This window comes from Peromyscus maniculatus, chromosome 6 (genome assembly GCF_049852395.1).
Source record: "Peromyscus maniculatus bairdii isolate BWxNUB_F1_BW_parent chromosome 6, HU_Pman_BW_mat_3.1, whole genome shotgun sequence".
Classification (NCBI taxonomy): domain Eukaryota; kingdom Metazoa; phylum Chordata; class Mammalia; order Rodentia; family Cricetidae; genus Peromyscus; species Peromyscus maniculatus.
The window spans coordinates 125,817,942-125,940,318 of NC_134857.1; the positions used below are offsets into that span (position 1 = coordinate 125,817,942).

Sequence of the window (122,377 nt, forward strand, 5' to 3'; positions counted from 1 at the left end):
AAAATATACACAGTGGGCAGTGGTGGTAAACACTGTAGTCGGATTTTTCTTTGGGCTGCAAGCTCACAAATAATGACCCGGAGACTTATTATTAATTATGAAAGTGTAGCCTTAGCTTAGGCTTTTCCTCGATTAGCTCTTATAACTTAATTAATTAACCCTTATGTATATTTTTACTCCATGTTCTGCCACATGGCTCGGTCACCTCTCCTCAGTACGGCACATCCAACTTGCTCTGAGTCTGCTGTCGAAACCCAGAGCCTAGATTTCTCCTGCTCTCCCTCTCTCTCCCCAGAAATCCCACCTATCACTTCCTGTCTAGCTATTGGTCATTGAGCTTTTATTACACAGATCACAGCAACACATCTTAACACAGTGTACAAATGTTTCGCAACAGCACGCCTTTAATCCCAGAACTCAGGAGGCAGAGGCGGGTGGAGCTCTGGGGGTTTGAAGCCAGCCTGGTCTTCTGAGTGGGTTCCAAGAGAGCCAGGGCTATACAAAGAGACTGTCTCGAAAAACCAAACCAAACCAAACCAAACCAACCAACCAACCAACCAACCAACCAACCAACCAACAAAAAAAACCCAAACCAAAACCAAAAACCAAAAACCAAACCAAAACAAAACCAAAAAGCAAAAACAAACCCCAAACCACACAATGTGCTGCAGGCTGGCTGTGGGACAGTGTGGAGGACACCTAACTCCTCCATTCACTCAGGTAAGTCAGCCTTTGACTTGGGGTGCTGTAAATGAGGGAGCCAAAGTGGAAAGCAATCCTTTCCTGCCTCGGGATTTAGCATTTCTTCCCTTGTGAGGAAACAGGAAAAGTGCAGGAAGCTGTCGCCTCATTCTGCTCCTATTGCTTCCTCCTAGACCGACCAAACGTGGGAAGCCTCTGCAAGATGAGCAGAAACCAGAAATGATGAACTGTGTTATCGGCCAAAACCAACAATGGTTTTCCAACACTCACCAGCAGTTGCTGCTCTGAGGTATCCTGCTAATTATCTCTTCACCTCTCCTGATGGATATTTCTGTTCTGATGCACGGGTGGCCATGAGCCCGGTCTAGCTACCTTGAGCTCCGATAGTTCACATAGTCAATGCTTTGCTTCTCATGCCAAGAGATTTTACCTCCTCCTCCGGCCTCCTTGTCCTCCTCTTCCACTTGTCCCTCACTGACTTCTCACTTAGAAGAAAATGGCCTCTTTTCTGATGAAAATCCTAGGGTATTAATGATTAGTGTGTGTGTGTGTGTGTGTGTGTGTGTGTGTGTGTGTGTGTGTGCCTTTTCTGAACTAAGAAATAACACATAGATAGTTGAGACAGAGTCTCATTGTGTAAACCAGGCTGAACTCAAACTTAGGTCAATTCTGTCTTTGCCTCCTGGGTGCTGGGATTGCAAACAACCCCTACCATGCTCAGCTACATTTTACTTTCATTAAAATAAAAAAAAAAATCACAAAATGAAACAAGTCTCTTCCAAGACTATTCCCAAGGAAGTGACAGGAAAATGTAGTTTTTCCTGATTCATTTAGCTGTGAGATCCCTTGGCTTCTTTATTAGTTATCTCAACTGCCCATGCCAGTTATTGAGTTATATATGATTTTGACTTCATACAATTTATTTTAATATATTAAATCTACACACAAAAGCCCAAACTGACCAAAGCAACTGAAAGAGCACAATTGGAAGGCCAGCACTAGCTGACTTTAAGTTGGCCGATGTGGAAATAGTCAAGGTGGTCTATTACTCAGAGCGTCAGCACCATAAATTCAGGAGCAGACTGATGTGGACAGCAATGGCAATCCAGAGGGGAAGGATGACCTATTCAACAAACAACACTGTAACAGCTGGATACTTATGTACAAAAGAAAAGAGGAGAACTGCCCATCCATATGTAACAGTTAACTCAAAATGAGTCATAGACCTGAATATAAAGCAGAAAAATCTCAGATTGCTAGAAGGAAACCTTGGAATCTGTAAAGATTTCTCAAGTCACCAAAGGCATGAGAGAAACATTCAAGTATTAACAAATTATACTTTTAAGGGATGGCAAGATGGCTCCTTGTCCTAGAGGGCCTTACTGTTCTTGCAGGAGACTCAGGTTTGATTTCCAGTTCTCACATGGTGGCTCACAGCCATCCATAACTCCTGTTCCTGGGGTTCACGTCTCCTTCTGGCCTTCTCAGGCACCAGGCATACATATGATACACATGCTTGCATGCAGACCAGCACTCACACATGTAAAGTACAATATTCTTTTATCATCAAATAAGTGTTGCTTAGAAACAATGTGAGTGGCAGGTAAAGAGATTATTTAGGTTCTAATCTTTGTTAAAACTGGGCTTCAGGACTAGTGATATGGCCCAGTGTGTAATGACACTTTCTATTAAGTCTGATGGCATGAGTTCAGTGGCCAGAACAGGGGGTGGAGAGAACAGACTCCTCACTGAGAGTAATCCTTCTCTTTGCATTCCTCAGAAGCAAACATGACCAACATTTTGATGGGCACACTCTTAGACTTTCCTCTATGGATGAAAGTTCCCTTTTAGAGCCAGTGGGTTTCTGTGGGGTTGACTTCTTCCTGGTGCTGGGCTCCAATGGCCTGTTGGAGAAATGTGAACAAAGAGACAAGACTAAAATACAGTCAAGAGATGGTTATGTGGTTGCCTTGTGGACACAGAATTGAGAGGAATATATAAAAGGTCACCCTACCTTTTATAACAAAAAGTTTGATTTGTTCTCGTTTTTTTCTAAGTTCAGAGTTTTAGTTGCCTATGAATGGATGCTGCTTGCTTATTTATCCAGTGGGGTGTGTGAATGGAACATCCTGATAAGGTGAATGTTAACCACTGACTGTCCGGAGTCATACCACAGCACACCACAGTGTAGTAACTGTGTGTAGACCTTTGTGATTCAGGTCATCCCAGCATTCAAAGTAGTACAGTGTTGTTGACATTGCCCCAGCTACATTTTATAGCTTACACAGTAGTGATGTAGTGGATAGCTGGTCTGTCTGTGACCTTGAAGCACCACCCCCAGAGATGTTGCATGTAACTGTCCTACACACCTATGACTTTGAAGTACCTGCCCCTGAGGCATGGCTCGAGTGACCCTTAAGACTGGAGATGCACATAGGCTGCTCACTTTACTCCCTTGTGGAACTTGGATGTTGGAACAGTCTCAGGTGGAAGAACAGCGTGGGACCCTGCCTCACCTTTCCAGACTCGGAGACATAGTTTCTCATATTTTATTTATTTTTTTATAATTCCATGCAGTGGGACTTATTATCTGGACATGTTGAGTGAAGAAAAGATCAAAATGATTATCCAGAGGCCAGAGTGGCTGCTCTGTGGGGAAGAGCATTTGTTCTGTGAATGCAAGGACTGAGCCTGAACTGGGATCCTTAGCGTTAATGTAAACAGCAGGGCAGGGCAGTGAGGGTCTGCAGTCCAGGCCAGCCAGCCTGGGAGCAGCCCATTCAGTGAGAGATCTTCTCAAGGTAACAAGGAGGGAGGCGATAGGAGACAGCGGAAGTCTTAATCTCATCTCCACATGTGTGAACATGGGCATATGCACATTCCTGTGCATACCACAGATGCTTGCATCACACACACACACACACACACACACACACACACACACACACACACACACACACACATTTTGTCGAATACTGAGGCTTGAGAGTGGTGGGGCCATTCAGTGTCTACACTGAGACTGTGCATGCCTTCCTAGTTGAGAAGAAAGTGTGAAACTTTGCATTTTATACTTTTCTTCTTTTTCCTCCAGAAGAAAAAAACAAAATGTGGCAGACTTTCATGAACACTGGCGGGGTGGGCCTGAAGGGACACTTTGCCCTCTGATCTCCCAACTCCAGAGCACTGCCATGGTACAAGGAAGTATAACCAATATTATTTGCCAGTTTTCAAGTCGTATCTGCTAATGAGATGGCATTTGGAAGCAATCGCACTAGCCCTTCAGTGTCTTTTCCTCAGTGAACTTCCTGGGTTGACTTAGTAGGTGTGTGGGATTCTGCCCACAGTGATCCTTAAACAGCGCCTCGGCCATCACGCAAGGAGTGACTTCACCAGACAGGCTTTAATCTGCCCTTCACCGAGATTCCATTTCCTGCTGGGACCCAGCTCTGTTACCTAGTATCTGCCCTGGCATTGGCAGCCTAGCAACAAGGTAGAATGTCACCTACCACTGCCCATGCCCAGGGGCAGAAGGGCACAGGGAGCTGTTAATTATTTACTATGGAGGCTCTGCAAACCTGCAGAGGACATGGCCACAGTCCTCTGGAGTTAATTGCCTTTTCACCTAAAGTTCACACAAATGATGTGCTTATCGGCGGGCCTGAAAACATCCTGGCTCAATTACACATTTCTTGGTGAGCAGAAAGCAATTTGTAAAGGTGAATGATAATTGCACTTAATCTAAATAATCAAACATTGGGTGACTAGTTATTGAGTAGAGTGTTATGTTCTGAAAAAAAAAAAAAGAAAACTAGATAAGGTAAAGAGTGATAGAGCAGGACACTTGATGTCCTCTTCTGGACTCCATGTGACCAAATGGGCATGCAGATGTGCACATACAGTATGTGCATGCACCGCACCCCCCCCCCCACATACATACACAAGAGGGGACACACACAGAGAGAGAGAGAGAGAGAGAGAGAGAGAGAGAGAGAGAGAGAGAGAGAGAGGAAGGCAGGAAGACAGGGAGGCAGGGAGGGAGGGAGAAGCCGTGGCATCCAAGGGAGGATGTATAACCGAGGTGATGCTGGGAGACTGAGGTGCAGTCTATCTGTATTCCATCCTATCTTCTCTCCTTCCACAGGTTCGGATCTGCCTCGGATCTATTCCACCTCCCAGTGAAGTGCTTCGAGGTGCAACCACCGAGGAGTGCACAAGCTCCTTGGATGAAGTCCAAGGCAGGATGGTTGAGAGTTCAAGACCAGCCTGGTGCTTTGAAACAACAATAAATTCCAGCCCCTGTGTGCTCCCAATATGTGGCTTTGGCCTGGTTGGGGATGAAGCTCTCCTAGAGTCCTGTCATCTGTCGGAGGGCACACAGCTGGTTAACGCCAGTCTCTGGCTGACCTCACAGTCTCCTTCCCTCCGTTAACCTGACTTATAACTGTGGCCTCCTTCTCTGTCTCCCCTTTCCCATTCAGTGAGCCTCTCAGTTCTACCTTCACACGATGTTTTACATCCAGGGCCATCTCATCTTTCACCTTGAACTATTACCATGAGCTCCTAAGGGGGTTTCTGGCTAGGGGACTCTCCATTCTAGTCCATTCCTTATCTTCTTACGAGGAAAGTGGATTGTGTCGCCTTCCTGCTTAGCCCTTCTGTGAATCTGCCACAAGCTGAAACCACCCTCTTGGGCAGGGTATTGGGAGCATCATGGTGTGGCTCCTTGTTTTCCAGAAGTGCAGTTTCCTGCACTATTTAAATGAGTACAGTGCCTTTCCCCGTCTTAGAGGAAATCTCTTACATATTTGCCATTGTAGTGGCTTCAATGAGAATGACTCCCATGGGCCCTTCTGTTTGAATAACCAGGTCCCTAGTTGGTGGAACTGGTTGTGAAGGATTAGGGGGTGTGGCTTTGTTAGAGGAAGTGTGCTACCTCATGGTTGTGTCTCAAGAGGTAAGCTCTCAGCTTCTGCCCAGTGCCTGCTGCTGTGGGATGTTAATGTATGTCCTGTGGGAGCCCTTCTTGGGTTCCTTGTGGCGTTACCCAGCAGGTTTGCATAGAGGATGATCAGGACCACGGGCCTGAGTGCAGGTGTCTGAGATGGTCTGCACTTGGCTGTACTGGGGGATGGTCTGTATGTCAAGTTGCTCTGATTGGTCAATAAATAAAACCTGATTGGTCGTGGCTAGGCAGGAAGTATAGGTGGGACTAACAGAGAGGAGAAATAAAAGAACAGGAAGGCAGAAGGAGACACTGCCAGCCACTGCCAGGACAAGCAGCATGTGAAGACGCTGGTAAGCCACGAGCCGCGTGGCAAGGTATAGATTTGTAGAAATGCGTTACTTTAAGATATAGGAACAGTTAACAGGAGGCCTGCCACGGCCATACAGTTTGTATGCAATATAAGTCTCTGTGTTTGCTTGGTTGGGTCTGAGCGGCTGTGGGACTGGTGGGTGACAGAGATTTGTCCTGACTGTGGGCAAGGCAGGAAAACTCTAGCTACAGCCTGCTGCCATGCTCCCTGCCATGGTGGTCATGGACTCGAACCCTTTGAAACTGTGAGCCCCAAATTAAATGTGCTCTTTTAATAAGTTACCTTGGTCATGGTGTGTTGCTGGAGGGCTTCTCTCCAGGTTCCCCAAGCCCCGCAGTCCTACAATCCACGTATAAAATAATCACTCAGGCGCTTATAATACTTATAAACTGTATGGCCGTGGCAGGCTTCTTGCTAACTGTTCTTTTATCTTAAATTAACCCATTTTTATAAATCTATACCTTGCCACGTGGCTGGTGGCTTACCAGAGTCTGTACATACTGCGTCTCCTGGTGGTGGCTGCAGTGTCTCTCTCCTCAGTCTTCCACTTCCCAGAATTCTCCTCTCTCCTTGTCCTACCTACTTCCTGCCTGGCCACTGGCCAATCAGTGTTTTATTTATATAGAACGATATCCACAGCAATGGTGTTTTATTGCATGAATAGAAAAGTCACTAAGACAGACATGACCGTGCCTTTTTGATGCCCTTCATTGGTTAAAAAGGGTCTTCTCTATAGGAGCTAAGAATGTGTTGTCATGAATGTTACATTTTAAACAAATGTTTTCTGTACCTATCAGCATTAAAATTTCTGTTTAGTCAATCTCTGACTCATTTTTCTACTGTTAAATCAATATTGTTTTCTTGGATAAATCCACTCAGGTCTTCATGTATTATCCTTTTAAAAACATATTTCTAGATTCAGTTGGCTAATCTTGTCTTTAGAACATGGACCTACCATCTGTGCACTGGCTTGGGGGAAGCATTTCTTTTAGACAGGTGGCCAAGAGTAATGTGGTGGGGATCAGAAATGTGATCAGAAATCAAAACAAAATTTGACTTCTGCTTCTGCCTGGGAGTAGGGCCTCTGTGTGACCAGCCCTGGGGAAGAGGGACTGCCTGAAGCTGGGTAATACCTCTGTCAGAAAATCAAGATGTTCTCATTCAAAAGCCCACATTCTGCACACAGTCCAATAAAACTCACCATGAGGTTGAAATACATCTGACAGAATTTAATTGTTTCAATACCAGTGAAATAAAAGCCTGCATTTACAAATAAACCTATATATAATCAGTTTAATATTTTACCTCACATAAAACACAATCAGTCGAAAGAGAGGGAAGATCACCAGAGCGACCGCAGGAGCCATCTTCGAGAATCTTTGCTAAGCCATATCTAAGTAGGATACCTTCTCTGAGACTTTGGTTAGGCCAAGATTGAAGAGGACGGACTTCTCAAGCTCCAAATAGCTCTCATATTCCAACCTCAGCTCAGCCTCCATCTGCTCTTTTGTCTTAGTGTAGACTTTCTAGGTGGAGACAAGAGAGACAGCTCTGTAAGTCACTGATAGCTTAAAAACCAAAGCGGAATGAGAAGGAGCTGGGTTTTATTGAAGAGCTGGTGTGGCTGCTCTCTCAAAGGGGGTTGTGGGAGGGTAGGAGGACAGATGGACAGGGCGGTCTAAGTGCTTGAGAAGTGGGGAGTGGGGAAGAACCTGCCCTCTACTTTTTTCTCTATAGACCAGTGGTTCTCAACCTTCCTGATGCTGCAACCCTTGAATACAGTTCCTCATGGTGTGGTAATCCCAACCATAATGTTATTTTTGTTGCTACTTCATAACTGTAATTTTGCTGCTGTTATGAATTGTAATGTAAGTATCTGCGTTTCCAATAGCCTTAGGGGACCCCTGTGAAAGGGTTGAGGATCCTTGCTCTAGGCCAACAGACAGACTCCTCCCCCAGTTTTCCACGTGTCCTGCTTTCCTCATGTGGCTTGGAGGGAGGTTGCTGACTTGCAGAACTGCTTTGTACTTGGTTGTAGCAACTATGGATAGACTGCTGGGGTAGAGAGTGGCAGTGTCTCCCACCAAAGCACTTAAACCAGTGTTTGTGAGTGTTCAAACAAAACAAAACAAAACAAAACAAAACAAAACAAAACAAAGCACAAAGCCACCACCAGTTCATTCGCTGCAGCGGGACTAGACAGGAAATTGGTTTGCTGGGACTGCTGTATGTGATGTCACCACCAAAGGCAGCTTTTGAAATGAGCCCTCTGCTTTGATGCATGACTTCGGAGTCTATCAATGAGTGACGTGTGCAGAAAGAACATCACAGTATCCACACGCTGCTGCTTTTCTTAGGGACCTGGGCTCTCATCTGGGAAATTACTTTGGAGGATACTATGTGCTTGGCTGCGAAGAGACCACAGGTGGGCTCAGTTAGGAAACTATGGTGACAAAGAGGCGAGGGAGGAGGCAAGCCAACAGGGGACACGAATGCAAACCCGGGCGACTCAAGAGGCAAGGGAGGAGGCAAGTCAACAAGGGACACGAATGCAAACCCGGGCGACTCAAGAGGGAACACAAGAAGAACAGTTTATGGAGCATTTAAAAGTCCCCAATTCTAATGGATGACGGAGAACGAGCCCTAGAGTTGCTGTCCCTCAGAGAGGGACTGAGAAAGAGGGGAGCGGGCCTGTAGAGCGTCACATTCCTGACAGCTGCGTGTAAGATGGACATGTTCCCACTTCTCTGTTTCCGGGTTCACACACTATCCATCACAGCATGATAAAAGATACCCCCTCTCTCATCTATCTGCCACCATAGCTAGCCTGACAGCCATTTGATGGCGAGTGGTCACGCTATTTAGCTGAAGGCCTTCCAGCAGCCATCAGAGGTAGCTGTTGGCATTCCCATTTTCCAGACAAGACAACCAAAGCTCAGCAAAGGTGAGAGCCAGCTCATGTCTTGACTTCTATATTTGGTTCTTTTTTGTATGGCCTGTTTCAGGGCATCACTCATCAGACACGAAAAATTCCATGTAACGAAAGCACTTCCCTGTGGATCCTTGTATCTACACTAAAGGATTTTAGAATTACAGTAAGTTATAGAAAGATGACTTGGACAGAATCTCACTGTGTATCAGGGCTGGTGAGATGGCTCAGGGGTATGGTGCCTGCTGCCAAGCCTGACGACCTGAGTTCCTTCCCAGACTAACATGATGGAGCACTGACTCCCATAAAGTGTCTTCTGACCTCCGTATGTGAGTTCTCTACAGCCTTACCACCTAGAACCCACCCACACGCAATGAACAGATAAAAATGTGATAGAATCTCGCTGGGTGATCAACAGGTAGTTCATTCATGGTGGTCTAGGAAATCAAAGAAATGCCCTCTTGACTCTCATAAGGAAAAGCAGAAAGCTGTGGAGCCCACAGGACTCCTGTGGGACGAGCACCGTGACACTTTCCCACTGGCAAGAGAGGAAATTTCACTCACAGTTTTCTTCTTCACCAGTTCCAGGGCTATTTCTTTCTTTTCTTCTTCACGGATAAGCTTGCGCTGCTGGACATATTCCAAATGCTTGACTTCTCTTTCAAAGTAGTAGTTCACGCTTGATACCTGTCAGAAGCAAAGGCCGGTGATGAGTCAGGGACGCCCGTGGTCTGTACAAGGCTCTGTTAGAAGGCCTGCTGTTCTATAGTTAGGATTTTCCCACCATATCTCCTCACTCCACTGATCACAGCCTCATATCTGCCTTCTTAACCGTGAGCAAAAGAACGTCATAGAGTGCTTCTCATTCTTTAGGCGGGTGTGAATTGGAGGTGTGCCTGCAGGTCAGGGAAGCTAGCTCCGTTTGCATGCTTCTGTGCTTATATTTAGGTCCCTGTGACTTGCAGGTCCACCCTTATAGTTGGAAGGAGAGAGTTGCAAAAACCCTCAGTGCTTATAGTAGAGATATTCAGGAATTTGCTTTTCTCTCTTTTCTTTCTTCTTACTTTGGAGACTGAAGTTGCATGCCCTCAAATAAACTTGGTAAACTCAGATGAAGATAGCTACAGAGACTTTATATTTCTGGTTGTGAGCCTAGCCTTTTATGGTGGAGCCATCTCTCCAGCACTCTATGGAGACTTTAAAGAGACTAGAAGCAGAGCTGAATTCTGGTCCTCTAGAAGGCTTAGCACACAAGCATACAAAATTAGCAGGGCGTCAACAGAGACCTCCCTTGGGGAAGGCAGTCAGGGCAAGCTTGCTGCCTGTCAGGAACTAGCCTGATGTTGGGACGTGCAATAGATTGTGATCTGTATATTTAATGTGAGTGCATATATATTTACATTTTTCATTCATCAACCCTTTTATACCCTCATTCTTAGCATTGCTTGAAACACTTAGGCAGTGAGTATAAGGTTGGAGGGGACAGAGTATTGTGGTTGAGATACAAGGCCAGCAGTGCGCAGAGGTTAGGGAGGACGATGGAGGGGTGTATACATACATCAACAGAGTCCTTGGGGAAGGATGCCCCTGAAGTGGCAGGGCTAACACTCAGTAACGGCTTGAAAATAACGACTCTCCCAGTCTGCACCTCATTCGCTGGACCCCTTTCTGCTCTCATGTTTGATTATTTTCCTTAGCTTCACACTATCTAATTCGTATGATAAAGTGTTCTTTTATTATTAAAATGCACACGTTTCTCATTCTCTTGTGAAGCAAAAGTGCCAACATTTTAAACACCCTTTTAAGGTGTGCCCCCAGTTGGCAAGGTGGTTTGGCAGGTAAGGTGATTGCTGCCAAGTCTGATGACTGAGCTCATCCCTGGGACCCGCATGGTAGAAGGAGAGGACCAACTCCTGTGAGCTGCCCCCTGACGGTCACAAGTGTGCCATGGCATGCACCCACCTCAACACAAATAAACAAGTATAAAAAAAGAAAGAAAGAAAGAAATGCCCCAGCAACATCCAACTTACAAAACCGAGACTTTACTAACCTCATTAAAGGAAGGGTGACTTAACGTCCAGGGAATTTCTAAGATATGCAGTGTTCCATAATAATCAGCTATGGCTATAAACTGCTGCTTTGCTGGAAGGTTAAAAAAAAAAGGGGAGAAACTCAACAGACACAAAGTCATCTGAAGAGGTGAGACACAAAAGATGTTTTGTTCTGTGGTTTCCTGAAGGACCTGCTGTGGTTGCCACACTCCTGGAAACGCCATCAGATGCTCATGACTGGACCATGTAAACGCGGACAAGTCATTTTTTCCAGCTGATGAGATGGAAGCTAAAACTCCGAGTCCTTGTCAGCCCCCCGCCCTCCCACCTCAGAGCTTGCTCTCCTGGTGTCTGTGTGAGAGGCTGAACGCTCCCTTTCTCTGTGGTCTTAAGAAAGCAGGGAGGGCTTGTGGTTCTAACCCAGGAAGCCCACGGAGAGCTGAAGGACCGTGCTGGGTCCATGAGTTCCCGAGACACGGCCCGAACCACCGTTTTCCTATGACAGAACGCGGCTTTACAAACGGGAACCAAGTGTGTGAGAACTCTCCTCGTTTTCAGGTCTGGTTCAAATTGCTGACTGAATCCTCCACTCCCAACCCTGCAGGTACAAAGTTGGGGTTTTATACCAAGGATAGGGAAACATGCTTTGGTCATGCCTCATGGCTAAGCGGAAACCAGGCTGAAAAGTCCTAGAGATCCTGAGTGGGAGGAGGGGGAGGGGTGTTTCTCCCGAAAGAAATGTTGAGACAATCTTGTGCCTCTTGGGAACACAGGGAAAGTGCTCCCAGTAAGGACAAGTATATCGGAGTTACACAGAAAATGCTATTTAAGCCAAATAGAAAACAAAAAACAAATTTAAAAAACAGAAAGAAAAAAATAACCAAAGGAAATAAATTACTTTTCTATAAATACATCCTTGAATTTATGCTTGGTAGTGTGTGTTTACTCATATTTAACCCAGGCACTAAAGCTTTATAGATATATAACCCTAGAGAATCGTGTGATCCCATGAAGAAAGTTGCTTGACGTGGTCATTGAAAGCATCACTAAAGTATGTAATAGCTAAAAAGTTGACAAAGAAACACAACTCAATATTTCTGGAAAAGAAATAGCCAAAAAGCCGCAAAGCTTTAGGACTGTTCTGTCGTGCTGAGAGAAGACTAGATGGATGCTTTCCATCCTGTGCTTCAAAATCAGCCTCGGCCTGGCTCTTTTATCAGAAGTCTGGGAAATTACCGCTGATGAGTCCGAACAGCGAGGGAAGCTTTGGGCCTTCCAGAGTTTGGGGGGAAGATGGGGGGAGGGGGAGATGGGAATGTGGTTGGAGAAACAAAGGGAAAAGTGGAGAGCAGAAGGGAGAGAGAGGGAAGGAAGGAGACAGGAGGAGGGGCGGAAAGACAGGTGGGAGGAAAACACGGGTGGTGTGGGGGGGACTGTGGGGGAGCGAGGGGGTGTGGGGAGAGGGGAGTTTTCAGGGGAACGCCAGAGCGGTCCTAGTTCCTCCAAACACATAGCTCGATGGATTAGAATGAACATACAGGAGAAGGTCCAGGGTTTGATGTAGGTGATCATGGTGATGCAAATATTCTGGGACTGGGCTGGTTCATGAGTTTTCTCCAGGAGATCCCAGATGTCGACGTAGCCATCCTCTCGGCCGATGTAGAATACGCCGGGCCTCGTCAGGGACCAGGCCCCTGAGGTGTACCTTTTCGGTGCGCAGCAGGTCTGAAGGAGCGGTCCACTCTAAACACAAGTTTAAAGGACACATTGAAAAGCTTTTCCTGTGACCCAAGGGAAGTTCATAATGATTTTTTTTTTAAGTACAGCCCAGCTGGCCATGATTACTTAACCATAAGTTTATCCTTCTGGGAGGTCTTACTTCCTTTTGTTGTGAGGTTTTATTTTTATTTTTTAAATGAAAGAGGAGAGAGAGACAGAGACAGAAACAGACAGACAGACAGACAGACAGAGAGTGGTGCATGCTACAAGGCCCATGTGGAAACCGAAGAGCATCTTTGTAGAGTTTATACTCTCCTTTCGCCTGTACCCACTGAGCCATCCTGCCAGCAATGTTGTGGGTTTTTACACAGGATGAGTTATTTTCTCTCCCGTTTACTTTGTAAGTAACCTCGTTTTCTTGTTTTAGTTGCTTTTTAAGAAAAGATTGAACCCTCCAATTTTGTTTCAGATGCCTCTGAATGGATTGCTATTTCTGTGGGGATCTGTGGACAGTAGATACAAGAAGTATGTAAGGAAATTTCTCCTCTAACTTTACCTTGCTGCCAGGGATCTGCTGCCCACGGAAACAGTTCTGGGATCCACAAGAAGCAAACAAAAAGGCTATTGTTACGGTTAAATATGTGTCTCCCCCAGACCCATGTGTTGAATGCTTGGTTCCCAGCTGGTGACACTGTCGGGGTGGCCTCGATGGAGGAAGGTTGTGTCTGTGAAGCCGACCCCGATCCTGGACCTGTGCCTCTCCTTCTCCTCTACCTGGAGGTGAGCAGCCTCGTCTGCATGCTGCTGCTTCCTTCATATTCCGTTTCAGCACGGGACCAGAACCAGCTGAGCCACACAACCACATACCAGTCAGTCAGAAAACATCTGTCCTCCCCCGGTTATTACCGAGGTGTTTTCACCCCAGCTGTGCAGAAGTAACTAATGCAGCTGTCAGTCCCGGCTGAGAGTCATCAGCAGAGCCCGCGAACTTTTCATAAGCACCTTCAGATGGCTGAAGATATGTGTGGAACAGAGACTTCAGGCTGCCAGAGCACAGTGGAATCATCTTTTTTCCTCCCCACCTGAGGTGATTTGCTGACTTGGGGAAGTTGTCACAGAGGGAAGAGATTGGAAAATGCTTTCTCCTACTGTCGTGCCCATCTATCTACCCATGGGGTATATCCAAGTGTCCCTTATATTTTCAGTGACTAAAGCAAGGCATGGGATTGTCTCCCACAAGTCAACCCATGCATAGGAAACCCTCTTGTGAGGGAAGAAGATTTCCCAGGCCTGTTCCTTCGGTGACCTCCAAGCCTTTCGTCCCCATTCTCTCAATTCCCTTACTCTAAGGCTAACCTGGTTTTTGGTTCCTGACAGTCTTCTGAAAATCATGCCCGAGTTTTCTTTTTCTAATTAAAAAACTTCCTCATTGTAAAAACAAACAAACACAACAAAACAAAGCCTACATTTATTGATGGAAAGTTTATTGATGGAGATTGAAGTGGCTTTCCGTTTTATTCAATGACACCCTGTGCACAAATGTTGACACACTTCTTTTTAAAATTATTTATATCAATTAGATATCCAGAGGGGGTTATTAGGTGAAGGAACATGGATATTCCAGCTGTGATACACACATGCTCCCTGCCTCTGTCTGTCTCCCTCCCTCCAGTGTTTCACAGTGTCGTATTTCTCACCAAAGGGGCATAGTAGTCTCGATTTCCCACAAAAAAAGAACTGGTTTGCCCTGCCCTGCTTCACTGGATTTAATTGTTTTTCAGATTTTTTTTTTTATTTGTTTGTGTTGGCAGTCTGGCTCCTATCTGGCAGGACCCGGCTCTTAATCCTGACCAGATCTTACCGGTGCACACATGTGTCTGGACAAGCAGTGCTCTGCCGTCCCTGGACCCCCAGTCTACAAATGCCAACTCCTGAACCTGCCAACATGCTGCTGGTGCAGAAGGAGATGCCCAGCACTGCTCTGGCCTTCATCTAGGCATCAGGGTCCCATCTTTACAAGGAGGCAAAGTTCAAGTCCGATGAGCTGCCCACAACCGATATTTTGAAGAAAAAACACGTATTAGGTTTCAGAGAACAAGGGCTTTGCTGTGTTGTTTACTTCCTCTCTGGAAAGAAAGCCACATGGTTGTGTTTTCAAAGGCTTCTAGTGGTTCTGCTGACATCTGGAGCCAGAACATCTGTTCTCATTTCTCTATAAAGTGCCCCACAGGCATGATATACTGGAACAGCCATTGTTCCTATTGTCTTTCTCAGTAACAAAGACACCCGCCCACTCTGTTCTGCAGGCAACTTACCATGACTTCTTCCTTCCAGATGGCCACATTCCATCCCCCAACAGTAAGGATGATGTCGTTGTAGAAAGGTGACCTCTGAACGGTGTGGACAGACCCGTCGTGGACGGTGTAGAGGTTCACAGGTTTCTTGGCTGTGGAAATACACAAGGCCAATTTGGGTGCATGGCCTGTCACAGAAACTTGCCTTCTGGGTCCCTTTTCAGGCCCTCAGTGGCACCATGTTCTCCTTCATTTACCTGTTCATCAGTCTATTCGGGGAGTCACTAAATATTTGTGGATTGCTTATATGAACAAAGGTCTTCATGTGGGTGGCTAGACAATGGCTAGCTAGTAACCAGTGTGGCCTTACCCTCAAGTGGCTGATGATCCAGTAAACAAATCCTCCAGTAAGTAATTGAAACCATCACGAGGAGGGATGACAAGGGGAACTCCTAACTTAGATTGAAGGGTCAGGGGAATGAATCATTGAGGTCTGAGTGTAGCTGAGCTTTGGGAGTTTCTGGTGTGGAGGAACCGTGTGGACAGAAGGACAGCACACACCAAAGTCCCTGGAAGAAGAACAGTAAGTGGAAGCTGGAACTACAGGCATGAGACGTGAATGGACAGGGTCTAGAAGGACCAGTGTAGCAGGAATCTTAGAGAGTCTTACTAATAAAATCAAACCTGAGGCCAGTTATTGGGGTGAACACTGGATGGTCAGAGAGACAGAACAAGCTAACTTCACCTGGCCAACTTCTCAGCTGATCTTGTTTCCTCAGACTGGAAGCCTCTGTGTCCTCATGTCCGAATGGCTCTCAGCTGAACTGTGCTGCTCAAAACCTAAAAGCTTAACCAGCCAAATGCTTAACCAGCCAAATGCTTCTAGTTTCTGATCCTCACGCCTTATATACCTTTCTGCTTTCTACCACCACTCCCTGGGATTAAAGGCTCATTTTCTGGGATTAAAGGTGTGTGTCACCATGCCTGGCCATTTCTAATGTGGCCTTGAACTCACAGAGATCCAGAGGGATTTCTACCTCTGGAGTGCTAGGATTAAAGGCGTGAGTGCCACCATTTTCTAGCCTTTGTATCTAGTGGCTGTTCTGTCTCTGACCCCAGATAAATTTATTAGGGTGCACAATATTTTAGGGAACACAATACCACAGACCAGACTATGCAGGGCCCTTCAGGAAAAAGAGTTCAGACCAAGGCCGAAGTGCAATGCCTTTTTATGCGTCCAGCCCAAACCCACTGATGTTTCCGAAGCTTCTCTGGCCGCTGTGGGGAGAATGGGTTAGAGGCAGGTGAGGCGAGGCAGGGCCCCCAGTGAGGACTCCTGTGGTAGTTTAGGTGTGTGTGAGAGAGTGGTGACTTGGATGAAGGTACAGTAGAGGAGTGGATAACCAGGATGCATTTGTGAAAGAAGAATCGGAGACAGCTCGGCCAGGCAGAGCGAGTGACACGCCGTGCTGAGGAGAGCCATTGGCTTGATGTAGTTCACCGATTGCAACTCAGAAAGGTAAAGTTCAAATGCTGAGCCAGAGCTCTCCAGAGCCTTCGCCACAGGCCCCAGGGTCTTCCTGCCTCTCAGGATTAGGGCTTGGGTTTCCCTTCCATCTGCCAGGGTTGACTGTTGACCTGAATGCTCTTCATTCTTTGCTCCAAACTCCAGGGATGACTGACCATTAAAAACACATGCCTGTGGGCCATAAGTTGCAATGTCTCTCTGCTCTAGGCTAAAACTGCAAATTTATTCCGTATCTCATCAATTTAATGACACGTGAGAGCTGAACTGATCCCCCCAATCCAAACACTGATGGGATATTTAAGAGAGACCCCCTACATTTTATAAGAAAATGATAAAGTAGGGCTTTGAATGTCCGTTCACATTCATGGTACCATCTTTTGCAACAGAAGAAAGATGAGAGTATCCATGGATAAATGGCCAAACAAAATGTGGACTAGATATGTAATGGGATATTATTCAACCTGGGCTGCAGAGATGGCTCAGTGGTTAAGCACACTGGCTACGCTTCCAGAGGACCTGGGTTTGACTCCTAGCTTTGGAGCTGATCAGAACACTGTGTCTCTATTTAGGGGCAGCAGGGACATTATATTAGGGAGATGTCACTCCTCAATAGCCTGTAAGGCTCCTATAATATTCTCCCTTCAAGAGTAGAGACCCTAAAACCATTTAGGAGAGGAGTTATAATTGGGGAGTTGGTATAACCCATTTCCACCATGGAAATCCAGAAATAGAGTCCCAAAGTCATTTACCAGAAGGGATCAGTGTCAGGACTGGAGTCTTGGTCACAGGCTTCATGTGTAGCTTCCAGGCAGAGGTGTTCACTTAGAAAGTGATAAGAAACCAGAGCTCTCAACTGGACCTCATGGGCTGGAAACAAGGACATTTCCTGCTTCTGGCCAAGGACAGAAATGGGATTGTTCACCTTCCAGGTCCTTGCCCCTAAACTGACTAACTGGTTTCTGCTCCCAGTCCTCCTCGTTATCTTGATAGATCACAGGCTTCCACTCCCCCCAAAGCTGGGCCTGTCATCGGGCAGATTCTGATATTCTCTTCCTTCGCTGTGACACATCACCTGCCATTTCCAGCAATGGATTTGAAAAGTGTCTGAATTTATGACTTTCTTCGAGTTGTTACAATAAAAATTTCAAGAACTTTTTTTTAAAAGCCATATTTGAATATGGAATTTAGGGTAGCCCAAGTCTGTGTTTTCAGACCATGATCCTTCTCATTTGGCTCTAGAATAAAGTACCCTTTATCCGCTTTGAGGGGAGAGCTGTTTTCCACATTAACAGCAGGTTCCAGGATGCCGACAAAGGGTTAAGAGGTATGGTTCCCGAGGTTTCAAAGCTTCTGGGAAACACAGGGGCGGAAGGAAAAGTGGTCTCTGGTGGTGAGCTGCCTAACCAACCCAGGTCGGCCAAGCTGCTCTGGCTTGCCGGCTGTGGCTTCAGGCTGCAGGGTCAGAGTTGAACTGTACAGTTTAGTCCTGTTGCAAAGACAAAAAGGAAGGGCTGGGTCCAGCTTGAGGGAGGGGCAGAAGGTCCAGGTGGACGGCAGGACAGGCAGGTGTCGATTCTATTTGTAGGCCATATCAGGGGAGAATGAGCCAAGCTGAAGCCCCAAGTACAGTTTGGGAGATCTCCACCTGTGGGTCCTTGACCCGTCTGTAGGAGCCATTGTAGCACGAATCTTAAAAAGGTTTTATTAATAAAAAACAAACCCAAGGCCAGTTATTGGGGTGAGCGCTGGAAGATCAGAGAAGCAGAACAAGCCACAGCTTCCTCACCTTGCCAATTCCTCAGCTGATCCTGTTTCCTCAGACTGGAAGCTTCTGTGTCCTCATCCAGAATAGATCCCAGCTGAACTGTTGCTCAAAAGCCTAAAAGCTTAACCAGCCCTAGTTCCTCATCCTCATGCCTTAAATACCTTTTTGCTTCCTGCCATCACTTCCTGGGATTAAAGGCATGAGTCACCATGCCTGGCTGTTTCCAGTGTGGCCCTGAACTCACAGAGATCCAGGCAGATCTCCGCCTCTGGAATGCTAGAATTAGAGGCGTGTGCTACCATTGCCTAACCTCTATGTTTAATACTGTGGCTGTTCTGTTCTCTGACCCCAGATAAGTTTATTAGAGTGCACAATATTTTGGGGAACACAATATCACCACAAGCCATGGTCTCTGCAGTGTAACGTGCCTACATTTTTAGGGTCGGGGGTTGCGGGTAACAGGTGAGAGATTTACAGCCTTTCCTAGGTCTCAAATGTCTGGTAAGTTCTTGGGGCTAGTTTCCCTGATATATTTTCTTAATTTGCCCTTGTTTTCCTACTGTCCTAAATCGCCCTGATACATTTACAGGGTGGCACTCTTTCTATTCTCATTAATAATAATGTATCGGTCTGTGCCACTGGGTGTGGTACCAGACAGATGATGCCATTTGAATGTCTGTCAAGCTGCAGAAGTCATCCTCCATCCTGAAAACGCACCCTTAGGATGCTTGTAAGAGGTGTCTCTTAGGTCAGGGCCTAGTCTGAAGATCCACTGCTTTATACAACCTAGAGCAACTCAGAGTAAGGCACAGACTGATCTCAACAAATGTATGAAAAATAATAATAACGGTAACTCTTCTGGGTAGGAAGCAAGAGATCCACTTTCTAAGGTTATATCTTGAAGAGATCACAGAACTCATATTCTCCAGGCTTTCCTGAGTGGTAGAAAATTCCTGGTAAGGCAGAAGACACCCCAGACACCGGTGGCTTTGTTTCTGCTGATGCTTTTGTCTCTCTGTGGGGCTGCCCCTGGGGCAGATTCCCCCCACACTGTCTCTGAGTGAGCAAGGCTGTCCTGGGGGCTGGAAACTCTCTGAACTGTGATAAGCTATGGCATTATCCACAACAGTAAGGTCTTTTCTTTTTTAATAACATCCTATGATAATCTTTTCTCCCTGGCATCCTTTGGAAAACTAGCGTGCCTTTCAACAGTGAATGGAGCTGTCCCTAAGTTATTAAGTGGAGTGCCGGAGCCTCCAGGCCAGGCTGTTTAAAGAAAATTATAATAAACCAAAAGGCAGAGATTGGTGGCAGACTTCCTGGGTTCAAAGACTGCCGGTGATGCCCAAGGCAGGGATCCCACAGGGCTGCTGTGACAGTGACGAGTTTATCCACAGAAAGTGCTTGGAAGAGTGCCCGGGGCGCTTATGTGCTGATGGCACAGTTTAAGGGTCTACCAACTCAAACAATTATGCCAACTGTGGTCATTTAGATCTGCATTTCTTCACTCGACCCTTAGATCATGTGGAAATGGTTGATATGGCCCCCAACCCATTTTATTTGGGGTAATCTGCCTTTCACAGTTTTTTTTTTCCTCCCCTGAGGATGGAATTCTCTCTCCTGCTTGGTTATGTAGAGTTAAGCAGACAGGAGGGATCGAGTTGTGGCAGCTGCCTCTGCCTTTGCTCAGGGAACATCCCTGGTGTTTATGACAGATGCAGGGTGGGAACTCACCAGAAAAACCTCTGCAGCGCAGTGAACAGAGCACATGGATTACAGTTCCGTGCTGCTGTGTATACCAGCTCTCACTCTGCAAGCATTATTCAGTGGGAACAGCAGGCTGGCGCAACATTGCCTGTTTGGTTCACAGTGCTTGGCTGATAGCTTCGGGGTCTCCACAACCCTGGGGCTAAACGCCAAGGAGTGGAAAGCAACCCCTTTTCATCCTGACCACCGTATCTCATTGGCCATGGAGTCTTGGACTAGAGACTCTGTCTCCCAAGTTTTGCTGCTGTATGACTGTAACCAGGCCTGCCTGCAAGTCCCCACTGGTTCTCACTAGGCCACTGTGACTGCTCACCCAGCTTCCATTAGGAGCTCTACTGACCCAGCCTCCCCCCCGCGTTCTCCCCCCCCCCCAGCTCTCCTGCCAGGCCCTAAAAACAATACAGTTGGCTCTAAAAACCTCATTAAGACAGTCAGAGCTCTTTGCCACCTGGACTCAGAGGTCTGGCCCCTGTCCTGCTGTGGCTGACCTCTAGACTGCTGTGTGTTGGCTCTGAATTCTCCTGCATCCTTCCTGTCCAGTGCTCTTTTGGGTTCCCATGTGCTTGTCCTTGTTGCTCTTTTGACAAGGAGGGTCTTTCCCCATTGAATCTATATAAAGTTTCCAATCCATCCTTTAGGATTGTGGTGGTCTAAATGAAATGGCTCCCATAGGCTCATACAGAGTGGAGTTATTTGAAAGGATTAGGACACGTGACCTTGTTGGGGTAGGTGTTGTTTTATAGGACGGAGTATATCACTGGGCACAGGCTTTGAGGTTTCAAATGCCCAAGCCAGACCTAGTGTCTTTCTTTCTTCCTGCTGCCTGCCAATCCAGATATCAAACTCTTGGCTCCTTCTCTAGCACCATGTCTGCCTGCATGCCACCATGCTTCCCGCCAGGATGATAATGGACTAAGCCTCTGAACCTGTAAGCCAGCCCCGACTACATGTTTTCCTTTTTTTTTTAAATCTGAATCTGTCAAATGTTAATGGACTAGACATCATTAATGTAATTTTGGCTGTATATATTATATATAATTATTGAATAGTTTTTCTTGTATTAGTTATAAGCTTTCTTTAATTTTAGACAAAAAGAGAGGAAATGTGGTATTGTGTTCCCCAAAATATTGTGTACCTTAATAAACTTATTAAAGAGTTGCGGCAGTCATGGTGTCTCTTCACAGCAACAGAACATTGACTAAGACAGGACTCAGCTCAACTGGGGTCCATCAAGGGAGAGCATTTCTTAACAGTCCAAGAAAGACAGTTCCTCTCTGGACTTCTCTCCATGACTTTGCTTGCTTACAACCACAATACTAACATTCATTTGCCTTTCTAACAGGTCAGAAGAGGACACTTCCTCCTCATCTACTAACACCGTTGTCTGGTCCACAGCATAAAAATGGAATAAAATTCATTTAAAACAATTGACCTTTCCCCCATGGCTAAATAGTTTTCAAAAGCAGGCTGTAAGAGGAGATGGGACCCCAGGAGAATGTATGAGACCAGGAGGAATCCATGTCTGCCATGGCATTGAGTCCTCTATTGTGTGCCATGGGAATGAAGACTACTCCCATGATACACAGGTCTGGCATGCAGCACCCCCCCCCACACACACACATAATGAATATCTGTGAATTATATATAAATCTAGCAACCCTTCCAAGGCTCAGAAGCTTCACAGAAGAGTACAGCAAGGTAGAAGGCGGTCTTCGGAAGATACATTGTGATTCTCACAGCATCTGTAGTTACTGGCATACCATCTGGGCAGGATTGGGCCTGTGGGTATCCTGCACTCGGGACAAGGGAGAGATGACCCACAAGGCACCAGTGCCCCTGAGGAACTAGAGGTAGAGGGTGTTTTTTTTAGTCAGGTAGGGGCTCACCAAGTGCCCCCCCACTTCCTGAATATCTATAGATAGTTAATGGCTGGAGGAGGTGCCATCTCTTCAGTGATGGCATTGGCAAAGGAACCCACGCACCTGTGAATAACCCTTAACCTAGGACCACGTAAGCAAGCCCAGTGAAACTCACTGGGCCATTAAATACATAAATTAATAAGGACTGGGCAGGCAGACAAAGGGGGTTAGTGGGAGCTGGGGTCAGATAGGCAATGAAGAGTGAAGACAATAAAGTGCATTTTATATGTGTGCTAACATCCCATTCTTATGTATAACTCACGTATGCTAATAACAAAGGGAAGATCTTATTAACAACAGGCTAATTCATAAAACTTACGCATGAATCGTCCAGTTTCAGAGTCTCTCTCCATTTTCCAGTCTGTATATATCACTTCACCTTCCTAGAAAGATAACAGGTTCTGGATAAACGCAATGATAAATTCAGAGGCAAGTGACCTTGTTTCCTGTGGCCCTGTGCTAAGACTGAGGGAACAAAGACACATAAAAACGAGTCACTTTAGTCACACATGAGTTCAGAGGACCAGGAGGGAAGAAAGGCCCCAAACTGTCACTGCATCTGACTTCAGATGACGTGAGGAATGAGTTTGCTTTATGCACACACAGTGACATGAGTCACCTGGCAGCCGTGGAGACTTGTTGTGCATCACTGTTGGCGTTCCTAACTGTCTGAGGATGAGTGGGGGATGAGGGCACGTTGTTTGGGTCATTCATTGGTTTGTTCTCAGTGTTTAACCAAGTCAGGACTTAATAAGGACCCGGAGTAAGACAGAGAGGGAAGATGCATCATAACATTGACCTTTTCAAGTCAAGAGCAGAGAGCACAAACCTCCGCTCAGACTTAAGCACTGAACAGTCTGGTGCTAACCTGTGGCCATTTTAAGGAGAGGGGAAGACAGAGGGGCTAATGTGACGCAACAGAGGAGACAGCCAGAAAAATGGGAAAGAGACAGAAGCTGTGAGAGACAATGGGGAGAGGCAGTGGTCCTGCCACGAAGACGTGGACGCTCGACAACTGACTCCAGGTCACCTAGGTTCAGGTGACCTTGAACTTGTGCTCCTCTGGCCTCCTGCCTCCACCTTCTGAGTGCCAAGATCACCAATGTGTGCTACCAAGCCTGTTCTAGGTGGTGCTGGGATGGAGCCCAGGGCCTCGTGCATGCTGGGTAGGTACTCGGCTGACAACATCCCCAGCCCGTTAAGGAGATTTCAAACCTGAGTCTACGAGGCACCCAAGTTCAAAATCTTAAATACCAATGACCATATTAAAGATGAAACTGCCTTCAAACAGGAAACATGTAAAATAAAGGTTATAAAACTACAACAGCGGGGATGTAATTTGAAGACCAGACAGTTCTAGTTTACCTCTGTCCCCACGAAGAACTTGGTGCAGAAGTCATCTATCGGTTTGAGAATATTGGCTATCCCAGCCTCCAGATTGTGGTAGGGGTTTACTTCCGCTGACTTCAGGGCTTTGACCTGGCTTAACACCTTCTCCTTCAGAAGAACATGGATAGAAGACGTACCTGTTTAGAGAGAAAGATCTTTTAAGATGTATGTTATATTTCCTGTTGCTTGCCACCCATTATTCCATTCATCCCTTTCCCAATACGGCAGTGATTTAGTCCAAGACTCGTTAGGCTTCAGTTTAGCAGGAACTCCCATCCTTTTTAGGCCACCACCAACTATGTTATAATCTATTTACACGTTAGAGCCGAATGTGCAAGCGGCATAAGGGGACAGCTATCCTGGAGGCCAAAATACCAGGAGTTTTCTTTCAATTAGCTGATGTCATTTTATTTTAGAGAAAGATTTTTTTTATGATGTAAAAATTGTAAATATTAAGCTTTTAGAAAACAGAGAAAAGCATGTGCCAAATAACAAAATGCACTTAATGCTACATCTTTCAGAGATAAACACCAAGGGAGTGCTGCTACTTCTCTCCATAGTGACATCCTGTGGATGCACATAAAACAGGCTTTGTAAAGATGGGTCATATTCTGGGACTGGAGAGGAGGCTCAGTATTTAAGAGCACCGGCTTCTCTTTCTAGAGAAGTTCCCAGCACCCACATGACAGCTAACCATCATTTGTAACTCTGTTTCCAGGGGACCCAATGCCTTCTTTCGGCTTCCATGAGCACCTAACACACATGATATATATATATATATATATATATATATATATATATATATATATATATATATATATATGAGCAAAACACTCACACACACAACAATAAGTAAATATTTAAGAATTGAATCATATTCTAACTTGAGGGAGTGCTCTTTTGTTCTCTTAGAGACGGGTGAGGAGAAATTGAAGAGGGGAAAGGTAGGGAGCACATAAACACTAAGGAAAGTGTCAACATCAAGAAAATAGTGGGGGTTTGAAAAGTCTGTGTGTGTGTGTGTGTGTGTGTGTGTGTGTGTGTGTGTGTGTGTGTGTGTGCGTACACAGCAAGTGTGTGAAAGTCAGAGACCAGCTTTCAGAAATCTGTTTTCTCCTTCAGCCATGTGGGTTCCAGGGATCAAACTCAGGTCTTCAGGCTTGTGTGACAATCATCACGATCACCTTACCTGCTGAACCATGATGGTGGCTCAATAAAACAGTTTCATGCTGTGCAGTCCAAGAGCCAGAGACAAATGTTTCCATCAACCACATTTACTCAGACTTGAGTGGGATAACCTTGGGTATTTAGTGAATTCAAAGCTATTCTTAGGCACCACCGAGTTTCAGTCTCTGGTGTTAGTAATTCTCGCACCTGACTTTTATTGCTACGAGCCAGGCACTAAATTGTGTGCATTTCTATATTAACCCATCAGCACAATGTCCTATGATGTAGCCACCTCTGTTATATAGTCCTTTTATCTTCTCACTTTTTTCCCAGACAGGATAGAGATAAGGCAAGGCACAGAGAGGCACAGCCATTTACTTGGTCAAACAATAACCTGTGGCTTTGAGATTTTTAGACACAGACCATCAGCACCAGAATCCACTCTTAACCACTATGCCACTGCTGAAAAAGTATGTGGCAGGCTGTGAAGGCTCTTCTAAAGGAATTCAGAAGCTATTAGAGTATAGCCTTTCTCCTTAAAATGCACACAGAACTTCTCATGGAGCAGTGGAGCTGGCATCTACCTGGAGCCTTCATCCTTACTGACTAGTTCATGGTACCAGAAGGTCCTCTTGCATGCCTCTAGAGGAGAAAGCGAAACACCAACCCAGTTACAAAGACTTCACTGTCCAGTGATGACCTGTCTGCATGAGATGCTGGTGCAATAGTGATACAAAAATTGTGGAGTCACCAATCACTACCTGATTAGATTTAAGGCCACTCCATGAGATGGAACCCATGCCTGACATTCTCAGCTGTCTAAGAACCTGAGACTAGATAGGCCGGGAACCTAGGGAAAAACCAAATACTACTGCTCTGCTAAAGGAACTTAGCAATAAAATGACTCCTAATGACATTTTGCTGTATCTGTAGATTAGTTTCTTGCTCAGCCATCATCAGAGAAGCTTCTTCCTACAGCAGATGAGAACTAATACAGACACCCACACTGGACAATGTGCAGAGAGTGAGAGACCTGGGAACTCGCAGTCCTAAATAGAACGTCTCATTAAATCCTTCCCCTCGGGACTCCGGGGATTCTGCAGAAGACTAGGTGGGAAAATTGTTAAGAGCCGGTGGGCGTGGAAGACATCCAGGAAACAAGGCCTTTAGACACAGAGGGACTGATGCACGTGAACTCAGAGACTGGCAGCATGCTCAGAGCCTGCAGAGGTCTACGCCAGATGGGGTCCCAGTGCTGAGAAAGGAAGGAGACACAAGCCTCCCATCCCTAACCCAGATGTTATTTCTCATTGACAACTGCTCACAAAGGAAAACAGTTTTCTCTAATGGAGTCTCACTGGGTATACAAACCACACTTCAGGGCTGGCCCCATGCCCGGCAGCAGATGGCCAGCACAGAAACAAACTCAATGGTATTTCTGGAGGTTTGTTTTTTTTTCTGAATGCTTTGTCTAGGCCTCTCTTTCTTCCCTTCCTTCATTCTTCCCTCCCTCCCTTCCTTCTTTCTTTGTAACCTTACAGGTCTACTGCTTATATATCATGAGCTCTGATTTTGTGTTTTTATGGGTCCCCCCCCCCACCTCTGTGTGTGTGTGTCTGCATCTGTATGTGTTTCTTGTGCTTTTTCTTTGGCTCCCTTTTTTTTTTCTCTTTGTTTTCCTATTCTGGTTTGTTTGATTTTTCCAGTTGTCTGTTTTTAATGAGGGAGAAAGAAAGGCTGTGGATTTGGGTGGGTAGGGAGATGGGGAGGATCTGGGAGGAGTAGGGGTAAGGAAAACCATGATTATAGTATATGAAAAAATATATTTTCAATTAAAAAGTAGTTCACACAGAATTTCTTAAAATGTTTAACTGGACTATGTCTAGGGACCACTAACTCCGCTGGGTTCTAAAATGGAGGGCAAAGGTGAGTAGTCCCTGGTCACTAGATGGCGACAGAATACCAGAAAACCCAGTCGATTCAACAGGGGCCTGTGATTCGTGGTCCAAGGAAGCCAGTGTTAGATCAATAGGCAAAACGTCACAGGAAAAAGTTTTGTGTGCACTCTACTGAACAGATCCAAGGCTGGCCAGAATAGGTGCATAGCTGGCAGTGTCCCAACTACAAGTGGTGTCTAATAAAATTCTTAAAGCTGGCTAGTCACACAGGAGGCAGGAAGTGGCCAGTCTTTCTGAGACCATGGAATTGCCTGCAACGTGAATTTTTTGACCGCCCACTTGCGTCTCTGCTGGGAACATGTCTATTCCTTCTATGGTGTAATTTATCCCAAATGTTTTTCTTTAAGAATAACTTATAAAATCACGTTGTCCAGAAAGAAAATATTCATTTGATGGTATGTCTTCCTGTTTGACAACATAAGAATGTGCTATAAGCTGTTTATTTTAGGGCTTTTCCTTAAGTGTATGTAAATGGATTTTATATCTGTCCCACCAGAATATTAGCTCTGTGAAAGGAAAGACTTATCTTAAAAAAGATTCATTATTTTAAATTTAATTTTAATTTAAATTAAATTTAAGTGTGTGTGTGTGTGTGTGTGTGTGTGTGTGTGTGTGTGTGTGTGTGTGTTACATGTAAGTGCAGATGCCCACTGAGTCGGAAAGAGGGTGTTGGAGCCCCTGGAGCTGGAGTTTGGTAGTTGTGAGCCATCCAACACGGTTGCTATGAATTGGACAGGGTCCTCCAGAGGAGCAGCCAGTGCTCTCAAGGGCTACACCATCTCTCCAGCCCCGAGACCTGCCTTTTTCACAGTCGTGTTTTCAGAGCCTTTGTGAGGGGTCTCAGGGGCTTTGTGAGAATTTAAGAAATACTTGTTGATTGAATGTAGTATGAACATGGCACCTACCATGTGTGAGGCCCTGAGTCCAAAATTCACTGCCCAGCAGCACGAAGAAAGGAAGGAAGGGAGGGAGGGAGGACGGAAGCATTAATTTTAGGATTTATGTGTCTAAAGACAGAACTTCAAAACTCAAAGCAACAGCTGAAGAGAATCAGACAACTGTGCAACAAGGAAAGACCACGCGCCTCTCCCTCCGCAGATGCTAGGACAAGGAAACCGGAGTCCAGGAAGGAGTCGCCCTGCGTCTTCGGCTTCACTTTCTACAATTTCAGTTCGTTACTCAAGGTCTACTGATGTCAGGAAACAGCAAATGGAAAATTCCAGAGATGAAGCCTTTGCGTTTTCAGTTGCACGGCAATCTCCTTAGAGTGATGAGACCTTGGGCCGTGGTTCCATGCTGCTGGGCAATGTCCCCGGGGGGCGGCTCACCCACACCGCGCAGGGCACCTGCCCGTCAGCCCCGCTCAGCCGCCCTGGGACTGCTGCGGCTGGGCTCCAGCGCCCCCTTTTGACTTACTAATGGTGCCAAGGTGCAAAAGCAGAGACACCCGTGACTGGGACGCCCACAAGAAGAGCCGGAAGCACAACTCAGTACTTCCGGGGTGATTCATGGGAGCTTTCTTCCACGATACAGCCACAACGCTGTATTTTATTAATAGCACCGTTAGCTACTTACTTTGTCCTGTTTATAGAACAAATCTGTGCCTTTGTGCCTTGATGTGGCCTCTGACGGTCATGGAACTCATCCCTCACAGACGGGAGTGCCACTGCTCTGTCAGCTGGTGGGGCCAACAGAGCTTATACAGCTTCTTGAAGCCAGGGTCATGACCCCACGTCATAACTGAGCCTGGGGGTGGCTATCACTAAAAATCAGTAAAAGTCTTCTATTCCCGATTAAAAATGGCCATCACTTTTAATCCTAGCTGTAGGGAAGCTGAGGCAGGGGGATTGTGAGTGTGGGGCCAGCCTGGGCTACACAGTAAGAACCTGTGCCCTCCAAACCAACAGACAAACAATTATAACAAGCAGCTAGCTAAAAATGAGAGTGCATACTCTGAATAATTCATATAAAACATTGTACAAAACGCAAATTAATGTGGAACGGCAGGAAGTTAGGACAGATGACAAAGGGACATTTCTGTGGGAGGACCTTTGGGAGTGAGGGATGTGCTCAACACGGTGGCCCTGATGGTGTTTCCTGGGTGTGCATGTGTGAGCCGCCCAGACTCTTACTAATGTACAATATTCCTTATTTCTATTATTCCACAATAAAACGATTAAGCCAAATAAAAACTTCACACATAGCCGCGGGTGGTGGCACACGCCTTTAATCCCAGCACTCAGGAGGCAGAGGCAGGCAGATCTCTGTGAGTTCGAGGCCAGCCTGGGCTACCAAGTGAGTCCCAGGAAAGGCGCAAAGCTACACAGAGAAACCCTGTCTCGAAAAACCAAAACCAAAACCAAAATAGAAAACAAAAAACAACAACAAAAAAAACTTCACACTTTACAAAGTGTAATAATATCCATACTCTAAACTAGGAAAAGTACTCACATCTCTATGACTACTTATATTTACCCAGTTAAAAAAATGATAATAGGGTTGGGGGTGGAGACTCACATCTGTAACCTCAACACTTCCAAGGCTGGGACTGTAGGGTTGCTGCAAAATGGAGGCAGCTTAGAGTACATAAGAAATTCCAGGCCATCCTGGGATACTCAGTAAGAAAAATATCCTAAGATGTTTAACACAAGACAATCTCTTTGCAAGTTGCATTAACATCTGTTGGCCTTTGTTTTTCTAATTATAGAACATGAATGAAGATTCCCACATTGCAGGGTTGTTGCAAGCATCTGGTTCTACTGCCACACTAGCCTTACAGTGAAACCTTCGTGAGTGTTTGTTAGATGAAAGAAGCACACGATGTTAGATATTAGCAGTCCCTGACTCACAGAATGAAGGCATGCACACTATTAGCACAGTTCCTGACCCGCAGAATGAAGGCATGCACACACTATTAGCACAATCCCTGACTCACAGAATGAAAGCATGCACACTATTAGCACAATCCCTGACCCGCAGAATGAAGGCATGCACGCCATTAGCAGAGTCTCTGACCAACAGCTGGAACTCAATTAATTATAATGGATAAAATTAATCCAAAGGGGGAAGAGGGCAATCCCTAGTAGTTCCTTTGAAACCCAGCAGGTCCAACTAAAGGAAAACAAACACGTTGTTTTTTAAATGTCCCAAAATCCAGATTCCTTCCCTTGCCCGCCAGCACAGATCTGCTTTAGCTGGTTATTACTTACATAAAAAAGATTTTTTTAGATGTCCTTTGTTAAAACAAACCTTGGAAACTTTACAACAGAAGTCTTTGGGGACCAGCAAGTGGCTGAAAAACGCTTCAATTGTAGTGAGTTTTGTACATTTTCAGTGCACTTTGCTTTCCTGGTGATGTGCTCAGCAAACCTTTGAGGGTTTTGATAGCTTGTGCATACCCTTCAATCACTTTCCAAAAAGCATGGGCTGAGCCAAGTTAGATTTAAAAATGAATTTTCATTTTTTGTTCAGCTTCATTTGTCATGACACTGTGTAACTACTAATTTAAAATTTTTAATTATGGAAATTTGTTTCTTTGTGCTTCATGATTTATTTTCTTATGCCTGAGATAAGTTTTAGTCTATAAAATTATTCTTTGAATACTACACATTCCTTAGGTGGGCTTCATTCACTTAATATTTTATTTTATTTATATATTCTTTGAAACTTTCATACATGTATACATTTTGATCATATCCACCTGTATTTGTTATGGCTATTATTGCTGTGATGAAATACCACAACCAAAAGCAAGTTGGGAGAAAAAGGTTTATTTTGCTCACAGTTCCATATAACAGTTCATCATTTAAACCAGTGAGGGCAGGACCTCAAACAAGGCAACAACCTGGAGGCAGGAGCTGACACAGAGGCCATCTCAGGTTCTACTCAAGTCCAGGAGGTCAAGACCAGCATCGGCAATAAAAGCAGATAGAACAGACAGAGACAGACAGACAGACAGATGCATGCACACATGTGCACACACAAGCGTGCACACTTGCCCACACTCAGTGCTTTCAAAACTTAACCAGAGAATTCTGTTGTGACGCCTGTGTCCTGATGGTTTCAGTACAGGCTATCTCTCCTACAGCAATTATAAGCTTCCATCCTGGAGGTATATTAGCTGAATTCTTTTTACAAATCAAGCAACTCTAGAAGATGACCACCCCCCCTCTCCCAAAGGTTTCCTATTTCTCAGGGTTATAAATGATGGTTATAGGGTTGGGGATGGAACAAAAATTAGACTCAGTATTCTCCTTAAGAAAAGAAAAAGGAGAATGGATAGGTATAGGATATTAAAGCAGATTATTGTGTATACTAGGAAACTAATTTAGTAAAGTATCAACTTTAGATAATTTGCATTGCTATGGATTCTTATATATTGATATAAATGTAAACTATTTTTATATTCATATTTAAGATAATTTGTAAATTAATACAAATTCAAGACCATAATTTCCATATTGTACACATATTCCTCCTCCTATTTGAAATATTTTGTATATTGATACAAATGTAAAATTATATTTGTCATACTGTATGTATGTTCTACCTCTGTTTAGGATATTTTGTATATTGATACATATTGTTGTCATATTGCATATTACGCTATACATTTCTACCTCTGTTTAAGATATTTTGTGTATTGTCACAATTTTGAGGCCACTGTCCTTTTTTTTTTTGGTTTTTTGAGACAGGGTTTCTTTGTTTAGCTTTGGAGCCTGTCCTGTAACTCGCTCTGTAGCCCAAGCTGGCCTTGAACTCACAGAGATCCGCCTGCCTCTGCCTCCCGAGTGCTGGAATTAAAGGCGAGTGCCACCACCGCCTGGCGGTCATTGTCCTTTTACTGTACATTTGTTTACAGGCCGTTTGCCTTGTTTATATGAAGCCTTAGTCTTTAGGTTATTTAGATAGATAAGACGTACAGAATTATAACCACCCATGCTTGTCATTCTATAGTTAATGTAGTTAGGTTGTCCAGATTTACAGATACATAGATCAGATGGACAGGTAATCTTCAAACACTTCATAGACCTAGAGAATATGGCATTTAAATAATGTGATGTGAGACACGATTGCTCCTGACAGCACTGATCTGATCCTGAGAGAATGTTGGGTTTTTTTTTTTTTTTTGGTTTTTCGAGACAGGGTTTCTCTGTGTAGCTTTGCGCCTTTCCTGGGACTCACTTGGTAGCCCAGGCTGGCCTCGAACTCACAGAGATCCGCCTGGCTCTGCCTCCCGAGTGCTGGGATTAAAGGCGTGCACCACCACTGCCCGGCGAGAATGTTGGGCTTTTAAGACATTCAGTTTGGAAATTTGTCTTCTTCCTGGAGCATAGTGGCCTACTGGGCAAAGAACAGTCCTTGTCTTGACTGATGACAATACAAATGCTGTCCTTTCCAGATGAGCAGGACGCAAGGAAAAGCAACTGAACTCTGCCAAGAAGGGGTAAGATGGTCTTTCAAAATTCCTGCTTCTGAAAATGGTCTGTCAGATGCTCTAGGCCTGTAAACCAAATTAGACATCCTAACAGTGCTGAGAAACTTTAGCTGTCTCTGTCTATTCTCGAAATATTTCCCATTTTCTCAGGTATTATTATATTCCTTTTCAGGTCTTTGATGGGGTTGAGGACTAGATTGGGGTTGAGGACTAGATAGTTACAGTTACAATCTTCTCATATCTTAGCTAGAACATACTAAGTACTAGATTCAGGTTCTTCAGGATAGGACAGCTTTTGGAATAATCTCTCTAACATACCATTTACCTGTGTTCTAGACATCTCTGGATTTTAGAATGTGTCTCTTGTTTGATGTTATTCTTTTTTTTTTTTTTTTTTTTTTTTTTTTTTTTTTTTTTTTTGGTTTTTCGAGACAGGGTTTCTCTGCGGTAGCTTTGTGCCTTTCCTGGAGCTCACTTGGTAGCCCAGGCTGGCCTCGAACTCACAGAGATCCACCTGGCTCTGCCTCCCGAGTGCTGGGATTAAAGGCGTGCGCCACCACCGCCCGGCCTTGATGTTATTCTTGTTGGTTATAGTTCCATTTTGCTTAGGTCATTACCCATTATTTCTCCTTGACAATACTTAATAATCATTCCTATTGTATATATAATTATGGTGATACTTTATTTGTGCTGAAATGTGATTTTATTTGTGTGTTAATAAATAAAGTTGCCTGGGGGTCAGAGCTAATAGCAAGCCATAACAGAAGTCTGGCAGTGGTAGCACATGCCCTTAATCCCCATCACATGACAGGCAGATCTCTGTGTGTTCAAGGACACTGCCAGCATGGAGACACACACCTTTAATCTCAATACCAACCATAGAGACCTGGAGGTCTGTATAGACATGCAGTGATGAGGAAGTCGTGTGGTTGGGTTCACAACCAATGAGAAGGCAGAACATAAAGTCAATAAAAAGACAGACACACAGGAAGTAGGTCTCTTTCTCAGGGGAAGGACGGCATCGGCAGTGAGTGTTAAGAAGGCGGTCTTGGTCTCAGCTCTTAGCTACTGCTCTGACCTCTTGGGCTTTTAACTCTGCATTTGGCTCTGTGTTTCTTTTTTTTTTTTTTTTTTTTTTTGGTTTTTCGAGACAGGGTTTCTCTGTGTAGCTTTGCGCCTTTTCCTGGAACTCACTTGGTAGCCCAGGCTGGCCTCGAACTCACAGAGATCCACCTGCCTCTGCCTCCCGAGTGCTGGGATTAAAGGCGTGAGCCACCACCGCCCGGCCTGGCTCTGTGTTTCTTATTTAATAAGACTGTTAGATCTACATATAATAATCATTCCTATTGTATATAATTTTGTGTTAGGTTAGAACTTTCTTATTTAGACAAAAGGGGGAGATGTAGTGGGTGATTGTTTGAGCCATGCCCTGAAGCACCACCCCTCATGAGATAGCAGTTAACTGTTACATCTGCCTATGACCTTGAGGTATATACCCCTGGGGCATGGCTGCTGGGGGACCCTTAAGACCTGGGATGCACATATGCGCTCTCTTTGCTACCTCCTGGTTTTGGAGGCTGGAATGGACCAGGGTAGAGCTCATCAAAGAATAGCATTGGACTTTGCCTCACCATTCCAAGATCCTGCAACAAATTCCTTTATTCTGTTTTATGAGTTAACCCCTAAATAGATCGCTTTGTTCATTAAATAGATTCCATGGATTGCTAGTGTTATAACCACAATAGACTGTTCTAGTAGGTAACTCACCTTAGACATGAATGGATATGAATGTTCCAAACGTGCTTTTAATGGGCAAAGGCAGTTAGTTACCTTGCATTTTGCAAAGAAGAGGGTCTTCACCCAGGCTCAACTTGGTTGGACAGTGGTCTAAACTTGTTTCACCCTTAGACAGTTTTATCTGTTGGAAGAACATAAAAGAAACATATATTCTTAGGAACCCTTGGATTTTTTTCTTTGCCTGTTTCTTCTGCCCCCAGAGTGTGAGAACCTTACTTTTTATTGCTGCCCCCTCCTTTATCCCAGGTCTTTTCCCCATGGAAAGCACCTAATCTGTATTTCTAAAGCCAGGCTTCCAAGGGAAGTTGCCTGGGGACATATTTCCCAGTCCCAAAGTATTATTTTCTCTCTTTATATGTTTTATATTATATTCTAAAACTCACCTTTATGAGTTTTAATGTGAACTAATGATTTAGTTCCTGGATCCCTAAATCCTTCAGTAGAATGAAGCTTCAGAAAGAGACCTGGCGGGCTGGAGAGATGGCTCAGAGGTTAAGAGCACTAACTGCTCTTCCAGAGGTCCTGAGTTCAATTCCCAGCAACCACATGGTAGCTCACAACCATCTGTAATGGGATCTGGTGCCCTCTTCTGGCCTGTAGTCATACATGCTGTATACACAATAAATAAATCTTTAAAAAAAAAATAAATAAGAAAGAGACCTGGCATCTACCTGGGTGTCTGCTGGTCCCATCAGGGACGCATTTTACCCTGAATGACCGATGTGGCCCTGTGCCTCCATCACGCGTTCATGGCCAGAATGATAAATGGCCATTAGGTTTCTTTCTCCATGGCTCTGCCCCCAGTTTTATCCCCTCGCTATTGTTCTTTGGAAAATTTGCATATTCATTTCTTTTGCTTTAACTGTTCACATCTCAGTAAATCTTACCACAGATAATTTCTTTTCTCTCTAAAAAATTCTTTTAGATTTGTTTTATTTTATCGTTTTGTATGGGTGTTTGGCTTGTATGCATGTTTGTGCACCATGAGCATGCTTGGTGCTCACGGGCATCCGATGCCCTAGGACTGTCAATGGTGGTTGTGAGCCTCCGTGTGGGTGATGGGAATTGAATCCATATCCTCTGCAAGAGCAGTAACTTCTCTTAACCACTGAGCCATCTCTCCAGCCCCTACCCCAGACAATTACTAATTCTCTTTCCTGTTCTTTCTCGGTTATTTCAGGAATAGTCTCACCCCTCCAAGCTCCTTCCCTGGGAGCAAATACCCAGTAAGGTCAATGTGATATTCATAAGTCAAAAGAAAAGATAAAGTTTGGAATTAGAATTACACATTCTAAAGAAAGACCCCTACGCACTTCCCACATGTCTCCATCTGCCACCATGCTGTTCTCAAGGCGAATTGCTGACTCAAGCCTAATACAGATGACGTCTTACTCAGTGACTTCTCGGCTCTGTTTGGTCAGCAGTATGATAGTCTCATTTCTTACTGCTGATATTCAAAATGTGCAGTTTTTTTTTCTAGGGAAGTAGGGAAAATTAACTTTCCTGGGGCCACCTGAGTAGCTACCAATTTTTAAGGAACCAATGTGCAGCTAAAGAACCATCACACAACTGTTTCTAAATTGTAGCTTGCTTACACGGGAAATACCAATCCCTAGTTCACAGCGATTTGGGTATCTGTTTGGGTCTAGGTAAGCATCAACCACCCTCAGTCAGAAGTTTACTGGTTGAATGAATGAATTCATGAATATTGAGGGCCTGTGTTAATCTCAATCATTCTGCATGTGGAGGGTGGGTGCACGGGTGTGATCTATACAGAATGTGTCATGTATGGGAGGGACCCAAGGCCATGCTACTTACTCTAGACAGGGGCTTCCAGGAGAGATCCAGGTGCAAGAAGGTCGATGGCACATCGAACGGAATTTCAATGGTTTCTTCTTTCTTCTTCTCCGTTGTCGGTTGTTGGGAGTTTGTGTGGTTGTTCATTGTGGTTATGGCTGTGGTTGTGGTTGCCGCGGATGTGGTGGCGGGGGCAGCTGTGCTTGCAGGTTTTTGAGGTCGAATATCCCAAAAACATATTGTACTAAAAGAAAGCTCATGTTGTTTGTTTTTGTTGTTGTTGTTGTTATTACTTAATTAAGAACAAGTGAGAAGTCCGATGTTAAGACACCCTGGTGGCTACATGTTAGCGTGGTAACTTCCTAACATTTCTGAAACTAAGCTTTTATGAAATGAGGCCATTCTGCATTTCACTTTATAAAAGATTTGATTTTTAACGATATGCATTTGTGTGTGGCTGAATGTGATTTGTGCATGGGAGTGCAGCATCCATGGAGGTCTGAAGAGAGCCTCAGATTTCCTGGAGCTGGAGTTCCGGGAGGCGCGAGCTGCCCCGTGTGGGTGCTGGGAACTGAACCTGGGACCTCTTCCAGAGCAGTCAGTACACTGAACCACCCCTCCAGCACCATGTTTCACAATTTTTAAATTATACCGTGCTATGGGTGTTAGATTTCCTTTGTCTTGATGGCAATACACGGGAATTCGGTTTGGAAACTGGTGACTTTAAAAAGGAATGTAAGTGCTTTATTAAGATACAACTCATATATAATAAGTTCATTCATTAAAAACATATCATCTTAATGGTGGCTGTTACAGCCCCCAGTACCTTCTCTTGGACCCCACAGCTTCTGTTTCTGTCAGATTCCCTAGCACAGCAAGTCATTAACTCTGTCCCAGCCAAAGAGGTTTTTGGTTTTGGTTTTTGGATTTTTGAGTCAGGGTCTCACTATGTGGTTCTGGTTGTCCTGGAACCCAGTATGCAGACCAAGATGGTCTCAAACTCACAGAGATCTACTTACCTCTGCCTCCCAAGTGCTGGGGTTAAAGATGTGTGCTACCACACCCAGCTTCAAAGATTTGAAACAATATAAACCTCATGATACAGCTCAGGCTGGACTTAATCCATAATTCTCAGGCTTCAGTCTTTTGAGTGCTTTGATTATGAGCTACAAAGCCATTTTTAATAGCAATTTTTTTTCCTGGTATTTGGAGGCTACGTAAGTATTACATTTCCTACATTGTTATGAATTACTAATTCTATAAATGGGCAAATGTAATTTTATTTAAATGAATAGCTTCCAACATGGCCATCAAGTTACAACAATGTTCTTCTGTCTTGAAGAAGCCTTCCTGTTACATGTGACGACCCTCATATCTGTGAGGTAAATTGAATGTGAACGGCACATACCGTAAATTTACAAATGTGGGGTATGAAGAAGCAGAAACACTGTGGATAATGCTGTGTACTGACAGCAATGGCAACACATAGTTAACTGTTTTCTAAAACTATTCTTTACTATTACCATTATTACTATTACCATTATTATTATCATTGTGCGCACAACATGTCTGAGCATGGACCTGGCATGCCATGGGGCATGTGTGGCAGTCAACAGATAACTGTTGAGAGCTGGCTGTCTCATTCCACCCTGGGTTCCGAGACTCTAACTCAGGTTGTCAGGCTTGTCTGCCAAGGGCTTTTACTAGCTGAGCCTTCTTGCAGGCTCCTGTTTTCTTATTGTTTCCAATTTTATCCCCATAAGAAGCTTTTTTTTTTTTTTTTTTTGGCCCAGAGCTTGCTTTGTAGACCACTTGGCGTCACACTCACACATCCTGCCCTACTGGAGCCTCCCGAGTGCTGGGATTAAAGGCACACACCACGCTGCTCCAAGTCAAGGTTTCTTTGGTTTCAGATGCCAGCGACACCCTTAGCAGCGATAGTCTATACAATTCTCCTCCAGTTACATCAGGTTAGTTGCTGTAATAACGGTTAGTGAATGAGTGAAAAGAAGCACTGGCTTTAGGAGCATCGAAGAGAAAAGAGCATGACTTGTGAAGGGTTCCAGGAGAGGTTTGAAGTGAAACTTACCAATCTGCTGAGCATGTGACGAGCTGACAATTTATTCCACTCCGATTTTCAAAGACAGAGCCCATTCTGTTAATCTATTTAAAAATTTTTAAGAAAAGAAAATTCTGTAAACTAACAGTAGTAGGTTCCCTCTAAGGCTGCCTCTGATCTTCTCTAGCCATCTGTGTTTCTCTCTCTCTCTCTCTCTCTCTCTCTCTCTCTCTCTCTGATTGCCAAAGCATAAAAACTATTATTAAAAAAGTAAATTCTGAGGCCTTGCCTTCTTGTGGGTGGGAGTGGGGGTTGGGTTGGGAGGGGGAGGCTGGTGGGGTGGGTGGAGGGAAGAGGGGCATCTTTGATTGGTGTGTAAAATGACTGAAAAAATTTTCTTAATAAAAAAATAAATAAAAACAAATGACAGCAAAAAAAGGTAAATTCTGAGTAGCTAGAAATGATTTTTCTCATAGCTATTTTCCTTTTAAATTTTTTTCTTTTAAAAAGTTTGTTAAAATATCCTTAACACTATCATGGATGTTTGAAATCTGGGTTTTAAGACCAAATACAACCCTACTTTGAATTCCTATAAACTCTCTGTTCACAGAAATATTTTTATGCAGTTTTAATTAGGATGCATATAAATGTTGATGCTCAGATTTTTCAATTCATATAGCCTGAATTTTACCTGCATATTCACAAATTATTTTAAATGTTTTATAAAATGTAGATAATATACATCATTTTACTATTCACTGGTTTTAGAAATGCAGGTTCTTTCAGTTTTCACTATCAATTGTTGAGCCTAACAAATATAGATTTCAGGAGACTATTAAACAGGTTAGCTCAGGAGAAAAGGGGCTAAGTCTCAAGTAGGAAACGGATGGTGGCCAGGCATAATGCCGTGTGTCTTTAGTTCCTGGTCTACATAGAGACTCCCAGAACAGCCAGGGCTACATAGAGAGACCCTGTCCCCCTAAACCCCAAGAATAAAAACAAGGAGAATAAAAGACAAAAGGAAACCGATGGTGTCCACTGTCAAATTACTGTCACAACTCTGCAAGTACACAGATGCTCTTCAGGGCCCGCCCACAGTCCTAGAGGTCCAAAGTCCCCACTACCTACTTGTTAAGGAGCCTAAAGGGTTTGGAGGCAGCTTGTGACGGCGGCTCTCTCAAATATGTATGGAAACGTGACGTCTTGATTGAGTAAATGAGCAAATAGTGGACAGCAATGGGGCTCCCAGCAGGGCAGAGTGAGAAGGAGATGCCGCACCCAATCCCATAGACATCACACTGGCCAGGCAACTGCAGACCAGGTTGACCCACCCTCAGCTCCCAACCCTTTCTGGTTGGTGCCAAATGTCGACTTCCATTGGATCTGATAGTTTAAGAATTTATGCTTCTACTGAGGCCACTCTGAGGGTATCAGAGATTTACCACTCTAGGGCCTTACATTTTAAAGATTTAGAACTCTGTCCTGAATCTATCTTTGTCAACTAGACACAGACTAGAATCAACACAAAGGAAAGCCTTGGCTGAGGAATTACCTAGATCCAGTTGGCATCCACGTGGGCATTTCTTAGGGAAATTACCTTATTGCTTGGTACCTGAGGGCCCAACCCATTGTGGGTAGAACCATCCCTAAGTAGCTGATTCTGGGCCTACTGTGTAATGCTGGGCTGAGGTGGTACATGTCTTTAATCTCAACACTCGGGGGACAGAGGCAGGTGGATCTCTGTGGATTCGAGGCCAGTCTGGTCTACAGAGTGAGATCCAGGACAGTGAAGGATACACAGAGAAACTCTGCCTGGAAAACAAACAAAAAAGAGAAACAAAAACCCCCAAGAAAGCTGGCTAAGTATGAGCCCAAGGAGGGGCTAGTGATGGAGTTAGCAAGTGGTATTCCTCCACGGCTTCTGCTTCAAGTTCCTGCCTTGTCTCCCCTCAAGGATGGACTTGGACCATAAGCCAAGTAACTCCTTCTTGCTCCTAAGGTTTTTTAGTCAGAGCATTTTATCACAGTAACAAAAAGGAAGCAAGAGCAAACTCCTAAAGCCACGATACTATTCCAGAAGCTTGGAAAACATATTTTATAAACTAAACAGGAATGTGGCTAGCTCAGTTGGTGGCTACCAAGTGTGCCCAGAGCCCTGGTTTGACCTCCAGCAGCCCCACATACAGCAGTCATGGTGTATATATACCCGGGAGGTGGAGACAGGAGAGTCAGAAATTCAAGGCCATCCTTGACTACATAGTAAGTTCAAAGCCAGTCTGGGATACATGAGACATTGTCTCAACAAAACAAAACAAATTTAACAGAATTTGGGCTGGTGAGATGGCTGGGTGGTTAGAGCACTGACTGCTCTTCTAGACAGACAAGGTTTGAGTCCCAACACCCATCAGCCATCAGAACTCACCTCAAAGGAGTCTGGCAGCCAGTGTATATCTGTGATTACTTTCCTATGTCCGTTTTCTATTGAAGACACCGCACAGTGCCTGATGTACATTGCCTCCTTATTACTGTCCGGTTCAAGGAGGAACATAGGCTAGAGAAATGTCAAAAGGAAGTTACATTGCAGAGAGCTGATGGGTGAACTCCACTTTACTGGCTATTGCTGTTAAAATGGAAAAACCCAGAGTTATATCAGTTAAGGGAAGACACAAATTAGTGTTTCAGTATACCACGTATTTAGTAACATTTACCAACTCTCCCTTTCAATATAGTGTGATCTCTGAACTACACAAGGATTATGGACCCAATCTATTCTTGAAGGAGTGTTTCCATGGGTACAGGGATGTAGACATCTTACCACTCCTCAACAAGAGCCCTATGGATCCCAAGGCTGGAAAAACGGGGGCTGGAGGGATGTATGATACGGAGGATAAGTACTGACCTGGGGGCTTACTGCTCTTCCTGGTATTCCTAATGGAACCCACAGCCTCACAGAACCATAAGGTATTTTTTTTATTTAAAATTTGCACTACTTAATTTATTTTGTACATGTGTACATGTGTGTGTGTATGTGTGTGTGTGTGTGTGTGTGTGTGTGTGTGTGTGTGTGTGTGAGTGTGGAAGTCAGAGGATAACTCGTGGGAGTCAGATCTCTCCTTCCACCATGTGGGTCTCAGGGGTAGAACTCTGGTCATCAGGCTTGGTGACAGGTGCTCTTACCCATTGTAACTCTCTCATCTTACACATGTGAACTGATTCTTGGAGAGGTGAGGTGGCGCATCCAAGCTCATAGCCTGTGCGACAGCACCTGGATACCCAGACTTCCTGTCCTGGGCTCTTTCAACAGAGTCACTTTAGACACATTATTTGCTTCCTTCATTTTCTTTAACAATAAACACAGTAACACAACCCCATAAAATCCTGCGCTGCCAAAGAAGCTTGTTTTGCTGTGTCCTTAGTAAACACCCCATACAAAGGGATTCAGGACATGCCTGCAAGCAGATGTGAAGGTGGCAAAACAAAATTATCGCTGTGTTTCTCATACTGAGCCTTTAAAGAGCTTGGGGAATCTGTTATATGCATTTTGATAAAATGGTTAGAAGTGTCCTTGTGAGTGAGGGCTAGGGACAGCCCACCTTGAGTCCTTGTGAGTGAGAGGCTAGGGACAGCCAACCTTGAGTCCTTGTGAGGGCTAGGGACAGCCAACCTTGAGTCCTTGTGAGGGCTAGGGACAGCCAACTTTGAGTCCTTGTGAGTGAGAGGCTAGGGACAGCCAACCTTGAGTCCTTGTGAGTGAGGGCTAGGGACAGCCAACCTTGAGTCCTTGTGAGTGAGAGGCTAGGGACAGCCAACCTTGAGTCCTTGTGAGTGAGAGGCTAGGGACAGCCAACCTTGAGTCCTTGTGAGTGAGGGCTAGGGACAGCCAACCTTGAGAATGGCTTTTCTACTTCTGCTGCCGCCCGCCTTGATGTTTTCTATGCGGTCCGCGTGTGACGTGATATCCCACAGGACAATCTAAAACAGAAAGACATGTTAGCACAGCACTTTCAGGACATAGAGAACTGGATCTGAGAGATGGCTTTTTAGGAAGCGATTGGTATACAGCCTGAGAAAAGTCCATCACCTTAGGGCGTAATCAGATCTAGCCTGTAGCCTATGTAACTCGCAACTTGTAGAACAGATACTGAAGAGAATGTTTTTGTCTCTCCATCAGTATCCCCAACTCTGTTTCATATTCATGTTATCAAATGCTGTTATTGAGTAAATAAATGTCAGACAAGTATTATGTACTTCCCCATCCTTTGGTAAGATTTCGTCCTTTCTGCTCTGAATATAGGTATAGCTGCTTCAGACCTGGGGAGAAACAGAATTTACCCAGATTCTCAAGAATTAAGTTCAAACATTTAATCATAGAGGAAGAAAGGCAGACAAATTATCTTAATTGCCTCTAATGGCTAACTCAGAATCTGTATGTTACTTGGATGGGCATTCTTTTAAGAACAAGAACAAAGTAGAATATGCAACACCAAGTGCGAATTGTTTTCAGTGACTGAATGTCAATGTTGGGGAATCATGAGTGATTCTATTATACAGTGGCCTTCTAAAATATTCTAAAACAAGTCAGACCATTTTTGTCACAAATGCAAAGGCACTTCAGATTTTCTTGGCTTAGAAAATGGCTCTGGGTGATTACCACGATCGCAGTAGCTGTTAGACAAAAGCCAGGGACCTATTTGTTTTCCTGATTTTCCTGCTGTTCTGGAGAAATACACCTGGGAGCTGCTGCTGTGTGAATCTAAACTAAACAAGTTTCTCAGCCACATACAGAAAGAACAGATACCTCCATTTTATTGTATTAATTGGGATAGGGTCTCACGTAGCCCAGGCTGACCTCTAACTATCTATGTAGCCAAGGATGGCCTTTAACTCTGGATCTTCCTGCCTCCACCTCCCAAGTGCTGGGAGTGCAGGTGTGTGCCACCATTCTCTGGGGGATCAAATTCAGGGCTTTGCACATGCTGGGTAACCCTCTCTAGCTACATCCTGTGCCCTAAGTGAAGTTTCTAACAGTCAAACTCACCGGATTGAAATAACTCAGAGTTTAGATCATAGAAAGGCTTTAAAGGTTTTTATTCTGCTTCCCCAATACAACAATATTGGAGGGTAGAATCTCAATGTGGTGTAAATTAAATGTCTTAGAAGAAAAATAAAGGCAATGTAGTGCCAAGTACATCCCAATGGTGTATGTATATTTTCCAGTGAATGTCCACTTCCATTCTGCATTATTTAGTAACTCCTATATAGCATCCAGGATATTCAAGCAATGGTCTCTTTCCTAAGAGGTAGCGATGCTTGCAGCTTGCTCTATTGGTTAATTTTTATTGTCAGTTTGACACAAACTAGAGTCATCTGGGAAGACAGAGGAATTCCCTAGGTCAGAGTGGCCTGTGGGCATGTCTATGAGGCATGATTTTCTTGATCACTAACTGATGTAAAAGGGCCCATCTTGACAAGTCAATCCCTAGACAAGTGGGTCTGGGCTGCGTAAGTGAAAAAAGATAGATTTAACTGAGTTTTGTTATTCTGACTGAATTACCCTACGAACACTTCAAGTACCAATACCATGTCTGATATATCTTTCTATTCAAGTCCTGCCAGAGTGATTGACATACGGCCAGCGTGCCTTCCCTGTGCCACACTGAACCCTTAAGTTCTAAAGTTATCAAAATCAAAACTTCTTTCAGCATCAGTAAATATCTGAAGACAGTTCATAATTACCTGTCCATTTATGCAGCCTCCAGCGATGATATTAGGATCACTCGGACAGAACTCGAAGCAGAAGATGTCATCGGGGCTTTCCAGCATCAGCTAATGTCAACCCCATGAATCAAAAGAAAAGAACAAGAAAACCTATTTAACAATACTGAGATGGGTAGAAGTCTAATTTTGTAGCTGTCTATAAGCAATGCACAGTTGAGCCAGTCCTCAGAGGCACTTGGGTTGAATCTTATCATGGACATTGGTCCCACAAAGGAGACTGGTGGGTGAGCTCCCTCAGAGATCTAGTTCCTTCTATTATCCACCCAAGGGATATATAGTTATTGGGGCATGCTATCATATTTAAAACAAAAGAAAATGCAATTGGTGTTTTTGAAGAGTGAGGAGGATAAACTCTGAGAGGATATGACATTTGTCTTTCTTCTCTACGGTATCTACTCAGGCACATAGTGGACAGTCGAAAAGAAAATTCCCTGAGTGGGAGAATCTGGAAGTAATGTTGGTAAATATCTCAAAATTTAAAACAATATGAAATACAGAAGGTGAAAAATATGCATGAAGGAATCATTAAATTAAGATCACCACCAAGCAAGGTGTGTGGCTATTGTTTTCTACCGACAGCGGCAACAGATAGGTCCCAGGTGGAGTTTTCCACTGGATTTTCCTTCCTTTCTTTGAGAAGAGTCCCTCTATGTCGTTTTGGCTGTCCAGGAACTCACTGTGTGGACCAGGCTGGCCTCAAACTTACAGAGATCCACCTGCTTCTGCATCCTGAGTGCTGGGATTAAAGGCTCTCACTACCATACCTGGCCCAACTGGATTTTTACAAAACTAAATTATTTTAGTTTATGGCACTTTCTGGACTTTAGAGAGAATTCTAATTTTGAAAGTAAAAATACTAATACTATCATAGTTTTGATTAGAAAATGTAAATCACTTGTATTATCCCTTAAAAAGTATCTATTTTTTTTGTGTGTGCATATGTGTGTGGCATGTGTATGGGTGTATGTATATGTGTGTTCATAAGTATGTGTGTATATGTGTGTGTATGTGTGTGTGTAGTATATGTGTGTGTGTGTGTAGTGTATGTGTGTGTATGTGTGTGTGTAGTGTATGTGTGTGTGTAGTGTATGTGTGTGTGTGTAGTGTGTGTAGGGCAGAGGTTGTAGTCCATCATTCTCCGACTTACCTAGTGAGATAGGGTCTCTCACTAGAACTCAGAGTCAGTTCAGCTAGTTCACCTGTCTTTAGTTATCCAACTTGTCCCAAGGTCCCCTACCTCAGTCTCCAGAGCACTGGGATTCCAGGAGGGTTACCATAGCCACCCAATAATTACATGGGTGCTGGAGATCGGAACTCAGGTCCTCACTCTCACCTGCTTTACCCACAGCATCATCTCCACAATCCATGCTTGCCCTTTTCAAGCTGCTCTTTAAAATAGAGGTGAGAAAAGGTATTTAGCATCCTAACCGACTAGACATTCGGCTGCACTTCTGTGGCAGAGTGGAGAGCACCACGACATTGCCCTCTCAGGAGACGGACCTGCATTAATTTGGGGTAAAGTTAGTGAAAGACTAGCGATCTAGCCCTCTGATTTCTGAATGTATAATAGGTACAGTCCCCTAGAACAAAACTGCCCTAATCCAGATGTGGTGAAGAAGGGAAACTAAGACTCATCAGAGAAGGCCTTTATTCCACAGTAATTAAGACCCTCACAGGAGTGGAGTGTTACTACATTGAAGATCGTTGAAATACTATAATGCAAACAGCACCTTGTAGTCAGAACTCTTACTGAACAGAAAATGGAAACAAATGAATCCAGCCGTCAGTCTCATTTTATGTGGCTTGATAAGGGGGTGGGTTTGAGTGTGTGGGGGTGTGTATGTGCTCATGCTTAGGTGTGTTTTACTTAAACTATTTAAAGTTTGGAAAGTTGAATACACAATTCCAAGTTTGGGACCGTTTGATGATTGGCTGCCACTAAAGGAGAGAGTTGAAAAAAGGATCCTGCACTTTATTGTGGGAACATGGTTCCCAGTACTCTCCTACAGTTATTCTTACTCACTATCACCCCCTACTGGTGATCGTCAGAATTGAGGAAATTCTTAGGAAGCTAAAAACCTATCTGCATTTGAACATCTCAATATTAAAATAAGACTCATTAAAGAGCTCTGTGTGTGAGTGCTTGCACATATGTGCAGTTGCATGCATGTCTGTGTGTAGGGTAGTGGTTGGGCTCCTCAATTGCTTCTGCACCTTATGTTTTGAGACAGTCTTTTCTGAACCTGAAAGTCACTAATTGGCCTGGATTGACTGGCCAATGAGCCCCAGTTACCCCGCCCCCCCCCGCCCCCATCTCCCATCCCAAGCACCGTGGTTACAGATGTGACAATCAATGTGGCTTTTTACATGGCTTGTGAGGACCTGAACGCAGTCTCCAATCCGTCATGGCAGATACTTTACAGACTGAGACGTCTCCCCAGCTCCAAGAGCTCTATGTTCTCAAACTGACTTGTCCAATAGACTTTCAATGAAATAACCGTAAAGTTTAGCTCTGCTCAGATTAAATGATGGCAAGCAGCGAGGAAAGAAATCCTATTTTCTAAGCGTTTACAACATTAGGAGGTCATAAAAGAATTTGCAGTTAAAATTTTTCTAAAGACATGATGACGTGGTATTTGCAAAAGTTAAGCTTTCAGTGTTCTGTCCCTCTATTACCTGAGGGTGTATGGGATCAGAGAAGCTCCAGAAGAGAAGCAATGATGGTTGTAGCAGTAGTTTCCCCGAGAAGTGGACTCTCTCTTCGTAGGAGAGGCGCACAGCCACCGACACGACGATGAGCCCTGGTTGAAATACAAGTACGAAGGAGTCAGCAGCCATCGCCCACAGAGAGGCCTCTACCTGTGCTTGTCCTGGCAGTAGACTTGACGTCGTAGGCATGAGTCGCATGCCACTTAGCACTGAAAACACAGCTGTTTCAACCTGAGATGTGTGGTTAGCATGGGCAGCTTCCTTGGAAGGCTTGTTACTAAAAATAAGACGATTTTATTTTTAATTGTGTGTATATGTGTCTGTCTCTCTGTGGTATGTGCATATGAGTGTGGGTACCATGGGGACCAGCAGGAGGTGTCAGATCCCCTAGAGCTGGAGTTACAGGTGTTACAGGTGAGCCACCCGATGTGGGTGCGGGGCATGAGCTCTGGTCTCCTACGAGAGCAATATGTGCTCATGACCACTGAGCCGTCTGTACAGCCTTCAAGAAATAGTTTTAATAAGAAAAATGTCAGTGAGGAGGGAAGGAAGGGAGAGAGTGGAGACTTCTCTTTCCATGGCTACAGTTGGACACGCTGATTGCCTTTCTTTTAGGTGTTGAGCTCTTTGAAGATGTCTGCCCAGAGTGTTAGGGGCAGTGAATTTAGGGCAGGAGTTTGGCAGGCCCCAGGCAAAGGCAGACTCTTCATTCACTGCCCCAGCAGCCAGGGGACCTGAACAAGCCTTTCCCCCAAGTGAGGTATGGGAAATGCTTGCTTGGTAGGGGCCTGACACTCAGCAAGTTTTATAGGTAAGTTGAAGTCAATCTCATTTTCAGTTTTATATATGGAAGTAAGACTCTTTCAAAGTCAGCCCGAAAGGGAACCCCTGGCATTCCTTCCTTACCGTAGATGGTTGGGTGCCACGAGACGCAGGTGATCATCTTCTCCATGGTGCTGTGAAGGTCTGTAAAGGACTGGTACTCCTTCAGGTGGGTGTCAGTCTTGTCCCCAAAGGTGCTCTCTTCCTCTGCCAGGTTCTTCCAGTCATCGATAAATGTGTTCATGATTTCGTTCTGCTGCAGGGCTATTTCAACACTGTTCCATTTAAAAGAGAAGCAGCCAACAGGCTGGATGTCAGTATCCAGTGACATTGCCACTGTCATCACAGGCATGAAGATGGGCTCCAGATGTGTGTGCCCATCAGGACCATCACTGCTTATAACCCAAGGCTGGCACCGAGTGAATCCCTTGGAAGTATCTCTCACCATTTTCTTCTTTGGAAAATGTCTACACTTAGGTTTATTTCAGATAATATAACTCACTTTTTAAAAAGGTGTTTACTATTGTGGGGCATTTTGATGACATTCCCAAGACTGGCAATAAAGTTTACTTTGAATCAGAGGGCGGAGCTTACTACTAGCTGACCAAAATCAGCCATAGAGGTTTTGGAGGACCGAGGACAGATAGAGAGACACAGGAAGTAGTAGGGAAGGGCTTAGAAAGTTGCTCATCCCTTTTTGGATGGAGGAAGGAGAGAGAGGTCATCACTGGCCACTTCCTCACCACTTTTCTGGTCAATCGTATGACACGTTTATCTAATTATTCTTTTATCACTAAAAACTCGCGAGTCAGATGAGGAGTAAAAACCCGACTGATCAGAGAAGCAGTGGAGAAACAAGCGGTGACCTCCCCTCTCTCTCCTTCCTCAGGCCAAAAGGCCGAGCCTTTCTGAAGTGGCTTCTCTGCGCAATCAGGTTTTTACCCCGTATTGACTCCCGAGTTTTAATTGGTAAAAGAATAATTAGATAGATGCTTCAACTTACTCCTAGACCATAAGCACACTTCCCCCAACTTAAAAATATTAAATAATGATAAACAGTTTTAAGGGAAGAAAAACAGTAATATTAGGATAGGTTTCTTATTTAGTCTGACCAGTACTAACTATCATAGTTCTTATAGAAATTTTGTTCTTTCTTTTGGGTCTGGCTTCTCTCTCCTTGACAACAGGGAAGGAATTCCAAAAGTCTCTTCTTGTCAGAACACGGGCCTGCACTGCCCATCTCGCAGCCTCACCAGGCCCTGCCTCCCTGCGTGTCTCTCTGGAACAGTGAAGAAGCTGTCTGCGCTGTGACTGGGCAGCTCTCAGGGTCCGGCGGCCCCATATTTCTTGTCATATATTCTAGGCTGGACTACATCATGTGATGCGAAACTTCCCTTTACTCATGAAAGGTATAAAAAGTCGGACCCTCCTTTGTATAAAGTCACCGTCAGCCACTGTGTAGAAAGCATCAATTAATTTTGTGTTTAGACTTTTATCTCACCTGCAGCCTGCCATGTTCTGGCCTCAGGCATTCAGATAAGCGATGGCTAACTTAACTGATAATTTGCAATTAGGAAAACATCTTGGTACACTTGGTTGTTCTTGCTGTGTTTGGTACAGTCCTAGAAGGAGAGGCCCACGATAACTCAGCAGTAGAAGGGCAGATTCACTGAGACTCATTCACTCACGTCCCCCTGACAACTGTCCTCATACTCCTAAGTGCCACACAGGAAGCTGCTTCTTGAGACACCATCATTAAAAATCAGTGTGTGCATATTATGTTTATAAAGTTTTTAGTATGTACTTCTTACCTTGTGGACACATTGTTGAGAAAATCAACCAAAGTCTTTGATTGTTCGAGGGCTTCTTTTTCCTCTTCTGAAAATTCTCTTGCATAATACTGTGTAGTAGCATTTTTAGGAAATGCCCTAATACAAAAAAGAAAGTTGAATACCAAAACTTGGATCAGAGAAAAGCAAATATAGGCAATGTCAAGTTAAAAGTTTATTTCTGTGACAGTAGTGTCAGAAGATTTATATCAAAATGTTTTACTTTGGTATTTTTTTCTTTCTCATAAAATTGATATTGATTACCAAAGTCTATGTGCACATTTCTGCAACATAATAAGAAAGGTCTTGGGAGCTAATAGGAGGTGGGGGAAAGGTCCCAGAGTGGCTAAAAAGGGAGCATGGTCAAAGTATGTTCTATCCTTATGAAACTCAGTACTGCGCACAGTGCATATACACTAAAAATAGCTTCAAAGGGTCTTATACTGTAAACTTTTATTTAGAAATCATTAAAGAATATAGAAAAGCTGTAAGAAGGATATAACTATAAAGACATTCCTATACATCCCTTACCCAGGTTCCCTAACTAATATTTGTCAAGTTTACTTAACTGTCTTTCTCTGTAAGTCAGTATTTGTAGTGTTTACTCTGTTCTTCCTCTTTTCTCTCTTCTTTCACCAACTCAGTTTCTCTTTCTTCTCTCTCTCTCTCTCTCTCTCTCTCTCTCTCTCTCTCTCTCTCTCTCTCTCTCTCTCTCTCCCCCTCTCTGGCGTATGTGGGTGGTATCAGTGTGCATGTTCAGGTACACGTCTCTGTGTGTAGGTGCACAGGAATACTGAGCTCACAGAGGGTGTTGAGTACCCTGCTTTACCCTTTTGTGCCGTATTCCCTTGAGATGGTGTCTCTTCCTCTCAGCCCGGAGCTGACTGGTTTTCAGCCAGGCTGGCTGGCCAGCAAACCTCCTGAGCAGCTCTCCCATCACTGCCCTCCATGGCGTCAAAGTTAGAGGTGTGAGCGCCTTGGTGTCCGGCTTTTTAAAGGAGTGTTGGGGTTTAAAACTTAGGTCCCACACTTGTGCAGCAAGCACTCTTACCTGCCGAGCTCCGTATGGACCTAATCCTATAGCTGTGTGTCTAGACAAGCACAGCCCATTCCATGTCCTCAAGGGACATTCGGCAATGGTGTCACAATTGGGGAATGCTGCTAGAATCTAGTGGTAGGGTCCAGAAGCTGTTACATACCCCGTGAGGAACAATAAAACCCTCCCACTGCAGAGAATTACTTAGCTTCAAGTGCCAATCACAGGGAGGTGGGAGACCCTGCTCTAAGAGCACAGCGCTAGGGTTTGTTACATTAGGGCTGCACTGGCATCCCTGTCAATGGAGACATGTTTGATCTAGTTGACCCTCAAGGCTTGCCTCCGCTGTGAACACGTCACACTGTACTTCCGGGCTTCATCCTCAGTCTCACTCACGGGGTGAGCCTTGGATCCTAGGCCATGGAGCTGGGAGCTGGTGGATGGCACAACTGTTATCAGTGTGGACTCTGAGGACAGGCTATCTGGTTTGAAGGCCTGATTCAATCGCTAGCCATGTGACTCTGAGCTAATTATTTAACTACTCGGAGCCTGTTTTCTTGTCTGTGAATGGAATTCTTCAAAGCATCTCAGAGTCACTGTCAGGATGTGATATGTGAATAAATACATGCAGGGCCTTGAAAAGATTGCCCAGCATGCTTAAAGTGCTCAGTAGGATCTTGGGTATTTAATCCATGTTTGCTGAACAAATATCCGTAAATTGCTGCTGTGAGAGGCAAATGTACTGAATTGTAATCAGGCAGAGAGGTAAAGAGAGTTGGAGTAAGTTTAACAGAACCTCTTCCCCGCTTGCCTGTCTATGGCCGAGGGTGGAGTGGTGGTGAGAAGGATTGGTGATAGGAAACCTGACAGATTTTAGATCTTATCTTCACCTTTTGACTTCTGCTCTCCAGGCAGGAATAAGTCACAAATAAAGACATTTATGGTTTTGTGGAAGTAGCAATGTAATCAAGAGTCATATTTTTTAAATTTACTTATTGTTACTTAGGTGCATTGGTGCTTTGCCTGCACGTATATCTGTGTGAGGGTGTCAGAACCCCTGGAACAGGAGATACAGACAGTTGTGAGCTGCCATGTGGATGCTGGGGATCGAACCTAGGTCCTCTGGAAGACCAGTGTTCTTAACCACGGAACCATCTCTCCAGCCTCTGATTTTCAGCAAAACTATTCAAACTATTCATTAACACTTCAGTTTTAAATAGAGCTCCCCCCCCCCGCCCTGGCTCCCCCCACCCCATGTGTGTGCATGTTCGTCCTTTCTTACGTGTAGGTGGTGACTGGGACAGAACCTAGTGTCTTGTGTGTTAGGCAAGCACTCTATCGCTGAGCTGGATCATCCACTGAGCTTTCATTTTCAATTTCTTTTTTGCCTCTGATCGTCTACTTGTAAAATGGTGATGGAGCCCCCTTTGAGGACCACTGTGAGGACTGAGTTGGTGTGGGAAAATAACACTCGGCAGGTGGGACTTGCTTTCACCTCTTATTTGAGGCAGTGTCACCTTCGAGTTTCAGGACATCTTCCATCATGGTGATGTACCCATCTTCCTCACACCTGCCATCTTCCCGAATATCTTGATACAATGAAACAATACCAGCATTTTCCCAGTCATCTAGGTTTGAACCACTGGAGTTCCTTAATGTCTTTCTTTGTGAGCTAAGGTCTATTCATTTCTCTTCTATTACTCCATCTCTCCAGAAAAATAGCTACCACTATTTTTATTAGTCAGTGTTTCTTGAGAGCCCTACTCCATCCGAAGTACGGTAGGTTGGGTTCCTCTAGAGGGTCACTGTTCTTTTGAGTCAACCTCCTGGCCTGACTCTCTAGGGACTTGTCTGTATCCTATACGTCTTGGCTGGGAAATCATCTCTCCTTTCTGTATTGATCTCTCTTCTAGGTGTTTCCGGGTCATGACTAGAAGTCTTCACTTATTTCTTCTCTTCCTCTGGTTCCAGCCTGTCCCTTTATCTGCTTCTCTAGTTTCTGACCCATTTCTCAGCCAAAACTTTAGAGTCTATGCATCTGTGTCCTGATTTAACATTACACTTGCGTGACTTCTGACTTCACTTACACAGACCTGAAAAGCATGATTTTGTATTGTACCTCATGATTATGACCCCCTATTTTAATTCTCTCTCTCCTTCTTATGCCCCTTTCTTTGCTCCATCCCTTTCTCCCATTAAAAATGCACAAGGCAGAGACTCCCAGCATCTGAATACACAGTAAGACAATAACAACAGATCTTAACGCTAAAGAGAGATGGGAGAAGAGACAATGAAAAATGTGGGGAAAGAGATGACCGTACCATGGAGAAAAATGGTGGGGGGATAAAGACTAGAAGCAGTTTTTGTTTCTGCAGGAGGGCCAGAGAACGCCTAATCTGAACAGAGATCTGAGTGGGGCGAAGGAGCATTCTGGAAGCATAAATACACCAGCCATAAGCATGTTTGGAAGATTCAAGAACAAGCAGCCAGTGTGGCTGGCAGGAACGGGCAAGCGGGTCTGGGAGAAGTGAGGGCAAGGGGTTCTGAAGGGGACCCAGGCCATCCGAAGCCTTGAAGGTGTCGGAGGGCTTTGCTCAGGTACACGATCTGAGGCCCACTTTAACGGGATTCCTGTGCTCTGGAGAGCAGAGGGCAAGGATGGACAGCTGTAGCCCCGTTAGGAGGATTTACCACACTCCAGTCAGGAGACGGACATGATGTGGTCCAGGTAAGAAGTGGATACATTCTAGTCTGAGTAATTATTACTTCTTACTAAGAAGAGGAAGATTCAGGAGGCTCCCGGCTTTGGGGTAGAAAACTAAGTTTGCTTTGGCATTTGAACTTGAGACACCTACCAAACAGGCAAGGAAACAGTCGGATAAATGTGTGTGGAGGTCAGGAGAGCGACTGAGGTTGAGAGTGTGGATTTGGGAGTCGTTAGCAAACAGATGGCAGGGAATGTTACAGGGCTGGCTAAGTCACCCTGGCATAGGTTCAGAACCTTGTGATCCTTAAGCGATTATAAATGGGAAAGGGGAAAAGCCAGTGAAAGAGACCTCGAAGGAGCTGCTAGTGAGCTAGGGGGGATCAGTTCACTGTGCCCATTCTCCATACTGAACAATTTAATTCTAGAAAGACAAGCGGTTAGTGCTCTTAAATACTCCTGAGAAGTGAAGGAAGAGATGGTCTGGAAATGGACAATGGAATTAGCAGATCAGGGCCTTGGCAAGAAGGCTCAGAGTGGACTTGAGGCAGAACAGTAGATCAGAAAACAGAAGCGGGTGATGGGGGGCAGGGCTGGTTATGTCCAAGAGGACTTGGACAATTGCTATGGAAGTGATATTAGGCAATAGCGGGAGGTGATGTGCTATTGTTAGTTTTGATGATGGTGTTTTGTATGTACACATCTCCTTTCTCTCCCATCTTCTCTGTTTACTGCTACTGCTCAAATTAACACTGGCCACACCTCGCCTGGTTTAATTAGAGCCTCTTCCTGCCTGTCCAGACCCTTCACTTTACAGTTCCCTAGCTGCTGCCCTCCAGCACACACCACCGTGGGTCATGTGCACTGTACCGTCACGTCTCTTTGTTTCAGAGCTTGCCAGCATTCCCTGCTGGCTTACTGCTTTTGTGTGCACCACACTGTGAAGGCCATGAGACTTTAGATGCCATTCTAAGGGCTCCGGATAGAACTTCCTCGTGTTTTTGTGAGAGTTGCCCAAATAAGAAAGTTAGCCAATGAAGCCAGACAATGTGATACGAGGTGCGAAAATGGCCACTCAGAGTTGCTGCAGCAGTGCATGCCCGTGATCCCAGCATTTGGGAAGCTGAGGCAGGAGGATTGCTGAGAACTGAGGATCAGCCTGAAATACATAGCAAGTTTCAGGCAAGCCTGGGCTGAATAGTGAGACCCTGTCATAAACCAACAAAATCTCTCAGCAGGAAGGATGGAGCTGCTAGAAAGCAACAGTAAAAGTCCAGGTGAGGACCAGCAGGTGCTGTGATTATTTTTCCCATTGTCCTGCTTCATAGTTTGTAGCATATACTTGTATCTTATTCCTTAAGATTTTCAAAAGAGAATTAGTGGGTATAATTCAGTCTTCCTGAATTGTCTGTTATATCATGCCATACCTACCATTTTGTCTGAGTGCTTACACCCTTGACCTCAGGAATGACTTGCAAGCCAATATCTTTCTCAACTTGGTTGAGTGTAAAATTTTTATCTGTGTAAGAAGTGCACTCAATGTAGGCATCTTTTATGCTAGAAGCATTCTGGTCACTGAAAGTCACAGGTGCACCAAATTGACTTCGTTTTCTAGAAATCATGTATGTCACCTGTAACACACATAAACGTTAAAGAGAACCTAATGAAGTCACTGGAGAAAAATGGATGTCTGATACGGTGTTGGGCTGTCCAGAACCTCTCAGACTCCTCTGGACTCTTGCCACCCCTCTCTAGTTCTGTGTGGCTTTTGTTCCCACAGCCTGCAGCCACTGCTTCTCAGTGAAGCTATGTTCACCATGACTAAGGTCTTTGCCTGTAGACAAAAAGGACAGGAAGTAATTGGGAGTTTACCTCTTGACCAGTAGTGGATTGATAGGAGGCATGTGGAAGTCCATCTTTGTGGCTTCTATTTGGGATAACCCTGAGTTTAATTTGTACTCCGGAGTTCCCCTATGGACTCAGGACAAAGCCTTCCTTCTTAGAGACTATGGCAGGCTTGCTCCCTTGGAGGGCTTACTTCCTATCCAGCACCCCCCCCCCCCCGCAGCCAATTGCATACAATCCTCCCCTCAGGAGTTGCTCTAGGAGGAAATACCACTGCGTTCCTTTTCTACCACTGCCATAACCAACTACCACAACTGGGGTGACTTAAAACATAGGACTTTATTCCAACAGCTGTAGGGGCCAGACACCTGAAACTGTCTGGCTGGGGGGCAAAGAGAACTTGACCCCTGGTGCCAGCTAGTAGCCTTCATTGTTCCTTGATCATAGATATAGTCTCCCTGAGGTCCATACAGTCTTGGAGCAAGCATGCATGCTGGGGATTGAACTGAGGGCATTGAGGACTCGAGGTCCAATTCTCTGTCTTCTTTATATGGCATTCCTGTCTACATCTATAAATGATCAACTTCTCATAAGAACATTAGTCAAATCAGAGTAGGGACCTATTCTATTTGTGACCTCATTAGGGATAATTATATTTGCAAAGATTTCTCCCCTCCCCCCATACCAATAGTGTTAAACTCTGGGGGAACAGATTCAGTCCATAACACCTGCCAAAGAAAGAGGCCATTCTTCTATTAGAAAAAACAAAAAAGAAAAGAAAAAAAAGAAACCCCACACTTTCCAATAGCACATACAGTGAAGTTCAGGATCTCTCAGGAAAGAATACTATTTGGTTAGAGGGAAATAAAGACTGGAAAGCATCTAAGACTCTGACCCGTCTTTTCGATTCCTTGACAGATTCTTCCTCGATTTCTTTCTCACTGCCCAAAGACACCCACGGCTTGGACACGGGTGGTTTGTAGATGTACAGGTCTTCTGGAGTATGTTCCTTGAGTTCTTCTTGTTCTTCTGGCACTTCTGGGGTCTAGAGCAGAACAAGAAGCATTCGAGAACGTAGGGCCAATCATATATTCCTTGTGTGTATCCTATGCAGCTAGCTTGACTTATATGGGTGTATGAAGCATTTCCTATATCGCTGTCAACTTACGTTTTCATAAGCAAAAAGGGGGTGGTTGTGGGAGAAGAATAAATAATTAAAAAGCAAGACATACAGAAAGACAACAAGGAAAGACAAAGATGAGGAGGAAGGAGAGGACACCCCACATGCCAAGAAAACATCATTTACCGCATGTCTTTACAAATAATACGGATTGCTTAGTTTCATGACTAAAATATAAAACTTGGTTTCCCTGAATTTATGATGGGTTATTTGATAAGAGGAAAGTGTGTGTGTGTGTGTGTGTGTGTGTGTGTGTGTGTGTGTGTGTGTGTCTGTGTGTGTCTGTGTGTGTTCTACTTGGGATAGCCCTAAGGTATAATTTATACTCCCAAGTTCCTCTACAGATTCAGGTCGAATCTCACTATTCTGAAGCTGAGCTGAGCTCAGGGACCACGGCCAGGTCTAGGGGCCTAGGGGTGCCCCAGAAGCACCAGCCTGCAAGGGCTTAGGGTTTACTTACCTTTAAGAAGTTTTCCTTGCCTTCCTCAGTCCCAATGAGGTAAAAGTTGAGTCCATATTTGAAGTCCTTGTCATAAACAAGCAACAGCTCGTCCCCTGGGTATTCCTGTGGGGACATCAGCAGAGGGCGAGGGTCAGAGCTCATTCAGTTTGTGCTGGTGCTAACATCAAATCCACATGCTCTGAAATGTAAACGTGGTGATAATCTGCCTGCTACACCCAAACCTCTAAATTATTTAATTAAAAAGGTCTTAAAAATACAATGGGTCCCTGGAAATTTTATCATGCAATTTTAAAAAACAGATTTATTTATTTTCATTTTTATGTGTTTTGTTTGAATGTATTTATGTACACCATGTGCATGTCTGGTTTCCGTGGCAGTCAGAAGAGAAAGCTGGATTCCCTGGAACTGGAGTTAGCTGGTTGTGAGTCACCATGCAGATGTTGGGCCCCAAAGCTCCTTTGAAAGAGCAGGCAGTTCTCTGAATAGCTGAGTCATCTCTCCAGGCCCATTACAATGCAATTTTAATGCTAACAGAAGGAGGAAAACATCGAGGCTGGGGGAGAGAACCCAGTTGGTGACTGTCTTCCATGCAAGCATGAGAACCTGAGTTCAGGCACAGTGGCCTTGTCTCTAACTTCAGTGTTGGGATGGGGGGGGGGGGAGAGGAGGAGTCCCGAAACCCATTGGCCTGCCAGCCCAGCCTAATTGATGGATTCCAGGTTCAGTGAGTGGCCTTGTCTAGAAAAAGTGGAATGCTGTTGAGGAGGTTACCTGAGGTTGACTCCCAGTTTCCTCAACACGTGCACACACATGCACCTGCACTCACAGGGGTACAATTACCCATCCCAACACACACACACACACAAAAAAGAAAAGAGAGAGAGAGAGAAAGAGAGAGAGAGAGAGAGAGAGAGAGAGAGAGAGAGAGAGAGAGAGAGAGAGAGAGAGAGAGAGGCATGAGCACTGTTTGATAGTGTGGTCTACACGCTTGGAGGCAAAACAGGACCAAAACTATGGCTTAAACAACCTAAAGCAGTATAAGAAAAAACAGTGGAGCAAAGATCTTACTTTGCAGCCCAGGATGGCCTGCAAGTTGCTATCTATGTGTCCCAAGTTGTCCTCAGACTCATGATTCTCCTGCCTCAGCCTCCCAGGCGCCACCATGCCCAGCTAGATTCCTATTTTAAGTTATAGGGTAAGAATGAACCTTTCACCTAGCACCTGATAGAGGATTTCCAGGGGCCTAAACGTAAAGGGAATGCCAGAATTGAATGCCAAATCTTCTCTAACTTGTGCTTCTTTCCTGGGACGTTCTTGAGGTAAGACTGAGGGCAAAGAGCAAGCATGTATTTACCCGAACAATTTTTTTGACCGGGTAGAAGTCTGATATTGCAGCTCGGTTTAGCATGTCTGCCAAGATTTCATCTTTTTTGATGAGCTTATACGGTTGCTCATCTGTGAAATCTTCATCTGCTCGACAGTTGAATATTTCCTGGGTCCTGGTAGTTAATACTAATGGATAAATTTCTGGATGACCTGTGAGAACAAAGTAGAATTTGGTCATTAAGTACAACTTAAAATACTAACATCAGGAAATGTGCAATTTTTAATGATTTTCTTGGTTAAAAATTTGAGACTCTAAATTTATTGTTCTTACATTTTAAGTTGACTACATTCCCTGTAAACATTTTGAACCATAGGCTTTAAAGATGACTCAGTCAGTAACCTTTCCTTTCAAACCTGAGGACCCGACTTCCATCCACAGCATCCAGGTAAAAGGTGGGCATTGTGGGATATCCTTATCATGCCAGCAACAGTGAGTCAGGAGATAGAGACAGGCAGATCTCTGGAGCTCCTGGCTAGGCAGCCTCACCTACGTGGAGAGGTTCCAGGCCAACGAGAGACCCTATCTCAAATAAAGATGTAACAGGTGGCTGAAGAATATATGATATCTCTGACCTCCACATGCATGCACACATGTGTACCCACATGCATGCAGTCAAACACAAACATGCATGCATACACACAAAATCTTGAGCAAAATAAAAAGAAAATGTCAATGGCTTATTAATATCCTCCAAGGAACAACTTATTAATATTTTCTTCTATCTATCCCATCTAGACCTTTTAAGAAATTCTGAATCCTGCTTTTAACATTTTACTGTTACCTCACATGGATTTCTACTATGACATTAAATAACATCACTGAAATATTATTTTAAATTAATTTATTCCTGCACTTGACCATCTTCTTGCTGATGAGCGCTCAGTTTTTCTTATTTGTTTCAATTACTATAACTACTCTTATAAATTAAAAAAGCTTATGAATTGTTCTTGTATTACAGACCCTTTCTTTGGGATAGTTTTAGAAGTGGAAGTCCTGGTCTGAAGGTGTGGTGGTTTTCCTTTAGGTCCTTCCAACTTCTGTTCCTCTCCCTGGCCTTGCTTCTTCATTCTACCCCAGACCGGTCCCTAGCAGTGGCACATCCTGGTTCAGAGGATGCAACGGGGCAAGGAGTTCTGCCAGTCACCGGCCACCTTCACTCAAGATGTCTTCCAGTTTCTCATGCTATTCAACACCACTAGCTCCTGCCAAGTCAGTCTCTGTCTCCCTACAGCACAATCTCTCATTTCAGCATTCCTGGGGTCCCAGGGTCAAGTCTCACTTCCTCCATCTCTCATACTGCTGCATATTTTCCATGCTCCTTCCAGCTGCTGCACAGAGGGACCAGCAAAGGGAGAAGGATCTGTTGTCTCAGGTTGGAATGCTGGGGTTATTTTCCTACAGAGGTATCCTGCCCCCAAGTGGCTCTACGGGATAATTATTTATGTAATTTGAGGGCTTTAAATGATTTTATGCAGAACTCTGATTATGTACGAGAATGTATTCTAAACTGCAATTAATTGTTGCAACAATCATTTGAAATACAGATTAATTATGAAATCTGGACAAACCTCTTTTTAGTGCCCTCAGAAGCACCAATAGAAAGGTTTTTTAGTTACTGACTTTTCAGGTAAGTGATTGCAATGTCTGGCAGATGGCGGTGTTTAGCATAGACTACACAGTAAAGGCTCTGTGGTTTCCTTAGGAAGCTGCTGGGAGGAACTGTGGGATCCTCTGCACCAGAGTGGAAAAAGAGCAGGCACTATACTAATTAACATAGGTATTCAAAAAGGCAAGAAGCTGCCCACCTCCCGAGAAACTGGAGAGGCAAAAAAAATCATGCTCTCTTTTTTAAACTGTAGTTTATTTTTTAAAGGTCTTTTGGGACAGAGTCTGTGATTGCTAGCTTTAATTGTCAACTCAATGCAAATTAGAATTACCCGGGGAAGATTATCTACAGTAGACTGGCCTTATGGGCATGTCTATAGGGGATGGACTTCATTAAGTTAACTGAGGTGGGCAGTTTCAGCCCACTGTGTGTGGCACCATTCCCTAGGCAAGGAGGGAGGGTCCTGAACTGTATGAGAAAGGAGAAATCCAGCTGAGGGCAAGCAAGGATACATGCACCGGTTTCTCTCTGCTCTTGACTGTGGACGTGAAGGAAGTAGCTGTTTGAAGTTCCTGCCTTTACCTACCCCTTCACTGAAGGTCTGTAAACTGAAATTGTGAGCCAAATAAACCCACCTCCTCTATGTTGTTTTATGTGTCCAGTTATTTTATCATGGTAACAAAAATAAAAACTGGAACAAAGTCTCACACTGTGAAATCATAGGCTGTCCAAGAACTCACTATGCAAAACAGGTTTTGAAATTGAGGTGATTCTCCTGCCTCAAGATTGCATTTCATGTTTTTTGTTCCCACTAGACACACAATTCAGATCTTACTAACTTGGCATTTTTCATAAAAAGGATCCATTTTCACTAACTGAACATTTTAAAGGCAATTTAAAAATAGGATTGAACATTTCCTTATGTAGAAGCTAGTAAACATTATAGGCTATTTGCAGCTGGGGTAAGCAATCAATGGTTACGGTGAACAAGAGGAACTTGATAGAATGTGCATCCTCTGTGGTCCAGTGCCTTCATGCTCCAGCACAACAGACAGAATAGAGCAAGGCCTGAGGATTCTGCCGCCCAACAGAGCCTGTGGTGAAACTGAACAAGAACAGCTGCTATTTAGGCTTTAAGGCTTGCGCTGAGGACAGCATCAGGACCTGAGGCAATAGCAGTGGGCTGTGGAGATCAGCAGTAAGAGGCACTCACTTGAGCCTAGAGGTTAGTGGGATCTCATTTGCTCCCCAGAGACTGAGGAAGGTCTGGGGCAGAGGAGGATGTTGGAGCTTCACTCAGGTGTCTGTAGATTGCTTTTGGTAAGGTGGACATTTTTACTATGTTAATCCTACCAATCTATGAGCATGGGAGATCTTTCCACCTTCAGATATCTCCTCCAATTTCTTTCTTCAGAGACTCGCCATACACATATACATAAACAACCCCCAAAATTCTACCAGGGAACTCCTACAGCTAATAAACACCTTTAGCAAAGTGGCTGAATACAAGATTAACTCCAAAAACTCTTATATACAAATAATAAAAGGGCTGAGAAAGAAATCAGGGAAACAACACCTTTCACAATAGCCACAAACAATATAAAATATTTTGGGCGTAATTCTAACCAAGCAACTGAAAGACCTGTATGGCAAAAACTTCAAGTCTCCATTAAAATTCTAACACAGTCCTTCACAGACCTTTGTAGCTGGAGAGTTTTCTCTCTGGTCTTGCCAAACCCCAGCAGTCTGACAGCCCACTTATAAAATAAACACACAGACACTTATATTATTTAAACTGTTTGGCCTAATGGCTCAGGCTTCTAGCTATCTAGTTCTTATATCTTAAATTAATCCATTTCCATAAATCTATACCTTGCCATGTGGCTCGTGGCTTACCGGCGTCTTCACATGCTGCTTGTCATGGTAGCGGCTGGCAGTGAGTCCTACCACCTTCCTGTTCTCTCAATTCTCCTCTCTGTTAGTCCCACCTATACTTCCTGCCTGGCCACTGGCCAATCAGTGTTTTATTTATTGACCAATCAGAGCATTTGACATACAGACCATCCCATAGCAGACCTTCAAAGAACAATACTCAATTTCAGATGGAAAAACAAAAACCCAGGATAGCTAAAACAATACTATACAATAAAAGAACTGTCAGATATATCACCATCCATAATCTCAAACTTTACTACAGAGCCGCAGTAATAAAAACCACAGACACATTGATCAATGGAATCAAACTGAAGACCCAGATCTAAATCCACACACTCATGGACACTTGATTTTTGACAAAGAAGCCAATATTACACAATGGAGAATAGAAAGCATCTTCAACAAATGGTGCTGGCGTTACTGGATGTCAACATGTAGAAGATTGCAAATAGACCCATATCTGTCACCATGCACAGAACTCAAGTCCAAGTGGATCAAAGATCTCAACATAAAACCAGTTGCACTGAACCTGATAGAAGAGAAAGTGGGGAATAGCGTTGAAAGCATTGGCACAGGAGACAACTTCCTGAACAGAGCACCAATAGCACAGGCACTGAGATCAGAAATTAATAAATGGAACCTCATAAAACTGAAAAACCTCTGTAAAACAAAGGACATGGTCAATAGGACAAACCTACAGCCTACAGAATGGGAAGAGATCTTCACCAACCACACATCCATCAGAGGGCTGATCTCTAAAATATATAAAGAACTCAAGAAACTAGACATCCAAACCCCAAATACTCCAATTAAAAATAGGGTATGAACCTAAATGGAGAATTCTCAACAGAAGAATCTCAAATGGAAGAGAAGCACTTAACAAAATGTTCAACATGCTTAGCCATCAGGGAAATGCAAATCAAAATGACTCTGAGGTTCCTTCCTGGAGTCATTACACCTATCTAATGGCTAAGATCAAAATCTAATGGCTGTCGAATGGTTAAGATAGAAAACACAAATGACAGCTTATGCTGGAGAGGATGTGGGACAAGGGGAACACTCCTCCGCTGCTGGTGGAAGTGCAAACTTGTACAGCAACTTTGGAAATCAATATGGCAGCTTCTCAGAAAATTGGGAATCCATCTACCTCAAGACCCAGCTATACTACTCTTTGGCATACGCCCAAAAGATGCTCAATCATATCACAAGGACACTTGCTCAACTATGTTCATAGTAGCTTTATTTATAATAGCCAGAACCTGGAAACAACCTAGATGCCTCTCAACCAAATAATGGATGAAGAAAATGTGGCATATTTACACAACATTGTATGTACTCACTCATATGTGGTTATTAGTTGTAAAGGAATGGATAACCATGTTATAATCCACAGACCCAGAGAGGCTAGGTAACAAGGAGGGTCTAAGTGGGGATCCTTGGATCTCCCTGGAAAGAGTAACTGAGTCTGGTGGGAATGGGAACATGAGGAATCAGGATACAGAGTGGATGGAGGGGGGTGGGAAGAATACTGAAAAAGATGACTGGAAAGGGGGGGCATTTGGGGATCAGGTAGAAACCTAATGCAAGGGAAACTTCCACAAATCTACAAGGATGAACCCAGCTAAGACCCCTAGCAATAGTGGATACATAGCCTGAACCAACAATCTCCTGTGATTAGACTGATGACTTCCCTAATTGTCATTAGAGAGCTTTCACACAGTAACTGATGGAAACAGATGCAGAGACCCACAGCCAAGCGTTAGACTGAGCTCAGACAATCCTGGTGAAGAGGGGGAGGCAGAATTGTAGGACAGGTCAAGGAGTCACAAGAAAACCCACAGAAACAACCTGGCTCATAGGAACTCACAGAGTCTGGACCAATAACTAGGGAGTCTGCATAGGACCAGCCTAGGCCCTCTACATATGTGACAGTTGTGTAGCTTGGTCTACTTGTGGGACTCCTAACAGTGGGAGCAGGGGCTGTCTCTGATGCTTTGGCTGGCTCTTGGGACCCTATTCCTTATATTGGGTTGCCTTGCCCAGCCTTAACATAGGGGGAGGTGCTTAGTCTTACAGAAACACACATACTATGTTGCTACCCATGGGAGGCCTGCCCCTTTCTGAACAGAAACAGGAGGAGGGAATTGGGGATGGGAATAGGAGAGGAGGGAGGGAAAGCTGTGCCAGGGTGTACAATAAATAAACAAACAAATAAAAAGGAAACAAAGAGATTATTCTTATTTTATATATACAGGTGTTTTGCCGTCATGTGTGTTAACACATGCATGCAGTGCCCTCAGAGGCCAGAAGAGGGCACTACATACCCTGGAACTGGAGTTACAGATGCTTGCGAACCACCAGGTAGGTGCTGCCATTCAAATCCAGGTCTCTGGAAGAGCAGCCCGGACTCCTAAACACTGAGCCATCTCTCCATCCTCTCCTTTCACTTTTATTGGGGTTCGGGGATCAAACTCAGGTTGTGAGCTTTGCCTGGAATGTGATTTGTCCACAGCCATAGATTTCCACACATGGATTTATCCACATCCGCAGTCTCAATAAATTTCTTTCTTAAAGGACTGCTTTGACAAAATCTATTTCTCAGTTTAATTTTTGCTTTCTATTTTCATTTCTATTCTTTATTTTTAAAATTCCAGGTCAGGTGTGGGGATGCAATCCAAGCTGACCCCAAGTTTGGGGCCCATCTGGGCTACATAGTGAGACTTTAAATAACAAATTCTAAGTGTTATTTCCACTCACCCATGCTCTCCATGTTCATTGGTTCCTCTTCTTCAACAACTGAAATGCAAGGAAATACCAAATTTACAAAAGAATTGTAAAACATCAAACATAAAATATAAATAAAAATATGCACTGGAGAATTCAACTACCACGTGACTGGTTACAGGAGAAGCAGGTAACTGCCCTTCTCTTTAGTGATGTACGTACTATGGCATTTCCTTAACATTGTAGTGAAGCAAGTGGGGGATGATTAACCTCCATTCAATGTCTCTCTGACTTTATAATACCAAAAGTATTTCATTTTACTTGGTAGGTCATGCCAGAGTCTATACTACATAGTAAACAACAACATACATTAACACATAATAACACACACACACACACACACACACACACACACACACACACACACACCAAGAAATAACCCATAAAAAATCTCATTAAGCAAAAAAGCCGTCCTACCTGGTATTGATGGTTTGATCTTCTTTTTGCCACCCTGGCCCTTTCTCTGGACCTTGGGGCTCTTTTGTGGTTTTGGTGCCATGGCTCTGATGTAGGCTACAAAAAGAGAAACCATATCAAGTCCTGGTTTACACTTCCAGGCATGAGCATTTTGATTCAGCGAACATCGTCACTAACATTGTCAGTGGGAACTCGGGGTTAGTTGTGTACTGTGACTGAAGGTTTTACCGCCACAGCAATGTGACTGATGAGACCCTGCTCCTATGGCGCATTGGCTGAGGTGTCTCATCGCTGCCCTTGATTCCCCGAGGGCTCATTCCCTGTGGCTGCTCACTGCTGCCTTGTTCTGTCTCCTCACAGGTGCCTTGGCTACACAGATGAGATTAAAGTCCATGGGACACGTCAGGCCCACAGCACACACATCCGAGCATAGCATTAAAATGGATATAATTTAAGTCGTACTCCCATTTTAGCATATGAGCATGTCACCATTAAGATATTATTTGTGCCGTCCCAGGGTGCTTTGACAGGATGTAGCACTGGACAAGGTCATCCCACGACTTTAAATCCCTGTCAAGATGCCTACCATAGACTCGTCCTATTAAATGGTTAAAAGTGTGATTTTGGTGTCAGGTATAGTGACCATAGCTATAAGCAGCGCTCCTGGGAGTTGAAGCAGGAGGATTGCCATGCGTCGGAGACCAGCCTGGGCTACAGTACAGGTGTGATTTCAGGAGTCTATGCGCCAAGATTTACAAACAGTCTCTACTTTTTAGCTGAATGGTCCTGGCACACTACAGACCTTCTTAGTCTCCGTCTGTTTCTTTGTATAGTGGGGATAATAAAATCTACCTCAGAAGGTGGCTGTGGGGCTCAGTAAAAGTAATAACAATTGAATCATTATTAACTCTGTCACCTCAGAGGCTTGTCTTATTTAAACGAATCATCATCAACACAGATTGAGCATTATTTTGTAGCTGATGGCTAAAACATCATCATTTTTTGTTGTTTTTTTTAATCTAGTCCCTTCATTACAAAATCTTGACCAAAATGTGGGTGTCTGTGTGTTCACCTATAAATATCTTTCTTGCATGCACTGAAAACATTATTTAACATTACTGGGCATGTGTGTGCATGCATAAAGTGGGGGAAGGAGCGTGGCATGTGGGCCACTGTGCCGTGTGGCAGTCTTTGGGAGTCATTTCTCTCCGTCCATCTTTATGTGGGTTCTAGGATGGAACTCAACTGCTCAGATTCACATAGCAAGCACTTTTCATGTTGAGCCTTGAAAGTCCAATGTGTATATTTTTAAATCGTAATAATTATAAGTCACACTTACAGGTGTGGATGCCAGGCAGTTTGAAGCATTTCATGGGCATTTTAAATTCAATGGACTTTTTTTCGAGACAGGATTTCCCTGTTTGCCTGTCCATACTGGCTTTAAGTTTAAGATACTTCTGCCTTGGCTTTTCAATGAACTTAATCTTAGTCATGTGTTATTATTACTGTCATTTTTCATCCATATTTTATGAGGCCCGGAAGGGTCAGGTCACTGATGAGGGGTCATGGAGAGCAGTGGGCATACTCTCAACCTCCACACTACACCACCCCTCAGATTTCTGTGTTTCATTACAAATATATCTTAATTAGGGTTCCTGTTGCTGTGATGAAACACCACAACCAAAAACAAGTTAGGGAGGAAAGAGTTCATTTGGCTTACACTTCCACATTGTAGTCCATCACTGAAGGAACTCAAACAGGGCGGGAACCTGGAGGCAGGAGCTGATGCAGAGGCCATGGAGGGGTGCTGCTTACTGGCTTGCTCCCTATGACTTGCTCAGCCTGCTTTCTTATAGAACCCAGGATCACCAGCCCAGGAAGGGCATCACTCACAATGGCCTGGGCCCTCCCCCATCCATCACTAATTAAGAAAATGCCTTACAGACAGAACTTATTGAGGAATTTTCTAAATTGCAGTTCCCTCCTTTCAGATGACTCTAGCTTGTGTCAAGTTGACATAAAACTAGTCAGCACACAAATAGAACTATTTAAAGCTGTGGTGTTCATCAAAAAAGGTACAATTTATGCTTTGATCAATATTTTATGATTCTGACTTTTTAGAAATTTCTCTTCCTTTCCCTTCCTTTTTCTCTCCTCCCCACTCCTCTGGTGTGTACAGGGGAATGTTTGTGTGTGCCACAGGACAACTTTGGATGTTACGCCTTAGGCACTGTCTACCTATATCACTATTTTTTGAGACAGGGTCTTTCACTGGCCTGGAGTTCACCATGTAGTCTAAGCTGGCTGAGTATCAAGCCTAAGGGGTCTTCCCGTCTCTGCTTCACAAGTGCTGAGATTACAAGTGTGTGTTTGACTTGCACGTATATACATGTGCCACACCCATGTCTGGCCTTGTGGAGTTCAGAAGAGGGAATCAGATCCCTTGGCACTGGCGTTACCATTGACTGTGACTACCATGTGGTGCTGGATCCTCTACAAGGGGATCAAGTGATCTTAACCACTGAGCTATCCCTCCAATCTCCTCACACTGCTTTTTTTTTTTTTTTTTTTTTTTTAAACCTGGTTTTTGGTGATCAAATTCAGGTGCTCATCATTGTAAGACTGGCATTTAGCCAGTAAAGTGATCTCCTTAGCCCTGAACTTTCTACTCAAACAATTTTTTTGTTTTGTTTTGTTTGTTTGTTTGTTTGTTTTTTCAAGACAGGGTTTCTCTGTGTTGTTTTGGTGCCTGTCCTGGATCTCACTGTGTAGACCAGGCTGGCCTCGAACTCATAGAGATCCACCTGGCAATGCCTTTCGAGTGCTGGGATTAAAGGTGTGCACCACTGCCACACGGCTACTTAAACAAAGTTAAACTACGTTTTAGTTACTTAATTGTGTGTGTGTGTGTGTGTGTGTGTGTGTGTGTGTGTGTGTAGGACAGGACAACTTGCTGTATTTGGCTCTCCCCTTCCACCAGGTGGGGCACTGGTATTAAACTGAGGTCACCAGGCTTGGTGGCAGGCACCTTTACCTACTGAGCCATCCAACTGGTCCAAATTTCTACTTTTTAAATATTCTGTGATAAATGGCCCTTTCAGCTTTTCAGATGAAGTATTATCCATCTCATTCTCCAGAATCATAAATTAAAATCACGGACATCATTCTCTTCTATTCCAGTTTCATTTGGCTTAAAACACTTAACAACATCGTAAACACCACTCTGCTTCATACCGCTGCAGTGTGGGCAATTACACAGGTGTGTGGACACATGCACACACACATTACTACTACTACTACTACTACCACCACCACCATTACTGTTCATTGCATATCGTATACAATAAATATTGCTATTTATATGTGCATAAAATGGTTGAGTCACTTCCCTATACAAAAACACCCTCTTCCAGTATAAGATCGATGTCACTTGAAATGCAAATTTCCCAAGTCCTTTCTACTTCCGAAGAGTGGATTTTGCATTTTAGAAGCGTTTTTGCGATTTTAGAAGCATTTATCAGAAGATAATCCTGCGCTGGTGGTCTGCTTTCTCACTGAGCCTCAGTCTGTCTTGTTCTGACACATCCCAGTGATACAGTGAGGAGCTGACCCGGGTTCTCAAACACACTGCCGGAGGGTTTGCTGTGGATCCACTCAGCGTTCAGCATGCCGTACTACGAGGGAGGAGAAACCGCACCGAGCAGCAATTAGGTCCCACATACAGTAATCACAAGGGGAACGAAACGAGAACTTCCTTCAAAGACTTCATGATCTCTCTTCATCTTCCTTGGTTAGCCCTCTCCCATGCCCGAGTTACCCACTTCAGCCCGCGTGTAGATGAGTAACCAGGACTATTTCATTCTCATATTCATTTATGCATAATTTATTGAGCTCCTGCTGCGTGCCAGGCAATGCAAGAGCAAGAACGAGACAGCGTCTGCTCTCTGTCCCCAGCATTCTTAGATCGCCGTTCACTGCTCTCTCGTAGCTCTTTTGTCTCACTGGCTTGGGCTGGAAGCTTTTTGAAAATAGTGAAAACAGTCTTTCCTTGTTTGTAGACATCCCTGCCACTAGCACATTCCGCGAGGTTTCCGAACGCCCTTGAAATGGTAATGAGATACTTAGTTCACCCACGCCTCCTTTTCCATTCTGAACCGCCCTTACCTGGAACCACTAAAGGGAAAAGAAAGCAGCCTCTTGGCAGTACCCGGGAGAAAAGCTCCTTTGAGGGTTGGAGATGGGAGCTTGACTCTTCTCGCTCCGAAAAATAAATCTCAAATCTCCAGCAACAACAGACTGGCGGGTGTTGCTAGGACGCGTCCGTTGCTAAGAGGTGTGTGTGTTGGGGGCGTGGGGCGGCGGGGGAATCTCTTTTGCGGAGATTGACAAACCCCTTTCACCAATACCGTATCGGCTCCCAACAGTTTCTTTCATACAAGGCTTGTAAGTGGTTGTCGTGTTGTGACGTCACGCAACGTAACCCCAGAGAAGCCGGCAGTTTCCCGCCCACAAGGAAAGCGCCAGCGATTCCCATCTTTTAAGGGCAGTGCTTCAATTGACCCCAGGTCCATGCCTTGCCTTGCATCCACTGCAGCGATACTCAAAGTGTCGTCCTGTGGGGAGCGGGTGGGCAGCCCCGAGGCCAGCCACCTGACTGCACTGCAGGCAGCGGGATGCGCCTAGAACCTGGGTAAAATTGCGGTGTGGAGCGGAAGTTGCATTCGAGTTGTCCTGGACGTTCCTGACTACTGTGGTGCAATTTTATTTTTCGTCAAAGTAATTTATTGTATAGAGTTTGACTCAAGCTGGAAATACATGTCTCAGAGGGAAAGCGTGACTCCCTGTTGATTGTAAGGACCATTTCATCTCCATGATTGATAGAAGCTTGTCTCTCCAGGTTTTTTCTTTCTTTCTTTTCTTTAAAAATACAAATTAGAACAGCTAATTTGTAACCTGGCAAAATTCAGAAAGTAATGCAGCTGACCGCCACAACAGAACTCACAGTCCTAGAACTCCCTCTGTAGAGTGGACAGATGGATGTACGGGTGGATGGATGGACATAGATGCCACAGCTTAGCAGAGCCAAGATTAATTTAGAATCTTTAGATAAATTTTCAAATCTCTCTCTCTCTCTCTCTCTCTCTCTCTCTCTCTCTCTCTCTCTCTCTCTCTCTCTCTCTCTCTCTCTCTCTCTCTCCAGCGTGCATATATGGAGGTCAGAAGACAGCCTCAGGTATTGGTCCTTGCCTTCCACCCTTGGTTGTTTCTATGGGTAGGAACATAGGTTACAGATGTGGACCAGCACGACTAGCTTCTCTACATGGATCCTGGGGATTCCAACACAGGTCCTAATATTTGCAAGGCAGAGATAGGCCTCTGAGCCATCTCTTCAGCCCCACCTTTCAGACGTATTTCAGGTTCCTCCCCTAGGTAGTCGCATCCCTGTCCTTCAGTTGGCAAAACTAGAAATCCAGGAGTCATCCCTGATTCCTGTTCTGTTGCCCACAGCCAACCTACTACTAAGTCATACCGTTTTTCCCCCCTGAATATGTCTCTGAAGATAAATCTCCTCTAAGCTGCCTTCTGCCTTTTCCTTATTTCAGATGGCCTCATCTGTCACCTAGCTAGTAACAGTGGTGCCCGACATGGCCCTTCCTCTTTCCTCTAGTTTATTTTCTAAGTTGCCATGTAGTGTTCCGAATCAGGGATCCGAGCCTGACATCACTTTTTTTTTTTAATGTGGCATATTTTACTTTTTATTATTATATTCCTTCTTTTTATTTTATTTTATTTTACAATACCATTCAGTTCTACATATCAGCCATGGGTTCCCCTATTCTCCCCTCTCCCACACCCTCCCCTTACCCCCAGCCTACCCCCCATTCCCACCTCCTCCAGGGCAAATCCTCCCCCGAGGACTGCAATCAACCTGGTAGACTCAGTCCAGGCAGGTCCAGTCCCTTCCTCCCAGACTGAGCCAAGTGTCCCTGCATAAGCTCCAGGTTTCAAACAGCCAACTCATGCACTGAGCACAGGACTTGGTCCCACTGCCTAGTTGCCTCCCAAACTGATCAAGCCAATCAACTGTCTCACCTATTCAGAGGGCCTGATCCAGCTGGGGGCCCCTCAGCCTTTGGTTCATAGTTCATGTGTTTCCATTCATTTGGCTATTTTTTTCAATAATTGAGTAGAACCGAAATTTATTATAAGCCACAGTCGTCCTAGAGACCTCCATACTATATATATATAGCCTCTATGGTTCTATGGGCGGCGGTCTGATTGTTCTTTATTTTATATCTAGAATCCTCTTATGAGGGAGTACATACCATGACTGTCTTTCTGGGTTTGGGTTACCTCACTCAGGATGATTTTTTCTAGTTCCATCCATTTGCCTGCAAATTTCATGCTTTCATTGTTTTTCTCTGCTGAGTAGTACTCCATTGTGTATATGTACCACATGTTTTCCATCCATTCTTCTGTTGATGGGCATCTAGGTTGTTTCCAAGTTCTGGCTATTACAAACAGTGCTGCTATGAACATAGCTGAGCATGTATCTTTATGGTATGAATCAGCATTCCTTGGGTATATGCCCCAGAGTGGGATGGCTGGGTCTTGAGGTAGTTCGATTCCTAATTTTCTGAGAAACCGCCATACTGATTTCCACAGTGGTTGTACAAGTTTACATTCCCACCAACAGTGGAGGAGTGTTCCCTTTGCTCCACATCCTCTCCAACATTGACTGTCATTGGTGTTTTTGATTGTAGCCATTCTGACAGGTGTAAGGTGGTATCTCAGAGTCGTTTTGATTTGCATTTCTTTGATGATTAAGGATGTTGAGCATTTCTTTAAATGTCTTTCAGCCATTTGTAGTTCTTACTTTGTGAATTCTCTGTTTAGCTCTTTAGCCGATTTTTTAATTGGACTGTTCAGTATTTTGATGTCTAGTTTCTTGAGTTCTTTATATACTGTGGAGATCAATCCTCTGTCAGATGTGGGGTTGGTGAAGATCTTTTCCCATTCTGTTGGCTGTCTTTTTGTCTTATTGACTGTGTCTTTTGCCCTGCAAAAGCTTCTCAGTTTCAAGAGGTCCCATTTATTAATTGTTGTGCTCAGGGTCTGTGCTGTTGGTGTTTTATTTAGGAAATGGTCTCCGGTGCCAATGCGTTCAAGAGTGCTTCCTACTTTCTTTTCTATTAAGTTTAGTGTAACTGGATTTATGTTTAGGTCTTTGATCCACTTGGACTTGAGTTTTGTGCATGGTGACAGATATGGATCTATTTGTAATCTTTTACATATTGACATCCAGTTATGCCAGCACCATTTGTTGAAGATACTTTCTTTTTTCCATTGTATAGTTTTGGCTCCTTTGTCAAAAACCAGGTGTTCATATGTGCATGGATTAATGTCAGGGTCTTCAATTCGATTCCATTGGTCCGTACTGACATCACTTTTTGCACATGTTCATGTGTATATAAAAACGTGTACAAAACTCTGACTGTGACCTGAAAGACAGCTGGCAGGTACCAGACACCTTCTTACCCCATTTCCAGCATCGTCATCACAGTGCCACCCAGCTTTAGTCCACCTCTGGGAACCCAGGGGCACGATGGCTCAGGGGTAAAGGCTGTAGACTGAAGGAATGAGCACTTGCCATCTAAGTGTGAGGACCCAAGTCAAGACCCCAGTGGGCACATCCTGTGCTCATACAGTGAGGTGAGAGGTGACAGCTGGAGACTTGAAGCTGCCCAGACTCCACATGGGCACCGGGTTTTTGACCCATTCACACAAAGATTAATTTTTTGAGAGTTTGACTTTCTGCTCCACAATGTATTCATATTTATTTCAATTTAAAAATGTGTAAAGTCCTTGTTGACTAAAGTAGACATAGAGTTGAATGAAGAAGAAACAGCAGGCAGCCATGACATGCTCATCACTTGGTTTTAGGCAGCTCTGACATCCTGTCTCAGGAGAGAATGTGTCCCCAGTGGCTCCTGCTGGCACCCACGGAAGGCTTTTCCTGTGGACACGGTGGTGTTACTTCTATTTCTGCCTCAGTCTGCGTACCTTTCTCCATCTTCACCGCTGCATGAGATCCTTCTTCATCTTTCAGGGCTCAGCTCAGATGCCATCTCCTTTGCAAAGCCACACAAACACAGGGGAGAACTAGTCACTCTTTCCTACTCTTCCATCTGAGTAAAACAATGTGCAGCTCTGGCCACTTTATACGGCACCTCCCTTCTTGACTTTAAGGCTGGGGTAATATCTCACTCCTTTAAGTGGATATCATCCAGCACAGCTCCTGATGCACTCATATATTATATTATATACACATTCATATACTGTATGCAAATATATATAATTGCTGATTCTAGAAAATAAATGCAAGAGAAATTAACAAAGGCTTTTTAAAAATTCCTTCAAACGATATATTTTCCTTTAAAAAATTTCCCCACAATCCAATAACTGCATTTAAGAACAAATTATAACCTTGTGATTTGATTGAGACACGGGCCCTGCTGTCGTCTTTAGACACACCTCAATGAATGAGTCAAAAGTCACAATACCAAGAAAGTAAAAAAAGAAAAGGGAAGTGATTAGTGATTTCTTCCTGCTGCAGATTCCTGATTGACAGAATCCTTTCTTCAGTGGGAGTGGCCAGAAGAGAGTGGCAGGATGACTAATGAACACCTATGAACTCTCAGGGGACACGGATTAAATTTGCCTCATACTTGAAGATACTCAAAATTAGTTTTAGTTTTGTTAGTTAAGTGAAGATGTAGTGAGTCAAGAGGTTACAATGGAAAATAAGGACGCCTAGAGAAATTTCAAGTTGAGTTTACCGTAGAAAATCTGACAAGTTAGAGATGAGATTGATTTTTTCTGTTTTTTTTTTTTTTTTTTTTTTTTTTTTTTTTTTTTTTTTTTTTTTAAGAGCTCAGAATGGAGGGCTGTGAAGAACATCTTTGTACAGTTATTTGCATCAGTGTCCTTGGAAGAGAGGGCAGGTGAGAAGGAAAGGGTATCCACATTTGAACTCTGACCTCTTGGGATCACTTCTAGGTTCTTGGGAAACTGTCTTAGCCTATGGCAGAGGGAACAGGGGAACATCCCCCAGTGAATTCTCAGCTTCAGAAATGAGAAAACCAGAGGGAGACACCTGACCTGGGGGCAAGGCTTAAAAATCAATCTTCTCTCTAACTTGTCAGATTTTGTACAGTAAACTCAGTTTCCTCTGAGGGAAGGAACCAATTCTAAAACATTGTGTGTATGTATAAACCCCCATGTGTGCATGTTCCTGTGTGTGTGTGTGTGTGTGTGTGTGTGTGTGTGTGTGTGTGTGTGTGTGTGTGTAGAGGCAGAGGACAACCTTGGACCTTGTTCCTCACTAGCCAACCATCTGCTTTTTTGAGACAGGCTCTCATACTGGCCCGAATCTCATCAAGTAGGCTGGACTGGTTGCCCATAAAGCCCAAGGAATCCATCCCTCTTTGCCTCCCCAACACCAGGATTACAGGCACACGCCACATGCCTGGCCTTTTTAGGTGGTTCTAGGGGTCAAACCCAGGCCCTTACATTTGTACAGTAAGCATTTTATTGATAGAATCAGCTCCTCAGCCGGACTGTGGTGGTTATAAAAAGGTAAATGTAAAAAGGCTTTGGTGAGGCATTGGAATGTGTGTTCCACTAAAGCGAGTAAGAGGAAGGAGGCATCCCCTCTCCTCTCCTCTCCTCTGCGGAGCCGTTGAGTCCAATGGGGACTTAGAATGACTCAGGCCCTGTCCGTCCCTGCACATGGTCTGTGCTGTGTAGAGAGCCGGTGTCTCCAGAGAGGCCCGTGCAGGAGCCCGGGAGGAAACAAAGCGAGACTTCTCGCTCTCTGCTCGGAGACAGCGGTGGGTGGAGAGCCACTACTACCGGTGAGAGGCTTTGGTGAGCAGGCACTGAGCTTTGGCGAACACCAGATATGTCTAATTTTTTTTTTTAACTTTTAGGGCACTTTGAATGTTTTTAAAGTGATAATACTGCATTTAAAGTAAGAAAATTATATTTAAGCCTAAGTTTGTTATTGTCTAGACAAATGTCGTTGACAAACTAAACTTTCCAAATGTCAGTGTGGGGGGGACAGTGCTTCCCTCAGAGTGAGCCAGAAAAACGTGGGGCGATTCTCCCTGAAGATCTCAGGTAGGCTCCTCAGCCAGTCCTGGTTCCCACAAAGAACTTTCTGTTAGGGAGAGAAGGGGGGAAGAGGAAGAGGGAGTCGGAGGGGAGAATGAAGTGATTCTTATGTCAGCCAAGTAGACAGTTTCGAGTTTAAAATAGAATCTGTGTTAAATAGTTTGATCATGTGAGGGCACAAGTCATAGGTTCAACCACATGATAGTTCTCCCACCCCCGAGGAGGCTAGCCAATGTCTCCTCCCACTTCTGAACAGTTGGGCGTGCTGTACCTGAAGCTGTCTAATTTGGAAAATGACATCTTTAAATTATTTGTAATGTAACCATGAGCATGTATATCTGTAATAATTAATTTTCCTTTCTCTGTGATAAAAATACTCTCACGAAAGCAGCTCGAGACTGAAGGGTTCAATCTGGGTCACAGCTGGAGCGTGTCCCAGTCCGTGAGGGCAGGCAAGGGGCTGAGGCAGCTGCCCTGTTGGTCCCACAGTCAGGAAGGAAACAGAGAGAGGCGATGCCAGAGCCTCAGCTCACTTCCTCCTGTTTAGGACCCAGGCCCACGGCTGATGCTGCGTACAGTTCGGGGCCTCTTCCCGTCTCCCTTAACCTGTTCTGTTTGATCTCTCACAGGCATTTCCAGAGCCTGTTCTCGGCCATTCTAGATCCCCGGCACGCGATGGCTGTGGAGGGAGGCTATGCTTCTTTGTGTGTATACCCACTGGTCGGCTGCCTGTGCTCCAGGGCACGGTCCCACACCCATGCATGTTAGAGACAGCATTAATTAGACTCAGTGAGTTATAAAGATGACGAAGAAGAGAACAGGAAGTTGAGGGTGGTAGGGAGGTAATGGAGGGATGGTTATAATCTAAGTATGTTGTGCATGTCTATTCTCAGAAAATAAATAAAAATTATACAAAAGACTATTTTAACCACATGTAATATCACTATTTTGCAGTCGTTTTATAATAAAAATAATTAAAAGAAGGAAACAAGGCAAAATCTCAATAGTAGTAAAATAATGACAAGCTTCTGTGCAGCTGTACAAAACATTTCCTCCCTACCCTTACTGTACAAGATATTCCTATTTGTTGTTGTTGTTCACTCTCGGTTAAAAATGAAGACAAAAACACACACGAACCCAGGATTATACAGGGTCAAGATCATCATTTTCTTCAACTTCCCTTGAAAACCTCGTCCTACAAGATGGCTTTTGAGGGTGATACTACGCACTGAGTTGCCACTGCCTCCGATATTGATGCCCTCTTTGGAAAGCCCACCAAAAGGAGTCTTCCTAAGTCTGCTTTACAGTTAACCTTTCTTCATAAATAGAATACACAACAAAAATACAGTAAATGACAGCAACTTAGTCATTTTTCACTTTTGGATGTTGTGCTAGCTGTTCTTCTATTGCTGTGATCAAACACCATGACCAAGGCGACTTAGAGAAGAGTTTGCTTTGACCCTCACTCCGGAAGATCTGAGTCCATTGCAGCAGGGTGGAGGCGGCAGGTAGGCACCGTGGGGGTGGGAGGGGGAGCTGAGAGCTCACATATGAACTGTAAGCATCAAGCAGAAAGAGCAAACTGAAGTGCCTCAAGGTTTTAACTCCCAAAGCCTGCCCTCACTGGCGACTTCCTCCGGCAAGGCCATACCTCATAAATCTCAAAACAGCGCCACCAAATGGGGACCAAGGGTTCAAATGCATGAGCCTCTGGAGGACGTTCTCACTCAAACCACCTCAGGTATCATGTACAATCCACATCAGTATGATGATGCTTTATGACTGATAGCAGAGCTAACTTGTTTATATCCGCATCATCTCAAGAGATGAATCGTACTAAGATGCTATGATGGCTGTACACTAGGTTATGGGAAAGCTCCAGCTCTGTTCTCATCTTGTGGGACCACCATCTCATATGTCATGTGCTGTTGACCAAATTATTCTTGTGCAAGGCATGCCTGGAAAATGCAGTGGAGTTGACTGGGTTATATTCAAACTGTATGTTTGCACTTCCTAGCAACACTAACACAAAATCTTAAGTTAAAATGGCAATTTGGAGGTTTATATAAATTACTTCCAAAGCTTACTTTTTGGAATAGCCATACAAAGGATTAGTATGATATGTTTTGCATGTATAAATGTACTCACGTTTATTTTATTTGAGAATGATACACCAGCAGGTTCAGGAACACAGGAACACATACCTATAACATGGTAAAGGTTAAAGCAAGACTGGCTGACGGAATCTTAACTGCTCTTCTTTCCTACCTCTGCCCTGTTTTCCAGAAATGTCTACTCAGATATTTGACTCTGGTGCCAAAGCCGGCATTCTTTTGGCTTCATGCTAGTGTATACTGATTATTTTTAAAGATTTGTTTTTATTCATGGTGTGTGTGTGCGCACGCGCGCGTGCCGGCACGAGTTCACGTGAATTGCATGTGTGTAGGCACCTGTAGGGCCAGCAGAGGGCGTCAGATTCTCTGGTGCTGGAGCTGGAGTTGGTTGGGAGCGGCCATGTGGGTGCTGAGAACTGAACTCAGGCCCTCTGCAAGATCACTAACTCTCTCTCCCTGGGCCATCTCTTCAGTCCCATAAGTGGGTTCTCTTGAGCCAATAACATCACTATGCTGATGATTGAGGCTAGTTTCCGCCCACATAGTATCTTGATATTTTGTTAAAAATCAACAGGTCAGACGTATACATAAGAATCTATTTCTAGACCCTGTTCCAGTGTTTAGATGTATTCCTTTTGTATACCACACAACTGTCTCACTCAGCCAGCTTTAGGAGTCCTGGTATTGGGTTTGGTAAATTCTCTAGTTTTGTCTTCACCAAGAGTGTTCTGTTACTCTTTCTCTGGGTTCCTTGCATTGCCATATGAGTTTTGGAGTCAGTTTGGTAAGTTCTAAAACACAGCTTGTTGGAATTCCTGTTAGGATTGGATCCAGCCTATAAATGAGCTGAGTAGAAACTGATATCTTTAACAATATTGAGTCTTTGCAACTCATGAACATGGTTGATTTTTTCCATTAGCTTTGTCCCAAAGACAAGAATGGACACCTATAAGCACATAAAATATAAGTGCTTTACATGCGTCATATTAATTAATATTCACTATTCCTTTCAGTAGAGAGATTAAACATGAATGGGAGTGGAGAGGAAGAGAGAGTAAATGACTTCTTACAAAGAAGTCAGTAAGTTACATAAAAGGGGACTTGTGCCTCCTTGAACTGACTCTAAAGCCAAACTTTTTTCATTCACTACTAGACATAACTCAGCTTCACCAGGGCCGAGGGAGGGCCATCACTCATTTCTGCAAACCTCTCCAAAATTCAGGTTGCTTCTGAACAATTATACATTCCAAATTCTTGCTACAATGATACCTTCAGCTACAGAAAGGAAAGTCAGCATTAAACTGTATGGAGTCATGTGGGCATTGCAGATTAAATCATACTTCCAAATTGCACTTGAGAATAGAGTGTGCCAGTTATATCCTCTGAGCATCTAGCTTGGCTATCCCACTTGGGATTCGGGTTAATAAACAGCAGAAACTTTTTGCACTCCATTGAAAAACAAAACTAAAAACACTTCCCCACACAAAAAGACACAAGAAAGAATAATTCCATTTATAAATTGTCTGCACGAACTGATCTAGGAGTTTCCAAAATGGTCTGTCTGCTCTGGACATAGGATACCCTGTTAGGAAGATTTACTTATTTTACAACTTAAAAGGTATTTATTTTTTTCAAGGAAAAGCATGCACACAGCTCCCCACTATCACAATTTGTGCAGATAAGTTTCCCACACTGGGGGAAATTGCAGGGGTCAGCACATCCGGAGTGCAATGGAGAAGCCTCGCCCTGGGAAAGGCACCTTCGTGATCATGGTATCTCCCTTGCCAGGTAAGGATTCATGCCCCCAAGATAATAAAAATGAAGCAATAAATTAAAACAAATCCCAAGTGATTGTAATTAAAATTAGCCAAAGTTTCTGCTGTTCTTGATAAGCAGTAGAACCAATGTTAAATGAGTTCACATTGCAAAGGAAGGCCCGGGAGCCAGGTGAACGTGACTGCAGGTGAGCCTCCGTGTGCATCCCACCCCGCCTTGCTAGCTCCATGCCACCTGTTGGAATGGTCCCCTAGTGATCCACCTCACCAGTCCCTTTCCAGCTCACAGAGAAAGCCGGTGGGGATGTTTGGTGGGAGCGCAGGGAACAGGCTGCTGGAGATGTGGGAGACAGAAGACAGCGCCACAGCCACACTCCTTCAGACGGCCTCCCCTCCCCACCTGTCTCAGAGAAAGGCCGTCCCACAAAGGGCGTGGCAGGGAACTCGAGTCTTGCGGGAGTAGGGTCACGAGGCTGGGGCCAAAGGAGGGAGGATGGCTGGAGCCTGTGGGGCTCGGAGCCCAGAGTGACCCTGCGCTGATGCGTCGCATCCCTCGGCGGCTAGAAGGACCTGACTCCTCCCCGTGGGTCCCCGCTGTTCCCTCGGGTGCGCCCTCGGCGCGCCTTGGGCCGCAGGTGAGCCTAGCCCAGCGCTGCCGGGGGCATCAGGTGTCGTGTGAACCTTGCTTGCTGGCGCTCGGGGAGGGAGCCCGATGTCTCCAGCAGCAGGTGACAGAAAGCGGGAGGGTAGGGGCCAGGACACCTGCGCCAGCCATGGAGGGCACACAGAGGGGAGCGGAGTGCGAGATGCACCGGTTTGGCACAACCGGGGCTCCGCCATGGACCACAGGTCAGTGGGGCTCGCGGCTGGGGTGGAAACACCCTCTCTGCGTCACCTCGGCAAGGTCTGGAGGAGACAGCAGAGTCCTGGCTGTCCATAGCTGTGTTTCCCGGGAAGCAAGCTGCGAGAATCCCGTGCAGGATGCCACCCCAGCCCAGAGTGGGTTCTCTCTGGGAGCCTGTGCCCCGGGAGGCCAACTGGACTCCCACCAGGGTCTCAGAGACCATTCTTGGAGTGGCTTCGTGTCTGCTCTTAACTTGGGCTCTCCCTTTGTAAAGCTGTGGCCAGGGGTAGAAATGGGGGCAACAGCACGGGCTCTGCGCTGGTCGGACTCTGGCAGGTTGCAGAAGCCGGAGATCCCAGGGTGTGGTGTCCGGATGACAGCAGGCCAGCCTTGGCTTTCTCGCTCGGAACCAGCACCACAGGGGTAGTCCCATGGCATAGAAGAAGAGGAAGGAGGCGCGGCAGAGAGAGTAGAACTGTTCTCATTTTGCAGGAGCGAAAACTGGGGCTCGGTTTGGACCTAGAGAGTTGTCTGAAGTCATAGACTTGTCAAATTGTAGAACCAGAGAGGGAGGGCGGAAAGAAGGGAGGGGTCTGGTGAGAAGCAGCGATGCTGAAGAAGCAGGTTGGGGCAGTTTGTGGTGCTTTCTCCAAATCACACATTCCCTCTCTATCGCTACATTTGTGCAGCTCAACCCAATTTAGCCTCTGGCTGCCATCTAAGTGTGTGAGTCAGTCTAGGGCCAGCACCCTGACATCCGAGGTAGACTCCTGCGGGGTCCCTGTGCAGGCCTTCACACCAGAAAAAGAGCGGGGTCAATACCTGGTCGGCCAGCGTGGCTCCCCATGGTTTGTAAGTTTAGCAGTCAGCCCGGAATGAAAGCTGGGTTTCTGGAACAACCTGAGCAGCGTTTTGAATAAATTAATGGTGGTTGGCTGTTTTCTCTTTGTTCCTGCCGGTTACTGTTACACGGTGTATGGCTAGTGTGTTTAAAGTTTAATTTTCTCTGTATCATAATGGAAAGGGGTTTGGTGGGACTTCAGATCAGTAGTCCACAAACACACTTTACTCCAACACGTTCATTACTGTAGTTATTCATATGTAGTAATCAACAGAAATTGTTTTAAGTCTGTCCCAGTTAGGGTTTCTACTGCTGTGATAAAACACCATGACCAAAAGTAACTCAGGGAGGAAAGGGTTTATATCAGCTTAGAACTCTCTTGTAGGATCACAGTTCATCACTGTGGGAAGTCAGGAACTCTCTTGTAGGATCGCAGTTCATCACTGTGGGAAGTCAGGCACGGGGTGAACTTGGCCAGGCGGGAACTGGAGCAGAAGCCGTGGTGAAGCTCTGCTTGCTCAGCTTTCTTTCTTTCTTTTTCTCCTTTTTTTTTAAAAATCAATTCTTTATGTCTTTCACATCACACATCTCCATCCCATTCATTTCTCTGTCCCTTCAAATCCACCCTTTGCCCTTGCAACCCCCCTCCCCCTCCAAATAAAATAAAATAAAATTTTAGAGAAATAAAAGAGAAGGAAAAAAATCAGTCTCGTCCTGGAAGCTGCAGTGTGACTCAGTGAGTCACTCAGTAAACCGTCTTGTCCATATATCTTTACTTGCAAGTGTTCATTACAGAGATCATAGGTCTGGTTCTAGGCCTCTGGTATCTGCTACACTGTCGATGCTGGGCTCTCACTGGGACTCCTCTTTGTTATCCTGTTGTTGCCCTGTGCTGTGGAGATCCTGCAGCTTTGGGTCTGCAGCACCAGCAGACCACAGATGGGGTGGATACTGGGGTGGGCCAACACATAATCCTGGTTCTGGGCCTGGGTAGTTGCAGGGTTGGTCAGCCTGCCAGCTCTCCCTTGTACTCACCACTAGGGCAGACTCCTGCATTGTTCTGGTGAGTTCACCCCTGGTAGCAATGAGCAAGCAGCGGGGGCCAGTTCTCCTGATTTCACATCCTCAGGGTCAGATCTCCCACACCCACACCTTCAGGGCCAGCTCTACTGGGCCGCCCAGGCATGGCACAGGGGCCACTCTCCTAAGTACTGCTGTTGATGAGGGGCAGAGCCAGCTCTCCTGCTCTTATGACCTCAGGGCAGCCCTCCCACCTGCCCCCCCACCTTCCACCCATGCTGCCACATGACAGATGAGTAATGGAGACGGCTCTCCATGCTCACAACTACAGGGCTGGCTCGCCCACACCTCTGCCAACAGGATGGGCTCTATTTGTGCTGCCCAGGTGGGGTGCAGGGCCTGCTCTCCGGAGCGTTGCAGCTGGTGGGGGACAGGGGTAGCTCTCTTGCCCCTCTGACCTCAGGGCCGGCTCCCTCTAACCCCCATGCTGCCACATGAGAGAGGAGGAACGGGGACATCAGCTTGTTTTCTTATACCACCTAGGACCATCTACCCAGGGATGGCCACTCCCTCCCCCAAGGGGACTGAGCCTCCCACCTTAACATTAAGAAACAGCCCTAAGGACATGCCTACAGGCCAATCTTACAGAGGTGTTTTCTCCATTAAGATTCCCTCTTCCAAGGTATGTCTGGATTGTGTCAAGTTAATGAAAACCAACCAGTTCAAAGTCCCACAGACATAAGGGAGAGAAAAAAAAAAGCCATCAGTTCTTGGAGTTTCACTCAAGAACATCTTACCTCTTTCTTCAAAGGAGTAGAGTGAAGGGCTGGGTATGTGACTGAGCAATCGGAGTGCTTGTCTCACATGAACAAGACTGGGGGCTCTAGCCCCAGCTTGGCAGAAACAAATGCTGTCTAAAACATCCCACTGTGTTTTATTTGTTTGCCATGCCTTTTCCTCTCCTTTATGTCTTTACCCAAGAACTGTTACATATACTCATGCTCTGAGGTGGCTTGTAACACTGGGACAAAACCATACCTTAATGCACGCCATTATGGTTGTCTTCGGAAGGAACTGACTGCATTTGTTACATACTAATATGTTTTATGCATTATTCTCTTCACTCAGCAGTGGCCTTATTTATCACTTTTCATTAATCAGGAGTTTAGAATGTCTCCCATGACTGGTTTTTATAGCCCAAATCTCCATTTCAGGAATGCTGGGTTTGCTGAGAATGTTGTAATCTATATCCAACGTGTGATTCTAGACTTGGAAAGCAGTAGGTTTAATTTATCAGATGTATGAATGTAGGCTAAATTCTTCTCCCTTCATCATTAAGTGCAAGTTATTATGAAAACATTAAACTCAGATGGGCTTCTGTTCTATGTGGAAAAACTCTACTCTCTTGGTGAGTGTAGGGTATTTTATTTGAATGTGTTTCCATAGTATCACTGAGGGGGAATCCCAGGTAACTTGCAGTCTCTGGAGAGACTTCTTCATCAGTTTGAAAAGTTTCTTCAACCCTTTCAAAGAGGCAAAAGAAATAGTATGAAGTATGAAGCACATGCTTCAGATATCCTGGGTAAGAGGAAACAAGTTCAAGCATTGGGCCATTTGGGAAAGGGGCTGCAGTTGAGGGCTGTTTTCCCCTCTGTAGCAGAGCTCAGTTCTGGAGGCTCACACAGTCCCTAGGAATCTCGTTGATGTTAGAGAGCCTCCCTGCCTAGTTGGGATAGAGTGTAAGAGAGGCTGCCTGCTTACACTCCGTGTTTAGGCCCTATTTGCGTTTATTTAATAGCTGCTACAATCTTCCGAGGATAGATATTATCATTTTGCAGGAGTAAGGCTCAATGTGGGCTGAGTGAGTTGACACAAGTCATAGAAGGATCGAGATCTAAACCAGTTCTTGGTTCTTACAAAGTCTGTTTATTGATTAATAATTGTATGGAAGTTTTTGTTTCTCCCCAGAGAGGAAAATGAATGACCATATCCACGTGAAAATCTGCATATCATTTCAGGGTCCATTTACTCTCTGAAGTTCTTATTCAGCCTCTCAGGCCCCGATCTTTGCAAAAACTGTATCTGGTACCCACTGAGCCAGAAAGCAAACACATACCATACACAGCCTTACATGCAAACATGAAATCTTTTGCTAATAGGAGCAGACCTTGGAGCTGTTAACTTTCAACTAGGCAAGAATTCACTTAAGTAGTTGAAACCAGTCGGAGACTTATATCCCGTTATAATCCATGCTCACCTGAGATGGTGTGGGAGTACAGGACAGCTCTATGGACCCTGGGGCAGCCATGCGAGCTTTCTTGGACACACTACCACAGCTCCACACTGCCAGCTGCAGCAGGCTTGGGCACCCTTAATCTTTCAGGTACTTCCGTTCGGGGAAAACTGGATCCTCGGCTTTGATATGGAAAAGAATTTCAGGACTAGTTAAGAGGCAGAGTGGGAGTTTATTAATGCTATTTTAGTACACTTTTAAAGCATGAGGGTGAAGAGAGAAAGAGAAGTGGTCAAGAAGGAAGAGTAAGGCATCCTTCTGCATGAGTGTGGGATTCTTAAGAGAGGATCATAATCGTCCTAGTGTTAGCCTCATGTACCATCGTGGTGGCTCTCAAGCCACATCTCAAAGCGTTGCTGGGAAACTTCCTGTCTCATTTTTTGGTAAGTAGGATGGCAGGTGGCTCCAGAGATATCTGGGGGTGGAAGCAGAGCCCAAGAGCCACTAGGGCCGTGCAAGGGGTTTTTAATACGTCCTTTTCCTATTAAGGGGGTTTCCTAGTGAGCGTTCTAGAAAACTGCGGGTTTACAGTTGTAAAGGGAGGAAGGCCTTAAGCAAATGTTAATTGTTCTAGAACATTTGATTCTCAGCTGGTGAGAAGCCCCCCCATTCTTTTCTCATGTCCCCTGCTTCCCCCCCCCCATCTTTCTATTCTGTCTGACTGACAGGGATCCTTTGACGTGGGCTTGTGCCTTTCCCCACTGAGTGGAAATGTTTGGTTCCCTCCCTAGAGATGGCGAACCCTGAGGTGGCGGGAAGCAGCTGCAGCCCTCACCAGGATGAAAATCACTGCACTTTTCACCAGAGCTCGTCCCCCAGTGAAGAGCTTCTCTTAGAAGACCAGATGAGGCGGAAACTCAAATTTTTTTTTATGAATCCTTGTGAGAAGTTTTGGGCTCGGGGTAGGAAGCCATGGAAACTCGCCATACAAATTCTGAAAATCGCAATGGTGACTGTCCAGGTGAGCATCTCCCAGCACAAGTTAGGTGCAAACCTCTTTGCACACCAGAGAAGGAGGGCCTTGTTCATGAGACAGCTTTTACCTAAAGACATCAAAAACATAAGAAAAAACACACCTGTCTAAGTTAGGGTTTTATTGCTGTGAAGGGACACCATGACCACAGCAATTCTTATAAAGAAAAACATTTAACTGGGGCTGACTTACAGTTTCAGGCCATTGTCTTCATGATGGGAAACATGGGGGTGTTCAAGCAGACATGGTGCTGGAGAAGGAGCTGAGAGTCCTACATCTGGATCCACAGGCAACAGGAGGAGACTGTGTGCCACACTGGGCCTAGCTTGAGCATGAGACCTCAAAGGCCACCCCACAGTGACACACTTCTTCCCACAAGCCACACCTCCTCCACACCTCCTAATAGTGCCACACCTTGTGGGCCAAGCATTGAAACACACAAGTCTATGGGGCCATTCCTATTCAAACCACCACAGCAACTCCAAACCCTTCTTTCTTTAACATTTCTGAAAGACTTTGGCTTTTTATTTTCTCTCTCCCTCTCTCTCTCTCCCTCCTTCTCTCTCTCTCTCTCTCTCTCTCTCTCTCTCTCTCTCTCTCTCTCTCCCCCTCCCTCCTTCTCTCTCTCTCTCTCTCTCTCTCTCTCTCTCTCTCTCTCTTACATTTCCTTTAAAAATTATTTTGAGACAGGCTCTCACTATTTAGCTCTAGTTGGCCTGGAACTCTCTATGTAGACCAGACTGGCCTTGAACTCATGGATATCCACCTGTCTCTTGCTTCCCAGTGCGGGTATTCAAGGCATACATCATGGCATCCAGCTTATTTTCATTATTATAATTTTACTATCATAATAGTTTTCAGGAATAAACATTTTTAACATTTGGATCCTAATGAAGACATTTCTTGAGAGGGATCTAAATCTTCCACAGATACTAGCTGACTCCCAACATGAGGTTATTCTTTTATTCCTAATATTCTGGGAATTCCTTTCTCTAGAAACTGCATGGATTTTTGCTGTAGGCAATCTCATGGATTCTTACAGGCCCAGATCATGAGAGATGTGTAGTGGAAGAATGTGGAGTCGGCAGATGGGAACTTGTATCAGCCTGTAAAATAAGTGCCTTCATTTTTGTGAGAAGGGAAAATTTCAATCTATTTTCCATAGCTTCTTTAAAATTTTTTTTTTGAGGAATCATGTTTTGTGATAGTTGTCTAAACTGCTGTGGTTTATTATAAAAATGGACCTTGGGAGTTGGCAAGATGGCTTCCCTGGTAAAGGTGCTCACCGCCAAACAGACAACCTGGATTTGATTCCCAGAACCCACATGGTAGAAGGTGAGAACTGACTCCTGTCAATCATCTTTTGACCTCCACACATGTGTGCACACATGAACAAAATAAACAAATGTCAAAAAAAGGACCCTCCTGCTGGTGAGGGGAAGTATCACTTGTTAAAAGCAGAACAAACACGAAGGCCAAGTTTAGGTTAGTATTTTTATTTTCTGTTCTTGGTGAATACCTGTTATTGAAGGAGAGTTTTTTTTTTTAAATGTTAAGATTGCTAATTTTAATTGCTTGTTAAAAATAAGTACTTGTGATTAGTAAACCAAGGCAGTTTCTAGAATCATTTGAAGTTGGTGGAATTCTTGTTTAGATTTCTAACCCTAGACTTGGACCACTCTGTCCCAGTGCATGGTTTCATGCCATTCTAACCATCCTCCAATTGGAGAAATCCCAGCTTCTCTCACCTTACAGAAAGGTACTGATGCTTACAGTGTTTAAAAGGCCTCTGCCTCAGAAGTGGCGGCATGGAGACTCCAGAGGCAGATGCCCTTCCTCGTCAATTTATCACCATGGAAACATGCTCAGTTCTCAGTATAATACTTGGCAAGTTGCACTTGAAATTTTATTTCCAGGTGATAATGAAATATGTCACAGCACTGAAAGGCTTATTTGTGTCATTTATATGGGGGAGCCTGTACCAGTTAGATAAGAATGCTATTTACTTAGATAATAATAGATACATTTGGGTGATGGCTCTGTGCCAAGCTTTTAATATATCTATATCTATATAATACACACACACACACACACACACACACACACACACACACACACAAACGCTCATGCTCAAGTCTTAAACTGGACCTGAGCTGTGCATGTCTGTCTCTCAGACAGTGGTGAGACTTAGTGTGCAGTGTTCCCTGTGTGATACAGGAAACTATAGCAGAGAACAAGGACGCACAGTCTTCGATTTGCACACTCTAAGAGTTACGTTCATAATTACTCACTCATCTTTATAGAGAATCCCTAATAGTTACTAGTGTGGCCAAGAGGACTCTTAGTCAGTGGTTTAAGCCTTTTGGTAAGAAACACACAAAGGTGTTTGGTAAGTATGTTTTTTGTTTGTTTGTTTTGAAATGGGGTCTCAATGTATTGTTCAGGCTAGTTTGGAACTCACTATGGAGGCTAGACTGGCCTCAAAGTCTATGCAATCCCGTGATCTTAGCCTCCTGAGTGCTGGAATCCAGGCAGCAGCCTCCATACCTAACATTCGCAATATCTTTCCCTCCCTTCTCTCCCCGCTCTCCTTCAGACTCTTTTAAAGAAAAACTACATTTAATTCCCTCCCTTCCTCCCTCCCTCCCTCCCTCCCTCCCTCTCTCCCTCCCTCCCTCCCTTCCTCCCTCCCTCCCTCCTTCCCTCCTTCCCTCCCTCCCTCCCTCTCTCTGCCATCTGTGTGACAGTACCCCTACCCCTAGAAGCCAGAATAGGGTGTCATTTCTCCTGGGGCTAGGATTACAGGGCATTGTGGCATTGTGTGCAGACTGGAACTCCAGTCCTTTGCAGGAGCAGCAATGTTTAATCACTGAGTCATCTCTCCAGCCCCCATACCTGACTCTTTCTGTCTTGTTTTTCTCTGTGTAACCCTGGCTGTCCTGGAACTCTCTTTGTAGACCAGGCTGGCCTTGAACTCATGAAGATCCACCTGCCTCTGCCTCCCAAGAGCTGAGACTAAAGGTGTGAGCCACCACACCCAGTGATCCGGATCTCTAACTCTTAACTGTAATATCTTCTTAGTCTGGATCTGAGCACTCAAACACATTGTACACAGGCTACTTTGTCACTGGGAAAATGAAAATGACTTGGTGATGAATGTCTCTAGAACTGGGAGGTTTTGCTTTTCAGCAGCAGAAGGAAAATGTCTGTATCTCTAAGTGCCCCCACCCCAAGGTCCCATTTCTCTCATCATCTGTCTCGTTCTCTGGAGTACAGCAGGTCTCCCAACCACCGCAGCCTCTGTCTGTCATCCAGAACCCAGGCTCACTGCTTGGCACTTTACAGGAAAGGGGGAGGAAATGGGTTTATTTAAGGTTTGGCTAGAACTGGGAAGGAAGGGATGGAGGAAGGGAAAGAAGGAGAGGAGGAGGAAGAGAAACAGAGACAGAGAGGGACAGAGACAGAGCGATCTCGCCTTCACCTGGCCTCTAACAGTGTTACAGACTACAGAGAAGATGTTAGTACAGCCGTGCAGTCTGTGAGTTCTACTGAGAGGTAAGTGGTCAGAGTGTAGGCTGCTAAGACAATTCGGAGGAGACAGCTCCTTCTTTACAGAGTCCTTCCCTGGCATCAAAGCTCCAGCCCTGGCCTGGGTCTCCCAGAGAAGTCTGGTATTTTAGGCTCTTTTGAGGGCCAGGACAGGTTGTGTCCTTGTTGTCCAGAACCTAGCTCAGTGGTGAATTCTGGGATGCACCTGGATGTTTGAATGTATTTGTAAGAGTATCTTTGGGAATGCTTGGGAGATCCTTGGACCAGTGTTGATAGATTTCATGTCCCTAGAATACCAAGCTGTCACATTTAGCTTAAAGAAACTTTTCAGAAATGAAAGTCAAGTTAGGTAGAGGATGAAGGCATATGGATGCAGGTCAGACGTCAAAGGGGGAGACAAATGTATTCTTTCACACCAGATCCTAGGAATACATTTCCTGGAGTGATGGGATAAATGGAGCTTGGACTCAATCTTTCAGACATGGATTGTAATTTTGACTACACACTTCCTAGTCATGTGACTTTAAAATTACTTAATTTCTCTGAACTTTTACAAGCTCGCCTGCAAAACTGCTGTATTAGGGACCATGCTGTGCAGCTGATAACTGTGGGGAGAGTTTCTGCAATAGCGCTCATACACAGATGCTCAGTGTTGTTCCCAAGTATACCCTGCCTCATCCTTGGGTCTGAATCAGAGTATCTGGGGGAGGGGCGGAGAGAGGGGAACGGGATGAATGAGAGAGAGAGAGGAGAGATACTGAGAATGAGGGAGAGAGAGAGGGGAGAGAGAGAGAGAGACAGAGAGAGAGGGGAGAGAGAGAGAGAGAGACACAGAGAGAGAGAGAATAAAGGAGAGAGGGAAGGAGGGAGAGAGGGAGGGATACCGAAGTGGTTTGGGAGGGATAAAAGACTAGAAACACGGAGTGAGTTAAGTCTGATTGATGGCTGCACAGTGAAACAACTTTTTCCAAACCTGAACAGTTGGATTTCATGGAAAATTCTGCCTGAATATTAATGAAATATTACTTTAATATACTCTAATTTAGAGAATATAGTTTCGATTCTGGGTCTTATTGGGACAACTTGGGTAATGAGGTCTAGGACTTTAGTCTGTTCATAGGGCTTAGACTGTCTTAGTTTGTTATCTAGTAAGTGTGAACATTCCTTCTCTCCCTCTTCCTGCTCTCCCTCCCCCATGTGTCTCTCTGTGTGTCTCTGTCTCTGTCTCTGTCTCTCTCTCTCTATATATATATGCATTGTGTGTGTGTGTGTGTGTGTGTGTGTGTATGCAGTGTATGTGCATGCACATTTCAGCATGTGAATGTGAGTACACATGTGCCATGGCATGCATGTGGAGACCAGAGGACAAAGCTGAGTGTCAGTTCTCCATCCAGGTCTGTTGTTTTCCACTGTGCACACCAGGCTACCTGGCCCGTGAGCTCTCAGATACTCTCCCATCTCCACCTCCCTTGTCCCTACAGGAGTGCTGGATTGCTGGCACACATCTGGCTTTCCTTTGAATCTGAGGATTTGAACTCAGGTCCTCATACTAGTAAGGAAAGTTCTTTCATTCACTGAGCCATCTCCCAGCCCCCAAGCCTTCTGGATATCCTACCAAACTTCTTGTAAATTCTTGCCAGCCAAGCCCCTGAACCACATGCCTCCATCTCTTTTCTGTTCAGCTTTTTCATCCTCACGCTGTTTCTTTCTTTCTTTCTTTTTTAAAGCTGGTCCTGTTTGGACTGAGTAACCAGATGGTAGTAGCTTTCAAGGAGGAGAACACCATAGCCTTTAAACACCTCTTCCTGAAAGGATACATGGACCGGATGGACGACACATATGCAGTGTACACTCAAAACGATGTGTACGACCAAATCATCTTCGCAGTGGGCCAGGTAAACCAACTGTGTGCATTTGCCGTGGATTTTGTTTGTTTGCTTTAGGTGTTAGGGTTGAACTCAGGGCCATGCACAAGCAAGACTAGTGTTCTAATAACGAGATACCGGACAGTGTGTACATCCTTTACCCGGGAGAAAGAACAGACTGGAGAAATGCTAGGGACAGATTATATAGAAACCCACACTCCAGGGTACAGTTCTGCTTGGAGGTGACTTATGAATAAACAATTCAAATGTAGTTTAAGGGCTGGAGAGATGGCTCAGCAGTCAAGAGCACTTGCTGCTCTTCCAGTGGACCTGGCGTTTGCTTCCCCGCACCCACATCAGGCAGCTCACAACTGCCTGTGACTCCAGCTTTAGAAAATCCATTGTCTTTCTGGCCTCTGCAGGTACCCCCTCCTCCAACACGGGGCACACATACACACACACACACACACACACACACACACACCTCTCTAAAAGTAAAATACTTATTTAAAAATTGATTGAAAAATATTGCTAACAAACTTTTATACAAGTAGAATAAAAGCTTTTGTTTTCAATCAGCAGAAAGGTTGAATTTCAATGACTTGATTAAAAGAATCAGGGATAGGACTTGACGGGAGAGCTTCAATACTCAACATAACCCTGGATGTAAGCAGTCATTAAGTCTTCAAAGCTTATACTTTTGGAGACCTATAACCAATAATGAGGATTTTAATTTGGAAGTTTGTGTAACAAGCAAGACCTTCAAACTCATGTACAAGTGAGGCTTTCATGTCATGCCTGGTGAATGCCCCGTGATACTAACTGCCGGACAGAAAGGAAGCTTGTTTTTCATCCTCCAGAGTCAAGTTTTCACTCTGGATTATTCTTGCTATAATTAGTACTTTCTCAAGGTTCAAAGTCACTTCTTTTGAAGGGTTAATTAAAAAAGTGTTTGAGGTCAGTATATTTTTTGTTTGTTTATTTGTTTTTTGAGACAGGGGTTCTCTGTATAACAGCCTTAGCTGTCCTGGAACTTGCGTTATAGACCTGGCTGGCCTTGAGATCTGCCTCTCTCTCCCAAGTGCTGGGATTAAAGGTGTGCACCATACACCACCACTGTATTTTTAACCTAGGGTAGCTACAGATCACACTTCAAAATCATTAAATCCTTTCTTCAAGCATTGTTCCCGGGCAATTGTGACTCTTCATTTTCTAGAGACAACCTGTTCAAACAGAGATCACGAGCTGCTGGGATGAAATTCATCTTTACAGAGCCCAGGCTCTTGGTTAGCGGTGGGAATAGGAAACTGAGAGACAAAAGCTACATGAAGTTGCTAAACGGAATCAGGCCCTACAGTGTCTAGAGGAAAAATAGCAAATAGCTTAGTGGTAAAGTTAAGTTTAGAGATTTTTTTTTAAAAGTGTATGTGTGTGTGTGTGTGTGTGTGTGTGTGTGTGTGTGTGTGATGTGTGCAGGTCATGACATTTGTGTGAACGTCAGAGGACAGCTTTGGCTGTAGTCCTCAACATCTACCTTGTTTGAGATCAGAGTCTTGTTCATCGTTACAAATACTAAGCTAGCTGGCTTGCAAGCTTCTTGGGGGATTTCCTTGTCTCTGTTTCTCACTTCACCATAGGAAAATTGGGATCACAAATGCATGCTATTGCACCTGGTTTCCCATAGGTCTCAGGGATTTGAACTCATGATTAGGTGGTAAGTACTTTACACACTGATCCATCTCTCAGCCCTAGATTTCTCTTTTAAATATATTAGTATCTGCAAAGCGCTGTACCCAATATATATGTTTCTTAGGTGTTATGTAGAGACAAGAAGTAAAGAGTCCATTACATTTTGTTGTTTTGAACCAGGGCCTTATGTAACCCAAGGTGACTTCAAACTTTGTAGCAGAGGCTGGCATCGACCTTTTGGTCCTCCTGCCTCCACCTCTGAAAAGCAATCACTGTGCCTGGCTAAAGGCTTGGAGATGTTTTATAAAACGTCTTTACCTTTATCACCAGGACTAAACTCTGTCTTCAAAACCCTGTGTCTGGCACTGAAGCCACATAGCTTGTTAGATCTCCATGTCGTTCCATGGAGAGTCCTTAGCTTGCTGTCACATTTCTTTCTGCTGTTATAGGAAAGTGTCTGTCAGGATGATAAGTGAAAGCAGTTTCTCTCTCGCAGTTCTAGAGGCATGAAAGGCTAAGATCAAGATGTCCACATGCTCAGCTCTCGCTGGAAGGGATACAGAGGGGCAAAAGGTCCTCATAGTCCCTCCAGCCCTGTTATGTTGGAACTGTTTGGTCTAACGGCTCAAGCGCAGCATGTGAATTCCTGCATCCAGCTGTTTCTCTTATTCCCCTACTCAGTGGACCACTCTGCATTGCTTTTAAATAATCCACCAGAAATCACAACTCTTATTGTCCAGCACTGCTCATACATCAGGGAGACACATGCTCCGCCCATGTCCACACGTACCTACACCTTCATCCGTGCTCAACAGCATGAAATTACTCCATGAAGAAGGAAGTCTCAGAGAGACACGAAAATGTTTGTTAGTGGGTTCAGAATCCTTGTTGTATGTGTTCCAATAACGGGGGAGGACCACAGATGAGCCATGTAGAAGTGCTTTACTTCTGTAGTGCCCTGCTTGGCTTTGGTTTTACTTTACCTGTCAGAGAATGACCTGGGATGCTCATCTAAGTGAGAAAGAAGATTCTGAGTCAGGAGTGTAGGGAGAGCCTGTGGTCAGAAGGCTGTTGGCTTGGAGAATTCCTGGGTAGATTGTACAAAGCGTCTGAGTAGTCAAGGCCTCCATGGGGCTTTCCTGGGACTCAGCCGTCCCTTTGATCTCTGCTGCTCTTCCTCAGAGCCACTTGCTCAGATGCAGCATCCCACGGTGTGTTTCCTGAATGTCTGCACACAGCGGGCAGACGGGAACCTACCCTCTCAAGACATGGCCGGGAAGGGTTACCACGGCTTTGATTTCCCCTGACTGGCACCCCTTTGTCCTGGCTGGTGTTCCATTTCCGTCTCTCTTTTTGGGATGAAGTACCTGCAGCTTCGCAACATCTCTGTTGGCAACCATGCTTATGAGAACAAGGGGACGCAGCAGTCGGCCATGGCCATCTGTCAGCACTTCTACAAGCGAGGCACCATCTGCCCCGGGAATGATACCTTTGACATCGATCCAGAAATTGAAACAGGTGATGATCTCCTATAACCCTGAACTGTGTTTTTAACTCCCTGATTTGTTTCTAAGTCCCATGATAACTACATCTCTGAAAACAGTGATAGCCAGTGCTCTCGCGGCACAGGAAGAACTATACGGTTCTTATGTGTCAGCTTCTTCTTCTTCTTCTTCTTCTTCTTCTTCTTCTTCTTCTTCTTCTTCTTCTTCTTCTTCTTCTTCTTCTTCTTCTTCTTCTTTTTGAGTCAGGGTTTCTCTGTGTGGCTTTGTGCCTTTCCTGGAACTCACTCTGTAGCCTAGTCTGGCCTTGAACTCACAGAGATCCGCCTGCCTCTGCCTCCTGAGTGCTGGGATTAAAGGCGTGCGTGACCACAGCCTGGCTATGTGTCAGCTTCTATTGTGAACTTTTGTTATACAACTCATGAATCCCATTAAAAAAAAAACAGATAAATCATAGAGGAAATAGAAACAGGGAGAATGACGACATTCTGAGACAGAGTTTGAGTCTGTCTAACTATTCGACCACTCCAGAAATGTCTTAAGTCTTAAAAACAGGGTGTCAGAACAAGTGGCGTTGATACTGAGCTCAGAAGTCTTGATGTAAAAAGTAATAACACAATACTGATTATCCTTTGAAAATTCATTTTATTTATGGTTTTGTTCCTTTCCGTGGCAGAATGTTTCCTTATAGAGCCGGATGAACCTTTTGACATCAGAACACTTGGAGAAAATAAACTTAATCTAACACTGGACTTCCACAGGTGAGGAAAGCGGAGCCATTCACAGCCCAGCCTGTGTGTCCCCTCATCTCAAGTGTCCTCTGGAGGGACACAGCCCGGTCTCTGTGTGTCCTCTCATCTCAAGTGTCCTCTGGAGGGACACAGCCCGGTCTCTGTGTGTCCTCTCATCTCAAGTGTCCTCTAGAGGGGTGCACAGCTCAGCCTCTGTGTGTCCCCTCATCTCAAGTGTCCTCTGGAGGGGTGCACAGCTCAGCCTGTGTGTGTCCCCTCATCTCAAGTGTCCTCTGGAGGGGTGCACAACCCAGTCTGTGTGTGTCCCCTCATCTCAAGTGTCCTCTGGAGGGGTGCACAGCCCAGCCTGTGTGTGTCCCCTCATCTCAAGTGTCCTCTGGAGGGACACACAGCTCAGCCTCTGTGTGTCCCCTCATCTCAAGTGTCTTCTGGAGGGACACACAGCTCAGGCTGTGTGTGTCCCCTCATCTCAAGTGTCCTCTGGAGGGACACACAGCTCAGCCTCTGTGTGTCCCCTCATCTCAAGTGTCTTCTGGAGGGACACACAGCTCAGCCTGTGTGTGTCCCCTCATCTCAAGTGTCCTCTGGAGGGACACACAGCCCAGTCTGTGTGTCCCCTCATCTCAAGTGTCCTCTGGAGGGGTGCACAGCCCAGCCTGTGTGTGTCCCCTCATCTCAAGTGTCCTCTGGAGGGGTGCACAGCCCAGCCTGTGTGTGTCCCCTCATCTCAAGTGTCCTCTGGAGGGGTGCACAGCCCAGCCTGTGTGTGTCCCCTCATCTCAAGTGTCCTCTGGAGGGACACACAGCCCAGCCTGTGTGTGTCCCCTCATCTCAAGTGTCCTCTGGAGGGGTGCACAGCCCAGCCTGTGTGTGTCCCCTCATCTCAAGTGTCCTCTGGAGGGACACACAGCCCGGTCTGTGTGTGTCCCCTCATCTCAAGTGTCCTCTGCTTTCCAGACTCCTGACAGTGGAACTCCAGTTTAAGCTGAAAGCCATCAATCTGCAGACAGTTCGCCACCAGGAACTTCCTGACTGTTATGACTTCACTCTGACTGTAAGTATGGGCTGTGCTGAATGTGGCTCCTGTCTAGGAAAAGGTTGTTTTATCTAGGTGTGTGGCTCAGGTTCATATACCGGTGCTGAGGAAGGCATGGTCAGAAAGAGGATGCTCCACCCTGAATGTGCCAGCTAGTTCTGCTCCGCACACTGCTTGCTTGGTGCTTGTCTGCTGCCCCTCAGTGCATGTTCTGTAAGGAAGGGACTTTCCTTGTCTGCTGCTGTCTCCAGTGTGGGGCCTGGTGCACAGCAGATGACAAAATACCGAAGGATCAGGAATGTGTGTGCGTGTGCTCAAGAGAAGAGAGAGAGAGAGAGAGATTGCTTTCCACTGTTGCCAAGGGGTCTTTGTTGAACTTGCTCACTGTGGATGTTTGCAGCCTGGGGTTACTGCTCATAACTTCGCTGTGTGGTCCTGAGTGCTCTGTTCTGTCTCTCTTCTTCCACCCGCTCTTGTATTGTATGTGTTCCAGTTGCAGATGGAGCTGCTTAGTTCCCTTAGCATGGATGCTCTCACGAGGGTTGATTATTTCAAAAGACAAATGTGAGTGCTAAGATGCTCAACAGGGAAGGATGCTGTGGCCAAGATGATGACCTGGGTTCAGTCCTCCAAATCCACATGGTGGAAGGAGAGAACTAATCCTGCAAGTTTTTTCTGACCTCTACATGTGCACTGTGTGCTCAAACACACAAGAACACACATACACATATACCCATATACATACATACATACATACATACATACATACATACATATATATATCACATATATGATATATATGGATAAGTGTGATTTTTTAAAAAAACAAGATGCATTGATAACACATTCTGTTTGGCCACACAGAGGTCAGAATTTGAAACACTTGTTCTGTTTGAACCTATATGGCCTCATTTATACAGCCTTTGCAGTTGCTTATATTCATGAAGCTTGACTACTTGGTTGTGAAAAATGGAGTATTCAGGAGTAGGGGTGAAGTAACATTCCATCATATAATATAATAACATACAGAGAAGTTTAACACGAAAAAGCATCCAAACTTGGAGAGAATTTTGAACCATACTATACATGTTGATTCTGGTCTTAACCAGCAATGTTACCTGATTTGAAAGATTTTGAGATATTATCAAGTCTTCTCTGTCTTGAGTTTGAGAAATGATGTTTTCACAGTTCTTTCAGTCATGACCCTTCTTGGTTGACTTTTTGTGATTCTTCAGTTGTAAACACAGTCTATAATCTCCCAAGAAGTGCGCTGATTTATTGTGTTCTCTTGTTCCAGCTTTCATGGCCTTTTCCTCTTCTCCCCTTTTTATATTTTATGTGGTTGACACCTTACTCTTTATTCTAGAAGTTTCTAGGTGTTTGACATCATCTCTGTTATACTGGAAGCTCCTTGAAGCTTATAATCATTTTATTAATATCTTTCCCTATAGATGTAACCAACTGTCTTATTAAATAAGAAACACAGAAACAATGTAAAAGAGAAAGCCGAGAGGTCAGAGCTCAGAGCTAAAATCTTACCCTTCCGCCTGCGGTGTCCCAGCTTCCCGAATGAGGGTCCTCTTTCCTGTCTGTTCGTCTATTTAAAGTATTTTGTTCTGCCTTCTCATTGGTTGTAAACCCAAACACGTGACTGCCTCGTCACTGTCTGAAGGTACAGCCCCCTAGGTCTTAAAGGCATATGTCTCCAATGCTGGCTATATCCCTGAACACACAGATATCTATGGGATTAAAGGCGTGTGCCACCACCGCCACACTCTTGCTATGGCTCTAATAGCTCTGACCCCCGGGCAACTTTATTTATTAACATACAATCAAAATCACATTTCAGTACAATTAGATTACCACCACATTTCCCCTCAAACAACACACAGTAGGTGAGGCTAATGTTGGTTCAATGAATTTAAAAATGCTTGTGAAATCTGGGTCCTTTCCAATGGCTTGATTTTGATATTTAAGCCTCAAATTCATTGAAATTGTCTTTAACTTTTGCCTGCATGTGCTAAGTTGGATTTATAACAGAAAAAATAGTTCATCTGCATTCAGAAGTCTCACATGATACTGTTTGAGGTTCTTTATTAGGCATCTGAATTCTTTTGTGTGTGTGTGTGTGTGTGTGTGTGTGTGTGTGTGTGTGTTATGTATATGTGTTCACATGTGTGTGGCACATGGTGTATATGTGCATCTGTATATGTGTGTTCACACATGTGTGTGGGAACATGCATATGTGGGTGCATATATATGTGTGTGTACATGTGTGTAAAGTCCACAGTTAACATTAGGGGATTTCTTTGATTGCTTGATCCTTCACCTATTGAGGCAGGTCAATGGGTTCTGTCACTGAAGCCAGAGTTCACCAGTTCTGGTTAGTCTGGCTAACCCACTTGCCTAGGAGATCCCTTGTCTTAGTTCCTCAAGTGTTAGAGGCAGCCGCCGTGTCTGCCTGGCCTGCACATAGGTTCTGGGCATCTGGACACCAGCCCTCACGCTTCTGTAGTAAGTGCTTACCTCTTCAAATATTACAACCTTTTTTTCCTGCCATACTCTTTTAAAATCCTACCCAGCATCCTTTCTTCTTGGGGAGAGTCAGCATCGAATGAGGCTCACTGAGATGTAACTCAAGCTATCTACTGAGTCCCTAGCAGTCCTTGAGGCTCTTCTTGTGGAAAAAGAATACTTGGCAAGGACTTTTCATCCCATCAAATGACACTGGCATCTCCTTGTGTTCTTCAGCCACTGTGGGGAGGGCAGCCAACAGCAGTGGCCTCGGTTGTGTAGGGAAAGAAGCTGACCCTCTGTCTGGAGGAGACACAAGGTGACTAGACTCTTTGAAGTTACTTAACATCTCACATCTTAGCAATGTATGTTCTGGTCTTCTGATACAAGCAACTTCAGAGATGTCTGAGCAATTCTTTCCAAACTGTTGTAAATGGGATTTAGTTTTTGCTCTAGTAGAAGGTTTTGCAACTACACCATTGTGTGATGTTTTAGTCACTTGGGCTATGGCTGACTTCCCTATGTGGAGAAACTTCAACGAAATTCATTTAAATGGCAGAGCCTTCTGAGCATTTTAACAGTTCTTTGAGAGTTTCATAGAGAAATACAATGTGTTTTGATTGTATTCACCAGCACTGTCCCCTCTTCCAGACCCTGCTCTAGACCCCTCCCACTTAGTCCAGTTAGTGTTGCCTGTGTATGCGCGGGTATGAGGCATGGACAGCTTGTCAGAAGCCACACATCCAGACATAATGACTCTTCGTCTTCCAGTAGTCATCAACTGCCGACAGCCCCTCAGCTGGGGGTGGCGTCTCTGGGGTCTGTCCCCCATCTCTGCTGTAAGGGGAGTGTCTTGGTCTTGTGCAGGTGACCACAGCTGCTGTGTGCTCACGAGGGCAATGGCGTGATATGTCCATAAGACCATGTCACACCGGTCCTCCCCATCTTTGGCTCTCACAGTCGTTCTGTCTCCTCTTCTGTGATGTTCCCTGAGCATGGGGCTGGAGTGAGGTGAGAGATATTGATTTAAGATTGAGCAATACGTGAAGGACCTTTAACTGGACACTTCCCATCCTTTGGTGGGAAAGGGAAGAAGATGTAGGTGGTTTTCTTCCCTTTCCTTCCTTTTCTCTGCATGGAGGAAGCAGGGAGATTAGAAGGAGACCTGGGGACCACAAAAAGCACTGTGCTGGAGCTCTGTGCTGCTTGCACCCGGTCTTTTCACCTGGTTATCACAGAAGTGAGACATGCTAGCCACACTGTCCCCGAGCCCTTTGTAATACATGCGATACCATGGTGATGGAGAAATCCAGGCCCAGAATGAAATTAAAAACCCTCTCATCTGTGGTGTCTAAAGACAGAAATGATACGCTTCTGTGATAGCATAATTTCCCAAACACCAAAAAGCCATCCATAGTTAAGATCCTGCTGGAAGGTGGGGCAGAGCTAACCTGTCCGAACTCCTGCCAAATCAACTATCTGGAATAGGAAGGAGGGGAAGGCACTCTTGTTTGCTGGGGTGTCCAGGGCTGGAATGCATCCTAGAAAAAAAATGGGGTTTTAGACACTAAAATTTCTATAGCAGATCTAATTCAATATTATCAACTCATAGAGAAATAAAGTGGTACTCCAGGGATTAACAGTTACCATCGGATCAGAGATGAGGGCCAGCATTTCCTGCGTCCTTCAATGAACTACTTCCTGATGGATTCAGAGAGCTAGCTTGACTCCAAAGCTTAGTTGTGCACACTGGACCCTTTTTCTTGTCTTTACAGATAACATTTGACAACAAGGCTCACAGTGGAAGGATCAAAATAAGTTTAGATAATGACATTTCTATCAGGGAATGCAAAGACTGGCACGTATCTGGATCAAGTAAGTAATAAACTCCACCCATTTGCAGGATGGTAATTAAATAATTCAGCGTTAAGTTACTGCCTGCAGGACATAAGGGCCACTAAGCAAAAGACCGAGCTAGTTCCAAGTCTCTTGATATTTCGTAAGCAGGTCAGTGTGTCATAGAAGTCTGATGTTTCAGACAGAACACAGCAGTCAATGGCTCCTTACCTCCCCACGAGTCCTCGCCTGCCTCCTCCTTACTAACTACACGCAGTTCTGCACGAAAAGCCTACGCACACCCATTTTCCTCCTGCTAATATGTTTAAATAGCTCAATGAGCAGCACAACCCTTATGTTCACAGATGAAGAAACCAGGGCTCAGAAGTGGTGTGTAGTGACCCGTGGTCTGACAGTGAGGGAGAAGCCAGGTGGGGTTTGACCTTGAAGCTAAGACACATCGTAGTTGTCTTTCATCTGGCTTCCAAAGTGAAGTAACCTGAAAAGGTCTGTCCTAGAAACATGAACAAAACCTCAGGTCAGAATGAGTCCTGTCAGGAACTGGAAAATTCTGCCAGGAAAGGATTCCCGGGTCATTTCTAGGCCCTCTTAAGTAACCCAGATGGAAGGCTGCACCGCACTGAATGATTACACGAGACTTTTGGGAGTCTCCTGAGAAGAGAAAATGTCTTGGACAGCTGCTAAGACATGTTCCTCAGTTGGTAGATGTGTAAGTGTTATTCATCAGACACACAAGAGGGTAGGCAATCAGTGTTGCAGCATTTGTTTCTGACTGGTTTGTTGAGCCCCGAGGTGATCATGACGAGTGTGTGGAGTGAACCATTCCTGCTGCTGTTATTGGTACCAAGAGGCAGCTTCGAGTGTGGGAGGCTCTCAAATCACAAGCTTCATCACTTCTTATTTGTCTATGTGGAGTGCAAGCCTGTTTTGCCATCGGTGAGCAGCATCCCACATAGGGAAAATGGGAGCCTACTAAGTGCCTGGCACAGAGGCCGCCTCCCAAATGTCTGTTTCTCGGTTTTTAAGTCTTTCTAACTCAGAGTTAGACGTTTGGGAAGCCATGAGAAGCCACTTGGCAAACATCAGTAGTTTGCTTTACTACAGCTTTCTCTGGAACGGGTTCATCATTGCGTCAGCTGACAGCAGTCTGACTGGGAGAGGAAAGCTCCGGGGCCGCCGCGGCCGCCGCCTCTGCCCTCGTCAATGGCACTATCATGTGGGCCATAGCTTTGCGCTTTTGATTCCCCAGCATCTCAATATGGCCGAACAAAGGTTATCCTCCCTCTCTCCTCCCTTCTCCTCCCTCAGTTTTCTCTCTTCTCCCCTCCCTTTTTCTTCCTTTTCTTCTTCTCTCCTTTTCTCCTCCTCTTTCTCCTCCTCCTCTTCTTCCTCTTCCATTGCGTAAACAGGGTCTCTCTACATAGGCCAGGCTGCCCTCAAACTCACAATCTTCCTGCCTTGGCCTCTAAGTTCTGGAACCTTAGGTTTGTGCCACCACGCCTTGCCGAAGCTGGTCATTTTTTGTCACCCAAGGCTTGGTTAAAGCTTTGGTGAGGCCTCTCTCTTGGCTACCTTCTACAGCACAGAGGGGTGGCTCTGAAACATCAGTCTTGTCTGCAAGGCTCAGTGACACAGACCTCTGGTTCAGTGGTTTATGGCAAGGGCTGAGGATGTCCCCTGGTGATGCTTAAAAAAGAAAAAAAGCTAAAAACCAAAAACCTGCTGCACAGTGGTAGGCGCCAGAAGCAGGCTGTGAAGGATTGAATGCCAACTTGGTCACACTGTGTACCATAGGCTAATCATGTGACCTCCTTGTGTTTCAGTTTTCTCACATGCCAAGTGGGGAAAATCCTGACAGCCTCACTGGGGCTGTTGTGAGGAAGCTACACACACACAGAGCCCCTGGAACTGAGTCGGGCGAGGTTGTGGGTGTGACTTAACTTCTCTTGTATCACTCCATTCTATGTATTGTTGGTGCGCCTGCTTGCTCCCTGGCTCGGCTCGCTGTCGTAGATGAGGTCAGGGGCTTTGTCTGTCTTTTTTACCACTGTGTTCCAGTACCTAGAAAAGTTCCAGCTACATGGGGGTGCTCAATGCAGATCTTATACCTAGCTAAGTACATTAATGAGCAATTTAGGAAGGTTTATTGATAGATTGACTTTTTTCTTGAAAGGTTTTCACTATATGTAGCCTAGGTTGACCTCAGACAGTATATAATCCAAGCTAGCCTAGACCTCCTGGTAATCCATTCTGCTTTTTGCTCCCAAGTGCTAAGATTATAGGCATGCACCATCACACCCAGCAAGAAGAACCTACTGAGCACAAATACCACAAACCGATAAATATCTTTGATTTGGAGTGCTTTTTTTCTCTTTTTCTCCCCTTCAGACAAAAAGAAAGCATAGTTTATTTTTCTGAAACTGCAACTGTAACTCAACTACTCAACTATCTATATAATTATTGTTTGTGGTTTTTTTTTTTTTGCTTTTTTTTTTTTTTGGTTTTTCGAGACAGGGTTTCTCTGTGTAGCTTTGCGCCTTTCCTGGAACTCACTTGGTAGCCCAGGCTGGCCTCGAACTCACAGAGATCCACCTGCCTCTGCCTCCCGAGTGCTGGGATTAAAGGCGTGCGCCACCACTGCCCGGCCCTTTTTTTTGCTTTTTTTATTTAAAAATTTTTCTTTTGGGGCTGGAGAGATGGCTCAGAGGTTAAGAGCACCGACTGTTCTTCCAGAGGTCCTGAGTTCAGTTCCCAGCAACCACATGGTGGCTCACAACCATCTGTAATGAGATCTGGTGCCTTCTGGCCTGCAGTCATACATTCTGGATACATAATAAATAAATAAATTTGAAAAAAAATTTTTTTTCTTTTATTCATTTTATATACCAACCACAGATTCCCCCTCTCATCCCTCCTCCTGCTCCCCCCACCCCCGCCTAACTCCCGCTCCCAACTCACCCCTCATCTCCTCCTCCAAAAGGGTAACTTCTCCCATGAGGGAGACAGCAAAGCCTGGTACATTCAGTTGAGGCAGGACCCAGCCCCTCCCCCAGGCCTCAAGGCTGAGCAAGGCATCCCAACATAGGCAATGGGATCCAGAAAGCCAGCTCAAGCACCAGGGATGGATCCTGATCACACTGCCAGGGGCCCCTCAAACAGACTCAGCTACACAACTTTCTCCCATGTGCAGAGGGTCTCATCCGGTCCCATGCAGGTTCCACAGCTGTTGGTCTAAAGTTCACAAGTTCCTATGAGTTTGGTTCAGTTGTCTCTGTAGATTTCCCCATCATGATCTTGACCCCCCTTGTTCACAGAATTCCTTTTCCCTCTCTTTGACTGAACTCCTGGAGCTCAGCCTGGTGCTTGGTTGTGGATCTCTGCATCTGCTTCCATCAGTTACTGGGTGAAGGCTCTATGATGACAATTATACTCTTCATCAATCTGATTACCAGGGTAGGCCAGTTCAGGCACTCTTAGCACTATTGCTACTAATCTAATTTGGGGTCATCCTTGTGGATTGCTGGGAATTTTCCTAGCACCTGGTTTCTCCCTTACCCCATAATGTCTCCTGATATCAAGATATCTGTTTCATGGCTCTCCCATTCCATCCCTCCCCCAGCTCACCCATCCTGTTCCCTCATGTTCTCATCCCCAACCCCTCCCTTCCATTGCCCCCCCATCCCCATTATTGCCCTCCCTCATACCCAGGGGATGCTCAATCATACCACAAGGACACTTACTCAACTATATTCATACCACCATTATTCGTAATAGCCAGAACCTGGAAACAACCAGATGCCCCTCAACTGAGGAATGGATAAAGAAAATGTGGTACATATACACAATGGAGTATTACTTAGTTGTAAAAAGCAATGACATCATGAAATTTGCAGGCAAATGGATGGAACTAGAAAATATCATCCTGAGTGAGGTAGCCCAGACTCAGAAGGACAAACACGGTATGTACTCACTCATTAAGTGGATATTAGATGTAAAGCAAAGGATAACCAGGACCCTCAGCTCTCTTTAAATACCAACGGGAAGAATGCTCCCAAGTTCTTTTTCTGGTTGTGATTCTGATGCTTGGATTATGTAATTTACTGTAAAAAGAAGCCAACACCATCATATTGACGCCTCACTCACGGCTGGCTCTGTGTCTTCCAGTTCAGAAGAACACCCACTATATGATGATCTTTGACGCCTTCGTCATCCTGACCTGCTTGTCCTCGCTGGTGCTCTGCGCCCGCTCTGTGATAAGAGGCATTCAGCTGCAGCAGGTAGGGCGCTACTCCCCGAGATGCCGCCCACATCATGCTCAGTCTCAGGGAAGCTCACACTGTCTCTCCTCTTCCCCAAAGGAGTTTGTCAATTTCTTCCTTCTCCACTACAAGAAGGAAGTTTCCACCTCTGATCAAATGGAGTTCATCAACGGATGGTACATTATGATTATCATCAGTGACATACTGACCATCGTTGGCTCAATTCTGAAAATGGAAATCCAAGCCAAGGTAAAAACTGTTCTTCCCAATTGTGCTACCACAGTGGCAAAATGTATTTTTCCAAACTATGAAGAAATTCAAAGCAAATGCTTTCTTCTGCGATTTACATTCAGTTGACAGTAACAGTTTTCTTAACTAGAAGTCTCTTGATCAGAGTTTTAAAATTCATAATCCGTAAACTAATAGATCAGAATCATGTGTGACAAGAAAATGCTCTGTGCTAGACCAAGAGAGTTCAAACACTCCAGGTCACATACACCAAAAGTCATATATACACCAAGGAAATTACGCTAAGAGTTTTCAAAGGAATTGTTAAAGTTAGGTATTCAGGGGTATGGAGGCAGGGGAAAGTGAGGTCAAGGATGACCCGGTGTGTTTTTACCTTTATTTCCCCTCACAAATATGCTTCTGTTTTTACTTTTTCTATTGGTATTATTCTCTTGAAATAAGATTAATCTAGTCTAGGATTAATCTTTCTCCCTAAATGAAAATAAAAATATTAACAATGTTCAAATGAATCTTGCTTAACTTTATACTTTCTTGCTGTAATTAGCTGCACATCATCTAGGAAGCTGGTTATAAACCTAGGCAGCGACTCACAACACAGGGTTTGGGTCAAAGGGTAACTGGTTCTCTTTCCTGAGACAGTCAGGCTGGGGCTCTACATTGGCCGGTCGGTCAGCTCCGCGCAGTCGCTCAGGGACCTGAAGTCTCCTCATTTGTTCTTTGTCAGAAGTTAAGAGCTCATCCTGACTTCATGATTGGCACAGGGTTGCCTCATGAACTGGCTACAGCCCGTGGGAAGTGGAAACCCCAGCTGGTGGCAGCTCTCAGGTGTCACGTGGTCTAGGCTCAGGAGTAGCAGGTTTCATCCTGTTCACACCGTCTAAAGTGGAGCCAGTCAAACTCACCTGCATGGGGATGTGGGGAAAAAACAGACATATGTTTGAGAAGAACCGGGCGGGGGCATATTCTCGCTCACCATGGGTCGTGGCTGTCATTTGAGTAGTTTAGCTTTAGGGAACAACAACAACAACAAAAAGATGGTGGATTTGTAGTTAATACTTATTTTATTACTTTTGAGATAGGAGCTCATGCCGCTCAGGTTATTGTCGAACTTACCATATAGCTAGGACTGGCCTTGAACTCTGATCTTCCTGCTTCTTCCACCTCCCAGATTCTGGGATTACAGGCACATACCACACATAGCACAATTCTTTGTTTTTACCAACCTCAGCTATCATTTCCTTTGGTGGGCCTTTAATAGTTTTCTCTAACATTTACTTCATTTTCTGTACCATCTTCCTTTCTTCTGAAACCTCTAGCACACCCCTCCATCCCCACCTCACTTCCTGTTTCATAACTGAAAGAGACACCCTTTCCACACACACCCTGCCCTGCCTTACGGTTCCCATTCTCATGGTCTGAGTGATTCAGGCTGCTGTCCAAGGCTAGCTCCTTCACTTGCCTCTCAGGAGCTGACCCCAGGTTCTCAGCGGAGAACATAGCTTCAGCTGCTCTTTCTCCTCTCTGGCAATTCTTGCTCTTCCGTAACTTCCCCATACGGGTTTTTGCTTCTTTTGTAAAATTAAAACCCCAGTTCCTCTACCCAGCTGTTTCCCCATGTCTCTGCTCCACTTCATGGAATGAAAGATCTCAAAAGACCAATTCACCTTGCTGATGATTCTGCTCCCCCTACCCCTGTTCTTCTAGTATGTCTTCCAGCCTGCCTGCCTGCCTCACTTCCCCATGGAAATTCCTTTCTGCAGATGTCCCATGGATCATTACAATCGTCAGTAGCTTTTCACTGCTGATCTGGTTTGTTTTGGGTTGCCTTTTAGCTGAAGGACACTTATCCAGGCTTTCTCCTGATCCTGACGGGCTTTCAGAGCTTTCCTTGCGGGTCCCCTCTCACTTGGCCAATCCCCAATGTGAGAACACTTTGAGACATCCTGCTTGGTATTATCGTCTTGACCCAGATAGACATTTTAGTATTTAATTGCCAATGTTTGCCCAATCTGCATCTCCACCGAGGAAGTTTCTGATGCATCCTGAATATCCAAGTGTTGACCTTGTATCCTCTCTTGACTATTCACACATCTTCTCAGATTTAACACACCCAACTCAAAACTCCCCCATCCTCCCCAATCCAAATCTACTTCTCCCACTGCTTTTCCAGTGTCCATTAACAGCAACTCTGTGTGTTCACGCCCCAAACCACACATTCACTGAAGTTTCTCTCTTTTATGAATCCCCTCTCTCCTGTGCTGAATCCCAGAGGGAACCTACATGATCTACCTTTGAAAATGACCCCATTGCCTTTATAATTCCAGCCTGGACCAAGTCATCACTGGCTCTCAGTCACATTTCTCCAAGACCCCTCTCATCCCTGCATTAATCTACTGTTAGCCACACAGCCAGCATTTGATTATGTTCAAGGCTTTCAAATCTCCCTGACCCTTTCTGACAAAAAACATGACCTTAAGTGCCCATGAGGTGTTACACTACCCACCCGTGACCCCCATGTCTCCACACTCCATCTGCTGCTCACTTCCTGCCAGGTTCCTTGGTGCCTCAGGTCCCTAGTGTTTGTTGCTCTGTGTGCTGAAGTTTCTTCTAGATTTTGCTTAACTTTCTTCCTCATGTCTTTCGGATCTTTGCTTCCATGTCACCTTTCATTGAGATTTTTCCTGCTCATCCTATTTCAAATTGCAAACTCATACTCCTTCTTCTCCCTCTGACTGATCTTTCTCCTCAGTACTTACCATCAATGAATGTGCTGAAGGCTGTATTCATCTAATGCTGTCCACTAGAGTGTAAGTTTCCTGAGGGTAAAAACTATTTGTCAATTGCTTCATCCTTCACACCTAGAACAGCTCCTGGTGCGCAGCTACTTAATATTTCTTGCCCAACTGACATGCTGCTATTTAACCAATTTTTCCCATTCTATCTAGAGTCTCACAAGCTATGACATCTGTAGCATATTTCTTGGGACTTCAACCATGCTCGTGTGGCTTGGCGTCATCCGATACCTGGGTTTCTTTGCGAAGTACAATGTAAGCAGTTCTACAGAAGCCATCAGAAGGATTCCACTGCTTTGACTAAAGGGCAGAGAGATTCTAATGCCCCCTCTTGCTTCCACAGCTCCTTATTCTGACGCTGCAGGCGGCGCTGCCCAACGTCATCAGGTTCTGTTGCTGTGCCGCTATGATCTATCTTGGCTATTGCTTTTGTGGATGGATTGTGCTGGGCCCTTACCACGACAAGGTACCGACAGCCACCTTTCCCCTGACATCATTAACCTCAAATGACAAGGCCGACGGCTTCTATTTTTGTGATTACTCCTTTTCATTCATTTCTATTTTTGTTTGTGTTCAGGTTAGCCTTGAACTCACATAGATAGTCAAGGTCCTTGAAGTCCTGATCCTCCTCTATCTCCCAAGTGCTGGCATGGCAGGTGTGTGCCAACACACCTAATTTGCTATTTTATCCTTTTAAAAATATTCATACTTTTATTTATTCTTTGAGACTTTCACACATATACATAGCATATTTTGATCATATTCATCCCCTACTTCTCCAGTTCCTTCCAGATTCTAACTTTATGTCCTGTTTTTTTTTAAAAAAATAACCCAATGGGTTCAATTAGTGCAGCCCACGTGCACATGGGTGTGGAATCATCCACAGTAGTATGGTCACCCTGCTAAGGACCACACACGACTCCCCGCAACCAACAGCCATCAACCGCCAACAGTGTTTATCCTTCTTTAACGAACTCCTTTGATCATGCAATTCAGCCTTAAAATGCAGAAAGTCATACATCTCCATCCACATACAGATCTAATAGTGAGTGCATCACTATTTATAAACCAGTCAAATGTGAACACCTTTCTAGAATCATTGATGTGCTCCATTGCCTGAAATCCTGTTTGGAATACGTAGACAATTATGTACATTGCTTAGTGAAGTTGCTTAGTCTGTTTGAATTCGCTGATATACACCCATACAACTATAGGGAAAAAACCTGTAGGGATATTTGAAAAGTGTGAGGACCGCCATCTTGAATCTTAGACATTATCTTGAGTTTGGATGAGCTTCAAAATGAGACAAAGGACCATGTGAGTCTGGAACCTGGGTGTCTCTGCAGAAGCATTAAAGCTTTTCAAGGGTTTCTTTCTGTGAAAGGGGAAAGGGCAGGAAGGGGAGGGGCAGGAAGGGGAGGGGCAGGAAGGGGAGGGAAGAGGAAGGGGAGGGAAGGGGAGGGAAGGGGAAGGGGAGGGAAGGGACAGCATGACTCTGGAAGGCACGGAGAGAGTAGAACTGTCCTTCCTGCTCTAGCTCAGGCTTCTGCAGCTCAGAGGAGTGTCAAGAAAGAGCTGCTTGACCCTGGACGAAGCAGCAGGCTGGGACATGGAATATGCAGCCAAGCAAGTGCCTTGGCTACCTTGGCGTGGGTGTGGGGAAAGTGTCACCAGGGATAGCAGGTCTGACTAGTGTCAGGATGATGCCATGAACAAAAGCCTCCACATGAAAGAACGAGAGACCAAACTTTTCTTGCCCCCTTTCCCCAGTTCCGTTCCCTGAACAGGGTCTCCGAGTGCCTCTTCTCTCTGATAAATGGAGACGATATGTTTTCCACGTTTGCAAAAATGCAGCAGAAGAGCTACCTGGTGTGGCTGTTCAGCCGAATCTACCTCTACTCCTTCATCAGCCTCTTCATATACATGATTCTGAGCCTTTTCATCGCCCTCATCACCGACACGTACGAAACGATTAAGGTAGGTTCGTCGACGGGACGGGACGGGGGGGGGGGGGGGGGCGGGGCACCCTGTTCTAGACCATGGGTCGTGGCAAGGCAGCTTAGTGCTAAGAGGGAGGACATTGGTGGAGAGAGATGCAACTCAATTTTAACAACTGGGGAATAGAAAAAAGTAGAGGAAAAATGAAATTTCTAGAATGTCGAATTTCTTGTTTCTCAGTATTCATGTCAAAAAAAATGAAAGAGAATTATTTTTTTCCTTTTTTAAAAAATTACTGTTAGTTGTTCTAAGGATCAAACCCAGGGCCCAGCACATGTCAGGCAAAGCCTGTGCCATTAAACCGCATGTCCCCAACCCTTAAGTACATTTTACAATCTTTTGTTAGACGAATAATGGGCAGTAGGTACTGGGTGTACAAAATAGACATTTGAGAAAGACACAGTTTTGCGAGGTCATCTGTGGTAGATGAGAGATGCTCACAGCTCAGATCCCAGCCAGGCTCCATTAATCTAGAATGATTGGATTCTGGCTGCCTGAACCAGGCTCCACCTAAGGAGCATTCTTCACACTGTCTGGGAAATGGGCAGGCTTGAGGGTCCGGTGGTGGACACTGTAGGACTTAGGACAAAGTTGGCTACGTATTTCCCAGGAGAGGGGTACGGACAAGGTTCACAGGCCTCTGTAGGCGACTGGAACGAGCAAGCACAGGTTTGATGCTGAGTCCCAGGCCCCTTTCACTCCACCTAGCCTAAGAGCGACTCCAGAGGTGACCTCTCCTAGAAATGCCTGGGAGTGCCAACCCCCCGCCCCCCAAGCCAGATCCCTTTGCCAAATGTTCCATTATGGGTTTGGAATACAGCTGTTGGAGGGGGCCCTATTAACAAGGATGTTTTCCTTCTTCCATGTAGCACTACCAGCAAAATGGTTTTCCAGAGACAGAACTTCGAAAATTTATCGCAGACTGCAAAGACCTCCCCAGTTCTGGAAAATACAGATTAGAAGATGACCCTCCAGCATCTTTATTCTGCTGCTGCAATAAGTAACCATTGGGTTTCTCTGTGCTCATAGAGGAAAACGGAGTACGTGGCTGAGTCAGAGACAGTGTGGATAATTTGTGATCACGCAGCAGTATGTTCAGAGGCTCGTATTCTGAACTAACTCACAACTATGGCTTAACAAAACCTGTTTCTATTTTTAAAAATATTTAGTGGCTTTGCTGCTTACATTAGCATTTTAAAAAATAACAGATTTGGTGAGGGAGCTGCCGGATCATTGCTTCGTCTCAGCTGCTGTAGCTCTCGCGTGGGTTCTCTAGGGCCCCTTTTGCCTTACGGTGTGGCTTGTGCCTGCACTGGAAAGTGAGCTCCAGTCTCTCAGTGCCCAAGGATGACCCAGTGTCCCTCCCTAAGAGTTGGGATCATCATTACACATCTGCTATCACTGGTCTTAGAGTCTCCCCTTAAAAGAAGACAGAACAAGAGAGAGGCCTCCAGGGAGCTGACGGTGCAATGCCTGGCTCTTAGAGACAGCCGTTTTATGATGCTCATATTCATTGAGAAGCTTTCTCTGCCTTTCAGCGTTAAAGTACAAGTCAAAGAAAGTCTAGACATGAATAAAGTTAAAGTGTGTGCCAAGGAGGTATTTGATCAAGCAGTGATGGTTTTATTGGCATCCAAGGAGAGTGGGGGAATTTAGTGATATGTTGTGCCTTCCATAGGCCTGTCAGTCTCAGCAAAGCCACGTGGGGTCAGGATCTGTGGCTTTATGATTTCAGTCCTAGAACCCAAGCTCAAACTTTTTAAAATGAATATATGTAGCTTGAAAAGACACTAAATTAGGCTCTACACTTTGTACTCCACTGATGGGCAAGTATGGGGATTTTTGTGGTATAATATTCATTTTGTGTGCTATTTATCCATGTAGACATTAATTCAGTTATGTATAAAATGACTTTATAAAAAGAGTTAAAATTTTAACATTTTAATGTAGCATGAATCTTAAAGAGTCTTTATTAATAAAATAAACCCAGAGCCAGGTATTGGGGTGAACACTGGAAGATCAGAGAGACAGAACAAGCCACAGCTAACCTCACCTGGCCAACTTTCTCAGCTGATATTGTTTCCTCAGACTGGAAGCTTCTGTGTCCTCATCCCAATGTCTCTCAGCTGAACTGCTGCTCGAAAGCCTGAAGCTTAACCAGCTAAAAGCTTCTAATTTCTGGTCCTCATGCCTTCTATACCTTTCTGCTTTCTACCACCACTCCCTGGGATTAAAGGCATGAGTCACCATGCTTGGCTGTATCCTTGAACACATGGATTTCTGCCTCTGGAATGCTAGGATTAAAGGCGTGTGCTACCACTGCCTATCCTATCCTCTAGTGGCTTTTCTGTTCTCTGACCCCAGATAAGTTTATTAGAGTACACAATATTTTGGGGAACACAATACCACCACATTTCCTCTCTTTTTGTCTAAAATTAAAAAAGCTTATAATTAATACAAGAAAAACCATCTAATAAGTATATACAATATATACAGTCAAAAATTATATTAACAATGTCTAATCCATTAACATTTGACAGATTCAGTCAAAAACTCCATTACATATATTAACAATGTCCAGTCCAGTAACATTTTATAAACTCAAACAAAAAAATTTCATTACTTATCTTGTTTAAAACAAGTAGTTCCTTTTTAAAAATATTTTTCTTTTCATAATAGATGTAGTAATCTACCTTTTGTCATTTTTATATCTTCCCCTTTTTCTTTTCAGTGTAGATTCAGTGATCTACCCATTTATCCTATTAGTTCTTTATCTTTTTTCTCAGAGTAGATTCAATTATCTACCTCAAATCTATATTCTCTTTTTTCTTTTTTAAACAAAAACTCTGAATCTAATCTCCTTGTTCAGCCTTTTTCCTGACCATTAACAATTAACAACTTATAACCAACCATCATAAACAATGACAATTATCCATAAGTCATTCAACAACCAAAAAACACCTACTTTTAAAGAGCAACAACTTGTTTAAAATGTTTTACATTGGTATAGATTTTAGTTTATTGACACAAACTTAAAGTTGATTTTGTTATACTGTGTGTATATTTCTACTCTTGTTTAAGGTGTTATGTTTGTACAGCTCATTTAAAATTGTAATAGATAATTAAAAAATAGATTAATAATTAGTCATCTATGATAACCATACTCATAGTCATGTTAGTTAAGTCTTGTAGGTATACACAGATATATTTCAGATAGATATGTAATCTTCAAATGCTTCAAAGACCTACAGAATATGGCATTTAAAATATTTTAAAAATTTAAACTTTCTGGACAGTGAGACATATCTGCTCCTGACAGCACCTATTTACTTCAGAGAGAAGGATGAGCATCAAAGACACTCCATATGGAGTTTATCTTTGCCTTGGCAAAAATAGCCATTTGGACAAGAAACTGTTCTTGCCTTGACTGCTTGATCGACTGGACATGCAGGACCCATGGAAAGGTGACCACTAAACTTTGCTTTACAAAATGGTCCTTCAGGCTCCTGCTTTGCAGAGAAAACTGCCAGACATTCTACAGGACACACAAAAATGACTGAGAAACTTTAGCCCTGTGGGCTGAAGACAGATGCCCCAACTTTACAAGAGAACATTGGATGACTGTCCAGGCTGCCAGATGTCTCTGTCTACCCTGCAAGACTCCCAAAAGTTGCATATATCATTCTCCCATTTCTCAGGTAATATTATATCCTTCTGAGGTCTTTGATGTAGTTGAAGCTAGATAGTTACAATTTTCCTTAGTTATGATAAAAGATACATTAGATATAAAACCTTAAACTCACAAATATAAGATAGATAGGATATCTTCTTTAATATTGTAACTGTAATTCTTGCTCGATGATTGTGTTGTTATATGTAATTTTACTATGTTGAAGTTAAAACCTTCCTTTTTGAAAAAGAAGAAAAGGGGAAGTGCTGTGGATATCACTCTGTATAAATAAAACACCGATTGGCCAGTAGCCGGACAGGAAGTATAGGAGGGACTAACAGAGAGGAGAATTGAGGGAACAGGAAGACAGAGAGAGAGACTGCCTGCAGCTGCCGCCAGGACAAGCAAGATGTAAGGTACCAGTAAGCCATGAGCCATGTGACAAAGTATAGATTAATAAAAATGGGCTAAATATAAGAGTAAGAACTAGACAATGATAGACCTGAGCTAATGGCCAAGCAGTTTAAATAATATAAACATCTGTTTGTTTATTTTATAAGTGGGCTAAGGGACTGCCGGGGCTTGGCAGGACTCAGAGAGAAAACTCCAGCTACATTTTAATGTTGCACTAGAGACATAATGAAAATAGCCCAAGACACTGAAATCTTTTTTTTTTCTTTTTGAGACATGGTTATTCTGTGTAGCCCTGGCTGTCCTGGAACTTGCTGTGTAGATCAGGCTGGACTCGAACTCACAGAGATCTACCTGCTTCTGCCTCCCAAGTGCTAGGATAAGGCATGCCCCCCAATTGTTCAAATCTTAGATGGTCTTTCATTAAAAAAAAAAAAACAACCCAGAGCCAGATATCAGGGTGAAAGCTGAAAGATCAGAGAAGCAGAACAGCCAGCCACTAGTTCTTATCTCTATGAGATCCTGAGTCTAAAAAGAGTGAGTTCCTGTTTTCTCATGCCTTATATACCTTTATCTGTCCTGCCTTATTACTTTCTGGGATTAGAGGCATGCGTGCTTCCCAAGCAAAGGCATGAGATCTCAAGTGCTGGGATTAAAGGTGTGTGCCACCACTGCCTGACCTCTGTGATTAATCTAGTGGCTGGCTCTGTTCTCTGATCCTCAGGCAAGTTTATTAGGGAACACAATATATCACCAAATTTCCCTTTTTTTTTGTCTAAAATAATTAAAGAATGTTAAAATTATATAATAAAACTATATATAATAAGTACAGTAACTATATACAATATATACAGACAAGAATTACATTAACAATGTCCAGTCCATTAATATTTGACAGATTCAGAGAAAATACTCTATTATCTATCCTATTTTGGTGAGTCCCAAAAGTTGTACCTAATTCACTTTCTATCCTAACTTGTATTACCTACCTAAAGCCATCCTTTGATGTCATTCAAACTTATACCTTTACACATCTTTAGTGAGTTTCTTTTCTGAATTTGTTAAGAAGGAAAACTGTAACTATAACTATCTAATCTTCAACTCCCTTAGAGACTCAAGAAGGAAATAATATTACTTAAGTAAGCAGGAAGTGCAAACAAGCAACTTCCAAAAAATGTGAGAAATGACAGAAACAGCTGGCTGCCTGGACAGTCACCCGAGGTTTCTCTGCAATGTTGGGGCACCATCTTTGGCCTACAGGCTTAGCATATCTAACAGACCCTTCTGTGAAGCGGGATTTTCTAAAGAGCCTTCCTTCCTTGTTTTGACAAGGTTTGGCAGTCCTTTCTTTTTTGTCCTGCTTGTCCATTTTGGAGAGCATACTGTCAGCAGTCAAGGCAAGGGCATTTTCTTGCCCAGTGGCTAACTTTCACCACAAAGAAAGTAAACTCCATATGGAGTTTCTTCAATGCCCATCATCTTCTCTGAAAAATGATGGTGCTGCCAGGAGCAGACATGTCTCATTGTCATAAGAAGAGAAAGAATCTATGTTATTAAACCATCTTGAATGCCATGTTCTATAGATCTCTGAAGTATTTGAAGATGACCTGTCTAAAATATATGTTTGACCTTGAAAACATACCTGACATGACTACCAGTTTGATTGTAATGACTAGCTACTAACTTTAATTTCTTTATATTCTCATTAGTGGGTAATAATAACTTTCAAGGTCTAGAAATTTACATTACATTGTTAAATGAGTTGTATAGCTACAATACCTTGAACAAGATTAGAAATATATGTACAGTATTTTCTAACAAAATTAATCTCAACTTTGTATCAATATACATAATTTGTATACAATATACAAAAATCCAAGCCAATGTAAAATATTTAAAACTAGTAGTTGCTTTCTAAAAGTATATTCAATAATATACCTTCTTATCTTATCATATCTACATCCTCCCCTTTTTTCTTTTCAGAGTAGATTCAATAATCTATCCTTTTTTTTTTTTTTTTTTTTTTTATTTGGTTTTTCGAGACAGGGTTTCTCTGTGTAGCTTTGCGCCTTTCCTGGAACTCACTTGGTAGCCCAGGCTGGCCTCGAACTCACAGAGATCCGCCTGGCTCTGCCTCCCGAGTGCTGGGATTAAAGGCGTGCGCCACCACCGCCCGGCAATAATCTATCCTTTTATCCTATTATTTCTATAACTCTTTTTTTCACAGTAGATTCAATAATCTACCTCTTATCTATATTCTCTTTTTTCTTTTTTTTAACACAAGAACCCTGAATCTAATTTCATTGTTTAGCTTTTTTTTTTCTGACCATTATCAATTAACTAATTGTAACCAACCATCCTAAACAATGACAATTATCCATAACCCATTGAATGACCAAAAACCACCCACCTCATCTCTTGGGAATGTGGGCACTGTGTTCTTAAAATTACTTCCTGCTGTCTAGGGGCAAAGGCATGTTTAGGGAATCCTGAAAAGGAAATATTTGGGTTAATTGTCAAGTCCTGGGAGAGATATCTGTATCATTTGTCCAGTCTCTGAATAATGGGAAAGTGCAGGGTTTGTCTCAAGTCCTTGTTCAAGTAGTCTTTGAGGTTGGATCATCTTAGCTAGCCATCTCGAAGTTGTCCTGAGCAGTTTGTAGGCCAAAGCCGATCTTTGGATGGTGTTTGTCATCTTAGTGGTATTATCCTGATGGAATCGTCATTGTGGGGTCCCATCATCTTTTTGGAGACTTCAAAGTTGCTGTTAGGTATGGTCATGGTTCACTGCAGAAAATCTTTTTCTTGGGGCAAGTTTTCTGGATGATTTGCCCTTTTTATTCAGATGTTTCATTTGTCCAGTGTTTTTCAGATTCCTTAGGCTTCATTCTCCTGAAAAACAAAAACAAAACCCTTCCCCAACCTTAACACTGAGGAGGTTCCCAATCTAATTTTTATCAATTTTGCTTTATAGTTTCTACTTAAATTTTTGTTTTACTTTCTAAAGTTGTTCTATCATCCAGAGCAGTATGGTTTCTTACAATAGTCATTAGGTTCTTTAATTGCTCTGGGAAGGAGTTTCTTCTATGATGGCGGGAAAGGACTGAATGGAAATTGTCATGGAGGCTTGCGAGAGGCCCCTCAGGAAGTTTCCCCAACAGCAAAGCCCAAGGATTACCTTGCCTGTCCCTTGTTGATCTACATTTTTTAGTCCAATGTTTGCCTTTGCCTCACCTTTTGCATAATGCAGAAGGGGGGCATTCCATTGGGATTGTTCCCAGCAAAAATATTGTTTCTAGGAACACCCTGTTTACAATCCCTTTTTAGGTGACATTATTTACTGCAATTGAAATACATGACATTACTATTTTTCTTCAAACCTCTGGAAATCATCTCTCCTATCTAAGTATCATCATGGTCATGAGAAGTAATATTAATTGTGTCTGGGATCCATTCCTCTAAGGGTGTTGATCTTGCTTTTAACAGCCTAATTATCCTTTTGCATTGTGCATTAGCATTTTCAAAAGCCAGAGGTTCAATTATTATCTGTCTAGCTCCTGAATTTGGCCACATTCTTTTTACTGCTGAAGACAGCCTTTGTAAGAAATTAGTGAAGATTTCTTTGGAGCCCTGTATAACTTTTGTAAATTACTCAATTTCCTTTCCTACTTCTTCAATTCTATCCCAAGCATTCAAAGCTGCCATTCAGCATAAAGCCAGGGTGTGGTCATCATATAGAGATTGCGCTTCTACAATAGCATAATCTCCCTCTCCAAGAAGTTGACCTTGGGAGATTTCCATACCTCTAGCCCTACTTCATTGTTCAATGTCCTTAGCTTCATCCTTCTACCAGGTCCTCCATTGTAATTGTGGACCAGTCTCTAAGATGGGTGTAACAAAATATCTCCAGTCTTGAGGGATAATTCTATTACAAGTTGACCATGAGTTTAACATCTGCTTTACAAATAGGGAATGCATACCAATGACACTATTGCTTCTTTCAATCGCCTCAAATCTAACATTTGTACAAGATTCCAATCAGCTCTTACACAGCCTTGAGCATTTGGCAGTTCCTGTAAGGTTACTGGATAGATTAAAGTTGGCTGTTTGAAAGCCTTAGGCTGTTTCCTGGTATCCGTAAAATGCAATGCTGAGATTGGTTCACCTTTAAATTCCTCTGTCTGGGTCTGAATTTCTCTATGATCTGTTTTAACAAGTTTTTCTAAAATTTTTATCTTGGCACTCATATTAACCAACTTTTTAAATGATAAAACAAAAAAAAGATCAAACAAATAATATTTATAATTGACATTACATAAATCCCATCTATATTAATTATCTTCTCATTTAATTGTTCTATTTTCAGACTGTCAAACAGAGACCAAACACCCTCCATTGTAAAAATGTTTTCTATTTTTTAATGTAGGAAAAAAAACTTTCTTTTAACTAATTCCTCCCTTTAAGAAATCTCGGGGCTGGAGAGATGGCTCAGAGGTTAAGAGCACTGGCTGCTCTTCCTGAGTTCCTGAGTTCAATTCCCAGTAACCACATGGTGGCTCACAACCATCTGTAATGGGATCTGGTGCCATCTTCTGGCCTGCAAGCAACATGCAGACAGAACACTGTACACTGTATACATAATAAATAAATAAATCCAAAAAAAAAAAAAAATCTTGCCAGGCGGTGGTGGCACACACCTTTAATCCCAGCACTCGGGAGGCAGAGGCAGGCGGATCTCTGTGAGTTCTAGGCCAGCCTGGTCTACAAAGCGAGTTCCAGGAAAGGCTCAAAACTACACAGAGAAACCCTGTCCTGAAAAACCAAAAAAAAGAAAAAAAAAAAAAAAGAAAGAAAGAAATCTTAATCGACTCACCATATCTGCTGACAATGACGATTCAGATGTGAAGCTGACTGCTTCTGCGTAGAACAGTAGAAGCCTGACCGGAGTTTCAAGGCAGCTACCTAATGTGGTAGCAGCCAAAGATGGGGATCCAGGGAGAGCCCACAACTCATCAGGAGAGAAGAAGCCAAAGAGCCAGCTATCTGCAGGAGGGAACACAAGAAAGTGGCCAACTCCTATGACGCTTGGAGCCCAAAAATTAATGGAGTTTGCTGCAGTGAGGATGCAACAAAAACTTAGCCAGTGAGTTAGGACTCTGGCCCACATAGGGTGGAGACTCCAGCTGTGTTTAGCTCGGGCCTGAGCTGGGGCCTGCAAGGCCACAGGCAAGCAGCTTTTTCCTGAATTGGTGCCCCACAAACTGGGCACCAGATGTTGTTTGAATCTTAGATGGTCTTTTAATAAAAAGCCCAGAGCCAGATATCAGGGTGAAAGCTCAAAGATCAGAGAAGCAGAACAGCCAGCCACTAGTTCTTATCTCCCTGAAATCCTCAGCCTAAAGAGAGTGAGTTCCTGTCTCCTCATGCCTTATATACCTTTATCTGCCTTGCCATATTACTTCCTGGGATTAGAGGCATGTGTGCTTCCCAAGCAAAAGCATGAGATCTCTAGTGCTGGGATTAAAGGTGTGTGCCACCACTGCCTGACCTCTGTGTCTAATCTAGTGGCTGGCTCTGTCCTCTGGTCCTCAGGCAAATTTATTAGGGTGCACAATATATCACCCCCCACAAGTCTAAGGGCAACCTGGGACTAATATGGTTGTGGCCGTAATACTGATAGTACTGTGGGAAGCAAAAGCCATGCTGATGAGGTTGTAGGTAGAAATGAGAATGTCTTCCAAGGACATGGAGTAAAAGTCATCCTACTATACAGCTGCAAGGAAAGGGTTGTGTGAGCACTTTCTCTGCCCTGTGGAGACAGGGTGACAACATGGTGTATCTGGAAGAAGACCCACCTATCCCACAGTGCTCCTCAGACACTCCCTGGTCACTCTTAACCACTTACGGGATGCAGCAGCTAAGGAATGGCTAAGGCTGGGAGTCATAGTTAAGAGGGAAACACAGCATTGGAACTCGGGAAATTAGTGGCCTGGCCATGCAAGAGTCATAAAACACAGAGACTGCTAAGTGTGTGGCCAAGCTGCTGTTTCTGAGGGAGGTCAGGGCAAGTGCAGATGAGGCAGGTCCTACCCATCAGAGCAATGGGGAAAGGCTATGGAGCGATTTCAGAATCTTTGAGTCTGCTTGTCTCATCAAAGGCCCAGAATCCCAGAGAGATATGGTTCTAAGAGGACTGCCTGGGTACCCTCCACGGCCTTATCACTTCTGGTGGCCCAAGGATTCTGCTCCCCACATTACACGCCACAACCAGCTGTGGCTCAAGTGTCTCCATGTATGGCTCTGGTCACATATCTAAAGTATTCAGTCAACAAGCCTGGACAGTGTGCTGTGCCTCAGGTGGGCTCAGATGTGCCTTCTACTGTTGCTGCAAGGGACATATGTAACACAAATCTTAAAAGGCCTTATTAATAAAAACAAACCTGGAGCCAGGTATTGGGGTGAACACTGAATGATCAGAGAAACAGAACAAGCCACATTCAACCTCACCTTGCCAATTCTTCAGCTGACCTTGTTTCCTCAGACTGAAAGCCTCTAAGTCCTCATCTGAGTGGATCTCAGCTGAACTGCTGCTAAAAGCTAAATCTAAAAGCTAAAAAAGGTTCTAGTTCCTGGTCCTCATGGCTTATATACTTTTCTGCTTCCTGCCATCACTTCCTGGGATTAAAGGCGAGTGTCACCATCTCTGGCTGTTTCCAGTGTGGTTTTGAACTCACAGAGATCCAGACAGATCTCTGCCTCCAGAATACTAGGATTAAAGGCATGTGCTACCACTGCCCAAACCTATGTTTAATATAGTGACTGTTCTGTTCTCTGACCCGAAGATTTATTGGGGTGCACAATATATCAACCACAGACATAGTAAGCAAATCTGGAGGTATCCACTTAGCAGGTGAGTAGAATGCAGGGGCTTATGAAGGTGTGGATCCCTATGGTGATATTTTTTTTGTGCTCTAATAAATAAAATTTACCTGAGAGATCAGGGAAATAGGAAAAGCCACAAGCTAACCTCACCTCACCAACACTTCAGTCTCCAAAGAGAGCTACCTCCTGTATATCCACACCTATATGCCTTTCTGTTCTGTTCTCTCACTGGCTCTCTCAGCTCAGCTATATCACTTCCTCTTCCTGCCCAGCTCTGTTACTTCCTGTCTGTCTGTACAGACCTCCAGACCTCTATGGTTGGTGCTGGGATTAAAGGTGTGTGTCACCATGCCTGGGTCTGTTCCCAGTGTGGCCTTGAACTCACAGAGATCCAGACAAATCCCTGCCACCCAAGTGACAGGATTAAAGGTGTGTGCTACCATTGCCTGACTTCTGTTTACTATAGTGGCTGGCTTTTTCCTCTGATCCTCAGATAAATTTTATTTATTACAACACAAATAAAATATCACCACAGGTCCCTCCAACTGGACAGCAGAAGATGCACTGGACTATCTGGGAGCTGCACTGGGATGTGCCAGGATAGGAGGTGGAAGAGCTGGGGTGAGCCTGCAGCTGCGATTCCACAGAGCAGTGAAGACATCTCTGCCTACCCTAGACAGTAACCATGTGGATTGAACCCCCAAAAGATGTGGGAACAGAGCTGCCTGCCGTCCTGGGAGCCCACCCTCTACCCTGTGCTTGGATGATTCTAGATTTGTAAGATGTATGTCTGCTATGTTGGATGCCACCAATTTTCCCTCTTCTCTCTTTGGGAAGGGAAGTGTCTACCCTAAGCCTGTTCTGCTTCTACATCTCAAAGGTGATGGCGTGTCCTGATTTTCCAGCCTCACACTTGACAGGAGTTTTCCTTGAGCCTCAGATGACACAAGGGGCTTTGAAACTGATTCTGGAACTAGTTGAAACTTGGAGATTATTGGGACGAAATAAATATATCTTTCATAACAAGAAGTACAGAAGGGGGCAGAGGAGAAAGGCTACAGTTTGAGTCTGGCCCCCAAGGCCCATGTGTTGGGAGCCTGGGCCGAGGGAGGCGTTTGGTCCATGGGGAAAGAGGCTTTAGGAGTGGCTGCATGTTTTCCTCGTGGAAATCGTCATCCTGAACGTTTGCACCCTGCTCCTTTTCCTTTGAGTCTGTCCCCACTTTCCCTTCTGTTTGCTCACAGGTTGAGGCAGCCTGAAGTTCCCACTGGAAGCCAAAGAGATGGCAGTAACCTGCTCCTGGACTTTCGGACCTTGATCCACATGAAACTTTTTTCTTTATAAATTACCTAGCGTCAGGCATTCCTGCTATAGTAACAGAAGATGAACACAGTCAATCGCTCAATTTCACACAAGGGGGAATCGTTAGTTTGACATTTTTCTTTCCTTGTTTCTTCTTTTCTTTTTTTCTTTTTTGAGACAAAGTCTAACTATGCAGGTAGACCTGGCTGCCTGGAACTTGATGTGTAACCAGGCTGGCCTCAAACTCACAGAGCTCTACCTGCCTCTGCCTCCCGAGTGCTGGGATGGAAGGTGTGTGCCAGCACATCTAGATAAGGAATTGAGAGTTTGAATAAGGCAATATCTATTAGAGTCAGCAATAATCCTGAAAAACAGAAATATATGCTCTGCAAAAATATCAATAGGAGAAAGATAAGTAGGAGAAAATACTTGCAAAAAAAAAACAGAGCTAATGATACACAGAGAACTCAAAATTCAACAATAGGAAAGCAAACTACCCCTTTAAAGTGGATATAATAACTGGAAAAATGTCTTACTAAAGACGACACACAGTGGTAAGCAACCATGTGCCAGATAGTCAACATCACACACTCAGGAAATGCAAATGACTTCAACCACTGCACACCACTATAATACATAGTCAAAACTAAAACACTTAAAATCCAAAATGTCAGCGAAGATGGGAAGTGACAGACAGTCTTGAGGAGAATTATTACTGAGGAGAATTCAAAATGTTAGAGTCAGTTTGGGATATAGGAAGTTTCTTACAAAACTACATTTTCATGGCGTACAGTCAACAGTTAGTATGAGTGCGTCTCAGTGTTTATCTAAATGATTTGGAAATGTGCTCACATTAAACGACAAAGAAAAACAATGTTCACACAGATGCTTAGAGAAGCGCTCTTCAAAATTTACAACATGTGCAAGCAACCAAGATATTCTTGAGGAAGTGAATGGATAAATATACTGTGGTATTTCCACTCAATGGAATATTATTCAGTGCTAAAAAGTAGTGAGTTAGCAGTAAATGAAAAGACATAAGTTTAAGTCCATATTATGAAGTGAAAGAAGTCAACCTGAAAACGCTATGTTCTGTAGGATTCCAACCATACAATGTTCTAGAAAAGGGAAAACAGAGACAGTGGAAAGATGCATCCTTCCTAGGGGTTCCAGGAGATGACTCACCCAGGGTTGTCAGTCAGTTCTGGCTTCTGTAGCACAGTAGTGTAGATCCAGTAGCTTAAACCAAACAATATGTAGTTATTTTTCACAGTTTGGGGAGCTGGAATGTTCAAAGTCAGGGTGGCAGTGGATCTGCTGCCTGGTGAGAGCATGTCTTCTGATCTGCAGTCCAGTGACTGTGGGTGACTCTGATGTGGGATGCTGATTGTGGGGGAGGCAGAGGACATATGGCAATCCTCTGTGCTCTTTGCTCAGTTTCACTTTGAACCTATATCTGCTCTAAGAAACAAAATCTGTTTTTAGAAACTTAGTAATATTTCCATGACTGGAGAACAAGTCATTCTCTTGTTTGTTTCTCTCTTGTCTGAGCTAACTTCTATACCACACGTTGGTTACAACTGCAGCAGTGCCGTCCACAGAGCCCGGAGCACTGCCCTTCCCCTGACAGAAAGGTCACCAAGCCCAGGGTCACAGGCTGTTTTTGCTGAGCTGGGTCGTTTTCTACAGAAGAGCTGAGCTGTCCTTACCTCCCACCATACGTGACGTTGAAGAACAGGGAATTTGATAGGGCAGATAAAATCAAGCTCTGACAGAGAAAGCAGAACGCCGATGGCTCTGGAGTAGACTTCCTTCCCAATATCAGAAACGCTCGGGTCATAGAGACAGATGTCATGCTATGTTCCAATGTCTAAAGGAAAGACCTAGGCCAAGGAGGACCTAGTTCGGAGATTAAGGACAGAATAT

The 122,377-nt window shown here is 44.4% G+C and overlaps 2 protein-coding genes and 1 non-coding gene across 6 annotated transcripts; 1 reads left to right on the forward strand and 2 right to left on the reverse strand.

The window, feature by feature from the left end:
* Nucleotides 1-7,231: 7,231 nt before the first annotated feature.
* Dnai3 (dynein axonemal intermediate chain 3) lies at nucleotides 7,232-68,507 on the reverse strand. Of its 2 annotated transcripts, XM_006984736.4 has the most exons (23): nucleotides 68,253-68,507; nucleotides 64,089-64,184; nucleotides 63,645-63,683; nucleotides 57,314-57,495; nucleotides 55,957-56,061; nucleotides 55,212-55,361; nucleotides 53,903-54,102; nucleotides 48,714-48,830; nucleotides 46,987-47,177; nucleotides 46,048-46,172; nucleotides 43,330-43,419; nucleotides 41,479-41,565; nucleotides 40,016-40,144; nucleotides 37,624-37,697; nucleotides 35,556-35,778; nucleotides 33,771-33,858; nucleotides 23,355-23,515; nucleotides 22,309-22,372; nucleotides 15,032-15,162; nucleotides 12,536-12,740; nucleotides 10,997-11,088; nucleotides 9,511-9,633; nucleotides 7,232-7,543 (listed from the first exon to the last, which is right to left on the reverse strand). In XM_006984736.4, the coding sequence occupies exons 2-23, from the start codon at nucleotides 64,168-64,170 to the stop codon at nucleotides 7,400-7,402; spliced, it is 2,802 nt and encodes a 933-aa protein (XP_006984798.1). In that variant the 5' UTR covers nucleotides 64,171-64,184; nucleotides 68,253-68,507; the 3' UTR covers nucleotides 7,232-7,399. The 2 variants fall into 2 exon arrangements, 1 of the variants encoding a protein (XP_006984798.1); XR_006073567.2 differs by lacking the exon at nucleotides 10,997-11,088.
* Nucleotides 68,508-78,010: 9,503 nt separating this feature from the next.
* LOC121830651 (U1 spliceosomal RNA) lies at nucleotides 78,011-78,174 on the reverse strand. The gene has a single exon (XR_006073869.1). It is a non-coding gene; the product is annotated as a U1 spliceosomal RNA (small nuclear RNA).
* A 387-nt stretch (nucleotides 78,175-78,561) lies between these two features.
* On the forward strand, nucleotides 78,562-112,381 carry Mcoln3 (mucolipin TRP cation channel 3). Of its 3 annotated transcripts, none has more exons than XM_006984735.4 (13): nucleotides 78,562-78,788; nucleotides 83,883-84,112; nucleotides 89,401-89,568; nucleotides 92,592-92,745; nucleotides 93,406-93,490; nucleotides 94,439-94,535; nucleotides 98,807-98,906; nucleotides 103,053-103,165; nucleotides 103,247-103,396; nucleotides 106,342-106,443; nucleotides 106,532-106,654; nucleotides 107,959-108,165; nucleotides 109,056-112,381. In XM_006984735.4, the coding sequence occupies exons 2-13, from the start codon at nucleotides 83,885-83,887 to the stop codon at nucleotides 109,188-109,190; spliced, it is 1,662 nt and encodes a 553-aa protein (XP_006984797.1). In that variant the 5' UTR covers nucleotides 78,562-78,788; nucleotides 83,883-83,884; the 3' UTR covers nucleotides 109,191-112,381. The 3 variants fall into 3 exon arrangements, with proteins under 3 accessions (XP_006984797.1, XP_076431235.1, XP_076431234.1); XM_076575120.1 differs by lacking the exon at nucleotides 78,562-78,788 and adding an exon at nucleotides 78,845-79,002 and having other exon boundaries at nucleotides 109,056-110,134; XM_076575119.1 differs by lacking the exons at nucleotides 78,562-78,788; nucleotides 89,401-89,568 and adding an exon at nucleotides 78,847-79,002 and having other exon boundaries at nucleotides 109,056-110,134.
* Nucleotides 112,382-122,377: the final 9,996 nt, after the last annotated feature.

Coding starts and splice junctions, on each gene's coding strand:
- Mcoln3 (XM_076575120.1), top strand. CDS start 78,927: ATGGAGGGCACACAGAGGGGAGCGGAGTGCGAGATGCACCGGTTTGGC. Junction 98,907..103,052: donor CTGGCACGTATCTGGATCAA/GTAAGTAATAAA, acceptor TGTGTCTTCCAG/TTCAGAAGAACACCCACTAT. Junction 106,444..106,531: donor GTTTCTTTGCGAAGTACAAT/GTAAGCAGTTCT, acceptor TTGCTTCCACAG/CTCCTTATTCTGACGCTGCA.
- Dnai3 (XM_006984736.4), bottom strand. CDS start 64,170: ATGGCACCAAAACCACAAAAGAGCCCCAAGGTCCAGAGAAAGGGCCAG. Junction 57,496..63,644: donor AATGAACATGGAGAGCATGG/GTGAGTGGAAAT, acceptor TTGTTCTCACAG/GTCATCCAGAAATTTATCCA. Junction 37,698..40,015: donor GGCTGCCAGACTCCTTTGAG/GTGAGTTCTGAT, acceptor ATTTTTAAATAG/ATTAACAGAATGGGCTCTGT.